Source organism: Anser brachyrhynchus, assembly GCF_964034855.1.
Source record: "Anser brachyrhynchus genome assembly, chromosome: 5".
NCBI classification, from domain to species: Eukaryota; Metazoa; Chordata; class Aves; order Anseriformes; family Anatidae; genus Anser; species Anser brachyrhynchus.
The window spans coordinates 39,595,606-39,719,062 of NC_137699.1; the positions used below are offsets into that span (position 1 = coordinate 39,595,606).

General features: G+C 52.1%; 3 protein-coding genes across 16 annotated transcripts; 1 reads left to right on the top strand and 2 right to left on the bottom strand.

Annotated features, from left to right (window-relative positions):
• Positions 1-2,243: 2,243 nt before the first annotated feature.
• LOC308195555 (synaptotagmin-12-like) lies at positions 2,244-15,048 on the bottom strand. Of its 3 annotated transcripts, none has more exons than XM_080593193.1 (7): positions 14,912-15,048; positions 12,363-12,542; positions 11,144-11,259; positions 9,179-9,556; positions 6,900-7,019; positions 5,590-5,695; positions 2,244-4,288 (listed from the first exon to the last, which is right to left on the bottom strand). In XM_080593193.1, exons 2-7 carry the CDS (start codon positions 12,529-12,531, stop codon positions 3,987-3,989), a joined length of 1,191 nt encoding a protein of 396 aa, XP_080449319.1. In that variant the 5' UTR covers positions 12,532-12,542; positions 14,912-15,048; the 3' UTR covers positions 2,244-3,986. The 3 variants fall into 3 exon arrangements, with proteins under 3 accessions (XP_080449319.1, XP_080449320.1, XP_080449321.1); XM_080593194.1 differs by lacking the exon at positions 14,912-15,048 and adding an exon at positions 12,726-14,885; XM_080593195.1 differs by lacking the exons at positions 12,363-12,542; positions 14,912-15,048 and having other exon boundaries at positions 11,140-11,259.
• A 3,447-nt stretch (positions 15,049-18,495) lies between these two features.
• On the bottom strand, positions 18,496-30,246 carry LOC308195554 (ribonuclease inhibitor-like). 5 transcript variants are annotated; one of them, XM_080593190.1, is made up of 11 exons: positions 29,873-30,246; positions 28,823-28,921; positions 26,656-26,761; positions 25,188-25,358; positions 23,304-23,474; positions 22,527-22,697; positions 21,583-21,753; positions 20,905-21,075; positions 20,005-20,175; positions 19,687-19,857; positions 18,496-19,294 (listed from the first exon to the last, which is right to left on the bottom strand). In XM_080593190.1, the coding sequence occupies exons 3-11, from the start codon at positions 26,739-26,741 to the stop codon at positions 19,207-19,209; spliced, it is 1,371 nt and encodes a 456-aa protein (XP_080449316.1). In that variant the 5' UTR covers positions 26,742-26,761; positions 28,823-28,921; positions 29,873-30,246; the 3' UTR covers positions 18,496-19,206. The 5 variants fall into 5 exon arrangements, with proteins under 5 accessions (XP_080449316.1, XP_080449317.1, XP_080449318.1 ...); XM_080593191.1 differs by having other exon boundaries at positions 28,823-28,918; positions 29,873-30,240; XM_080593192.1 differs by lacking the exon at positions 29,873-30,246 and adding an exon at positions 29,094-29,136 and having other exon boundaries at positions 28,823-28,918.
• Positions 30,247-33,312: 3,066 nt separating this feature from the next.
• On the top strand, positions 33,313-113,538 carry LOC308195552 (uncharacterized protein). Of its 8 annotated transcripts, XM_080593177.1 has the most exons (16): positions 33,313-33,390; positions 43,691-43,772; positions 81,509-81,811; positions 88,362-88,435; positions 88,837-88,922; positions 89,884-89,923; positions 90,911-90,991; positions 96,851-96,958; positions 101,192-101,301; positions 101,996-102,044; positions 103,367-103,487; positions 104,333-104,427; positions 106,080-106,145; positions 107,142-107,241; positions 108,423-108,575; positions 108,988-113,538. In XM_080593177.1, the coding sequence occupies exons 4-16, from the start codon at positions 88,370-88,372 to the stop codon at positions 110,301-110,303; spliced, it is 2,391 nt and encodes a 796-aa protein (XP_080449303.1). In that variant the 5' UTR covers positions 33,313-33,390; positions 43,691-43,772; positions 81,509-81,811; positions 88,362-88,369; the 3' UTR covers positions 110,304-113,538. The 8 variants fall into 8 exon arrangements, with proteins under 8 accessions (XP_080449303.1, XP_080449307.1, XP_080449305.1 ...); XM_080593181.1 differs by lacking the exons at positions 33,313-33,390; positions 43,691-43,772 and adding an exon at positions 44,906-45,432; XM_080593179.1 differs by lacking the exons at positions 33,313-33,390; positions 43,691-43,772 and adding an exon at positions 47,561-57,878.
• The last annotated feature ends 9,919 nt before the right edge of the window (positions 113,539-123,457 follow it).

Below are 123,457 nucleotides of genomic sequence, written 5' to 3' on the forward strand. Positions count from 1 at the left end.
TGTTCGGTTGCCAGACCATCCCTGTAGGAGCAGAACTGGCTGCAGGAGAGGGCAACAGGAGGGTTCATTTCCAAGGCTCAGAGTTTCTCCTAGGGCTACAGGCTGAGTGAAGCAACGTCTTTGCCTCTCATCAAAGAACAAATTTAAGGCTGCACTTGGCTGAATCACTTGTACCTGAAGGAGCCTCTCCCTAGAGTCTCATTTGGCCCCATGTAACATTTCCTCCTTTTGCTTACACCTCTTCCTCCCCCTGCCTCAGCCCCCACACATGCACCTTGTTTGCAGCGTTCTTTTTCCTGCCGCATCCGCGTCGTGACAGCAGCCAGACACGGATCGCGTTTGCTGAATTCAGGAATTCCGCTCCGGTTCCGCTGCTCCCCGGCCAGAGGATGCTCTGTGTTTGTTGCTTGAACTCTCTGTGCTCCATGCAGGGAGCCCAGAGCCAGAAAGCCTGGCACAGCCCCGGCTGGAGGGGTGCCAGAGGCACGGGGGAAGGCTTTCCCCTGCGTCAGTGGGGAAGGGAAGAGCCCGAAACGAGCCTGAGAGCCAAGCAAGCACCCCAAGCAAAAGCCAGATCCCAGAGGGGCTCGGCAGCTGAGTACCCAGTGCCACACAGAAAAAAAGGGCTTGTGGAGGTGCCCAGTTTAATGCTGGTGGGTGCTCAGACCCCTGAGTGAAGGCTTGTGCTTGTCCTGTGCGCGGTGCCGGAGCAAGGTGGACCAAATGCATTGCCGTTAGCCCCTGCACCAAAGTGCAAGGCTTCCAACTCCCAAAACGACTTTGCCTGGCTGGCGGCTGTTCTCCATGGGCAAATCCATGAGCAGCTGATATTATTTTTAGTTCCCAGCAGCCCCACCTCGGGCGCAGGGTCACGGCACTCTCTCAAGGAGAAAGATGCTCCCTCCCCAGCCGCCGTGTCCCAAACACGTGCCAGGGAGAGCTCGCGGGGCTGTGCATGGTGCCCGTGGGGACAAACCCCAAAGGTGCTGGGGGCTGCTGTCCCCGAGGACCATGAGACCAAGGGGACAGGACAGGCAGCGGCCAGCACAGGCACTTCCGACTGCTTTGGCAACGGGAGCGCTTAATTCTTTGTCACCCTGGTAACGATGCCCTGAGAGCAGCGGAGAGGAAACAGCAGATGTTGTGCTCTCAATTATTTTCCCTCAAACTCCGGCAAGCAGGTGCAGGTGTCCTTGGCCTTCCCTCCCGAGGTATTTATTGTGCCTGGCCGCCTCCGCAGATCTGTGTCAGCTCCCTGCACGACGCTCTGCCAGGCAGGACATGCCCTGCCAGCGCTCCCAGCCTTGCAGCGTGTGAGCATCCTGCCCACACGGGAGGCACTGCTCATTTCTGCAAGGTGTCCTGCCCAATAACTCATTTTTTAAATACAGCTAAGGTCCCCGGGAGCTTGTACAGGCTGGTGGGGCACTGTTCCCCACAGGCACAGGGGGTGTGAGGACACTGCGTGTCCCACTGGCTGCCCTGGGCTTGGTGGGACTTTGGGAAGCATCAGCGTGATGTTGTCTGAAGCCCTGCTCAGGCACATTAACCACTTGGCGTGCAGGGCCATAAAAGGGCTGTGGTGGTTTAACCCGGCTGGCAGCTGAACACCACACAGCCGTCCGCTCACCCTCCCCCCTCCCTCTCTGGGATGGGGGAGAGAAACGGGAAAGTGAAGCCTGTGAGTTGAGATAAAGACAGTTTATTAAGACAGGAAAATAATAATAACAATAATAATAATAGTGATAATGGTAATAGTATTATTAATAATAATGTGTAAGAAAACAAGTGATGCACAATGCAATTGCTCACCACCCGCTGACCGATGCCCAGCCTATCCCCGAGCAGCCGGCCCCCCCACCCCGGCCAGCCACCCCTATATATTGTTTAGCATGACGCCAGATGGTATGGAATACCCCTTTGGCCAGTTTGGGTCAGCTGTCCTGGGTCTGTCCCCTCCCAGCTCCTGCTGCACCCCCAGCCTGCTCGCTGGCAGGACAGAGCGAGAAGCCAAAAAGTCCTTGGCCTGGTGTAAACACTGCTCTGCAGCAATTAAAACATCAGCATGTTATCAGCGCTCTTCTCATCCTAATCCAAAACATAGCACCCTACCAGCTACTAGGAGGGAAAATTAACTCTGTCCTAACTGGAACCAGGACAGATATCCACCCCTTATTCCATACCATTTATGTCATGCTCAGGTTACACTCTTTCCAACACACAGCTACTTGCACATATTGTAGTATTTACTCTGTCAGAGGGAAATTTCTTACCAAGGAAGCAAAAAGACTGGAAAAAAAAAAAAAAAAAAAGAAAAAAAAAGGAGTATTTCCAAGTAATTAAGATCTCTCTTCGAATTCAGAAGAAATGCAAGCAAGTGAAATCCCTGGCGCTTTGTGCTGCTATTGTCTGTATCAGTGCTGCTTTTGGGATGTTCGCCGTCACTTTGTGTTTTGTGGGACTGTCCCTCCTCAGGAACTTGTGCGTCACGAACACTTCTCCTTTCAGTTCAGCAGGGAATTCTGCTCCGATCCCAAGAACGCTGTGATGTCTGTAATTTCCATGGGTAGGCTGGAGAAGCTGTGCAAGGACCCAAGCCTGTGGTTAACGCTCAGAGTCCTGCTAACACAGGCACACCCAAACCAGTCAAATTGCCAACAGCCAGGATGAGCAATTGCACAGAAATAAATCTCCAATTCATTTTAATAGCTCCAAATCTGAAGTTGCTGGAGGCTAATTATAGAAGCTTTGACAGTTCAAGGATTAAAATTATCTTAATAGTTTAACAGTATAAACACACTGACTCATTGCACTGACAGTCTCCTAAGCGGTGTGTTCACCTGTGAGCTAGAGGCTGATTTATTTGTTGCAGGTTGGCCTTGAGATGGGGAAAGTAAGTGAACGATATGGCTCTGCTGTTTGACAGTGCTTTGCTCTGGTGATGTTTTTCTGGCAGGATTTGCAGAGCTATTTGCTCACCTGTATCCACGCCTGTACGTCTTTATTTGTATAATGTATATATTCATATGAAAGTAGTATCTCTTTATTTATAAGCCACCTTTTTCTTCCTCAATTTGTAGCCGCTTGGGCCGGTCAGACCTGCTGGCCACGTGCGCTCAGTAATTGCTTGCAAGGGCAGCACAACTAAAGGTCTGTGCTGCAACCTTTCAGGGCAAACAAACACGAGAGGAGCTGTGCAAGGGTTGGTGGCTGCAGGACATCAGCACCAGCACATCCTCCTCTCCTTTTCTGCTGGCCTCATTTCACTTGCTTCCCACACCACGTAAGCCGTTGTGACCTAAATTACCATTATTTTTTTTTGGTCGCACTGTGTGCAAAAACACATTTAACAGCTTTCTCATAAGGTGACATCTTACATGTCTTGTGACTGGAGCAGAGGTAGGATTTTTGAGGACTGTCGCTAAGAAAAAAACGTAAGAAAGGGAAAGCTGGAGCTCCAACCCACACCTGCCTGCAGGCAGGCAGGGAGGATGGCTGCTGCCATCCATGTGAGGGAATGTGCCACCCTGAAAGCCTGGGATATCAGTCAGAAGGACATGCTAGGAGTGTAGGAAATGACAAATGGGTCTCTTCTTATCAGACCAGGACAGGGAGACAGGTGGAATGTTAAGCCCTGACTCTTCCTCCCCATCCCCTTTTTCCTCTTGTCTACCCAAAGCAGTGAGCACCTCAGGGCAGGCATTATTTCCTTCCATAGGCGCAAACCTTCTCCAGCCCAAGGTGCTGCTAAAACCCTGCTGCTATATTAAATATGATACGGGACCAGCAGAGATGAAGAACCTTCTCCCTGCCAGGAGCAGCAGCACGGAGTGGGAGGGAGCCAAACAAGGAAGAGACCATTACTTCTGTCTTATCAACAGTTCCAGGCTCTGACCCATCTTTTAGCTATGCCTGCCGTGAGCATTGCTTGTTTGTCTTCGTGAAAGACAACTTGGCCAGCTTCAGCATGAGGAACCGGTGCTCCTCTAAACGAGGAGAGGGTGCCACTTAGCTACGGGCTGCTGGATGGACTTTTTCACGAGGTCCCAGTGGTCGGAAGCTTCCCTCGCTCTGCTCTTCCCCACTGCGGCCTGTCCGATGAGGTGCCTGGGGTCAGAGCCCACTTGGTAAATGGAGACAAGCACGGTGCAGTCCCACGCTGGAGGCTCAGGCATGTGGAACAGAAAAGTCTCGTTGAAAATGATGAGCGGTGTGTGGGCCCGCGGCCTGGATTTCTGGTGCTTCTGTCTGTGGCGCCTGCAGGAAACATCGATCCTCGCATATACATCTGGGAGGGAAAGAGAAAGGGAAAGAGAGGTGCCTGGGAGCACTGCAGCATCTGTCTCTGTCTCGGTTGGCTTCAGCAATGCTGGAAATCAGACCACTTGGCCAAGGCAATCGCATCTTAATAGGTAGGTAGCTAGTAGGACCTATGTGATCCTCACCATCCTGCAAAGGCAGAGCACGATTGACAAGGACCACCTCTGAGTAGTTCTGCAGTTGTGTAACAAGCTCTGAAGTTAGTAGGAACAGGACGATGGAGGAAAGCTTACTTTTATTAGTCCTACAAATGCTTATGCTAAACCCAACACCTGCAGCAAAGCTCGGAATGAAACAACAGATAGGAGCCTTTGCAATTGCTTTAACTGCATTTAATTAGTGAAATGGAAAAGTGTGGCTTTAGAGGTTCAGAAAAGAGATCTTCTGAGCACGTAAGGCCGTGGGAAGAGTTCAGCCCAGGCTGTGGGAACAGTTCAGCCCAGGAGACAGCAGCCCGGGGATATCAAAGTCTCCTGTGCATCTCTCAGTCCCAAGGGGTTACCTTGGGAATACAGCGAAGAGGGAGAGCAGGACACAAAGTGAGGCAAAGCAAAGAGCTGCTTGCCTTCGTGCTGTTCATGTGCTGAGAGCTACAGAGGGAAAACGGCTTCCTGTTCTTCCTCCAACTCACTGCTTGGTGCAGGAGAGAAATCCACATAAGACAAGGGTCCAAAATCTGAAGTGTGGCTGAGTCGGGCTGGTTGCCTGAATCAAATGTTGGGTTATAGGAAAAAAAGGTGGCTCTACCTCAGCCTTTTCAGGGCAAGGAGCTGTTTACAGCTTATCTACAATGCAGAGCATCTCTAAGGCTGCTCTCAGGTGTCATCTCATTGCGGAGATGGAAGGATGATAGCAGTGCTCTGGTTACAGCCCCGAGGAGCAACGTAGTACCTCTGCACTTCTTTCACCCCAGGGCATCCTCAAGAGGAAAAGCAAATTGGCTCCATACTGAGGGCAACAGCACTGTAATGAAATCCGGTTTTTGGGTTTCTGCAGAGCAGAGAAAGGGAATTCAAGTCTTGTGATGGAGGGAAGAGGATGAAAGGCGCTGCCCGAAAGAAGTAGCTGGGTGTTTCATTAGTGTGATGGGCCTTGGGGGCTGATTCAGCAGCACTTTTCTGCCAAGGCTGGGGTGTGATGGGCATGAAAGGGACCTGCTTCTCCAACACCCCCACGCTCCTCTGTGTGGGTGAGATAAAGGTAGCGGGCAGCAGAACAGAGAGGAGCAACAAGCCCAGCCAACAGCGGATATAAAACCCTTACTCTTACCTGCAGTGCTGCGAGGGGGGGTCGTCTTCGCCTTGAGCAGCCCGACCTCTATCCTCTGAGAGATGGGAAGGCACTTCAGCGACACGAGCACTTCTCCCACGATGTCCTGTGGAGGGCAGAAGGGCATGCAGTGAGCAGCCAGTGCAACAATCTGCTGCCACCGGGACCACACACCAAACTTTCTGCAGCTCACCAGGGTGCTCTTAGTGGCCCATCAACCGAGGCTGCAGGACCACCGCAGCATTCTGGCCATACCCTGATTTTCAGCATTTTATTGAGACTGACTTTTAGTTTGTTAACTTTCAGCAATTGCCAGCATCGGTTCTTTATTTGTTCGGTGTAGCAGTTTCTCTTTCTCCTGGTGAGGAACAAGAGAGCTCCTGCTCTCCTTCAGCTGGATTACCTAGGTGCAATTCTGAGTCTTCAGGCTCACCAAACCCAGACTGGTTTGTTAGCGAGCATCACGGAGCATCAGTACCCTAACCATCACTTAGCAGAGTTAAACAAGCTGCTCTGGGCTATAGGAAAGAGGTTTTCAGCTCTCTCTTGTTCCTAGCGGCAGTGAGAGATGAGGTACTACTGTACAGACCACATCTGTGCTGATTTTATGGTACTAAAGTACTAATTCTTATGGTACCACAGTGTTTTTTTTCCAGAGGGCCACGGGAAACGCTAGAGGCTGCAGACTGTGACATTTTGGGGTGCTGTGAGAAGCAGGACTGCAACTAAATTCATGTTGCTCACATTTTGCACCAAGTTCCCGTGTATAAGCAACAAATCAATGTTTCTTACACAGTTAATTGTTCCAGTTGCTGGACTTGGGATGCCACTTTTTCTCTGTTACATTATGCACTGCTGTTGTTAGCAACCATTTAAAATACACAGCTATCATTTAAAAACCATTATTAATTCTTTACTGGAACACATCACGTGTTTTCCTTTTGGACCATCAGTCTCTAAACAAACCAAATGGCCGCCAGCGCAATGCAGAGACTCTTGTCTCTGTGGGTGGAGAAGGGAAAAGGTGCTGCAACATAAGCCTGGTCATCAATACGCCTCAGTCCTTCCCTGGAGATCTCACCTTTAAGAGGCAATTTGAAACTCCACGCCCCCAGCCTTCCTGCAGAGCCTACCTGAGCAGAGTGTTGGGAGCAGAAGGGGTCTGTTACCACCTGCATCCCACAGATGGATCCCAGGGATGCAGGGATGGGATTTTCCATTAATAAAACTAACGGGTGGCTGTACTGACGTGCAGCTCCCTGGCACTGTGTGGGCACACTGGGTAAGGCCATGTGTTAGTCATTAATTACCTTTGTGGTCTCCTGCAGCTCTGCACACACAGCCAGGCTTCGGGAAGCCTTCAGCTCCCTCAGGGCAACCCTGACTTCCCCCAGCGCAGCGTTTCTGGAGTATTTGTCAAACCGTTGAACCTGTGGGAGAGAGGAAAAAGGCATGTCCAACAGGTGAGGTGTGGGACGGAGCTGTGCCACAACATCCACGTGGCCCACACCTCCTTCAAGGGGATCTGCCCATTTCCATGTCTCCATTCTCACTGGTGGGCACCAGGTTTTGGGAGCCAGGCTGTCCTGATAGCAAAAGATGCCCATGGCAAGAAGCAAAATTCAGATGCAGTAGCACCACACGAAGCAATGTTTCCACCTCTGCTAATGGCCTGGCCCCTCTGGCCTTGCTGAATCCTGCCCTCGCTCTGTGCAAGATTTGCTCCCTCCCAGCTGGCCGGGTGGTTGCTGGAATCCCCTTGCACAAGAGCGTGTCTTCTGACAGCTGCCCACACTTGCTCCGGGCCAGCTCAGGACCTTTTCTGCATGTGCTCACACGTGGCTTCAGTACTGATTTGTGCCTGCCCTCCGCAGCTGTTCCCCAGCAGTTTGCTCTCCGGCATGCAGCCGTTTCCCAGCTCTGCTCTGAGCTCCCAGGCTTCACTGCTTGCTTCCCTCTTGGGAGCACGGTCACAGTGTGTGGCCATGGCTTTGCGCACACATTTTATGCAGGTGTGTTTTAGTTTTCAAACGAAATCACTTAAAACTGCTGCCTGATGGGGAACAGATTTACTGCTGTCGCTTTGTCACACTCGGAGCCTATAGCTCAATGTCAGTGCATGAATCTGCCAGGGTCTGGAAGGGAGCAGCGTGAAACCACTTCAGCAGCTAGCAGTCTTGCTCCCCTGAGGTCTCTTGCAGCTCCACCTCCGTCTCTCCTTCCACCTCTTGCTCTGCCTGCACAGCCCAGCTCTCCTCTTTGTGCTGTGCTCCTGCCCTTCCGCTGCAGCCAAGTCAAGCTGTTGCTTTGCTGCGGTGGTTTCCTTTGATAAACCCGCCAAGTGCTTTTGCTTGTGAAAGTGGCACTCAAAAACTGAACGAGGAGTAAACAAAACTGGGACAGGAAAATGTAATGGCCAAATCAGAGGGGCTTTGAAGTAATGTGAGTCTGGACATTAGTCAGGGAACATGAGATCTGCAGCAACACGTGGGGATCACCGTTCACATTCAGACCTACAGTCTGTCTAGCCCACTGATGTCTTTTGAAGCGGAAATTGCTGGCTGGTTGCACCTCAAGCCAACACCTCCAGACCTGTGAGCTTGTCCCAGCTCTGGTTTGTCTTTTCTCTGCTGCTTGTGAGACTCCAGATTTTGGGGTGATCCACTTCCCTCTGCCTCCAACTGAACTCCTGGGCTCCATGGAATAAAGTGGAAAAAGGAAGAAAGCACAAAGACTTCATCTTCCTTCCCCAGCTCACTGCTGGCTCGTGTCTGACTGCTGGCTTGTGGAGAGAACAGTGGGACTGGCTGGGAGATGTCCTGTCTGCTGTGGATTTCACTGGCGATGGCTTTGCTGCTGTCCCCTCAGCATGCATTTCAGGTACACCCCAGTGTATAGGGTGTCTCACAGCTATCTGTTGCCAAGGCACATTTAAAATCCCTGGGCATTCATGGCTACACTGCAGTGTTATCGAGGCAGACCTGAACTGGCTCTAAGTGAGGCAAGTCCGAAGCTGTCAAACCACAGTAAGAAAGAGTTAGGTAGAAGAGGTTTCAGGCTGCATCTGCTCACCATGTTATCCCCACCAGCTACCTCTGCCCTGCCAGCACTGGGGGATATCCCTCAGCTCAGGGGGCAGCCACGCGTTTACCCCAGGCCCCAGCCTCTATGCCATACCCTACTGCAGGACCATGCATCCCAGGGGATTTCTACAGGGAATGGCTGTGACAAAGGACAAGAGAATACAAGCAAATACAGATTTCAGGGAAATCAAACCATCCCTACAGCCTTAAAATGTCCAAGAAACCAGTCAGGCACCCCTTTGAAAGCCAAAGTGTTTAGGGTCTCCAGGCTTTCTGACCCTTCTGTCTGTCAGTGCCACATGACATTGGTGACCTTGGTCCTATTTCCGTCGCCAAAGAGCCAACATCTCAGCTGGCTGTAGTCCAAGAGGACCTGGTGAATGAGTCTGGAGAGTTACCAACCCCTTTTTTTGTTCCTCTGAGGGATAAGAGATGGAGACACCTCAAGAGGCCAGCGGTCAAGGCAATGCTCTATGCCTGCTACCAGAGCTAGCGCCCCAGCCCACCTCCAGCTTCAGAGTGCTCTTCTCCACCTCGGCGTCCCGCAGGGAGCAGACAAAATGGTCCCCGAAGGCCAGCCTGCTGCAGCTCTTCACCACCCGGCTTCTCCACTCCTGGACCACGCACTGGAGCCCGGGGATGCGGGACGGGACCTCCTGCAGCAGTCGGGCCCGGACAGCAGACGCGGTATGCCCACGGCCTGGCAGCCCCCATGCCTCCAGGCCGCTCACGAGCAGCTCACATCGCTCTCTGCGGTAGAGGAGAGAGAACTTCAGTTTGCCCCGGGAGCTGGGCAGGGGTCCCCCATCATTGCTCGGGTCTTCGGAGGTGCTGCAGGAGGGGCAGAAATGTGGCTCGTCCGGCCCTGCTTGTAACTCCGTCATCTAAGGAAAATGAGGACAAGAGGAAGAGAGAGAGGTGGGTCTTTTAAAGTGTGTTGGTGTTGAATTTTCTTCTTTTTCCTACAACGGTAGGCACAGAAGGTGTGCTGATACCTAGTGCTTTTGCTCGTGCAGTCATGCCAGCGCCTGACAGGCCAGCTCCCTGGCATAGCACAGCCTCATGGGCTGGTTCAGACCACGGGAAGAAAGAGGTCGAAGAAGCTTTGCTGCTCTCGGGACCTGCATTCGAGCTCCCGCTCCCCCCAGGTACTGCTCTGCAAACATCCTCTGCTGGGCTCTGTGCCACGGGGGCCTCTCTGGGGCATCCCCGGCAGCTTCAAAGTGTTCTTTGCTTTCATTTTCTCTGCAAATGAGCGCCGTTGATGTGACGCTGAGCACCCTGCATGGTGGAGCCCAACAGCCACGCTGCACCAGCGAGAGCACGGGCATCAGCGCAGCCGCCTGGCTGTGCAGGATGGCCACTCTTTTAGCATTTTTCCCTTCTCGCCATGCTTTTTTCTCCAGTGAGAGACGAGCAGCTGCAGCCCTGCGATAGCCATTTTGTACTCAGCAGCTGCTGATGGTATTTTGGGGCTGTTGCTGAGCAGGCTCTCGGCTGGCTGCAGAGCCGTCTGCGCCCGCCTCACTTCTGCTCCGCTTCCTGCTCTGCAGCGAGGCCTGGCCAGCTGTGGGGAGGTCAGCAGGAACTTGAGGAATTCGTTTTATTGGAAACCACATCCCTCCCATAACAGAGGCACAGGCTGGAAGTGGGGAAGAAAGCGGGTTGTGGGGGAGGGAGAGGGGATGGGAAAGGCCCGCGATTGCTTCTTCAAGAAAACCAGATAAATTCTGGATGAAGGAGAAGCAAGGAGAAGTGAAAATTCCGATCGAGTGAGGTTTTTCACCAGTTTCCCCAGAAATGGCACTTGCGGGTTTCTTCACTTCCCTTAGTGACAGACTCCATGAGCTCTGCGACTGCCCCAAAAACACCTGAAGTAGCTGCAAAGGTCCCTGCTGCACACTGCGACACCTACCTCCTACGTCTTGCTTGCAGCCTGCAGAGCTGGAGCATCTCCTAGCAGCCCTACTTAGGAGATGTCTAAATCTGAATTTGTCACCCAAAACTCACCCAGGGCACTCCCAGTACCCGCTGGGAGGCTGAGGGACGATGACACACATGGCCTGAGTGCACGGGGGCTGTGGGCAGACTGCAGTACCCATAAAACAACCGCACTGGGGTCCTCGTGTGTCAGTGCTTTGCTTCTTTTGCTCCCCCACTTTCCTCCTGTGTATCTCCGGGACTGTCTGGTCCTGCCTGGGAAACAGGGGCAAGCGGGCTCATGGCCCTGACACAGGTCTGGCCCTGGCACCCCATATGAAGAGTTGTTATTTAAGTGAAAGAGCAGTATTTTGCTTCCTCTGTTCCTTTCAGCTGGAGACATTCTCTCTTTATACGTTTTCTTGCCACAGGGTTTTGCATCTTGTTTTCTAGCAGAGTTGAGAGGCTGTCAGTCAGCCCACCTCTTGACCCTGTGGGGTTTCTGCCAACAATGATGGCTCTTGACCTTGCCCTAGCATCAACGTACTTGCCTTGAAATCTGCATTGCTCGCCTTAGAGGTGTCAAGCAGAAGAGGTGGCATCTTCTTCCCCCAAAAGCCATTCTCTGCCTTTATCCTCACCCTGTCTTCACTGTGGTATTTCTTCTCTGTGGGAATACAGAAAAGCCAAGTAAGTGATGTCCAGCTTGGAGATGGTGATGTTTGGAGGCTGAAAGTCTGAGGATGGGATTTTTATTTGGGAGTTTCTGAAAGTCTTTAGGGAGACCAGAGTTTAAAAAATCCCATCTCTGGAAATCAGGGCCTTTAGATGGGATACCCCAAAAGCTGGGTACAGGTAGAAGGACAACGGATCCTACAGCCTGTCTTGACCTCTCCTCCCTCAGGGACCACGTTGTCACCAGCAAGGCCTTGTTAGTGGGACCTGCTGAAGGGTACCATGCTAATGCTACCATCGCGTGGGTGCTGGCACCGACCTCCTGGTGTGAACGACCTGTATTTTAGACTTTTGGGGACAGCCTTGCAACATGCTTACAATAAAAATGCAGCTTGGAGACGTCGAGCAAGCTGTGCTCAGATGGCACTTGGCCTGATGCTCCCAGACAAGAGAAGGGGGGTGGGCCACACTCAGTAACATGGCTTGTGACACCGTGCAGCTGGGAAAGGAAGGGGAGGATTGGATTTTTTATAATTTTTCTTTTGTAAAAGCCATCCAAGCAGAGAGGGATTGCTGAGGCTGGGAGACAGGAGGCCGAGGAGAGCTGGAATGAGAGCGAGGAAGAGCTGGTGAACCTGGCATCACCTGGGGCCTGTGATAACAGATGGGCTTGGAGGGACAGGAGAAGCCGTGCATACATTTCTGGCCTGGTGAAGAAACAGCTGGTTTCCTGACAGAGCAAGGCTACAACAACTGTATTTGCAGGGTATGCTTGTGGGGTCCTGAAACGTGTGCCCCATTTGTCTCCTTACAGGCAACAGCCAGGAGAGGTGGCCTGCCCCAGCTCCACGTCATGTCAGCAAGAGGGACCTGGTCCCTTGCCTGCCTCGGGTCAGGGCACCTTGGGCATGGTGCGTGGCACAGTGACTGTGACAGAAATGCTTGCAGTTGGAAGCATAAAAACTGAGGACATAGCTGTTAGCGAAGCCATGCTCAGCTCCTGCATCTGGTCCAGGATGGAAGTTGCTTTTTGAGAGGAAAAGGTAGCAGAAACAGGCCCATGGTGGCTGCTGAGCACTGTTGCCCAATACTTACTTTTTCTAGCCCTGTGGCGTTTCTGGAGCTGACACACCTGGCAAACTAAGATGGTCAGGGCCACCAGGAGCAAGAGGATGGCTATTGCCAAGATCCCGTACTTCCAGGTGTTGGAAAAGGGCAGCTGTAAGCTGTGCAAGGTGAGCGTGATGGAGCTGTCCTCTGTCATGCCTTGTTCCTCTGAGAGAGAGAGAAAGAAGAAAGGGGTCAGCATTGCTAGCACTGCCTCGCCGTGTTGTACGACCCAAGCAGGATGCAGGCTGGGAAGGAAAAGGTCTGTATTCAAGTCATATATAAACTGCAGCTTAGGCCCATACACACAGAATTAATCAGTCATGTTGCTGGCCATGCAATATTATTTACGCGTGTTTGTGCTCGCTGGATCACTGCTGCATCATCACGGATCTGTACTCATCATTGCCACACAGGCAGGCTTCTGCTGGATTTCACTGCTTTTGGCCAGAGCAATTGACAAAGCAGCTCACAGTCTTCCAAGATGAAAGACTGCTGGAAATGTGCCACACCTGCGATTTCCCTGCAGGCTTCTTTTCAGCCTGCTTCCTTGCCCTCCATATACCACTGCTGCCTCCTACCGTTGGAGAGAGACACTTTATCAGGGAGTGGAGTGATAGGGCAAGGGGAAACGGCTTTAGACTGAAAGAAGGTAGTTTTAGATTAGCTATAAGGAAGAAATTCTTACTCAGAGGGTGGTGAGGGACTGACACAGGTTGCCCAGAGAAGCTGTGGCTGCCCCATCCTTGGAGGTGCTCAAGGCCAGGTTGGATGGGGTTTGGGCAGCCTGGTGTGGGGGGGTTGGAATTAGATGACCTTTAAGGTCCCTTCCAACCCAAAACACGCTGTGACCCTAGGATTCAGTTACTGTCCCTTCTGCTTATTGCCTTCTGACAGTGCCTGGCAAGAAGATGCTTGGGGAGAGCGCATGAGAACATGCTAAGTCCCTGTAATGGGAGCCGAGGGAAGGTCTCTGTTTGGAAATTTGAAGAAAGGGATCTGGAGAGTTTGTCATCTGTCCCTAGAAGTAACCTGACAGTCCTAGGAAGAAGAAGAAGCTTAGTTTGGACTTCCGTCTCTGTCCCTTTGCTCCAAGAGAAAAGATGGCAGTGGTCCATTAGGCTATGGCTCGCCATAGCCTTTCATCCTGCTTAGCCTAAGTAACCAGTCCTCTTAGGGTAAATATCCTTTAAGAGCATTATCATCCTTCTCAGGAGAAGGTTGAATCCATCTGGAGAGGAGCAGGCATGAGTGCTCCCTCCCCCTAGGCCTTTACACCCATTCACAATAGAGCTCTGGTTAGGAACAGCACGTGGTGGTGGTGGTTTTTTCTTTTTTTCTTTCTTTTTTTTTCATGATTACTTAAGATGAGATTAGGACACTAATCTTTGCAGGGAGCAAACATTTCACCCAACTCTAGCAAACAAGAGCAGCCAAGAAACAGAGCCCAGCTTCAGACGAGGTCTGTTCCAAGAAATTACTGCTGGTTTACGCAGCCCGAAGCAAGCTTGAAAGCAGGAATCAGTTTAGTGAAACTTCCTGCACAGAATCCCTAAATGTGCGTGATTTCTTCACCTCAGAAGATGTTGCTGTTCATACCAGCTATTTTCTTCTATGATTTCTCATCACTGACCGTGTTATCTGTACCTTTGTTGCAGGACCATGTGCAGCTGCTGGGGTATATGCTCTGTATAACGTACCCCATCCACCTCCACTGGAGACGAAGCAGTAGAAATGAACAGGAAGTGACTGGCAGAGACATCCTTGTGTGGGTGAGAGCTAAATCTCAGTCTAAATAAACACTTCCCTGAAAAAAAAAAATGGACTAAGGGGAGCCTTTAAAACTGGCTGAGAAATTTAACTCACTGCTAACCTGCAACAAGTTGTTGTGCCATAAAAATGCTCAAAGAATCACAGGCAGGCTGAAGAGCAGTTCTACGGCATCCAGAGGAATTCACCTATAGTATAACCTTCAGGAAGAGCATAGCATCAAGGTAAAAGAACCTGTAGTTTAACAGGCAAACAATTGCATATATCCATTAGTCCTGATTCTGCACTGCAGACCCAGAGACCTTAAAGCTTGTGGCTGGCTGTCATTCACCTGAGAGGTTTCTTATTTTTAAGAACCTGCATCTGAATTATGTGGCAGGAAAGCAGCTATTTAAGTAAAAGCAGCGAGGCTGAATGTCTCCTGAACCATCACACTCAGCCTAGGACTCCTGGAACTTGCTCCAAATCAGCTTCACCTTTCTAGGTCTGCTGCGAGCTGCCCCAGCACTGCTGGGTGAGTTAGGCCAACCCCAAAAATGTGCACGGCCGCTCTGCCATCACACAGATGGGGCAGGACAGGCCCGGCGTGGCACGTCCATTGCCTTGTCCCATGTCCCCCTCATGTAAATCTGGCTGTCACTCATTCCTTGTCATGTGGATGGCAGCCTCCAGCAGGCCAGGTTCTCCCCACACAAAGAAGAGGATCCCATCCCCAGCTCCTCCCAGGTGCCTAACTCAACACTGGGTGACTTAAACAAAACTCATACCTTCAGAAACGGCTTAAAAGCGGGTCTCTGGGAGCCCTCTGAGAGCCTGCACGCCGCCAGCACACAGCAAGATCGGTTTGTTATTCTAGAAAAACAAGGTCCCACCCTGCTCAGCAAGACGGGAGCCAATATTGACGAAGCCGGTTCGGAACAGGGCGTACGTGTGGAACAATGCGATGGCAAGGCTGCCGCTCGGTTAACTCCACAAGAGCTGCAGAGGGATGGGGTTTTGGGTGCCCGCTTGGCAAATCTGGCCGTGAGGGTCACCGCATGAGGTGCTCCGTGCTGAGAAACCCTGCAGCTCCCCGGCAGGTCCTAAGCAGGGCGTGAAGGGGAAAGGCTGAGCTTCTGGGCTCTGGGAGGGGAGCTTTTGTAACCCTCTGCTGCTCTTGGCGAAATCATAAAACCATGGCAAATGCTGGCCAGTAATCCCGAGTCACATGTGACTGCAAGCCCCCAGAAAACATGGGATAGGTGAGTGGAATAAGAATACATGCTCTTCATCTGTTTTTGCTGTGCAGTTGTTTTTTAACTCTTCTTCCTTTACCCAAAGCAATAGGATTTTTTTTTTTGGCCCAAGTCTGTCCTGTGGATGTCGGGGCTGTTGCAGCTGGATACCAGGATGCAGCTGGATGGGAAGTCTTTGCACACACTACCGGAGCTAGATCCAGAGACACCTGAAAGGTAGGAAGGGTTTTCTCCTTCAGGATTAAGAGGGAGGTGCCAAGTTACGTGGCAATTAGAGGGCCAGGAACTGAGGAGGAAGACGAGGAAGGAGGTAGAACAGCATCCTCCAGGGCTTTCCTTCCTCCCTCACCTGGTTCTCATTCCTTGTCCCATCTGGACTTGAGGGCTTGGATCAGTCTTTTTCGGTCTTTCCAGTCAGGAACTCTGCTCTCTCTCCATCAAGTCACCCAAACCCAGCCAGATTTCGTCCCCCAAAGCATTTGTTAGCAGCCACTAGCCCACCCCGTTGGGATTACAGCTGTAAACCCCGCTGGGTTTACAGCTATCTTTGATCCCTGCAGTTAGGAGATGTGGCTGCATCCTTGCTTGCAGCATGTCTACTTTAGATTTGCTTTGCAAGCTGTGGCAGGGAAGGGGGGAATGGATCCCCTGGGAGTCTGCTGTGAAGACAGCAGCATCTCCCCCCTGCTGCAAGGGCTGAACAAGGTAGCCCTTTCTCCTTGTTGTGGGAGGAGCTGAGGAGTAAACTCTTTGGTGCTTTCTATTCTAGTGATCCCCGAGCGCAGCCTCGCTCCTTGAGTTGTGGTTGCTGCACATTAGAGATGAGCTGAGGCATCAACCCCAGCTACGAGGAGCTCAGTTAGCCACGGCACACCTCGAAGTGACGGCAGGCACGCAATTCTTCCCAGCCAATTACAGCGTGGCCTGGGGAGTGCTTCTGCACCCTTTGCATCATCTGCAAAGCGTAATTAGGGTCTCAGCTAAGCGTCTAAATGAAGTGTGAAACAAGGCAAAAACAATGCATATCATGTAAAGAAGTTAGGGTGGGGAAAGCTGGCTTCGCAGAAGGTCTGTCCCAACACCTTTTGGTTCTTGGGGTGTGATGGCCCCCAGCGAGGCAGGAAAAAGCCAGCAGCACCAGAGGGTTTGCACAAGTGGCTTGTGGGGTGCAAAGAGGGGCTGTTCTGGTTCTGTATTGCCCCCTGTGCTGCTGCTGGGGGGGGGGGGGGGAGTGGCTGAGGAAGGAGGCACACAGAAAGGAAGAGGTATTTGCCCAGTGTGGGAAAAGATAACAGAAATATATATATTTTTTTTTCTGTGCAAAAAGAGGATTCGGGCAAGACATAAAACTCCCTTTCAGATTATTTTAGTAGAGGAGAAGCTCTGGAGAGTTGAAATTGCTGTTAGCATCCGTGTTGTTCAGAGGGGGTACCTGGGGCCCTGTTGTGCTCCATCCCCTTCCCCAAAAGCTCCCGCAGCCTGGGTTGCCAGGACAGCAGTAAAACGACACTCTTCCAAAGCAAGCAGCAGGTTTAGCTGGGGTATAACCTGCCTGTGAGGCCAATAATGTTCGCTTAGCTGCTTCTGGCAACGTAGCTGGAACACCGTGACCTCCCCGCTTTAGATCATATGATGCAATGAGCGAAAAAATAAGGTTGTTGCAGAGTCCTAAACTACTAGCAGAAACCCAACATTTTAACACAAACTAAACAGCTGTTGCCACTACTGAGATCTAAAATACAAACCTGTGAAAGAATATAAGAGCTCTAGACTCGAGTTCTCTGCTCCCAAATCTATTTGATCTCAGGAGCCATGGTTCTTTAAAAGGGTTTGCTTAAGGTGTCAAGATGTCAGTGTTTGGAAACGTGCTTTGGGGTTACATGCAGTGCAAAGAGATGGTGCACAGCAGCTTATGTGTAAATTAGCCTGCTGTTTGTGTTATAACCCTGGGCTGCACAAAATTTGCAATGGCATTGAGCTGTCTGCCATGATCTGAAAGTTATACCTGGATTTCTCAATCTTCTATTTTGGCTGTGTAATTTTATTATTAACCTTTATAATGTAATAAAAGAGAAAGCCAGTATTTGCAAGCTGCTGGTAAAAGGGTACCCAAGGTCCAACAGCTCACCCTGACAAAGATCCCTGGCATCCCAGGACCAGCAGGCACCCTTTAGGCCACAACATCATGTGCTCTCAAAAACCCACTTCTATTTATTTTTTTTATTTTCTTTTTGGAGCAATGTCTCAGCCCAGCCTTGTGCCTAATTTTTGTTGCTTCCCTCATGCGTGCACTGTCTCTTGCAGCCCCTCTTTGGGTCTACCCTCTCTGCTTCTTCCCACGTTTGAAACGAGCCCACATGTGCCAAATATGCAAGGGACCACGGATGCAAAAAACCCGTCTAAGAGTTCCTCAGAATGGGTAGGCTTCTAAACACAACAACTGCTTCTGCCCTTGATGGAAACCAATTAATTCTAGAAAGAGGGAAGTTTTTAGCGTTTTGGGCAGCATCAAGGGAAGCGTGGAGGAACTCTGCTCAGGTAAATGCTCTCCTTTTTTGGAACCATGCTCAGATCAATGATTTAGCTGAGCCCAAGAAAAGCCAGTTACAGCCTCTACAAGATAAATACGTGAGCATCACAAGGCATCTTGAAATTGCACGCCACACTAAGCGATTGCTGCATGGAGAGAGATGTGAGCAAACACGATTATTTTTTTTTTTGCATGCTTTCTGCAGGGTTAGCCCCGGGCAACACCAGGCTTCTCACCTGCATTTTTTAAGCTACATTCTTTCTTCCGTTGCATTGTAGCATTTTAAGTGCGCATCAGATTTGTTTTCCCTTGCAAGAAGGTTTATTAAAGCTCCAACTGGACAAGTAGCCCCAGTCAGTAACCTCTGAAACAAAGGGAATGTTTTCTAGGCTTGCAGCCTTCCTAGGGGCTTGACTAAGGTCTCGTGACAGGGTTCAGCTAGGAACGTAACCAAAAGCAAACAAGAAACAAATTATTAGTAGAGTAGTTCAGAGTGATGGATTGGCATTAAAGAAGAAATATACAGATTCAAGCTATGGGTTGTATCTTATTTTTCTTTTTATAAGTAGAAAAACGAAGCATTTAATTATTTGCAAACAGATTTTAATAAAATGCCTGTAAAACCACTCTTGCCAGAGCAAACATATCAAACCATTTAATCTTTTCCCATACCAGCAGAAATGTACAGCATCTTTTGTTTGTGGGAAAAATCACTTTTCAAGGGATGCTAATTCTTGAAGTTAAGCAGCTGAACAGCCACTCGTTTCTTTTTCCTCTAGTAGCCTGGTCATCACTGCTTTTCCAACAACTCCTCTACAGAAAGGCAGTGGAGAGCTGACTTTGAGGTTAAAAACCACATTTGTTGTGTGGCTTGGTTGTTTTGTTGTTGTTGTTTTGGAGAGCTTTCTCCAGAGACCTGGCAAAGGCACCACCCAGTAATAATACAGTAGGTAGTTCTTCCCTTGCTTTGGGAAGGAGCTCTCTTTTAGAGCCCGACTAATGCGTTAGGAGGGATTACAGGATTAAAGAGCTCCTAAAGGGTACAGACCCACTTCTAGCAGATGCCCAGTAATTGTTTACTTCAAGGATAACGATGCTGCAGTGAAAATGTACAACGCTTTCATGAGCCTCAGCGCTGCACGGAAGGCTTATCAGCTACCTGGACACCCCACTCAGGGAACCCACAAGTGTTTTTTGGTAAAAGCACATTCTATATTAAATTAATTAGCTTTATGTACGAAAAGTTCAGATTAAGAAGAGGACACTGCTTTGACTTTGCTCTGTAGGCAGTCACCACTCATGAAATGATCTTCACTTCAGGCTTGGACTCTTCCAGGGCTCTTAGTTCATCATCCACTTCAGAACTCCAGAAAATGTCATACAAACTGCACCAAAACAAAAAGGCAAGCTGGTTTAGCAAGCATCCTCCCATTGAGGTAAGAGAGAGCAGGAAGACACACAAATTGCTGTTATGAGAAGACCACATAACAGAAAGGGCCCCATCTAGGTTGGGCAGTCCGCCCCAACAGCCAGTAATGGGTCTTACAGCACCGGACCATGCTCTTCCCACCATAGCACCACCATCTCCTCTTCCTCAGGCCTCAGAGACCAAAGCGGATTAAGCCATTATGGTCACACCACTCGGACAGGTCAGGGAGGGCTTTGCAACAAGCAGATGGTGTTTCGCTCCCCCTAGGGTCACCAGGAGGACTGGTTCCCTTGGCTGGAGCTTGCTGTCTGCCAGGGGAACGCAAGCAAGACCAGAAACATCACTCACATCAACTGCTGCAGCTTGCAGTTGGGATTCCTCACGGCTTCGCAGAGCTTCCTCACGCCTTCATCCTCCAGAGTGTTGTAGCTCAGGTCCAGCTCCGTAAGGCACGGCTTGGCAACCATGAGGGTGGCGAGCGTGGCACAGCAGGCTGCGGTGAGATCGCAGTTGCCCAGCCTGAAGGGAGAGGAGAAAGCACAGCAGAGTGGGAATTTTGGCCCCCAAGCAAAAAAAAAAAAAAATGTAGTGCTATCCCTCTCTGTATGCTGTTCTTGGAAGGGTAACACAGCAAGAGAGGAGATGACTTGTGAGGGTGCCCCTTACCATAGGGAGTGGATGTTGCAGTTGGGGTGCAGCAGCCCTTCACACAGGAGTTCAACACCTGCATCTCCCAGCTTGTTCTCGCCAATGTGCAGCACTTTCAAGTGTTTGTTCACGCTGAGAACAGAGCTGACTGCCTTGCAGCATGCAGTTGTGAGCCCGCATTCTCTAATCCTGCAAAGGAAAAATGATATGAGAACTCCAGGGATCTAGAGAGCACCAAGCACTGTTCACTTCACGTTTGGTTCAGAGGAGCCTGCAGAGTGAGGAAAGAGGAAGTGAAGCCTTCCCACAATCACTGAACTTCTCTCAACCCCCTTGTCTGCCAATCCTTTCAGAGCAGCACTTCTCCCACCATTTATATTTGGGTTGTTTGTCGCAGAGTATGTATCTAGGACAGACAGCTGCCCATAGAAGCACAGAAACAGACTCCTGTTCAGAGAAGCATGCTGCTCTCTCAGCTCCACCATGCACTCCTGGGGCACTTCACCAATTCCCATGCCACGGGGGTAGGGCAAGAACTCCACTGAGGGGTAGGAGCTGAACTTGCGACGTAGAAAACTTGAAGAGCTGCCTGTTACAGTTCTATGTGAAAGAACAGTTTTCCCCTCCAGGCCATGCAATAGCAGAGCACCCCAACCTGTCATGTAATGTAATGCTGTCAGCAGTGAGAATGCTGAGAATGGTTTTGTCATCCAAACCTTCTCTGGTTAGATTTAGATTGTAAAGTTGGCACCACAGGTTCTGGTGCTGACTTTTATCCAGTCCTTCCAATAAGCAATTATACTCTTCATTTGTGGAACCATCACAACTGAGGATTTATTTTGTATTATTTCACCTACATCCCTCTTTAGTTAGGTCTCCAAAAAAGTAGTGGGTATGTGAAGCCTCACAGCAGCTTACCATAGCTCCTGGAGGTTAGCTTTGGGATCCTTGAGCGCCTGACACAGCATCTCCATTCCTGAGTCTCTCAGGTTATTGTCTATCAGACTGACCTCCAGGAGGGTCTCTTTTGTACTGAGGACTCTGGAGAGGTCTTTACAGCTAGCGCTTGTGAGATCGCAGTCCCATAACCTGCAGGGAAGAACCAAATATTATTTCCCCCAAAAAATTACTTAGATTAGAAAACACAGTTCTCTGTTACTATTCTGAACTTTTGGTTACAGCATTTCGTTTTCTTCAGTCCTTTACCAAACTCGTCCATGTATCGTACCACGGAGCTTTCTCTTTACTTTCCACCCTTTGCACTGAACATTCTGTTTGTAACAGAAAAGGAGTATGAACACTCGTTTCTGGTAGACAGACATCTCAAGAGAAGGAAAAGACACTGTCATCACAAATTCTCATTCACCCTCTCCCCAGAGTTTGGTCTAAGTGATTTGGTCAGTGATTTCAGTGCAGCCTTACTCCTTCATGGTGTCCTCCACCGGGTTTTGTGAAGCAACTAACTTGCAGTAGAGACATCCTTGTTTCACTAGGGGGTGTAACTGAGAAGCTTTCCACTTTGGAGCAGACCAACAGTAGAACCTAGATAGCTCAGAGGCCACAAGAGAGATTTAAGCAAACCCTCTCTACCCTTACCACAGCTTCTGGATTTTGCAGTTTGGATGCAGCAGTCCTTGGCACAGCAGAGCCAGGCCGGAGTCCCCGATCTTGTTATCCCCCACAGACAGATCTATCAGCGACGACTTGTTGCTCAGCACCGCGCTGATGTCCCGGCAACTATCGCTGGTTATTCCGCAGTTTTCCAGGCTGCAGGAAAAAAAAAAAAAAAGCACAGTTTGAATTGCTGCTCCAAACCTGCTGCATTAGGTACGATCCTCCACTCCCAGTTTGGACATTCACCCTTATATCGACTGTCTTTTTGAAGAGGAACTTTTGGACGTATGACACTGTGAGTTCCCAGCAGCCACAAACCAAACTGGGACACAGAGAATGAAGGAAAAGGGACTGCTGGCTGCTGCAGAGCCCTGAAGCCTCTGCACAGCTGGAGCTGGCTCCCTAGATCTACGTAGCAGTGACTTAGCAGCTGCGTGCTCCTCCAGCCTGGCTGTGCTGAAGCACATGGGCAAGTTAAAACAAATCGTGCTTCTACCCTGAACCCTTACTGGGGCTGTACCAACAAGAGGACAAATTCAACATCTCTTTCTTGAAGAAAATCTGGGTCTGAATAAATATGCTCAGCCAGCTGGTAACTCAGGGGTAAGAACTAGGGTCTCTGAAGTCTGTTGCTCTGCCACTCGCAGATACTACTTGTAATTGCAAATTTAACCTGGGGTACATGTTCACACCACACCAATAGACACGGGAGTGAACTTCGAATCACATGATAGTTAAAAAAAAAAAAAACACAAAAACACACAAACACACAGATGTGCCTTCAGTTTCCACAGTTCTAGAAATCTGAGCCTGCAAAAAGCTGGTCTAAATTTCAAGCATTCTTGACAACAGTTTTTCGTTCTTTTGCGCACGGTAGGAATAGCAGCAGGGTTATTTGCAGCTAGGGATGACCAGCTCTTCCTTACTGTAGTAACTCTAAGTTGCAGCTTGCCTCCACCAGCCCCCGGCACAGCTGCTTTACAGCTGTATCTCCCAGCGTGTTGTTGCTCAGGCTGAGCTCCTTCAGGGTGGGCTTGGTTTGCAGAGCAGCATTGAGAGCTTCCACAATATCAGCCGTGAGTTCACAATACTCCAGCCTGCAAGGAGAAAAGAAACCCAGGCAAAAACAAGTGTCTCCACCACGTCCTGCCACCAACAGACACATCAAGGCAGAAAATGTGCCAGTGGGGTCCACGAGCTGAGACTAGGCAATACATGAAGGAGAGAGGACCACAAGCAAACTGCAGCCAGCAGTTCTTCACAGCATGTTATTTCTTAAACTTAGACCCCAGGGAAACCAAGCAAGACTAGTCCCCCACTGAAGCAACACACAGGCTGCCTCAGCTTTGAATTGCAGCACATCACACAGCCTCACCACCAAGCCTTCCCAAGAGGGGCTGGAGACTGCAAAGAGACCTGGGTCCAGCTCAGATGTAAAGCACGGACCAGCTGCAGCAGAATCAGCCTTCCCCTGGGAGTCAGAGGCATCCTGCATTAACAGGACGCTGCCAATGAGCTGAATAAGGCCTACGGGAACAGGCACCCAGCTCTGACAAACCCTCAGGACCCGCCCCCATGAATAAGCATGACCACGTTCAGATAAAGCAGGAAGAAATCCACAGCTGGCAACAAAACTCCTGTTTGTCTCAGGTGCAAGACGTATGCGAACTGTCTGATGACCAAAACGCCCAGGGACTACTTACTGCAGCTTCTGCAGCTTACAGTTGGGGTTCATCAGCCCCTGGCACAGCACCTTCACTCCAGCAGTTCCCAGCTTGTTGTCACCCACGTGCAGCTCTGTCAGCGACGGCTGCGCACTGAGGACAGAGCGGAGAGTCTCACAGCTGGCGCTCGTCAGGTTGCAGTTCTGCAGCCTAAAGGAGAGAGGCAGCTCAGGTGAGAGAAATGCATCCCCAGTATTACCCCAGGGCTCTTCTGGGAGAAGTGCAGCTGCTGGGGTTTGGGCACAGGAAGGACACCGTGGCACCACCAGGGTGTAGCTCTCTCGAAAGCAGTACGTCCAGGTAACTACTGTTATTTTAAGGTCTGCCAAAATATTGTACCAGCTAATATTGTATCTGTAACATGAACATGAGCTCCTAGGTTCCCTTTGGTCTAATTGCTCACGTAGCATCTCTAGCAGAAGAAGGACCCACCCTACATTAAGCAGTACCACAGCTGCTTTATAGCAGCGTTTTAATAATGATAAGGTTAATCCCTGAGAGAAAGCACATCTTACGATTTCTTGTTCCTCTGGAAATGTCATCCAGAGTAGCTAAAAGTAACAATCTTGTCTAACTTGGCTTAAATCCCTGGATATATCATTCAGAAGTTTTACTGTAAGCTTCAAGAAGGATCTATGAAGCTTATCCTTCAGTGCTCAGGCTGGGAGAAGCTGTATAGGAACCAGGCTGTTATTTCTACAGGGTGTTTTGAGCTATTGGACATGACACCCCTGTAATGGAGAAGTGTTGTGCATAGTGGTGCTAAGTTTGGCTTGGATTTGGTTGCTCTTTTTCCGCAAGACACCTTACCAGAATCCCAAAAATAAACAATCATGTTTCTACAGAACTGATACAACCTAATCCATGCTATTTCTTGGGGCCCTGGAGAGTTTGGAGCTCAGGTCAAAAGCTCCCTGAAAAATATCTGGAGTCAGTCTCCCAATACAGTGTAGCACAGTTACACTTGGAAGCCCACCTGAGAACTGCCGCTTGAGTAGCTTCAGCCTACTCTCCCTTTATTTGCCAATGACTCCTCGCTGCAGGGGGCACGCTGACTTTGAAGCATGCCTATCTGCTCTAAAAAGTAAACAATTTGTACGAGGCAGCGTCAGGAAGATACCAGATGCACCTCAGGAGCTGGCAAACTCCAGTTCTCTGCAGAAGAGCTCCTGGACAGAGAAGGTAGCACCTTGCTGAAGGTCACTAAGGAGCAAAGGCAGCAACCGCTGGCTTTGACTAAAGCTCCTGCAGTGTGGTTGGGCTGTAGGGCTTGCTAGGGGAAGTCTTTTAATGCCACAATATGCTACTGGTGCCTCTGCAAAAACTGCTGGCTTGAGTCGAGCCCCACATCTAGCTCCTGCCCAACTGAGAAGACAGGGTTGGTGGCAGAGCCAATTCGGTAGGGTGCAGAAAGACTGACAGCTCGTGAAATGCCAAGGAACACCAACGCTCACAGGAACACCCTTTTGCTTGGTTCCCAGAGAAAGAAGCAAGCAAACTGGATGGGACTGCTAAACCCCGTGCTGATAACTGGCAGGAGAGTACTCCGAAAAATACATTTCTGAGAATGTCAGTTATGTCCTAAAGGCACATACTCTAAAGGTCTCCGTAAACCCTTAGCTTGGCTGGGAAAACTCTACCTGTCCTTCCCTTTGTGCTGGAAGACAGATTGATAACCTGGAGTCTTACAGCAAATATGCTAGCTAAGTAAAAAATCCTGCAGTATTCCAACCATCTGACCTAGATAACGGCTGAGATGCACCAGCACAGCTCTGGTCCTACGACCACATACTAGTTTGCCTTGTGACTTCACCTACAGCACTCTGCAAGCCCATCCGAGCGAGGCACTCAGCGTGGCTTTACCATAACTTCTGCAGGCTACAGCTGGGCGTCAGCAGCCCTTTGCACAGGTACTCGATGCCTGCATCTCCCAGCTCGTTGTTGTTCAGCTTCAGCTCGGTGAGGGACGGGTTCGTGTTGATGATAGAGGAGAGGTCCTTACAGTTACTGCTGGAGAGATTGCAGTCATCCAGCCTGAAAGAGAAGGAGAGGTGGGGTCCGTTAGTCCTCAGGGCCTCCCTGGCTGGAGCGCTCCCCAGGAAAGCAAAGCGGCCAACCTACAGCTCCTTGGTCCCTGGGACACCTCCAGAAGGATGCGTGTGGCTCGTTGTGCAACACGTGGCCCAGACCTCTGCTTCTACAGGGCAGAAGACACGCTCTGCCTGCAGGGCTGTGGCACACGAGGGGCTGACGGCAGCTTCCCAAGCCCCAGGCCTCCTCCGTGCTGCGCAGCCACACGTCTTGCCCCACTCGGCAGGGCTGCAGCTGGAGGACGATGCGCCTTCATCTGGCCTTCGCTAGCGACAAACTACCCATGTCTGAAGCCACGTTTAGCCAGAGGCCGGCTTGCGGGCTGCCGGACTGGTTCTGCCCCGAGACTAGCCCAGCCGGGCCCGCAGCCAGGCTTCCCAGCCCCTCGGGGATCCGGCCTCGTACGGGTGAGTCACGCAGCCCTCACGGCCAATCTCAGCAGGAAGCAAGGCTGCAGCATGACAGCGGCTTCTTGCACTGAAGGCAGGGTTTTATTCGCTGCCACTCAGTTGAGGAGGAAAGAGCTGAATAGGGTGGAGAGTCAGGGAACGGACTGGGAGCCGGGGACGGAGCAGGACGGGCAGGGGGTGACACGGAAGAGGCACGGCATAAGGAAGGCATTGCAAAGAACCTCACAGTCCCAGGCACGGTCTGTGGGGAAGACTGCAGAAGCAAAGCTTCTGAACAGCCTCATCCCATTCCCCTGCTTGCACTGGGGAACACGGTTCCCCCACAGCGGCTTGCTCAGCACTCTAGGAGGGTACTTTTGGAGACTGCCTGCAGAATTAGGAGGTGTTTGCAGGGGGCTCATGCATGGCAACCAAGGAACAGTCACTTGGCAGTGTGCATGCAACTTAATGACCATGAAGGACATTTGCCTTCCCTCACCTGAGGGATCTGACTGTCAAGAATTACCAAAACAGTGGTCAAATGTGTGGATAACCACTCAAGACATTACCTGGGTGAGTGTGCATGCTGTAGTACAAGGGCAGCATTAGTTCACACCAAGGGATGCTCCTCTCTAGACAAAATAAATCCTTGCAAGAGCATTTTTATCTTTTTATCAACCTTCTGGGCAAAAATACGTAGAATCATCTCTGTTCCCGGGCCACTTTTAAGTCATGGGTCAACGATACTACAGCTCAGTCTTGCTTCTGAAATGCATTGTGCCTTGTACCTCTCCTCACAGCAGAGAAACACAACTCTTACTCAGAGGAGACGGAATGCAGCTAGGGACTACCTGATGCTTTTGCAGGATTTCATGGTAGACAGAAGCTCAGCCCATCGAGACGGGTCCATCTCCTCACACTGGATGTCAAGGTCCATTTTGGAAGCTGAGCTAGGATCTGAAAACGGAAAATCAAGCTGTTATTTTTGCCACTGACCGAGAAGCAAGCACAGCAACCCTCTTCAAACCCACCCGCAGCCCCGATGCAGGTCGGACCACGCAAAGCGGACAGACTGTGCTTTTTGCAGCTTGCTGTGAGCAGCAGCGTTGGAGCAGCCCAGCTTCACGAGGTTCGGCACCCAGGCTTTGCAGGGGTACTCTGGGTGGGCAAGTCTAAGCACAGAGAGCCTGCCGAGAGGGATTCTTCCTTGCTTCGCACCCAAACCGTGCTTCAGAAGTACCCCGGCCGCTGCGATAAACCCGCACGGGGATGCTGCGAGGCCAGCAGCTGGGCAAGGACCCGAGCCCGCAGCCCCGCAGCCGGGTGACGAAGCGCGCTTCGGGCATCCCAGCCCTGCTAACGTGACTCAGAGCACGGCGCAGCCGCTTAAAAAACACCCAAACCCAACGCGCTGAGGGATCGCATCGGAATGGGGCAGCTAAAAGAAAGCCAACGAGGCAGCGCCGATGTGCGGCACCGCCTGCCCGAGCCCGGCGCTCAGGAGCGGCGCTCGTCCAGGTGGCTAGGCAGGCGGCTTTTACAGCTATGTCAGCAGACGCCCCCCGAGCTCCCCCCCCAATTACTATTACCGTTTTTTAGGTGTTTTACCAAACGCCCCCCGAGCTCCCTCCCGGACCATTATTATTATTATTTTACCTTATGGTATCTTAGCCAGCGCGCCCCGCGCCGTGTTCCTGCGGCTATTGTTGTTACTGTCCGGGGCTTTCCGGGCCCCCCAGGCCCTCACCGCCGCCGCCGCCCGCACGCTGCGCCCGGCCCGCCCCGCCCCGCCCCCTCGGGGTGGCCCCGCCCCCTTCCTGCAGGCCACGCCCCCTTTCCGGATAACCCCGCCCCCTTCCGCCTCGCCACGCCCCCTGGGCGCTTTGCCACGCCCCCTCCCGGCTCGCCCCTCCCGGCCCCGCCCCGCCCCTCGCGGCCCCCCCGCCATTTTCCCTCCCTCCCTCCCCTCTCCCCCCCCTTCCCCTATTTCCTTTATTCCTCCCCCATTCCTTCCCCTGCCCTCCTTTTCCTTCCCCCTCCATTCTTTCCCCATCCCTATTTCTCCTTCTTCCCCCTTCTCCCCCCCTCTCCCTATTTCTTACCACTTTTTCCATCTCTCTTCCCTCTCTTCCCCCTCCTTTTCCCTCTTTTTCCCTGCCAGAGCCCACAGGAGCACAACCCCGCAGCGAGGGGAGGCACAAAAAGGGACGAGAAGACCAAAAGTTATCAAAAGTGGCGTCCCAAAAGGGACGAGAGGACCAAAAGTGGCGTCCCAAAAGGGACGAGAGGACCAAAAGTGGCGTCCCAAAAGGGACGAGAGGACCCCACAAAGTGCCGTCCCACTTTGGGCTGCCCCCTTGCCTCCTTTGGGGCCGTTCAAACGGGGGACACCCAAAAATACCCGTCCCTCCGCGGGCTGCCCGGCTGCCACGGGGAGCCCTGTGGGGTGCCTCCCACCCGCCCTGGCCCTGTTTTCTCCGCTACTCCCTCCCGTAGCAGGACGTGCTGGGGAGCAGCATGAAGGCCTCTACCCCGAGCCCCAGGGGTGGAGGCACGGAGGCCGGAGTCCTGCTGCCTCCCCCCCGCAGCCGCACGCACCCAGCCCGGTACCGGTGGGCTTCTCCCGCGCATCCCACCCGGCGCGGAGCGGGGCCGGGAGGCGTTCGCCATCCCCCGGCTCGCTTCCTCCTCCGGCTGCTCCCGGCCTCGCTATTGTTTCCCAACGCTTTTAGCCCCGGGTAAAAGCTCACGCAGGCCTCCAGAGGAAGGCGGTGAGGTGCTGAGAGGTTTCTACGCCGCCTCCCCTCGTGCCCCAACCCAAATCTCAGCATCTCCCCCGGTTTCTTCTGGCAGCAAACACCCCGCTCCCCTTCAGTTCTCCGGATAATCCCAACCGGCCGCTCACGACAAAGCAGCGTCCGCCACGCGTGGCCCCAAAATCCCGCGGTTCCCCCTTTTTGCTAAGGGAAAGGGGAAGTTTGGGGAGTTTTAGGGCCCGTTCGCGCGGCCGACACGTACCTCGCTCCGCTGGGCTCTCTGCGGGAGCGCGGCGGGCAGAGCTGACGCCTTCCTGCTGCAGTTACTACGCAACCTCTGCTGTTGTACACACGCCGCCTGCTAGAGGGAGAAGGGCACGGTGGGGCTCTGACGGCGTTTTTCCTCCCGGGAGCACCCAGCATCCTGCTCCCGCCCGTGCTGCGTGCTCCCCAACAGCCTGCAAGGCCCCGCAGGGAACGACGCCGGTGCTGCCCCCCCCTAAAACCAATTCCTGGCTGGTCCCAGCACCCACAGCAAGCAGAATCCCGGCCCTCAGACCTCTACCTCCTCCTCCCAAAGCCCCGCAGGCTCGCCCCCTCACCGGCACGGAGATTAATTAATGTTTCACGAGCCCACAAGCGAGGCGGAGGCAGAAGGCAGGCTCCATTCTTCCCTCCAAAAGAGCAGCAGGGGCTGTGAGGCGGCTTTTGTTCCCTGCGGGGGGGCTGCATCGGGGGCTGCTCGGTCCTGCCATCTGCGCCGAGAGCCGGGCTTCACACCTGGCCGTGTGAGTTTGGGTCATCGGCTTCCTTTAGGGGCGAGGAGAGCAGCTGCACGGTGGGTGTCGCAGCCAGGATGGCCTCGCCTGAGAGGGATAACAGCGCAGCGAGGCTGCGTCCCCACTTTGGGGTCGTTTCTCGGCTTTTTGCCTTCACGGCCCAGTCTCCAGGTCTGAGTGTGTCCACGCTGGAGGACCCTTTGTCTTCAAAGGTCTCAGGGGGTGCTGCCCTGAAAGGGGTCTCAGCCTGTGCTAGCTGTTCTCCCCTCAGCTGCCTTTACAACCCTTCTCCCAGGGGAGGTGGGAACCGACCACCAGAAGCCTGAAGAGCTAAAACTCTCCTTCCACAGTGCCCAGAGGAGAGCCAAACACCAGAGGGTGCACTGCTTCCCCTTCCCTCCCACGAGAGAACAGGTCACCCACAAAAAGGGGTTGCTGGAGCACTCCTATGCCCCCCAGGCCAAACCCCAAACCCACCAAAGCCTCAGCAGCATGGTTTGAGCATGGCACTAGTGTCTGGCCTCAGTGCTCACCAGATGCTCCTGGACAGGAGGACGGGAGGGATGCTGCAGGTGGTGAGCGATGACTTCTGCTCTCGCTCGGAAGACCACAAAGTGCAAGAAGACGACGAGCACTGCCGAGAGGTTGCAGCACCCCACCAGGTTCTACGCCTTCAGCCTTTCTCCAAAAGCAGGTCACTGCTGTTCCTGCCTGTACCTCCTCAGCGCTCGCTGGTTTAGAGGTTTCAGAGTGTTTTGTGTCACTGGACTTTCAGCAGACCTCCCACCCTGGACAAAGCACCTGCTCCACACTGGTCTGTGATGGTAAAAAAAAAAGGATTTACAGTCCAGGCAGCCAGGCCAAGATGTTATCGGCTTCTACCTCCCCTTTGTCCCCTTGGCTGCCCTCACTGCGGGGACAACCAGAGGCATCTCGGGAAAAATCTATCGCCCTTTCCCCAGCAAGCAGGGCCAGGCTGTCCTACTCACAAATACACGCAAGTCCAGGGGAAACGGTGTGCAACTGGGCTGAGAAGATCGACAGAAAACACCAACGAGAAAGGCGTGTGCATGTCTTTCCTCTGCAACAGCGGAGTCCCAGTGAGTGAGATACCTTCATTCGGGTCTCTGCCTGTTTTTCCTTCTCCTTTATGTCCTCTGCGAGGTCACTCAAGTTTGCCCCCATTTTTTGGGAGGGGATTGCCTCCCAGCTGCACCTCCTGATGTACCAGGGAGCCTTGTGTCCCGTGGCCTGGGGAAGTCAAGATGTGTCTCCGCATTTATTTCATTTTAAAATTAACATATGCACATAACCCTAGAGCAAGCAATCTAGAAGGATGCTTAAATTATCTCAGAATTAAACTCATTAGCATAAGCCAAAAGCTTTGTCTTTTCTCCCTCTAGCTGTTTGCCATTATGTCCTCCGTGCTCTCAAGATGCCCTTGTGCAAGCACTTAATTGCAATTAAAGACATTAAAATTTTCAGGCTAGTGACAGATCTTTTGCAAGCTTGGCTGTGTGAGGCCTACCAGCAAACTCATTACGTAAATTCAGTGGTGGTGGTCATAACAGCGAGCTGTAAGAACATGCACAGCTCCATTTGTTGCCCTCGGAGCCCTGCTTTAATTCCTGCTCAATCCATTGGCACTTCCACGCTCGGTCCCACTGTCCTTCCTTCTGCCTGGAAGCCATTTGATCCTTGAGCTTGTGAAGCAGGGCTTTGTTGGGGAGGAAATGCAAAACTCGTGTCGTTCCTCTAGAGACAGCAGGCTGATGCAGCTCTTGGAAGCGAAAGCAGCCCCAGCATCTGTGGAGCCAGGGTGGAGAATCTGACACCGTGGCTTAGCTGATGCCGCAGGAGCAAAACACAAAAAAGGGAGGTCAACAAACAGATGCCACTGGCAAGCAAGTGGCTGGGAGCCACGAGGTGGCCAAGCAAGCCCTGGGCTCCTCGGCAAATGCAGGCAACTCCCCCCCCCCCCAGCTCGCATGTGTGCACACATATGGTTGATCTGCACCGTGACAGCTCGTTAGAGATTCCCACAAGAAATCCATTAGGAGGAATTTTTAGCTGCTCTGATGTGGTCATCTTGTTCTTGTAAAAGAAAAGCCGATCTCTTTGTTTCATGCTGGCTTTATTTTGGGCGCGGGGATGGGAATCGTTATAATGAAATAATTCTGTGAGTATATGTGCAATATATTGTCCCTGTGTCTACTGGGGTCACCACTAGCCCATGCTGGGCAAGGAGGAGCGTGCAGAAAAACTACAGCCCGAGGAAATATTCCGATGAAGATGCCAGATCGTGCCCTGCCCGTCTGCAGAGGGCGGTGCAGCCTCAGGCTGAGTGGATTTGGGTGCCTGTGGTCACCAAGCTGAGCTACCAACAGCTAGCGGGGAAAATGAGAGCACCAGGCCAGAAACACAACTGTGCTTCGTGACGCAGTCTCCTCATGTCGGCTGCGTGGCAGCTGATGAAATAGGAGACTGCAACGGATTTCACTTTCCCATTAAATCCCGCTGCATATGAATATTTGAATCATTTGTACGAGCTTTGAAGGCTGTGGTAGTGACAGCTGGTTATTTCATGAGTTTGTCTGGGGCTCCAAAGCCTGAGTATAAATCAGCCTTAAAAGATGAGAACAAACCTTTTCAAGTTAAAAAAAAAAAACAACCTCCATACGTTCATCTGTTTTTCAGACTTCAGCCTGCATGCTACCATTGCCATTTTCTGGAAAGGGCTGGTAGGTTGCCTCTGGCGGTGGAGAAGTTTCTCTCTGCTGAGAATTCATGGAAATTTGTGCCAAATAATCCCTTCGTAAAAGGCGCTGCATCTTCCCTTCGATCCAGTTCTTTGTGCTATCGCAGCAAATCCCATTTTACTAGGTATTGTCCTATTTACGTGGCCTTGCTGCTTAAAATGAAGGGTAGTGGGGTCAGGATTTTCAAAGACAGGGTTACAACCTGCAGGAGCTATAATGTAAAACAGTACTGTTGAGACCGGGGTATGGCGCTGCTCTAGGTATGCGTGAACCTAGCCGTGTAGTGCAGCTCTGCAAAACGTCTGGGTGTCAGATTTATTCTGACAGGAAAAAATTGCCCAGGTTTGTTCTTTTTAAAAGGAGGTATGGTGCGGTTGAGTCTTCTTGCTCTTTCTGTATGAACGGTTTAGGTGAAGAACGCTGCTGAAGAATTGGGCCAGTCCGCAAGATGCCCACTGACGCTTTCCACAGTGCCTCAGGGCCTTCTCGGGGACCTGACGAATGTGCCGCGAGGACCCTGCGATTTAAGAGCGTGGGCTCCAAGCCACATCTCCTCCCCACCACCCACCCCCAGGGCCCCAAACGCCTCCAGTTCTGAGGCAGATTTTAATTAACCCCAGCACCGCCTCCACAGAGCTCTGAAGGAAGACCTTTGGTGCAGCCGGGGGCTGCGGGCTGTCTGAAAGCTGGAAGCCACCCTGGGCCGCTGAAACGTGGCCAAAAGGCCCCTTCCCCAGGCACGTAACTGGAGGAGCCGTGCCGAACTGCTTCACACCTCCGGTTCCCAGCTCTGCTTTCGACTTGGATAGGAACACCATTGAAGCCCTGAGGCGGGTCAGGCAGCCATGCTGGGATGATCTCCTTTTAAGAGGGCGTGTGCGGATTAAAGATGGTTTTAACGGCAAAAAGCGTTTGCAGATGACAAGGGCCGACCTCTCGGGATATCTCGCTGCCCGATATAACATGGAGGGAAAGAAGGAAGGAAAAAATCGTAGTGGAGAATGCGGGCATCGATCCCGCTACCTCTCGCATGCTAAGCGAGCGCTCTACCATTTGAGCTAATTCCCCTACTTGCTTCACCGCCTTGCTGCGCCCCCTCTATTCTCTTCTCGCGATACTCTCCCCTCCCTCCGCAGAACTACAGCTCCCATCGCGCCCCGCGCGCGGAGACGGGGCGGGGCCTTGCGCGAGCCGCGTGAGGGGGAGGGGGCGGGGCTTGGCGCGGCGGGGCGGGGCCGAGGGGCCGGGGCGCGCGCGCGCGCGCCAGTGGCGGGACCGGGAGCGCGCGCCCGGTAAGGAGCGGCGGGACCGGGGAGGGGGCAGGAGGGGGAGCACCGGGGGGGGGCGCTGGGGGCGCCCGGGGCACCGGGAGGGTCTGGGGGCCTCGGGGGGCTCCCGGGGCACCGGGGGGGTTTGGGGGTGCGGAGGGGTCCCGGGGCACCGGGGGGGTTTGGGGGTGCGGGGGGTCCCCGAGGCGAGGCGGTGCCCGGGGTCGTGCAGGGCTCGTAGGGGATCATCCCCCCGGGATCCCCCCGTCGGTGCCCGGGGGGGTCTCGCCTCCGGTCCTCGGGTCGTGCAGGGGGATTTTTGGGGTCCCGGGGGGATTCTGGGGTCCCCACCGGGCTGCGGTGCCCGGGCTGCGGCCGGGGGGAGCGCTGGGGTCGGTCCGTGCGGGTGGCGGGGGTCACCGGGGAGGCTCGCTGCGTGCAGCTTGGTCGCCGAGGTGCCCCCCAAAAAGCGGCAGCCCCCCGAAAAGCGAAGCGCGACGAGAGGCCCTGCCCGATGGCGGGACGGGGTGCTCGGGGCGGGGGGACCGCAGCGGATGCGGCCGGGACGCGGTGCCCCGCGCTGGGGACGGATGTGGGGCGCTAGGAAAAGGGGGGGGCGCTTTTTGGGGAAAAAAGTGGCCAAATGGGCGAGTGCGTCGGGACCCTCCGGCATGGTGGCGTCGACCTCTGCCGCTTCTCTTCCTCCCCAATTTCGCTCCTCGTGAAGAAGGTGGCCAGAACGGAGCAGTAACGAAGACCTGCTCTTCCTGCGATGCGCAAGGCGTCTTGTTCCCGGGTACCTTTTCTGAGCTACCCTCGTGAGGTTCTGGTGAAAAGCTGCCGTGTACCAACGGCGTCACAATCAAGAAATGCTCTTTTGGTATTTATTTCTTTTCCTGGACAGGTTGTCATCTGTCAGTGGGCTTTGCCTCTTGCAGAGCTTTCTCAGTAGCTTGTCTGAATGTTATTTTCTCTAAACTCCTTGAAAGTTTAAATTTACTCCTCTCTTCTAACACTGCATCTTCCATTAAAGGGCCTGAGCAGCATGGTCTCAGCTCTTCAGACGTTCTCTTGGCTTTGGTTTTTTGTTGTCGTGGTTGTGGGCTCCGTTCTTGTTTTGTGCAGCTGAGGGAAGACTGGCGAACACATTCCCCAAGACACATTTATCTTCCAAAAATCCCAAGCAGCAGTGACCGACCAAGCAGGCTTCCACACCCCCAGCAGCACGACTTCTTACCTTGGAGCATGTTTCTGACAGCTCTGTACCTTTTTTCGCTATTTTAAAATCCCAAGTGCTTCTCCCAGGTGAGCTACTGCCCTGCTTACCAGCTTGAAGAGCATTGTATCGTTTCTTTCTTCGGTGCCCTCCTCTCTTCTGCATCCCCCTGAGCTTCAGGAACTCCAAGTTTTTTTCCTCAGGCTTTTTCTTTTTGTGATGCACAGAAACGAGGAGATGCCTGACAGCATTTCCTGCTGGCAAACCTCACCTGCCCTCGATACCTTCAGCATCACACCTGCGGGGTTCTGCGAGGCTTCCGTCTGGCTCTGCAGGGCCGGAGGAGTATTTCAGCTGCGTTTGGGGTAGATGCTCTCAGATGTGAGGTTTCGCCTCCGTGGCGTTACATGTTTTTCCCATCCCGGGGCAGGCTGCCTTCCCGCTTTGCATGTGGCAGAGCACAGGTGCGAGGTGCAACAGGACCGCCTCAGCCTTGCTGCGTCCGCCCCGTCCGTGGTCTTTCCCTCGTTTGCTGCTCGTGTGGTTTAATGACGGGGTTGTTCGGCGGGATCAGTTCTCCCAGCAAAACCTTTTGGCTTTTTGTAGGATTAAAATTGCGCTGGAGAGAGCGTGTGTTGGGATTGACTTTGAAACTCGAAGCCTGTTCAGTCCTTCATGGTCACGCTGGAGTAATTCCTGCGCTTTCCTCTCCTGCTTTTTAATTCCAGGAGAGAGTAGTCCAGCTCCCACTGCCCAAGCTGTTGCAAGGGCACGTCTATACCCTGCAAATGAGCTCTCCCCTTGCTTTCTTTTACTTGCTTTGGCACTGCTGAGCATTGGGTTTCCGTAGCTGGGGATCAGGCAGGAGTTGAGGCTCAGCTGGGTTTCCACGGGGTCGAGAATCCGCCGCTTGGTAGCACTGATGCAGGCAAAAATTGTTCAAGTGCTGGTGAATCTCCATTTTCCCCTTGCATTCTCTCCCTGCAAAGGACAGAAAAGTCCCTTTGCAGGTGGCGGGGGGGGGAAAAAACCAACAAATCTACATCACCTTAGTGCACAGCACAGTCCCCAGGGATGCTGAAGCTGTAATACACGCTGTGGGGTTTTGCTGTAGACTTGCTGCGTCGAGGTGCCCTGGAAGGAGTGCTCTCTGTTTTACATGGCGTTTTTTGAATAGGTGCTGGGGCTCGGGTGCTTGCTCTGATGGCAAGGTGCGCTCCTTGGCCACGGGTTTGCTCTGGCAGCCCCGGCACCAAGCGTTTGAGCTCCAGCCCTGCCAATTAGCCGCTCTTCCCTTGCTTTATTACCCACGCCGTGCCTGCGCGTGGCTTCATCCTCTGCTGCAGGAGAGCTAAATGGGATTGGAAGAGAGCTGGCACGAGGCCTGGGTGTTCCTAGAAAGATATTGATTGCCCTGGACAGTTCGTGTTTGCTCCCTTTGTTCCCCAGCTCTTGTCACGGCTCGGGCTCGCCTGCCGGAGGATGGAGAAGCGGGGCAGGGCGTGCAGATGGGGGCTGGACGGCTGCCATCCCATCCCATCGCCTCGCCGGGAGCGGAGCCTGAGGCAGCCCGCCTGGTAATTCCAGCAGCAGCAGCCCGCTGCCCAGCCGATAAAGGCAAGCCCAGGGTAAACCCTGTGCTCGGGCACACCGGAGGGCGTGCTGCTGTCGGTAACGTACCCCCGTCTTGCCCACAGCTGATATTTAAGCTATTGGTGTCAATGTAAAGACTGGGCGGTAACAAAAAAATCGCAATTAAATCTGCCTGCGGAGAAATCCTTAGCTCTGGAGCCGTGCTCCCTTTCGGAGCCTAGCAGTCTGCTTGTAATAGGTTGTGCCGCAAATGAAAGTTTCCTGCTTTAACTCCTGCTGTGCAGGATGACACAGGGCTGGCCCACCAGCTGCTCCGGGAGCTGGCTTGCAGGGGATGTGTCCAGAACAAGCTCGCTGTGTTTAATCCGTGCCGAGCAAACAGCACAAAAGTGATACCGTGTGTGAAACTGGGTTAAAAGCTTCCACGTGCACCAGCACTACCCACCACAACTGCAGGAGCTGCTAGCAAAGCTCCTCCAAGGTTTTTTGGCCATATGGCCCACCCTTGACTTCAGAGATTGCTCTCCTGGCCAAGTGTTTTCCCAGTTGGCTTTTTCTGCAGACCGCATCTTCCTGTCCGCAGTCGTATAACACCCCGGCGGCACCGTCAGCAAGTCCCGCGTTGGAAAGGAATGGTTAATTGGGGTATTTTTAGCTCTCCATGTGGCTTGGATCCTGGAAATCAGGCGCAGGAGCCAGCACTGTTTAACCGTTCAGCTTTACGTGGTGGAAAGCAGCGGGACCTCATCGAGTCTCGCCGCCCCGCACCAGTTCGTAAATCTCCTGCCCAATTTTCCCCCCAGCAGTAGCATTCCCTGCTCTCAGCGAGTTGCTCAGGGCATGCTTTGCACGCCTTTTGCCAGCTGCTAAGCCGTCTGCATGGAGGAAGCCCTCGTACCATCGCCATGACGCCCCAGTGCTGACGGGCCATCGGGGACTCAGGTACAAGCCGTCAGTCTTCCAAAGTTTCACCCGTCCGGATCACGTTTTAATTTAGTCGCGTGATTTTCCTTTCCCGAAGTAAGCTTTCCAAGAGTCTCCTTCCCTGCTTTCTTCACTACTCATCGTAGAAGCGCCGATACCTGCTTTGAGCGGGGGGGAGCAAAGTTGCACTGATCGCAAGTTGCCCATTTTGCCCAAGGGGGGTTGGAATTAGATGGGCCTTAAGGTCCCTTCCATCCCAAACGGCTCTGTAATTCTATCAGAAACTGTTGTCGTAGTCTGTGATGTCTTGTTCTTACTGTCTTCCCTCCCCCCTCAGTTTCATGAGTCAAAACCGGCCATGAGAGCATCGTTGCCTGAATGGGGGTGACTTACCAGGGAGGATGTAATAAGTGTATTTCCTCTGGGTGATAAAGTTATAAGTAGGTCACAAGTGTTGCGTGTGTTTATTTGTGCTGATTACAGTGCTAACCGGGTAAAGTTACCGAATTTGTTTCAAAGCGTCAGTATTTTCTTGGCTCCCTGACTCGCCTCATGGTTTTCACGGGGAATCCTGTAGCTTAAAGCTGCTCTGCAAAGCATTGCTTTGCTCGGTGGTTCTTCCTGGCCGTGATCCCCTGTTAAGTCACCTCTGAAGACCCACACCATCACACCCCTCCCTAAGAACCAGTGCTGGCAGTGGTATCGCTTGGCCTCCTGGAGACTCCAAACCCGCTCCGTTTGCTCTTGACATCTAGAGGTTGAGCTAAAAGAGCCTAATGACATCTTTTTGATTGCCTCGAGCTGATGGCATAAATTGCACAGCAGACTGTGCGGGTCATGAGCTGAGGGTACCATCCGCTGCCTGGCTTCCATGAAATGTTCGAATTGGGGAGCTTCTTGCTGCAGTTTTATGATAAAACACCTGCAGCTGCCAGCAGGGAGGGATCGTCCTGCTGCTTATCAGACTCTGGTCCTGCTCCTTGCAGCGGCCAGCTCCTATGGGCGTTAGACCCATCGCCGAGCCCATTTAATTCAGTGAAGTAGCAGGGAGCTGTTGAGATAAGCATATTTATTTTGCTGCCAGGGTGTTGCATCCAGCACAGGGGTGGCTGGCGAGGTGTGATGGACAGAGAGGTCTGGGAGACGGGGCAGGAGGTGCTGGCCGTCCCTTCTGGCAGGGCAGCTGCTGCCTCTTCCCGAAAGGTGAGGAGCCGAGGTGTGCCCAACCTTTGCTGCCAGGAGGCTGTGTGCAGGCAGTGGAAAGGTCCCCAGCAAAAACATAACAAGTGTCCTGCCTAGCCTCGTGAGGGCTGTGGTTTCAGCTAGTTGCAACTGACTTTGAAAGTCCTGCTGTGTTAAAACTGGCCTGAATTAATCAGTTGGGTTTCGTCTTTTTTTTTTTTTTTAAGTTGAGATAAGATCTATGCTTGAGCTTTGTATATATAAATAAAATAAAACTCACTGTTTTCTTAAGGATGCTTTGGGATATTTCTGGGGTGTGCATGGTGACAGTTATCAGGGGATCTGAGAACAGGGTGGTTAGAGATGCTTAGCTGTTAAACTGATTTTAATGCTGTGGAAGCTACATTTGAGTAGCCTTATGCTTTTTACAGGGGCAGAAAAAAAAACGTGGCGGAGCAACACTGGGTGTTTCTGTGAAGGGTGAGGCTTGAATGTAAGGGTTTTAGCTGTGCTTTTCTGTTGGTGCTGGCAGTGTTAGTGGTTTTGGTGTGAGAGTGCGGAGGAGATCACTCGTGGTTCAGAAGCAAGGCCTGCAAGTCCTCGAGGTGGCTCTGTCAGGAGCTTGTGTGACTAACGCTGCATAAACTTGAAAAAAAAACAAAACCCAAGCACCCAAAAAAGAGACGTGAACTCTGCCTCCTCTGTCTTTGAGGTCTAGGGGTGCGGGGAGCTAGGTGGGACTGTTGCTGAGATCGGTGGTTGTGTTTAGATGGCATCTCTGGGTGCGTTGCCATTTCTGGGTCTAGAGATGTATTGGCTCGCTTCACGCTTTGTGGCTTTTACCCCTTCGGTGCTGACTGTGCTCTCGCTGTTTTTTGAGGTGAAGTCACCTGCTTTCGGACTCTAAACCTCAGAGCTATGGTCCAAGCAGTGGCCCTTGCAAAGAGGGCTGGGGGCAAGGGGACCTGAGGACAAGCCTGGTACCTAGAGCTGTGGCAGGCTAGAAATGTCCAGGTGGATTTGTACTTCGGTGTTGAGAAAGGCTGCACAGGTTTATTTTCAGCATCCTGCTGCCTGCTTTCCTTATGAACTTTTGCTAGGTCGTTTGCATACGCCTGGCCTTGCTCATTTCCCCTCAAAAAAAACCCTTTTGAGAACACCCTTCAGCTATGGCAAAGCACATCAAAACAAAAACAACAACAACAAAAAAATATCTTAAAGAAAATCTCCGGCTGTTCTTTGTTAAGCCACAAGGCTTACATAGCTATAGTGTGTGGCTGTTAGGACACATCAGCCCGATTTGCAGACCTCAGGTAGCACGTCACCGGGCTGTTTTGGATGGGTCTTCAGAAAAGTGAGCATCTGGGCACGGTCAGAAGGGAATGGAGCTGTTAAAGTGGTTTTGAGTGACTTAACCCTGAGCAGAGACAAACCAAGAGGGGTTGCTTCTTCCTAGTGCTGCATCCTGGCTTGAAGGCCCCACCTAGGCTTCCAGCTGTACCACAGGGCCATCTTTCTGAGGCCATGCTTCCCATCAGCTTAGCTGATCGCAAGCTGTGCTCCTGCCAGAAGTCAGGCTCCTTCCCCTCTTATTTTCTTCTTTCTGGGATGGCTTCCAGTTGGATCAAACGAGCCGTGGTCGCTACCGCAAGCGTGGAGGAGATGACTGGGACATGTAGAAGTGGGAGGAGGGAGAAGGCAGGACTGTCTTTTTTGGCAGCAAAAGATAGTTTGGGATCAGCTAAGTTGATGAGTTAATTGCACCCCAGAGGCATGAGGCGAAACACGAGCGCTGGGCCCTCCTGTCTCCACAGGGGCTACACCACAGGCAGTCGCTGCGTATGAGGAAAGGCCTGCTTTTTCAGATTTATCAGAGCTGTGGGGGAAAAAAAAAACACATTTGATGGTAGCTGATAATTCTGTGAGACTTTGGGAGAGGGACGAGGCTGGTCTAGAAGAGTTGGAGGCCCTGTGGGATAGGGCAGTGTCAGAGGGAATGAGCACCACTTTGCTGAGGGCAACTATGTGGCTCCGGTGGAGCATCCGGCTGGAAAATTGGGTGGTGATTTCATTGTTAACTTGCTTGTGCTCTGTCTGCCTCAGTTTCCCTCCCTGCAAAGGATGGGTAAGGGCTGCAGTGTGTGTTAACATTTCTGAGAGGCTTTGAAGTTGGCAGAGCCCTTTGAGGTGCACTGCTGACAGACAGCTTCGTGTACGTGCAGAGTAACAGCTGAAAACGTTCAGCTTCCCAATTAACCCAGGGGAGGTATCCCTCTGGGAAGACTTTGAGCTCAGCTTTTAAATAAAACATTTTTTTTCTGAATGTATCAAGCTGAGTATTTCTCTGTTTAAATACACTGCAGACCTGGGCCTGATGCCTCTCTGGGAGGGAGCAGGCCAGATCCTGCCATCCTCTTCTCCTCTGGCCGTAGGCCTAGGGGTAGGTTTATTTTCCTGCCCAACTTGTTATAAACATTTATATGACCTGTCTCAGGCTGAAAAGCTGTCATCTTAGGTGCTCGTTGCTTGTACGTTACTGCCTTGACAATGACTTTGCAAGGTCTGCAGGCTGGGGAGCCTGCGTATTTTTGATAGCTCTTTTGGTGTGCTAGTCATACGCGAGGAGTTAGTCCTATCTGCTTGTATCGAGGGGACCGAGCATCATTCCTGTTGACAACCACACAGAAATTAAACCTTGTTGTTGCCTGCAGGGGGCCAGAGCTGTGTGCTTGAGCTTGAAGATGCTGGTATGGCAGGATCATCACCAACAGGCTGCAGGAGAGGGGAAGAAAATTACCATAAGCCTCTTAAACAAAACTTGATGATTTCTCAGTGTTGACAGGAAACACCTTGCACCCCTATTTAGACTTAAAAGTGGTGTGTATTTATGGTTGGTGTATCTGCTCCTGACAGGGGTGATAGCAAAGCTGCAGGGTCAGCCCTGGGGACTGGCAGACCCCTTGCAGCCTCTGCGTCCCCTCGCAGTTCCTTGCCTACTCTCGACCAGTGCTGCCTCTCTTGTTACTTATCATCGAATCATCTAGGTTGGAAAAGACCTTCTCCAAGGTCGGTTGAGATCACCCAGGCCAGCCAAATAGTGCGGGGCTGTTGCCGTCCTTCCCACTGTGCAGAGCCATGCTGGTTCTCTGCCCCATTGCTTTGCTTGCACCCTTCAACCCTTACCCTTTCCCTTTGTAAGTCACCCAGCATTGCTCAGTCCTCTACCACTGTGCTTCCCAACTTTGTTGCCCACAACATAGTTGTATCTGGAGGAGAGCAGCCCTTGGGGAACGGCGCTGCTGGACCCTGCGAGGCTTTGCTGAGAGGGGAGCTCGGGAACAGAGAGCACGCGGTTGAATCCTTGGCACCAAGCTGTGTTTCCAGTGTATCTGGCTGTTGTGGGACAAAATGCTTTGTCTGAGAGTTGTGGTTGCTTTGGGGAGGCAGGCCAGGCCACCTGCATATGGGTTTTATTAAATCCAGCAGTCAGCAGCACTTAGAGAAGCTACAAGCATCTCTGTTTGCCTTGCTCAGCAGTACTGGTGGGAGATGAGTTTGAACTTTGCAGTCATGTTTCTGTAACATTGTCCAGTAGCAGCAATCGTATCAGGAAAGTTGTTAGAGGAGAGGAGCCGGAGGAGGAGGCAGGGAGCAATGGTTTTATCCACGGGAGCTCTGCTGCTTCCCAAGCAGCAGGCTGGGCCCCGGTGCAGGAGCGGGTTGATGCTGACACGGATGAAGCCCTACAAAGCTCCTGCAGTTCCTTTCAGATGTAAGCTATGTGAAGCTAAGGCAGGAATTTCCTTGCTGGGGGGAAATTGTGTTTCTGTACTGCATAAATAAGCTGTCACTGAAGATTATTGGCCAGGTTGGATTTGTGTTGTGTTATTTCTGTCTTTGTAGAGATTTTATGTTCCACTGCAGAACAGTGTTCAGTTAGTGACTTCAAAAGAAAAACAACAAAGATCCTCCTGGAGGTACATAACATGAGTAAATAACTCGTGTTCTGGTTAGAGCAGTAATGTAAAGCAACAGGGAGAGCATTATAAACAGCGACGGAAAATTTGTGCTTGAGGCTTGCGTCCGACGTCCGTGCTGTGGTCTTGTGGTCTTCAGCATTGTTTGCATCCTTAGAAATGACTTCAGTCCTTCTGTAATGGGAAAGGAGAAAGGAAAAAATGGGGGAAGGGTTAATGGATTATGATTTTTCTCTTTTTTTTTTTTTAAATATTGGTTGGCAAAGGCTGAGGTCCATGAGTCATGCACAGAGGGAATGCAGTAGGGAAAACAAATAAGTCTCTTTTTCTCAGTCCAAGGTAGACCTATGCACTGCATGAGTAAGTTTTCTTGCGTTTTATAACAAGGTCCTCCGTTTGGCTGGAAATACGTGAAATCCTTTTTGTTAAAACCTCGGTACGTCCCCCTTGCTGTTTTGGTGCTTTGACTGAAGAGCTGCTCAGAGAAGTTGTCCCAGCCTCGCTGTCCCTGTGGGGCTTTGCCGTGCCTGTTTCCTTACCTTCCCCATTGTCAAATCCCCTCTCAGTTAAAACATGCTGAAGGATGGTTGTTCAGCGACTCTGCTCGTTGCTGTCCCCAAGCCGTTCTGCGAACAGAACAGGAAGAGTAAAACCATCCTGCGTTTGACTTCTGTTACCCTACATGGCGACCTCCGCTTTAGATGTGTGGCCAGGCAAAGGTCTCCTTATGGCTGCTTAGAAACGTTTCCAGGAAGACCTCTCTTTTTGATGTCTCTTCATCAGCATGCAGCGGGGACTTTGAATACCTCCAGCTGGGTGTTTCCACAGCTGGTGGAGCAGATTTCTGTCACTGCCTGTGCTCCGTGCTGCTAGTTATCTTTTGGTGTGACTCACCTACAGAGGCTGTGTAAAGTGATTGGGAGGAAATAGCAAACCATTTACATGATGAAACCGTCATGTTGAATAAATAATAGTGAAACAAGCAGCGTGGCTCTGATGTCAGATGTGATTCACCTGCTTTAGGAAGTAGAAGGAATTGCAGAAGAGCTGTAGTGCAGATCTTCGTCAGCGTCACAAAGGGATAGGAGAGCTTAGCAGGTGACCACTCATGCAGTTTATCAGCCTATTGTTTGCTCTCCTGCTTAGACGTTAACTTCACTGCATTGACTGCTGAGGAAGCTTTGCTGGGTGACCAGCTTTGTTTTGGGACAGATAGTCTTGCCTTTTTTCTTGGCTTCCTTCTGTGATTTTGGGTAAGTCCCTTAAAATCTTGTGTCTGGTAGCTCAGCTGTGGGCAAGGACTAGGCAGGAGTATGTTCCGTGCAGAGATCTAGCATCCTTCAGTCTCTCCTAAGGTAGGCTTGGCTTCCTTTCCTTTCACCAGCCATGTCTTATTAATGTCACTAATTAACATTCTCTCTGACGCTTGCAGGATTTGCCGGTTCCCGTACGCCAATGGGGTTTGTGCTCTGGCTCGCTGTCGGAGCCTTCTGGGAAGCTGACGCTCTGAGCAGGTACGTCACGCCGTGCAGTGAGTACTTTTTTCTGTGCAGATGTGAAAACACACGTGCAGAAGGTAAGGTCTTCGTTTAGCTTAGCCGACAGCCTTATGGGAAGAGGGTTGGAAAACGTGCTGTCACTGCTGAGTGGGCGGCCTGCGGGATGCTGCGGGGTGGGAGGCTGTATCCAGCCCTCAGTCCAGAGTAGAGACCTCCTCCTGCTTCTCCTGGCCTTCATCTGTGGGGAAGCAGTGCTTCAGGTGGGGCCAGGAGCGTGCTTCGAGCAGGAGGAGCTGCGTTTTTTGCCAGAGCTTGGACCGTCTTTGCTCCCACACATGTTGCGCGGTGCATCGTGTCATCATCAAACGTGAGGAGGCTGTGAGCTGGGGTTCGCTTTCAGGAAAAAAAAAATCCTCACCTGATTGTCTGAGCTTGACCGTATGAGGTGTTTGAATACGAAACCCATCTCCTTCCCCCTGCCTGCCACGGGGACAGCCCGTGTCCCATCCCAGCGGGGCAGCTGGCCACGCTCTGGGAGCTCCCGCGTGTGTGCTGCTGCTGCGCTGCCCTTCTCTGCTCGCTCCCCTACGGCGTGCGTGCACACACCGTCCTCAGTGGGACCCCAGATTGCTGCTTTTGCCTTGATACATGAGCAAGTCCACTGCTGTTTTCTTAATGTGTCTCTACTTGCAGCCTGTAGCAGCTTATTCTTCCCTGGATAATTATTGCTCGGCTCAGCCGCCGATTGCTATCGGAAGTAGTGGAGTTGTGCCCGGTGCTGCCCAGTGCATCTTCTTGCTTGAGTTGTTCAGCGTGTTTATTGCTTTAAGGCATCAGTGCTCAGCTGAAAAATCTCATCTGTGCTCTCTGAAACTGTTTGGCAATGAAACTGGGTTGCTGGAGTTGGTTTGAGTTGCCAAGATGCTTTCGGTAATCACCCCTCGCTATGCTACCAGCAGGTCCGCGTGCTCCTCGATTTCAATTACTGCATTACTGTCAGGGCTGCTTTTTTAGTGACTGCAATTGTGTTCCCAGCTGGCCGGAGGCATGTGTGCAGCCGTGGGGATTGAAGTGGAATATTTTGCTGTTTGTGGTCACTCAGGGGAGGTCGGAGGTAGGTGGATGCTGCTGTAGGTGCGTTGGTGAACATGGAGAGATTGGCCTGGCACACCGAGCTTCAGCTTACCGCAAACGCTCATGAAGTTGAAACAAAACAAACAAAAAGCTTCTTTTCCAAATGTCCATCCCTGACAGATCCCTTCTGAAAATAGCATTGCACTTGGCCAGCCTGAAGCCACCCTTTCGGTCGTAGGAGGACATAATCCTTAATTCGCTGCATGAAGCTTTCTTGCTCCCTAAAAAGGCAAGTGGATTAATTAGGGGAACCAATCTTTCCTGAAAACCTGGTTCAGCTGGGATTGTCTGGGTGGTGCAGCAAATACACTGGAGGAGTAGGAGTTAGGGCGGAGCTGTTCCTACCTTATCCCGGGTATTTACTGGGATTTATCACCCTGTGCAAGAAGACAACGTGCTTTCTCCTTCTGAGCTGATGGCGGAGGCAGTTAGGCTTCCCGTGCTAGCCTTCCAGGCGTGCTTTCCATTTCTTAAGGTTATGTGCTAGCTCAGAAGACCTCTATTTAAAGGCAGGAACGTAACGAAAAGGGGAACAGCGAAGGTAAGCATGGTCCCCGTTTGCTGGTCTCCTGAGGTGTGTCCGCCTCGGAGGGGAGCGGTGCTGAATCAGTGCCCCGGACTGCTGGTGAGTCAGGTGGCAAAAGCACAAGTTGTTTTCTTCCATGCCTGAAACATTGCAGTGGATTTCCTGCAATGGGGTTTTGCCTCCTGTAGCGGCCTTGTAGGGAACAGTTTGTCATCCTTTTCCTTTCCTGTGGACAAAGAGCAGCTGGGTTCTCAGGGAGCGCAGGCAGGCGTTGGCTGGAGCCCTTCTCGTCCTGCCGTCCTTTTCTGAGTGCCCAGCCCGCTGGAGGAGCCTGGTCTTGGGAGGCTCGGTACTCTTGAGTGGGAGAACTGTGTTTTCAGGGAGCTCCTGTGGCTTCTTCAAAGGGGAGTTTTGTTCTTTGCTTGTCAGACACAGATGTGCTGGGGTGTGTGCGTGTGCAAAGGGCCTGAAATGCGGGCAAAACAGATGGAAACTTGATTTACCCCAGTGCCCTCAACCCTACCCCTCCTTCAGTCTCACCTCTCTCTTTTTTTTCCTGTTTTTTTTTTTCCTTTTTTTTCTCAAGATGGGGCAAGTTAATGTAGTTGCAGATGCTATCTGTTGAGCTTGATGAGATTCTCATGCAAATCTGGAGTCTGTGTTCTCCTGTCAGGTCTGCTTGCATGTATAATCCACTATTTTACTGCAAAGGGGTCTATTTTCTGCTGCAATTGGGTTTATTTTTAGCCAAGGCTTTCCCTGTCTAATTGGCAAAAGTTCAGCATTTGCAGAAGAAGCAATTTCACCAAATCCACGGGATGGGGGAAGGGAGGGAGAGGGGGAGAGAGGAAATGTATTAGATAAAAAAAGCTAAATGCTGATTCGGAAACACGGCTTGAGATGCTGTTGTGAGAGCAGAAGGGTGGTTAATCACAGCTGAGAACGTCGCACTTGCTGCATCGGGTAATTAAATTGCTGGGAGCTGGGCAGGTAAGGAGTGGATACAGGGATGCTACAAGCTTCATCACCCCCGGATTTCAGTACCCCTGTCGGGCACTGGAATGAACGGAGTGGTGTGTGGGGTTCCCCAGGGCGCTGCTGCAGCTGTCTGTCCCCTCTTCCCCAGCGGCTGCCCCAGGACAAACTGCCTTCGCGTGCCTCCTTGGCTTGACCAACTGCCCATAACCATTCTGGGTCTTGAACTGGCTTGTCACGCGAAGAACTGCCCTTCGGAGGTGATCTGCTTGCTTGTTCTTCCATCTTCCCTGACGGTTCCACCGCCCCTCTTATGGGGTCACCGTTGTTACTGTTAGCTGCGATGCCACAAGCACGAGCTCCCCCAGCACGGCACAGGAGGCGGATGGATGGCTGTGTTCAGAGCCTTTGATGCTTGCCCCTCTGACAAATGAGACTTAGCTCCACGTGTGTGTCTAGAAATTTGTTTGCTGCTGCTTCTACTGAAGTAGCTGCCCTGCAGGTTAACCCCTGTGGTTTGCTTTGTCCTTCTGGATTTTCCAGAGCCTCTTGCAGACAATCGCACAGCAGGCTTGTTACAGTTCCATTAAGAACGTGGGGAGAGATGTCGGAGTGTCGATTTTCTTCTGAATGTTTAGAAAACGGAAGAAAGAGGGGAAACAGCACTAGGACGTTATTTGTATTCTGTGTTCAGTCTGAGGGGGTGTGCTCTGCTGCTTCTCTGCTCTGCTGAGCAGCATGGCCTGCGTGGAGCTGCGTCTTCGCGAAGGAATTGGGGACGAAACTTCTCAGTTCTCTTTCAGTCACTGGGAGAAGAGCACCAGGAGAACTGAGGTAAGAGCACCCATTAACTGCCTAGAGCAGTAATCTTCTCTGGGGTATTAATCTAGCCTCACCAGATAAAAGGATTTATGCGGTGGGGGCTCTGTTTCTTTTCCTGCTGAGCCTCCTGAGAAGACTGGGAAAAATTAAGCGCCAAAGCGACCCTCTTCTCCCTGGGAGGGCTTCTCTTTTCCTAAGACATGTTGTTATCTTCCTGTTGAAAACCATCTGTATCAGTTGGCAAATCAGGGTTGTTTTAGCTGCTCAGCTTCGCGTAGTTCCCTCCAAATATATTCTCAACATTCACTGTTGGCACGGGGTGCAGAAGGCGGTGCCTGATGAGGAGGGACACGTGTGTCCCCGTTCGGGTCCCTGTGTCGCGGCGGTGCCTTGCCCCGTGCCCCCAATGCCTGGGAGCCCTCCTGGATGTAGGTTTCCTTCGTCAGTTCGTTCCTGTGGTTAACCAATATACTGAGTTAAATAAAAATGGTCCTAGGGAGTGTTTTTTCTGCATTGCATGAGCTCTGGAAAAGCTGCAGCAATTAAAGAGCTAATACAGCAGTAGATCTAGTAGACTGCAATGAGCTTTGGGTATGTAGGTTTAATTATTTTGAAGCCTTTCCTTAGGGAAAGTTTGTTAGTTTTTTTGCCTTGTACTGCTAATTAGTTCAGGGGGAACTCCTTTCTCATTAGTGCTTTCTTCCTGAAAGGCATCTCTTTTCCTGTCTCTTGCCCTCAGAAGGCTGGAAGAACCCTTACACATTAGGAAAGTAAGTCTCTACTTTAAATGGCCTTAAGCACGTGAATATTCAGCTCAATTTCCTTTTACAGCGGCTTGTTACGAAATGAACAGGAATCTCGGGGCATCCCTGGGTCAGCTCTTCTTTTGAGCCCTGGGAGAAAGCCCAGCAGGTTTTGTTCCAGCGGTTGAGCGCTTGGAGGAGGTGTCCACCTCCAGCTTTGAGTACTCCATTAGGAAAATATTTCTCCTATCAGTGAATTCCTGCTGATGTTGTTGTGCTGTGCTGGAAGTATGTGGGCATGTCTTTTAATCTGCTGCTTTAGATAGTGCGAAGACAGCCGTACCGGGTTGAACCAAGGGTACACCTGAAACTGATTGCGTCTAAAGCAGTGCCCTGCCTCCAGCAACGGTAGCGGAGCTACTCTAAAGAGCTGGATAAAGGCTGAGCTGCCTCATTCTGCACAGTAGTAGCAAAAAACAACCAAACAACAAACAACAAAAAAACCCCTGTCCACCTTCATCTGCCTTTTTCAGGCTGGTGGTTTGATCCTCACCTTCTCCTACAAGGACTTGATGGTTGGGCTTAGCTGGAAGAATGATGCTGCTGGTGACATTGCTCTTTTTGTTGAATTACCTGTGTCTCGCAGCCTGTTTCTTAGAAGGACAAGGAGAGAGAGATTGTGGAGCTTGCAGAAAACCATGGTCTGCCGACACCACGAGGCAGTGCGTGTGCCCGTGCACGGTGCCCGTGGCTGGGGGTTCTTCCCCAGCCCGTCCTGTTGCTTCTGAAACCCCATAAAACTGCGAGCGGAGCAAACACCTCATGGCAAGGAGTTGCATGGCTTAATTCCACATCACGATGTCGTCTTAGTAAGTAGTTTGGTTCCTGGCACATCTCCTCAAGCAGGTAGTCCCGGGCTCCAACAGAGTACCAAAGGAGGCTGTGAGCTCCCTGCCCGTGGAGGATGTGCCCGGGGACAGGGGCAAGTGCAGGGTTTCACTTCAGAAAGTAAAACCTCTGTCTCTTTTGGGTCAAACGGTCCTCTCGCAGCCAGCAGAAGGGGAATTTCCTGATCCTCCTGGGAGCATGGAGCTGTGAGCACTGGAGGATGGTCAAGACTCAAATCTGCTGTAGCCTGAATTATTTATTTTTCCCCAAATTTTCTGGGTATTGAGCAGCTTGAGAGCTCTGTTGGGGTGGAAGCCTTTAGCCGCACGTCGTCTGGCACGCAAGGAGCGGCCGTGTACATGGCTAAACTTTGAGATCGAGGCCTGCAGGTGTGGTTGCAGCGGTGGGGAGGCTGTATCTGGGTTACTGCCAGCGAAGGACGTTCTCACAAGGTTCAGATCACCGCTTTCAAGACCTTCGTTCAGAGCAGATGAGCAGTTGTGACATGCAGGTCTGTTTCGTGGGCACTCAGCAGTTTGTGGTTACCCGGCCCGCTGTAACCATGACAGCACAAATTTAAGGCTGTTTGAATTTGCTTTCACATGCAAAGACCTCGTGTAGCCCTCCCTGAAGGCAGTTTGGTGGCTGCCTAAATTGCTGCTTTTCCGACGAGGTGACTCAGGTTCTCCTCTGCTCTGCTGGATATTTACTTGCCCCACGGTGGTTGACAGCTGTAAAATGGGATGCGAGGAAGGTGGTAACGGTGACCGTCTTATGGGCAGCGTTTCGGTGACCTGGGGTGAAAGGCATGGCACTAGCCAAGTCTCTTCTGCACATTCAGTTTCCAAACAAAGCATGCTTTCCAGCAGCTTTTGCTGCATTAAAAAAAAAAAAAAAAGAAAATGAAGTTAACAGTGAATGGACATCTAGGAGTGCTGCTAGGAGTGGGTAAGGGGAATGATGCCTTTGCCCTGATACTTGCACGAAGCGTGCTCTCCAGTCGGATCCCACCAAGGCTCTTTCTGAAGCTTCTCTTTCCTTGGCTGAGTCTTTGGAAAACCCTTTTCATTCCAAGTTTGGTTTGGAAAGAGAAACACCCCCGCAGATGGCTGCTCTTCAGTTGTCATTCAGGTTGGGGTTTTTATGTTCCTTTTTGCATTACCCTCAGGTGCAAACCAGGCTTCCGGCCAAAAACCGTGTCCCAGAAGTAGAGAGAAGCTGAACAATAAGGATATTCTGTTTTTCCTCTTTTCTTCTCTAAGCTAGAAATGCAACAGGCTATCTGATGTTTTATCAGTTCATAAAGGACTGTGTTGCTTTTTTCCTCTTTGGCTGAGTCTCAATTTAGTCAAGTTTTGTTTTCCTCAGATAAAAAACACAGCTTTCATTAAGACTTGGGTTGGCTCTGTTTTGCTCCTTGCTTGATAACGTCTGAGTGGTGCCACTTCTTCTAGACAAATGCCACTGCTCTGCTTCAGAGTCCTGCTGGTCTCATCTGATAAGCTTTTTTTTTTTTTTTTCCCATCCTAAGCAGCTCTCAAAGGAATTGCTGGATTGTTAAAGAATAAGAAATACTTTTAGGCCTTTGAGATACAGAAAGACTTATCGTAGCTGAAGGCAAGGGAAGGAGAGCGATAGCATTGCTGGAGGACTTGGGTTTGGTGTGCTGGTGAGTTAAAGCTGAAGTTACAGCTGCTTGCTTGGATCCCGTGTTGGGATCCAGGATGCTGCGGATGGCGCAGTCGGTGTCGACTCCAGTTTTCTGGCCTCACAGGAGCTTTGGTGTTGCATTTCTCCTGGCTTTTTAGACACTGAGGAGAGCCAGAGGGAAGTTGTGACTGTGGCTGGGCTTCTCTCTCCAGGTCCCTGTGAGCGGCTGAGGGAGGTCCCTGCTCTGTGCTGCCCAGCTGCAGGCAGACAAGGCTGAGGAAGCTGGTGGAAGCAGCAATGTGGAGACAAAAAGGCTTTGGGCGGGGGTTTCTAGCAGAACTGGTTGTTACCTAGCCCTGCAAAATCCCTACAACAGTGCCTGGGGTAGCCTGTAGTTATTCTAGCAGGGATGCCAGTCAGTGCAAGGAGGTGGCGGTACTTCCATGTGTACTGACTCGTCCCTCAAGTGTCCATATTGATTGATTTTTATTTTATTTTTTTCTGGGATAGCTGTTCCTCAGGCCTGGCTAGCTGTGCTTTGCGTGGAAGTGGGACTAGGTGCTGCTTCGGGACCTGCCATTTAGCAGGCTGCATGTAAATCTGCCGAGGTTATTTGCTGCTTGTTAAGCCATGGCTCGAAGGAAGCCCTTGCTGTCTGCCTCCTGCGATGGGGTTTTTTAACGAGGCACCTGCAGAAGAAGCAGCAGGCACGGTGTTTCTGTAGGGAATGGGAAGGCGAGATGTTGGGCTGCTCTTCCCCTCCTCAGCCCCGTGTTTATCCCACGGAGGTGCCTTCCCATCTCCTCGCCTTCACTTTAGAAGGAGCTTGGGGGACGGGGAGCGCAGTGAATAAAACCTCACGTGGGTACCTAAAAACAGGAGGCGGCTGCGACAGCAGAGGCTCCTGGCAGGGTTGAGTAACGAGACGCTGGGTGATGCTGAGCCCTACGCCCTGCTCTTGCACAAGCAGCAGCACGCAGGAGGCAGCAGCAGCCTGCCCTGGGTTGAAATTCTCCCCCAGCTGTTGCAAAAACAGCTCCAGCCTTGCAGAAAGGGCTTGAAAAAAATGAAAACGGGCAAACAGCAGGCGTGTGGCAGCTGGAATAGGTGACTCCAACTCAGTGACTTTCTTTTTTTGGTCTTTAGTCCTAGCATGCGTCTGCTGCAGTTCCTTTGTGTTGTTTCTAAGCGCTGGCCATCCTGGATTTCTGAAAGTGTGTTTTCATTTTTCTTTCTTTCCTGAGGGTTTTGGGCAGTGTTTCCCAAAGCTATTGTGGTGGGCATTTCCCCTTCCCTCCCGACAGCAGCTTTCATTTTTGCCTGAATAGCTCAGCATTGTTCACATTGTCTTCTAACTTTATGAGCTTTTTTTGATTTTTGACCAAAGCAGTTTCCTAAATGCTTTTGGAGTCCTTGAAGTCACTTTGCAGAAACGTGGGAGCAACTTTTCCTCTTACAGCACGTCTTGTATTTGGAGCTCCAGGCAGGAAAGCTGTTTTGTAGCGCTCATGTTTGAGTTTCTGAAAGCATGATTCTTGTGGGCTTTTTGTTTGTTTTTCTGGACAGTTTTCTTTAAGATCATGCTAAGTTCAGCTTTGAGGAGGACTTCATAGGCTTGATGGAATTTACTTCTGTTGAAACTTGAGGTTTCTGACAATGTAATGAACTCTGCTCCAGGTTTCTAAACAGCATCCGTTCCTCCTCTTCCAGCCCAACAACTATTTCTCCCCCCTGCAATTCTCGCCAGAAATAACAGGGTATTATTAGGATTTGTATGCATATTCGTTTACTAGGCCTGATATCGCTTGGCACTGAGGATGTTGATCTCTTCTACCCACTTTGGTCTCAGAAGCTGGGCCCTGTGTCAGCACGATGTCCATCTGCAGATCTCCCATGGTTTGTTTGGAACATGGTCTCCTGGCTGTGCAAAGGCTTAGGGGTTTGCTCCCCTAATTCAAGCAGCAATAACAGCTTTCCCCACTGATATTTCTTGGAAGTAAGCATCTTTTAGCCAACAAGTGGGCATTACTTGTTTTTCTGGGTGGCTGGTTCCTCCCTCCACTTTGAGGACTGAATACTGGTGAAAGGCTTTGGGTTATGGCAGCCCAGGTAGGTTGTATTTGGGGCATAGAAGTGGCATCTCCTGGGATGTGTCTGACTTGTTCCTTGTCTGCCTGTGGATGTTGGTCTTGCTGGTTGGGTGCTAGGCATCTGCTGATCCTGCGGTGGGAGGACCCCAGTGAGCCAAGGGCTCAAGGACGGGCCGCGAGCCACTCACCCAGTACAGCAAGTCACTGGCGGCTCCTCAGCCGCTGGGAGACGACGGCGGCCTTGCAGTGCTTGCAGCTTGTGATCTGATGTTCAGGAGCCAGGTTCCCTGAGCATTAACTGTTCAGAATCGTGGAATCATCTAGGTTGGGAAAGGCCTTCAAGGTCACAAGCCCAGCCGTCAGCCTAACCTATGGAGTCCCATCACTGAACCACATCCCTAACTGCCGTGTCCGCATGTCTCCCCAAAACACCTCCAGGGACGGGGACTCCACCACTGTGTGGGCTCGAGCTCTGCAGTCCCGTAGGTCAGCCCGCAGCTGAGCCATGGTGGATGTGCTCCGACGGATGATGCGCTCGTCGGCTACTGTGTGCATGCATGGCGTTGGCTGGAGCATCTGGCACTGGGACGGGTGCTCTTGGAGCTGGGGCTCCCCGTGTACAGGAATGTATCTTTACACTTCTGGTTCGAATTGGAAGCGGATCTGCCCATGGCTGCAGCCAGCGCTGTGCAGGAGAGCGGTGCTCGCTGGGGTCGCTGGTGGTTTGGGACCCCTTAATTCATCTTTCTTTGCAGCATGCCAGAGCACAGAGCTGGGCACGTGAGTGCTTTTACAGTGTTTTTCCTGCAGGCACTGAAGGGCCAGTAATGTGGTTTCTTTTCAGTGAAGGAAGGGTTGGTTGGCGTTTTTTTTTTTTCCCCTTCTTTTGTTTAGGTGATATATTGCTGTGAGATGGCCCTCATAGTGCTGTTCCTCACAAAGACGTGAAATATTTTATTGTTGTAGGTTTCCTTTCCCATTCAGATAGGAAAAATAAAAAAGGCATTAAAAGGGTGTGTGGAGCAGGGGGGGACATGTAGTGATTACTAACCTCTTTTAAAGTCACTGTTCTCATTTATCCTTTGAATTAGGTTTTTGTTTTTTTCCAGTACTTTGGAATAAAATCACCAGAATTTTGCAGTAAAATCCACATGTGGGAAACCAGTGGCGCATCTTCTAGTCAAAACAGGTTGCATGTGATCTAACTACTTAAATGGTCATAGAGAAATGTTTTGATTAAGCAACTGGAGGCCAAATGCATGTTGAATTGATTAGTTTCTACCTACCCTTCACACTGTAATGAAGATGCCATTACAGAAACTACACGAGATGAACGTATCTCAGAGTATTTTTTTCTGAGTTTGTGTGTTTAAAACTTCAAACCTGAGTGCTTTTAATTGCAATTAAAACCTTTCTGGTTTCCTTTGGAGATGCTTTTCCTTGGCTAGGCTTTGCGGAAGGGCAGCTGTAGTTTACATGCTCAGAGCCCAGGAGGCTGAATCCTCTTTTCTCAGCCCTTGACCACTTTCAAATGATACTTGGTTGTGTCAGGCCCTCTGAGAGGCTTGGTGATAGGTGTGGAGCAGTGTTAATTATTTTTCTTCAGAATGATGTGGTGCTTGCTTATGTTGAACTGGAATAATACTCTAAGCATGGTAATGACTTATTTCCATAGGAAGAGGTGCATTTTCTGTCCCTACTTAACCTTGCTTCTCTGCTCTAAGCAGCTGTTTCTTTGGTTTTTCTCAGATACCAGCCAAAAATACCGACGTTCACATTTCAGAAAGCTTTATATGTAGATTAAATGGAGGTGTAATCATAGTTGCCTAAAAAAGCAAAGGTATAACGTAGGAAGGTGAAGGTGCTGCTCCTTGCAAAACCTGGTTAGAATTAGGTCAACTGGTAATTGTAATTTTTTGGAAAGGCTTTTAATTGACAGTTCTCTGAATACTTAAGGTTATTTCTGAGTGACAGTGTCTCTTCCTCCTTTTTTGCACTTTGTGTATTGCTATGGTACGAGCAACCTGCAGAATGTGTAGTTTGAATCTTTACCTGCGTGCTTGGATGACATAACTATTCCCATTATTCAGAACTGTTCATATATCTAACGAAGGGCTGTCCTAACTGTGGGACTAACCTTGAAAAATCATTGTGCTCATGTTTGTTTCGAGTTGTATTGATCTTCAAGTTGGGCCATCTCCTTCTTTTTAGCTGGGAAATGTGACTACCAAATGCAAGTCTTCTGATTAATTTCAGTTGCATGTTTTCCTTCAAAATCTAGAATTACAATTTATGAAACTAACAATTATTTTCTTGATTTATCTTAGTTCTGCCTTATAAAACCGCAAAAGATCTTCAAAGCGTGCAGCTGGCCAGACTGCCTAGTTCTGTTTTTGACCAACGGACGTTAATTCTTTAGTTGTGAGTGTTGCAAAGGAGATCCCTCTGAGACCGGGGGAGAAAACAAAACAAAAATAACTGCCGCGTTTTATCAAAATAGATGAATGCAAAATATTGCAAAGCGATCTCTTGATCTGGCCTCAAAGATGAGAGTTGACAATATTAAAAGAAAACAAAGCCTAATCTGAAACATACTCTGCACGCAGCTGAGTGTCGTTTTACGAGTAGGACCTGGAGCCTGCGAGGGCTCCTCGAGTTTTCCTTGTGGAATGGTGAAGCTGGGCACGGTCACACGCACGGCGTGGCTGTGGCTGGTCATTGTGTCAGTTCAAGGCCAGAATTAAGGCTGGTGTCCGCGTTTTCATCAGTCCTCAAGGCTGATGAAGGATGAGGTTGCATTGTGGGTAGTGCTCAATAGACATCCAAACACAGGCTGGCTAAAAGAGATTTAAGGCAAATGCAATCCATGCCGTAAGTTGGATGGAGGTTTATCTCAGTCCAAACACCGTGCCTACAACCGCATGTCTGCTTTGTTCTTTCAGCTTTATTTTTGTCAGAATTGAAATAGCAGTGAGATGGATCTGAGCTTCAGCTTCCGAGAGGATTTTTTGGGTTACCTGCTGCAGAGGAGAGGCAAGGAGCTGCCGGCCTTCTCGGCTCAGTGAGCTGGTCCCCAGGCTGCAGAGCAGATGTTGGAGGGCACCGGCTGGGTCTGTGTGCCTCGCAGGTGTGTGTTTTGCAGACTCTGCACTTAAACACTGTGCTTGACTTGAGATGTGCAAAGTTGCTGTCTCTTTTCCCTAGAGGCCGAGCTGTTTGCCTGGAATTGAAGGGGAAAAAAGCAACTGTTAGTAGTAGATGAAGAAGAGCAGTCTGCCAGCCGTCCTAACGCACAGGTTACACCCCAGCCTGGAGCTGGGCTCTTTTCATGAAGAGCAACTCAAAAAAAAAAGTAAGCAGACAGAAATAACCTCCGAACAAAACAGAAACCAAAACTAACAAAGGAAGTGCTTGCTATTCAGATGAACCGATAGAGTTGAGGGAGGAAAAAACAACTCATCAGAGATCTCCAAAGGTTTGCTGCTTTGGCCAGAAAGGTGCAATTTTGAGATGGCAGGAGTTTTGTAGTCTGCACAGCCATCTGAGAGGTGATGCAGACGTTCCTGTGGTGTAATCCTAGGCGAAAGCAGGCTGGGGGATGACGAAGAGGATGCTGAGCTGGGATGCAGGAAGGCAAACCTCAGCTCTTGCCCCGTGTAGATGAAACCTCTCCAGGGCAGCTTCAGTTCTGTTCCCCAGCTCAGTTTCGGTGCAATGAGAAGTACAGCAGGGAGGAAGGGAACCTGGTCCCAGCCTTCGCCTCCACCACTGTTTCAGGTGCTGAATAAAGTTAGTGAATGTTAAAATTTAAATTTTTTTTTTATGTAGTATATAGTTTGTATACCAGCATCTGTAACCCAGAACTAACACCAGAGGAGGAGGCCTTTTTGCTCTTCTTGCTGCCTCAAGCTAGTATGAGGTGGGAGAAGACATGAGAGTAAGTGTTTTAGCTGCGTGACAAGAGGCTGGGTGCCAGATGTAAAGAGCAGGTAGGAAATGCCAGCGGGCTGTGTTGCTGGTGTGTAAGTCTTGTGAACAGAGAGGACAGAGTGCTTGTATTGATGCTGCTGTCAGCTCTCATTTCCTCACAGCTCGGGGACCGTGAATGAACAGGCCCTGTTGATAGGATGTGCTGGTTTTATGTTGTGAGTGGAGGGATTTGTCTGCCCTGAAGCGTAACACGGCTCTGTGCGCGCCTTTCCGGCAGCGCCGGGTGCAGGCCTTCCCGGCACTGCAGCCTGGCTCTTCCTCGCCTCTGCCGTCAGACAGGACTTGAGGGGAACTGCTTTATGGTTTTGCCAAGCTTGGGACTGTTTGGCTATGTTGTGTATGGGGAGAAAGGGTTGGTTGGTTGTTTTGGAAGTGTGCAGGGGAGGTGGTGCTGCCTTCCCTGAGAAAGCAGATGTGCTGGAGAGAAGGTGCTGCTGGTACCCGCCGTGCCCCGTGTGCCTGTCTCCCCACACAAGTGCTGCAGCTGCAAAGGGTTTTGCCCCAAAAGTGTCCCCGCCAGCCCCAGAGGTTTGTGCTGTGCCACTTAATCCTTGCCTCTCCGTGGAGTGAGAGATGCCCGACCGAGGCTTTTTCCTGGCTGTCCTGTCCGCGCCCCTCAGTTCAGAGCCTTTTACTTAATGAGCAACTGGTGAGAGCATCCATATTTTTACCCTCATAACGTTTTAGTCAGCTATCATTTTAACGCCTGACAAGTCTTGCCTCCTTGTATTTGGAAGTGCTGGAACGAGTAACCTGGTGGGAGAGTCCCTGGCCGCTCACAGCACGTCCGGATGCTTGAAGCAGTCACCGGGGGTGGGAAGCGTAGGGTGACTGCAGAGAAACAGGAAGAGTTGGTCAGCACGGTTGCAAAGTAGCTACAGCAACGAGCCAGTGCTTCCTTTTCTGCGTGCACACTTCTGACATTGAGGCAGAAGGCAGGCAAAGTGCCTTGGCGAAGCAGCCGAGGTCTGGAGGACAAATCCCTGGTGATTACCTCTCTGGAGAAGTGGATAAATGTGCCAGGAGAAGAGATCCCACCACCTGAAAAGAGCTTTTGTTGCTGATGTTTTGTTCTGGATGGCTGGTTGCCGCAGGGAGAAGGATCTCTGATCTCTCTGCTCCTTATTACTGGTGCTGCATCTGCTCCCGGTTTGATGGAGTGAGGAGAGGTTTTGTGCTGAAGGAAAAACTCGCCAGCAGCCGTCCTGGCAGGCTCACTGGCACTCACCTCGGGGGCTTGCTTGGTCAAACGGAGGAACAGCTTGGAACCAGCATCCAGGTCTTGGTGCTTCAGTGCTAGAGGGTGAGTGCAGGAATAAACGGCTTAAAAAAGCTTTCTTCAGCAGCATGACCCAGAGCTGTCTTCCTTTTCCCTGTGTGTGTGTCAGTTTTTATGGCCTTCCAGCATCGTCCACCCACTAATGGTTTTGGTAAGTGTTGATCGGGGAAAAGCTGTGGTTTGGAGGTGATCCTGGCGTGCCTTCCTGGAAATTTGTCCTAGCTGGTGGCCCAAGAGCTTTGTAAGCACGTCGCAGTGTCTGATTGCAGTGGTCGATGTGTCGGGGCTGTCTGGAGGTGCCTCCTACGCTCAGATTTCCTTTGTGAAGCTCGTTGGGCTGGGAGCAGCTGCCCTTCCGAACGGGCTGTCAGTGAGCAGGGTGCTTGTGGATGCTGGGTAGATCTTGTACGACTCGCTGGGGGTCGCTGGGAGTCTGAGCTGCCTTTGAAGGGTTGCTGGGCTCGTTCTCACCCGTTTGCACGCTTGCAGCGTGTGTTTGAGTGACACGCTGCGGAGAAGATGGGACGTGCTGCCCCTCACTGCTTGGGGCTCTGCACCGGAGCAGACAGCATTTCCCCTCAGATCTGCTGCCCGAGGAAGAGCAGGTGGAAGTTAGCAGCGTCTGTGATCCCTTCTTGCCTGCTCCTCTTGCAGAGGTGGTCTCCTAACACGCCAGGACAAAGGGCTCGAGCCCTAAGCTCTCTCCACTGGCACCGTAATAGCAGTGCGTGGTGACCCAAGCGTGGAAGATCTCCCACGCTGGCTCCAGCCAGGTCCACCTCGCCCAGCGTTGGCCCAGGCCCACCCAAAGTGGATCCTCAGGGAAGGAGGAAGAGCCGAGGAGGGTCGGGGCTTTAGCAGCGACAGATGGCCCTGTTCGCCCGCCGTTTGCGTGTTACTTTTCGGGCAGTTTCTATAACTTGTTGGAAGCAGCAGAATGTGCCCCAGCCCAAGCGTGTGTCACACGGAAGAAGCATTTCCTCCTTTTGTTGGACTTTTATAATATGCCATCTGACCGTCTTTCACCGAGGGGTGAACAATCCTTCTTCATTCCTAACATGCTTTGCATGAAACCAGTGGCTCCTGCAGGCTCTTCAGCTGCGTGCCTCAGCACATAGGGTGGCTTTTTTTATGATGCCCACGGCTGAGTATTTCGTGATGACAGACTGTTTGCCTTGACTGTGCTGCTCTGGAGTCTGCTTTTAGGCAAAGGCTTTGGAGGGGGGTTGGAACTGACCTCTTAATTGCAGAGAAAATAGGTTAATTGCAGACTTGGTTGAAAAAAATGGTCTGTGCTTCATCGTATTGACTTTCTTGCCAGAAGAGTTGTTGAACACATATACTAAAGAGCAGGAATTTGGAAACATGCCCACATGACCCCGTATCTATTACTCAGCAGACATTTTTCTTGCACATCTTGCATTTACTCTCTCGCTGGAGCGTTAGGCAGTTCATCAGTCTTTCCGTTCTGTAGCTGCGTGCCCTTTGCTCTGTATTTGCAGCTAGAAATGAAGTGAGAGTGATGCTTGCTAGCGGTGTGATCTCTGTGATTCATCTAGAGGAGGACAGAAGTTGGCTGCTCTCACCACTTAATCCCTTGGTTAGAAGTACTGGAAGCTGCACGCGAACTTGCTTGGGTTTTCCAAAAGGTGTGATATTAAAATAACCAGCCCCATTTCTTCAAATTGCCAGAGCTGACTTAAAAATCAATTGCACCCAAAACCCAACTCAGAGGTCCCAATGTAAGAGTCTTCTTCTCGGGGTCGCTTGATGGAAATAATAATGCACTCAAGTGAATTGATGTACGGGATTCCTGTGGGCTGTCAGAGGGGGAAGGTAAGCCCGGAGAGCTGTCATCCTCTGCAATAAACACTGCACTTTCTGGCAGCGTAATTATTTACTGTGGTGCGTGGGGAGGACGGTTCTGGGGGGTTTTCTGGTCTTTCCTCAGCAAAGATTTTCTTTGCCTGTCCACAGGTTCCTGTTCCGTGCATATTGAGCATTATTTAATGTTGACTTCGGAGGCAAAGGGAAAGTTGTACCAGTTTCTGTGGATAATGAGAGCTCTCGCTTGATGTAACTGGCAGAGGGAGTAGGCTCGAATCTCCACTTCTATGCCAAGCCGTGTGTTTTCCCAGTGCTGATCCTTGCTGGGAGGATTGGAGATGCTTAGAGAAGGAACTGGTTGACTGGTTTCCCCTGTGCCTTGGTTTCTCTTTCCAATGACATCTTGTAAGCTCTCCCCATTCCTTGTTTTCTGTGGACTGGTGCTAGAAACAGAAATGCTGGAAAACAGCTCTGGTGTCACACGGAAGGGCCTCCGGTTGAAGCTGAGATGATTTAAGCAATAAGATGCACGGTTACCGTAGTACTGTGAGAAGGGGCTTTATCAGTGACAAGACAAAGGGCGGGGGGAAGCCAACCAAGCATTATTTGAGTTGATAAATCATTGTCTAGGGATGAGAGTGCTGGATAGGTGAGCGAAATGTCCGTGTCTGCAAAATACAGAGGTGGTGTATGTGTCTAGGGAAGTTTACTGGCATTTTGGGTGACGGGGCAGGTTGTATTTCCGGTGGTTTTATGCTCGTCTTGCAAAGTTGAAAGCCTAACCTGTTTTTGCGATAGCCCTTGTGGTTTATTTTTGAGAGCTCCTTGCTAAAACCAGACAGTTTGAGACATCTCGGTCGCTAGCAGAGAAGCGCTCTGTGTTTTCAGCAGCTAGATGTAGATCTACAACTCCTGTCAGAGGGCTTCTTGGTACAGAGCACAGCAAGCGGTGGAAAAGCTAAATAACATGTCCTCAGTTTCCTTTATTCACTGCACGTGCAGGATTTGTGCCTTACCTGAGACCAGAACCAGGTGAAGTAAGGGGATGTTACTCCAGGAATAACCAGCAAAGCAGGCTGCTGTGAGCTCTGCTCCCAGTGCTCTGCTAAGTAGAATTAAAGGATTGCTGTTACCCAGCATTTTCTTCTCTTATCCTTGCACTGCTGGCTTTTTGTGTGTCTTTAAGTCTTTGGGGAGGCAGCTTTGGTGGCCTCTCAGCTGTGAGGTGGTAAGCCTCTGGCTGAAGATGTGCAGCTACTCTTGGTGAGCTCCCCCAGTGAAATAGTATCACTGGGGAGCCCGGGAGCAGCCAAAAGGTTGGGCACGAGTAGGGGTTAGTGGTGTCTTCTGTCTTCTCCGCTTGGCTAGCAGATCCGTTCCCCCTCCTGTCTCGCTGCGGCCCATCTTCCAACATCTGCATCTTCCTCCTCTCCCACCTGGATCGAGCACTGCAGCGTGTCTGGGTGGTTTTCTCCTCCTGAGGACAGGCACAGGGCATTGCAGCATCACTCCTTGCAACAGGGGCTACCACGGGGAAGACGTCCTGAGCCACAGATCTCTGGGGCTGCTGCACATGTGGTCTCGGGAAGGCCCGAGCTTTGATTTCAAGGTATCAAGTAGCATCAAAGCCTCGGTAAACAGCTAGAGGACGCCCCGTCCTCTAGTGAATTTGGTTGCTGTTCCTACCCCTGTGCCACAGCAGAGCTTCCTGCTGCGGAGGCGTGTGTTGAACCAAGGTCACTCCAGACTTCTCCATCTCCTGCGCCAAATGGAAGGAGCTTTCTTTCTCCTTTCGTGTTCTTTGAAGAACCTTGTGCCAACGCAAAGCCACAACTTTGCTGTTCAGGTTGAGGTTTGCCACGGCCCTGTCCATCCCCTTCAGGGAGGAGTGGAGAGCATGGACCAAAGATCACAGGTGTTAGGTTTTAAAGAAAATTACCCACCAGACCTCCAAAATCAGAAGCCTGATGTGTCTGATCTTGGAGCAGGCTGTGCTCCCGGCGGTATTCAGAGCCAGCTGTGAAGACTTGATTAAAAAAGGTGTTTGACCCATGGAAAAAAAGAAAGGGGAGTGGTACCTGCAGTGCTTGTCAGCAGCAGCGTGCACGCAGGCTCGGTGCTGGAGGCAGACGCTGGGTGCGGGGACGGAGGAGTCTCCTCGCAGGTTGGGAGCAGCGAGCATCTGCAGTTGTGCTGAGCATGGTGCAGACCTGCTTGCCAGAGAGTGTCTGTCACAGCGTGTGTTTACAAACAGAGATCTCATTAGTGAGGGCAGCCGGGGAACGTGGCAGGGGGCCCAGCTTTGGGGAAGCTTTTGGGCAGCTTGCTCGAAGGAGGAGGCAGTTGCCGAAACGTTCGTAAACTTGCCTGTGAGCAAACTCTTCCTGGCTTCCCTGTGTGCAGGGGGAGAGCTGGGGGGCGAGCTGGGGCTTCTCCACGTGCTCCTCGTGGTCAGGCTGAAGAGGTGTGCTGGGGGTTCGTGATGGCTACCGATGGCAAGTCTGAGCAGCCTCGGCATTCCTGTCATAAAGTTCTGCATTCAAAACCCTAACAGAGTGGAGATCTGCTAGGCTGATTTCAGGGGCAGGAGCTTTTTCATTTTTTTGAGCCTTCTTCTGTAAGGTTCACCTGAAGGAAAGTGCTTTATTGTTGGTTTTTTCTTGAGACTATAAAAGCAACACAAAGTACCTGGTTGCAGTGGCAAGCCCCTTGTGATGCTAGCTCCTTTCCTCTGTTGCTTACAGAATTGCAAGACCCTTTCTAACATTATTCCCATGTATTTAGAGAAGAGGGCGCCATAATTCAAACTCTGAACACCTTCGGTCTTTGCCTTTCTCCCAGGATGGGAGGGTGCCGGTGCCTGGTTCTGCAGACCCTTGCACAGCTGCCAGGCTGTGCAGTCCTGTCCAGTGGCACTTTGGTGTCTCTAAGCCTGCATTATCTTTCCTCACTCAGTATAAGGAACTGCAGACGTCTACGTTGAAGAGGTTTGTTTCCTTTGGCAACAGGTTCCTAACCTGAATGCTGCCCTGAATGCTGCGTGTTCAGCGCGGTCACCTCAAGCTGCATGGTTAACACTTTAGGATCACCGTGGGGTTTACTTGAACTTCTGCATTTGGCCTTCAAAGTGTGTAGCTCTTTCATAAACAAATTTTCCATGAAAGTAACTGCAGTCCCTCTGACAGGCTGTTGTGAAGCAGACTGCGTTGTGAGAATTTCCCAAATTGTTTTGTTTTCCTCTGTACATTTTCTTCTACTGCAAATGAACGCTGGATGGTGGCAGGAGCAGCGGAGCCAGGGAATTCAGAGTTAACTGATCAGCTTGTCCTTAGTTCACCCTTTTCCCTTCTCTGACCACAACAGTCTGTCTTAAGAAAGATGATGTTTTGTTAGCCGGAAGAAATATATTTACTTTGAAGTGGAAAAACCCAGAACCCAGCAGTTGCTCTGGTCAGGTACTGGGAGTTGAAATGCTCAGCCCTTCCCTCCTCTGCTGGAGCCATGCCTTGCTTTCCTGCCCGTGTAAAAGCTGGATGGAGCAGCGATGTCACGGAAACCCCAGGCTGGCCGCAGCGAGCATCCTGCAGGAAACTCGCCTGCACCAGTAACCAGCTTTGGATGTTAGGCTGCGATGGCACAAGCGTACAGTGGGGCTGTCAGCCGCTGTGTTTGGGCTCACAGGTTAGTGCAGTGACCTTTGTGGCATGGCTGATCTGTTGCCTAATGCTCTGCGGTTGCTGGAAGCTCCAGTGTTCAGCAATGTTTTAGTCTTAAATAAAAGAGGGTAGATTTAGGTTAGATGTCGGGAGGAAATTCTTTACTGTAAGGGTGGTGAGGCACTGGCACAGGCTGCCCAGAGAAGCTGTGGCTGCCCCAGCCCTGGAGGTGTTCAAGGCCAGGCTGGATGGGGCTTTGGGCAGCCTGGTCTGGTGGGCAGCATCCTGCCTATGGCAGTGGGGTTGGAATTAGATGATCTTTAAGGTCCCTTCCAACCCGAGCCTTTCTACTCCATGATTCTGTGATGTCTCTGCTCAGAAGGTGAGACTTCATTTCATCTGATCACGTGGGGAATCAGCTGAGTATTACGTGCCTCAATTTCTCCATTTGCAAAGGTTTTCTTGAAGGCCAGGCATTAACCTGCCTGTCTTCTAATGAGCTTGCATCTCCATCAGCCGGACGTAAATTCTGACTCCAAATCAATTTGCAGGTACTCAAAACACACCGTGTGTAAACAGGAGCGTGTCTCGTGTCCTCTGCAACAGTGCTGCATCACACCAGGCTGAGTCTGGCTCAGCTTCCTACAGACAAGCACAAAGCGTCTTTTTGGGCATCGTCTGTGGCGCAGCCTACCTAACAGGATAGACTTTGTTTTTCATGCTTCTCCTTTTTTTTTTTTTTTTTTTTTCAGGGTATTTTTGCAGACGTTGGGATTAAAGACCTTCTATTTTTAAAACCTTTAAAATCTTGGAATGTGGCTCCATAGCAGTATGTAGTGGAATTTGGAAAAAAGTCTGTTAAAATGTCATACAAGGGGGAGTGCAGCGCTTAGGTCATGTTTAAGCTGTTAGGCTTTCTGTTGCTGGTGCGTGTGAGTTCTTTAATGAACGCAGAGCTATGAATGTTTTTCTCTTTAAAGAAAAACAAACAGTGGGCCTTCCATCTTAGACAAACGTCCCTTTTCTGAGAGGGCCTCTTCACTTAGGTTTTTCCCATTTAATGGCCTTTTTTAGTGGCCCTGTTCTTTCCATCTGATCTCTGTGCCCACACGTCTGAATGTTTCCATCTCAGAAAGGAGGACAACGGTGCCAGCAGACAAACTTCCAAATTCTGAAGCGCAGAAGCGTTTTTTAACACCTCAGAGCTGTGGCTAGCAAGAAAAACCCCACCAAAACCCCTTCAACTTTTACTGCAGCGTAAAGATAACAGCGCTGCTTAGGTGCTTGTCGCGCTAAAATACTGGAACGGAACAATTTGCTAAAAGAAGGGCAGAGTTTGTCTAGCAGCACTGCAGCTTTCGGAGCAAGTCGGATTATTTGCCTATCTAATGCTGCAGCTGGGCTGTCAAACGTGTGGTGGCTCAGAGTGGGACTTTTGGGTGTTTCTCGGCTGCAGGACGCAGGAGGAGTTCTGTCTCCACCTGCATGTTGTCACGCCGCAGAGACGAGTGTCCCCCAGCTTTCTGGGGGGCCGAGCTCACCCCCGTCGCTTTGTGAGTGATGCCCAACTGCAACCCAACTCCGGCCACCGTGGTCGAGCAGTCTGAATCGGGCAATGTTTTTCTGTCTGCCCCCAAGCCTTCCAAGAGTCTGATGAGGGGAAAGGGGAATGGCTTTTTTTCAAGAGCAGCTGAAGGCAATGCCCTAGTTACCATGGTTTTTAAATGGAGCACTTCAGGGGTTGTACAAAAGCATCTTTAGCACTTGCAGTGCAAAGGAGAATGAAAGGACGTGGATTATGTCAGCACTGCATCAGAGGCTTAAATGAATGTCATTCATTTATTGTTCGGAGCTGACCCAATTTGGGTTGGATTGATGGAGTGGGAGGGGAGAGGGGACCTGTTTCGGATGACTTCCGAGGCTAAAATGCACTCGCAGGCTTTGTGTCGGGCCTGCATTGGCTTCTGCAGGGTAAACAGCGCGGTCTGGAGGGTGTTCCCGGTGTGCCGGCGTGGCGACGCGTCCTGCCCTTCCTGGCTAGACGCGCTGCCAAAGCGGGTTGACTCACGCCGCCTCTCCCCGTGCCGCGTTCCGTGGGAGGGGAAAATTTACTTGTCGGGGGGAACCTGCCCCGCCGAGGTTTGTTTTATTTATTTTGCAAGGTTTTGAAAGCTTCCAGTCGCCGGATGATTTGCGGAGCGGCTCCAGCTGAGCGGATCCGCCTGCTGGTGGCTCTGGATGAGGTAAGTCCGCCTGGGCTCGCTCGGTGTGCGAGCTCCTGGGATTAATTGCCAAGTGGCACTTGGTAATTAATGACAGAGGCCATTACTGCCAGCACTGGCTGAGGAGGCTGCATGGTGCCAGGCAAAGGCTGTGAGGCCGAAAAGGCACGACGGAGGGAACAACCCGTTCAGCCTGCCCGTGGCAGGACGCTTCTTTCCGCTTTTTCCCCGCACCCTGCGGTGCTTGCTCGAAGCACCAATTGTGCCTCGCTCCTCGTGTAGCAGAGATGCTGGCGAAGAACTTCCTTCCCATCTTACGGGGCTCTGAAGGTTGCCTCAGGGGCTGCTGCCTGCATCTCCTGCTGGAAGGCTCTCATTTGCATCTTTTAAACGATTTTGGTTCTGCCAGGAGGAACGCTCCATCTGCCGATCCGGTGAAGGAGGCACTTCATTGGATTTTCTTTTTTTTTCCTCCCTTGCACAGATTCCTGTGGTCGTTACAGCACGCTCCTTCCTAATGATGCGGCTTGGTTTGAGAAGTGCCTGGTACAGGTGGTGCTGTGCGCCTGAACCTGTCTGCAGATTTGTGAGAGAGAAGGGAAAAAATAAACATAGAAAATCCTGAGGAGCCAGGCTGGGAGTTTCAGAGAATCTCAGCCTGTTGAGCAAACGCTCTTTTCTCTCCCTGTTGTGCAGACCACTCAAACTCTGAGTTTCATTGTATGTTCGTTAACAACATTCCACTTAATTTCAGTGGAGCCAGGGCTGCGTCTTCCAGCCAGCCGCCGTGGTAAGCCCCTGCCTGGGCTCTTGCGGTCCCTCTGGAGTGGCACGTCTGCCTCGCAGCCTGTTCACAGAGGAGTTTTGGAGGGGGAGGAAGGCTGCCGGGGGGGTCCAGGAGCGTGCTGCAAGTAACAGGAGGCTGAATTTGCTCCTTTCTGAGATGCAACTAGCAGAAAGCCCTGAGGCGTCAAAGCCAAGGTTGCTCTGTGTCCCCTAGCCCGGTGTCTGCATTAAGAAAGGGTTTTGCTCTATAGAAATCGGTGTCTGAGGCTTTTAGGTTCGCAAAGAAACCCGCTGGCTGGGAAAGGTTGCTCGTTTGTGGGTGAGAGTATCAAAATGATGTTAAAAGCAGCTGTAGTGCACAGCAGGGCTGTGGGGCAGGGGCCTTTGGGGTCTGCCAGCGCGCCCATGTCACAGCGGCACCTGTCAAGCGTGGCGGGGCCAACGGGTGCTTTTCTCTTTGCCCTGCCCTTCCCGGGGCTGTAAAGGGCAGGGATGCCTTCTGGAGAGCAAAAGGGTTAATGGGGAGACATCTGCCTGCTGTGGGAGACCTGAACCTGAGACCGGTCTGCGATGTACCCGTTTTCTGTCTGTGAGAGCTTTTGGCTTGTTGTTTCCTTAACCGCTGTTCTGCGTTTCTTCTTACTGATTTTATTTCTTAGAATCAAATTTGATAATGGCTGCCCAAATAAAGGGTAATGAAAGTCGAGTAGCTTGCCTTACCCCTTACACAGCCGCTGCTGGGAGCGGTTAGTAGTTTCATGAGAAATGAGGCACGACAGTTCATTTTGCTTTGCTGTGCCTGAGCTGGCTCTGCGGGGCTCAGAAGTACGACGGGGTGGTAATTGGGCACGATGCGATCCTTGTGGCAAGGCTTTGCTTTTATGTGGAGCCACCGAAGGCTACAGGAAATTCATTGTGTTCCTTTGAACAGGATGGAGCCTTTCACGTGATCGTTTTTTTGAAATTTAATTCTGCAATCTTTACCCATTACCTAACAGCAGGAAGACTCCCTAAACTTGGAAGTGTATTTCATCGGCTCGAAGGGGGGGGGGGCGGGGAACGCCTCTGCCTGGGTCCATCTGGGGAGCTGTGTCTGTCCCCTCGGAGGGGTTAAAAGCAGCAGCTGCGAGATGGCTCGCTCAGTTACGGGAGGAGAAATCATCCCTAGCGTGAAGCGTTACGAATGGCAGCGTCCGCCGGCCACGTGCAAGTTCAAAAAATGCCTCCCGGATTTGGGCAGCGAGGGGCAGAAACGTGCTCGGGTTCGGAGGATCTCAGGGGAACCGCTCGCGTGGGCGAGGGCGTGCTGCGCGCCGGCCCCCAAAGCCTGGCGCCGGGGCACTTCTTAGCGCCGCGGTTGGCAAATGCCGCGGGGCGCCGTGCCGAGGGCGCCGCGCCAAATCAGCCGAGGCTCTTTTAACTCGCGTTTAAGGCTGGAGGGGTTTGTTGCGAGTTCTGCTGCTGTTTAGAGGCTTTGCCTTCCTGGCCGGCCTCCAAGGTACGTAGCTGGCTGTGTAGCGCTCGCTGGAGCGTACCTCCCCCAGACTTCCCCTCCGCTTTGTCTGGCGTACCCGCGACCTCGCTCCGGAGCAGCGTTCCCCTGCATCTTCCCACCGCAATGCCCACGGTGAAATCTGGCTGCGGGGCGGCCTGCAATTCATCTGCTCCGACTGGTAAGCTGACTGCTTCCAGAGCTCCCTGGGATTTAAGGAGGGAAAAGAGGTTTTTAATGTCAGTGCTTTGCATCAGGAGGGCTGACGACTGGAGTCCTGATGGCTTTTCTTCTAGAGCTTTTGTGCATGCGAAGGTTATAATTTAGTTTCTTCTTGAATTTAACAGCTGTGAAAGGACTAAAATCTGCTGCTCGTGGGAGCTGTGATTGGGGATGCATGAAGAGGCAGAAACTTTCATGCCCTTCACTTCTAGAGCAGGTAGTGCTTCATGTGAAAAGGAGAGCGGAGAGCTGTCCTGTAAAGTGACCTGCTGCACGTTTACAACTAGAATCCTGTTTCAAGCCATGCGGGGTAATGTTTTGGGATGTTCTTTTAATCTGTGACCGCCAGCTTTGAAATAGCACAGCTGAGCAGGCTTTGTTACCTTGCCAGGTTCAAGTTGTGCGTGCTGTGGTCCCTGGGCCTGGAGGGCAGCACTTCTGCCACAGTGCTTCTCCCAAAGACTAAGGAGTTAATTTCCCACTTGCTGGCTAAGCAGGGAGAGCTGCGATCCTCAGTCCTCAGTTACGGCTCGCCCTGAGGGAAGGACAGATGGGACTTGGTTGCCTTTGGCAGCTGCTGGCAGTCCGTCTGCTTCTCGTATGCTGGCAGTCCATCGAGGGTAGGCACAGCGTGTGCTTCCTCTTGTCCGGTGGCTTGTCACCGGAGATGCAGAAGAGGTCATTAGTGCATTGCCAGAGGCTGGCATAGCTCTGGGGACGCAGGGGACGAATCGTTAAAAATTGGGCTGCGGCAATTAAGGCATCCGCAGAATAACTTGCGTCCTTGTGCTGCTCTGACGCCTGGTCTGGAGCTCGGTGGGGCCGCGTGGCGAGAGCCTGCTGATGGAGCCGTGGTGCTGCCACGTGGAGCAGGTGACAGCCTCCGATGGTCCTGCAGGACCGTTAGAAGATCCTGCAGGTGAAGAAGTCCATGGAGGCCGCTGTTGGCTCACTCGTAACATGCGCGGGCTCCTCATTTTGGTCCTGGAGCACGGGGAGCGTGAGCTCTGCTCTCGGAGGCTGGTGCAAGACAAAAAGCAAAGTGCTACGAACCGCCACGACTTCCACTCTAAAAACACCATAAAAGGCTGTGTCCTTAGGAGCTGGGCATGGGAGCCGTTCCCACCCACATTGCTGCAGCATGAGTCACTTGGCTATCACAACTGCTCCTGGTGTGGATGCCCGGCCGAAGATGCGGCGAGGAGCGGAGGGAGGAAGGGGAACTGCTCCGCAGCGCTGCCGGGGCGATGGAGAGTTACGAAGAAGAGGAAGGCACGCACGCTTGCGTGAACTCGCCTGAACTGCTGGCTGGTTTTGCTTTCGTTAGTATTTTTTGAGAGCTTCCAGAAAGTGCTGCTTGCTGGTGACGTGAAACTGAAGTGTTTGCAGCAGAGGGCCTTCTGAATGAGCAGAAAAAATAAAAGTTTGCTTTTAGGAAGCACAGTAACTGCCACATGAATGTGAAGCTGGAATACCTCTCTGACGTGAAAGTATGCTTTATCCCCTATCTTTAAACTTTAAGCTTAGTTTTTTTTCTCTTCTTCTTCATCTTCATCATTCTCTTTCCTACGCCAGTGCGGGACTAGGCCAAGCTGCTTTTTTGACAGGCTGCGTCCACAGAGAGCTCCCTTAATATATCCATACCTGTGCCTCTTCTCCCACACACAGGTATTGGGAAGTAAATCTGGGTTTGTTTTGGTTTCTTTCCCGAGGCGCCACCCACCTGCCCCGGCCCCAAAGATGGGGCGGTTATTGTTTTTCCCTTTTCCTTCCTTCCGCTCGATGAAGCCTTGGCTATCGGGGCTTACCGGATTAAGTCTGTCAGTGGGAAATTCTATAAAAAGCTTCCTTTATTTAGACGCCAGCCCAGTGATGACATCATGTGGGCAAGTTCTCCAAGTTTGTCCGGGCTGCGTGCGCAGAGGAAGAGGTAGCGGCCGTGGAGCTGTGTGCTTGCGAGGACGTCTCCATGGACCTGCTGGGTGGCCTGAGAGCGGGATCCTGTGCCGGAACAGGGGTCCCCATCTCCCAAAGAGAGCACCGAGAGGTCCTACAGCAGGTGGTGTGGGTCACTCTCATCTCACCCCAGTCTCTGGCTGGTACATCTCCTGAAGGAAGCTTTTAAAGGCCGTGAAACCATAGCCATGGTTGTACTGCTCACCGCTTTTCAGGTTAGTCCTTTAATGTGTTCTTGTGCTGCTCCGGGCAGCAGCCACCCAGGCTCTGCTCCTGAGTGTCTCCTTGCTGGCCTTGAGGCAAAAAGGGCAGGTTTATGGATGCGTCTCCCAAAGGGCCGTGAGGAAGCAGGGAAACAAGCTGCTAGTCTGGAAACATGGCAGCAGGCAGGCAAACCCACGTGTCAGCTTGAAGGCAGGTGTGAACATCTCGTGGGTGTGCCGTGTGGCTTGGGGCAGAGGGAACGGGCAAGGTTGGACGCCAAAGGTGGCAGATTTTTAGCTATATTTTTTTGGCATTGTAACGAGAGTTTTGAAATGGGGGGCAAGACCTATATTTGTGAAGGGTTAGGGTTAGCATAAGATTACTACTGTTTTTTTCTGCCATCACTTGTTTCTCATCCTTCTGCAAAACTAGTGGCTTCTTTCCTCCATGTGCCTACCTTTTAAGCTACTTTTCCATCCTTCCTCTGTGCAGCACCTGCTATGTTCACAGGTAAGAATGTGACCTAAACAAGGCCACCAGGCAGAGGTTACCGCTGGGCTTCGTTTACATCTTTGGATGAAAAAGCATCCTTTTGCGTGCTGGCTTTGTTTCAGTATTGCTGTATGGTAGCACAGGCTTCTCCTTACCTGCCTGCAGGAATTCCCGGGTATTTCTTCAAGTCAGAGACCATTTCAGTGTTGGAATGGTACAGAACCCTCAGTTGTGATGCACTTAGCCGGCATCACAATTATTCTACTTGCCCTGGTAGTTTTGCAAACCTGAGGTTTACATAGTTTCTTGTTCTGTCTTTTTTGTAAGGACTAAGCATAGTCTTTATTACCTGCCCTGGTCTGTTCTGCTATGGCAGGTGGTGCTTTTCGGTGTGTGCTGCCTTTTGAGCAGCTCTGGCATCGATGCTTAGATGCCTTTTCAAAAGGGCCTTTGGGGTGCAGGTGGGGTGTGCTCGGAGCCCCTGGGGTTTCTGTGTGTGGGGTACGATAAAGCTGTCAGCCAGGACTGCTCGGCTCTGAAGGGATAAGGCTGACACTTTTGTGTTAAAAATATTCTTTAAAGTGTCAGAAAAATCTGTTTGTTATTCAGGCAGTGTATCCGAGACATAGCACCGTAGGGTTCCTGTGAAACGAGCGGAGCTGACGAACAGTTGCAGAAGGCCACGTGCAGTATTTGTTAACAAATGCCTGTCACCGGGTGAACCGTGTACACGCTGCACCTGATGGGCATGGCACGACCCACGCCTTTCTGAGGTAACGCTCACAGAGAGGAGCGCGGTGTGGCTCTCGGTGTCCCCTAAACCTCAGCGACCACCTTAGGGCTGGGGATATTTGGGGCTGAGCCACCAGTTGAGTCTGTCCATAACGAAGGTTTCCCAGTGCCCTGTCGGACCCAGGCTCTTGGTCAGAGGAGAGAGGCCAATTCCAAACCCGTGTGTGCCCGTGCCTGCTCTGCACCGCTGCTGCTCTGCTTGTCAACGTGATCTTCCTCCCATCTTCTCCAACTCGATACCCTGAGCTATAAAAACAATAATAAAAATAAATCTGCACGGCACAAGCGTTCTGCACCTCGGTATGGATGGCTAGAATGCTCTGCTGTCTTTAGAAAGTTATTTTACAACATGAGGTCATGTTAGTAGAAAATTCTGGGCTCCCGGGTCTCTGCCCTCCAGTACGAGAGAGAGGCCTCTTCTCACAGATAACCAGGGAGAGGACAAGAGGGAATGGCCTCAAGTTGCACCAGGGGAAATTCAGGTTGGAAACGGGGAGACATTTCTTCTCAGAAAGAGCAGTCAGGCATTGGGACGGGTTGCCCAGGGAGGCGGTGGAGCCACCGTCCCTGGGGGTGTTCAAGGAAAGGTTGGGCCTGGTGCTTGGGGATGTGGTTTAGTGGGTGATGCTGGTGGTGGGGGGATAGTTGGACCAGGTGGTCTTGGAGGTTTTCTGCAACCCGATGATTCTACGGGAAATGGCTGGAGTGGGGCTGGGACCAGGTGGGCCCAGAGCTCCCTTCCCACCTCAGCCATCCCGTGGTTGTGTGAAAATACAGATTTACACGTGCCAGATTTAGATAGCGTCTCAGCATTGGATTGCCTAGAAAATGAGATCTTGGAGGCAGCAAAAAAAGTTTTTTTCCTAAGGTACCTTTGTTGTGTTCCCTGGTAAGAAAATCCAGCGTTCACAATACCACCTTAATTAACAAAGAAACAAGCATGTTTTTAACATTGGGAAGTAACATCTGATAATATTTGCTCTGTAGAATGGGTGTGGGGATTGGGTATTTTTAGCTGCAGCTATTCAAGTTGTTCTGTTATGACCTTCTCTCAATACCCTTTTATAACATTTTCTTGTAAGTATTTGTAATTGCAGTGGCTTTTTTCAGCCAAAGACGTGTTGCTGGGGGGAGAAGAGGGTGTAGCAGCCTATTTCTGGTAGGTGTGTGTGTGTCCGGTGATAGATTGTTGGTGTCGAAGAGGGTACGGTTTTAGAATAGGGTGCATCTTGGATGCACTCAAGGGACCTTTCCCAAGGCAGAGGGTTGGCTGCAACACTTGTAAGATTGCCATCGCCTGCTTCTTAAAAGCAGTTTAGGCTGTGATTTGTGAGCTCTCGGCCTCTCTCAAAAAGCTGAATTTGGACAAGAAGTGTAAAAGGTACTGGGCAGAGGAGCGGCATGCTGACAGATGCTGTGGTGTAAGAATCCTAGAGGAAGCGGGGTGTAATGAATGACAATCTAAATTTCAGGTGTCTGTGCAACAGTTTGGTCTATAGCTGACTGCTATAGATTGCTCCATCCTTCCCCGTGCAGCCGAATGGTTCAGGTCAATGTGTCAGGCTCGCTTTCTGTGCTGGCATCCCGTCTTTTGGGGACGGGACGGTCATGGCGCTGTCTTGCACAGGTTTGGGTCGGGGTCCCTCCTGGCTGCAGCACCTAGCAGTGGGGCTGGAGCTGTGTCTGGCTTAGGCTGAGCCTGGGGAAGGGATGAGAATGGTGTTTAAGTGGTTAATTGTTTATATTTTCTTTTTTCTCGGCACCCCAATCAGTGAGGATTTTCTGCTAATGGGCAGTAAATTAAATTAAGAAACCGTTCCCCGAGCCAAGACTTGTTTTTTTTGTCTGCAACAAGCGCTTTCATGCTGTGGTGCGTTTTTAATGACCACAGGCGTGTGTGAAGCTGGGCTTAGAGCTGCTAGAAATGGCAGCAGAGCATCCTGAAGGTATTGAGACTGCACTCGGCCATTGGTCCAGCCTTGAGTCAGGAAAAAAACCTAAGTAGCTGCTCCCCAACACACTGAGCGCGCTTTCTGCAGCTCGCTGGGGCAACAGCACTAGGGGCAGGTATCATTGAAGACTTTGCAAGGTGTTAGCTTGGGCAGTGATAGCCGAGTATTTCATGTCCTAAGTAACACTCAGACTTTTGTTGCCCTTCTCGGTTTTGGGACCTTAAACATGATACTCTGGTTGCTTAAAAAAAATATATTAAAAATAAAAAGTGACTGTGCATGTTAATGCATTCATTGCTTTTTTCGGAGCTGTGAGCTTGGCACCAGGGCCTAAGTTTTCATGTGACACCCATGTTTAATTCTGAATCGCTCACTGGCAGCATCACTGTGGGCTTAGTGCATTTGTATGGTTGCTGAGTAAAAGACCAGCGGCAGCAGTGGAGGCTTCATCCTGGTGGTTTTGGGGTGAGGTATGGTGATACGGGGTCTGGCAGGAAGGAAGCACAGCGCATGGTAAAGAACAGAGAAACTGCTGGTGCTTGAAACTTGAGTGGGCAGAATATTGTCTGGAAACGGTCTCTTGCAGCAGGTCCGAGGGTTTGGGTCCTGATGGTACGTGTGGTCCCGGTGGGACGGGCAGGCAGCGCGGGCTGTACCAGCTGAGAGCCGCCTCGGTCCCAAATCCCCCGCGGCTGCTGTTAGCTGGGAGGGAGTTCAGGCTGTGATTCTACTGACAGCCCTCCCAGAACGAGCAGGGAGGGGAGAAACAATCTAGAAAAGCAAATATTTTGCGATTGTGTTGAGCAACAGTGTGTGCTTTTGTTTTCTGTCAATGGAAGGAAGTGGGAGAAATGTGTCATAGCTTTAGCGCATCACAGGCTTCGGTGCTGCAAAATAGATTGAGCGCAGTGGATCACAGATCAGGATCCAGGGGGTAATGTCTGTAAGGAAAAGATGCTTGGAACAGCACCTGGGAAAGGCGCCGCTTGTGTTCAGCTGCAGCCGAGCATCTGTCAGAAGCAGGTGCCGAAGGAAAAAGAGCAGAAATAGAGAGAACCTGAGCTGAAGCGGTGTGTTTGCCTTCGGTTGTTTGAAACGCAAGCATCTCTCACGGCTGCTTTGCAGGCTAGCAGTAGAAAAGCTTGTCCTGTGCGTTGCACGAGTGCTGTGGCTTTCATCACAGCGCTGAGTAACGCACTGCTACCTGCACTGCTGTGCTGCCACAGGTGCCTGCACGTATGGTGCTCTGCAAAGTGGTTCCTGGGGCTGCCGGGGTGGAGCACTAGCTTTGGGAAGCTCTGTGGGATGGAAGCAGGAGGTGCAAAGCCTGAACGCCGCCGCGCAGCTTCCTGCAGCCCTGTGGTTCTGGGCTGAGGTCCCTGCAGTGCTGCTAGGCTGGCGTGTGCTGGCCCTGCTGCTCGTGTGCCCTGCCAGGTGGAGTTTGGGATATTTCTGCTCCTGGACTGAGTGGCAGGGGGGTCTGCGACCAGGGACTTGCGGTGAGAATCCAAGTCCCGGCACACATGGGGATGGGTGAGCCCGTGGCACTCACAACTGCTACAAATAGGCAGTGGTGCAAAGCAGCCTGCAATAGTGAACGTTGATCTTGTAGAGATCAAAGAATTGGGAAAGTTTGTGCATGAAACGGCGACAAAAAACCGATGTTTAACACCTTTATTGGAGCACTTCCTTCCTTGATCCTGATGTGAGCAAAGACTGACGTTGGTACAGGAAAAATAAAGGCTGCTCTGGCTTATCGACAGCTGTTTTGTAGAGTTGAGGAGTTTTAGCTGACTTTCTGCTGCTGGGGTGTAGCCGTGGTGTCAAGGTGCTGGGACCAGGCAGATGAGCTCCTCTTGTCCTGTGCTTAGCCAGGACAAGGCTGCAGTGGCTGTGCTTTAGGGGCTGTGCATGCTCCAACGCAGGCTCCTCTGCTAGGCTGACAGTGGTGTTGACAAGCAAACAGGCTCCCATTTGCTCTCTGGAAAAGTTCTTCCTGCTAGTGACTTGATGTTTGTTAAAAATAACATGCAAAATCTCCGTGGTTTTCTATTCTGAAGTGTTATTTCGGGGCCTGCAGTCATGTTCTAACTCCAGTGCAAATCTTACTCCTTGTATTGGCCCCACTCTTCACCTCAGGAAAGAATAAACGCCATTTCTTTGCTCCTTTCCTTATCAAAACACCCCCCCGCTGTTCTCAGGTGCATGTTTCTTGACAAACCGCATTTTCGGAGCGATCTTGTAGAGTGCCAAGTCCAGCTGCTCTTCAAGCAGGATGCGTTCAGCTCTCCCACATTCAGATCTTGGAGTATAAGGATGCCCGTTTCCCAAACTCCAGTGGAAAATCATCATCCTGTTTCTTCGTAGCAATTAACCAAATTAATGGACGTGCTTTAAGTAAAGTGTCTAAGTGTTGTTTCTCCCGGGTGAACGTTAGGTGCACTTATTTTTAAAATGCTTTTTCAAGTTCAAATCCTAACTCTTTTTTCTTAGCTGAACATGCCTTCAGAGAAGTCGGACTGCGTTTGCTTTTCGCTGTCCTTTTGAAACCCCAGGCGATGCCTGATTTGTTTTCATTTGCTTCCAGGGGAGAACACCACCTGCACAAAAACACTGCAGTTCGGGACAAAAGCAAACAAAACGCAACTTCAGGCCAATCTTGCCCTAGCCAGTGGTGGGAGCTTCTTGCACTTCCTTCACGCTGTCAGGGCAGGGCCCTGCTGCTGTCTCACAGTTTATGGATTGCTGCATGTTTTCCATGGGCCAGATTTTTAAACTTTCTCTAACAGAAAGGCCGTGTAGCTAAATTGCCAGAAGCGACCAGGGGAGCAGCCTTGCAGCACGGTTCTTCTGTGCGTGTTGTCACCTGTCCCATGCAAGCTCCAGCTCTCGCTGGCACAACCCGTCTCAAACACTGTTATTAAAAGATGAAGTTTGCTGTGGTCCCCTCTCCCTTGCTTTTATCCCGCTTATGTTGTTACTCGTATTGGAAACGGCTGCATCCCCAGGTGCTGTGGAACTTGGGCGAGGTGCTGGCGAAATTCCCGGCGCTTCCCAACGGCTCTGCCCGTGGATGCCTGCCCACGGGCTGTCCTCGGCCCCTCTCCTGCTGGGCGCGTGGCCAGGCGCTGAGCTCATGGGTAGGGCTCTTTCCCCAGAAACTGAGACAAATTACTGCCCCGTCCCGCTGCCGCGATCATCACAGGAGGTTTCAAAACCAAGCGTGGGGAAGAAGCCGGGCTGGCGAACCTGAGCTGCTGGTTCGTGCTGGGTTGGGATGGCCTGCGAGGAGAGGTAGGGGTGGTGGGGGCTTGTGTCGTGACTTGGTCGTGTGTGCCATGAATTGGTAAAGAAATGTAGAATATGGAATAGCTTGGTTGGAGGGGATCTACAGAGATCCTCAAGTCCAACTGAGAGGTGTAGGGTTGGAAGGATGTAAGGTTTCTGGCATTTTATCCTTGTAAGGAGTGCTTGGACATGCTGGTACGATCCCATATGAGTCTCCAGTGCTGCTCGGTGTCCCCTGGCAAGCACTCTGAGTGCTCCCACATGTCCTGGACCAGCAGAGTGCTGTCAGTCCCTGGCTCTTGCAGTTGTCCCTGTCCCCAGCAAGCATCCCCATCAAGTCCCTGTCCCCAACAAGTGTCCCCTTATCACCGCCTCGGGGCAGCGCTGTCATCGCTCTGCAGACCCAGAGCGCAGCCTCTCCGCAGCAGCACGGTGTGAACCACCTTTGCTGAGCCCTTCAAGGATGATTAAATGCTAGTTAGGAAATAATTAGGAAGTCCCTGGGGAGCAGTGGCACCCCACCGCAGCGATGGGGCTGTGCTTGGTGCCGTGGGCTCAGACCCTGGTTTTGGGCGCGATGGTTCAGCTGCTGTTGATCGCCTGGGGCTGGAGCCCTGCGGTGCATGCAGCAGGGTTTTGGTTACGGCCGGAGTTTGCATCCTCTTCCACGCTTACCAGCCCGCCCGGCTGCCTGCTCATCGCTCCCCCGAGCACCGTTTTGTTGCATTTAACTAATATTGCAGTAACGTTTTTGACTCGTGAACATCAGCACCCTTTCCTTTGCCGTGGCTGGAGAGTCGCGTGGCCGCCCCTCGTCGCGCAGGCTCAGCGGATCCATTTTTAGCATCAGCCCTGCGCTCCGTGTCAACCATGGTAAAGTGGTAACAGCCAAACGCCTTGTGAATCGTAAGCAGTATCTTGGAGCCCTGACCAAATTACCCGGATGTTGATTTCAACACCATTTAAAAAAAAACAACTGGCTTTATTTTTACATCGACTCCTAAGCTGGTGAGCTGCCTTTAACAGCGTGTCCTACCCGATCCTTGCTGTTTCGTAAGCTCAAGGCTGCTGCTAGTACTGCATGTGCCGTGCGTCTGCCCCTCCAGTTGGATTTTATAAACATGTTTTCCACAAAGGGAAGAGGGGAGGCTTCTTGTGTGAACGCTTTCCTCCAAGGGAACACGACCATTACGTTTTCTTGTTTATATAAAATGGTGCTTTTGCACAAAATAGCAGAAATTCCTGCGAGCGTTCAGTTCGGGTAATTTTAAGAATTATCAACAGAAAGGAAGGGAAAGGTTATGTTGTAATTAAGAAAAGATTGCTTTAATGCTCCTTAAAATGCTGTGTGTCCTAATGCTGTACTGCAAAGTCGTAAAAGATCGCAGAGCTTGGGGAGACATTTTCTCAGTGCCTTTCCAGTGCTGGATCAGACACTTCTTGTTTCCCTGAAGTTTTCTGTTACTTGATGTGATTGCTTGGGGCTTCGGTAGTGTAGAGAAGTTAACAACAGTTACTGCTTTAGCATCTGGAGATGCTCTCTGAAGGTGGTGGAAGTCCAAGGAACTGCCAGCATCGTGGTCAGGGAGCGTCCTCGCACGGGCTGCCGCGTACAGACGGGTTCGGAGGCTGTGCCTTCTGCTTAAACCCATTACACTGCTCGAAGAAATGAGGGCAGTACCGGCAGAACCTCATTTAAAATACTTTTTTTCCTAGGAGCACAGGCATTGGTCTGGGTCATTGTAACAGCTCGAGCCACTTCAAAAAACGGAGTGCAGCCAGGGGCTTCGGCAAGCGGTGGGAGACCCGCACAGTCAGTACAGTCTCTCTTTAACTGAGTTTAGATAACTGCAGCTTAGGAACCATCAGCCTCAGCGCCTATTTTGGGTGAGTTTTCCAGAGGCAAGCTGTACCTCATTGTTAGTGGATTTTTCACTTCCTACCTATTTATCTCGTTGGTTGTCCCAGTGCCTTTACATAATGGGACGTTTGTTATTTCCTTGTTTGCATTTTAAAACGGCGCGGTCCCTCTGTGCCAAGGAGAGCATGGGCTGCTGGCAGCGCGGTCGCTGGCTTCTGTGTCCTGCTTGTTCCCGTATCCTTCGCTAAGGACCCTCTCCAGCTCTCGTGGTGCCAAGGGGGAAATCTGAACCGTCGGCCAGGACGCGGGCCCTTGTCCCTTCGCATCAGACGCTTGTTACGTGTCGGTAGCCTGGAGCTGGCAGTGGCAACCGAGCCTAAAAGCAGAAAAGACTTCAAAAAGAAAAAAGGAGATGCAGCAAAAGCTTTTAGCCCACCCAAAGTTGCCCTGCGCGTCTTGGAGGCAAAAATCGCCGTGGGAATGGTGAAAGGAAGAGCAGCGTGTCCCGTGGTGTTGCTGTGCGGGTCGAAAAGAATAAAGTACAGTGTGCCGCGAGGAGGGCTTGCCGGGAGGAGAGCCTGCGGTCTGGCAGATCCTTCCCAGAGTGTCCGAGGGCCGTTATTCCCCTGTTCAGCGGGGTGGAAGCGTTGTCTCGCCGCTCAGCCTGGGTTCTCGCTCAGCGCTTGCAGTGCGGCCGCTTCCAGGTCGTTTTATCCGGGTGCTGAATCCCCCTTTGGAGTTCGCCTCGCTGGATGCTGAGGTCCAGCCACGCTTCCGTGCTTGGAAGGAGCGCTTGGATTTGTCCTGCCTGCTCCACGCTGGAGTGGAGAACGATCATCGCCGTGTCTTCCTGTGGCTTGCTGTTAAAGAAATGTAAGCTGCTCTTCCAGTCTTAAGCAACCAGAAGAAGTCAGTTCTTGAACTCTGTGTTTATACTGTTCCTTTCCAGCACCGTGCATCATCCAAAAGAGTTTTTTTTTTTTTTCTGGCTTTCTCGCTTTTTTATAGACACTGGAATGGAGGAAGGGGGGGAACGCGGAGTAGAGAGAAAATAAGTCTTCAGTTCCCAAAACAGCATGTGGACTTTTGCACTTCCCAGTTTACTTCTCTTTTTTTTTTTTTAGTGAGGTCAAGTAGAAATCATTTCAATAGTGAAGCTTAACAAAAAAAAAAAATTCATTCATCTTCATTTATTGTCGTCTGCAGAAAATGAGTTCCTAGCAGAAAGAGCCTAAAACAAATGTCTAGATGTTTTTTGTAGTTTTAAAATTTTTTTATTCCCTGTGAGGTCTAAAAATAGAAGCTGCCGAAGAATTGTTTGCAGACCCACAGTTCTGCTCGAGGGCTTCAGCTCACATCTAAAGCTGTGGCTTTTGGCATTGCGGCGGTTGTTCTTTGCAGAAGCACCGAAGCTGCTCTGCTGTAGTGTGAGCAGGGAGGAGCCGCTGTCAGAGCCCGTCTCCTTACCGGCCCTCTTTCTCCTCCCTGCTTCTCTCCTCCTGCCTCAGCCCTTGGTCGGAAAGCCTCCACCTGAGCCCCAAGGCACGCCGCGGCACATTTGCCTGAAAATGAGAGCGAGATGTAAGTGCTGGGAGCGTGGGGAGGAGGCTGAGGTTGCACTTACTGCCACGCACGGTGTTAGCCTCGGGGGGGGGGGGTGGATAGCGTGGCAACGCAGCCTCACGTTTAAGTATTTCTGTAAGGAAAAGGCTTGGCCGATGCGTTTGCGTTTCACCGCGTTGCCGTAGTCTGGCGATACTTGCAGAAAAGTATTATCCTCGTCGTGCCCACAGCTTTCCATTGTGCTTTGCGACCCCGATGTAAACTGGGGGGACAGAGGAAAATGTGAGCAATTTGCATTGCAATGTGTGCCAGCCACGTTATAGGTTACTCAAGGGCAACGTATACGTACCATAGTCTGCGTTACGGGTTACTCAGCGCTAACTAATGGTGTCCACCTCAGCAAGGAACATGTGGGGAGTCGTCTGCCCCGGGGGCTCTGAGGCACTGTGCTGGGGGGTGACGGCACAGGAACGGGAGGGAAAGTGCATCAGGAGTGCTCCCGAGTGAGGTTGGGTGAGGCCGTGTTGCCGAAGCAGGTTCTCGAGGTGGAAGTGAGCCGTGCTTCCTCTGGCGGGCATGCGCGCACGCTTCCCCCCTTGTTTCTAACAGCAGCGTCACACTTCGGAGCCAAGTCTCATTTCACACTTGTGCAACTAGCGCATTACTTCCGTGGGTTGCTTAAGGTGAGAATTAAAAATTTGTTTAAGAGGGGAAAATCCCCCCCCCCTTTTTTTTTACCTCCTTCTGCTAAAAATTAGTGCTTTGTCTCCGGCTGCCTTGATAAAACGCTGCCTCCAGCAGTCGTTGCAGACAATCCTGGTGCAGCAGAGGCGATGTTGGAGCTGTGGCCGCAGGACTCCTTAGGCTGATCCGCTGCAGCACGTCGGCTTTGTTCTGGGAAGGCCTGTCACCAACCAAAACGCCGCTCGGCTTCTGCATCCAAAGCTATGGGATGTGAGCAGTCCTCAAAGTCACGTGCGAAATGTGCACGTGCCTACATGGCGCAGAGCGCAGGCTGACAGCCTTCATGTCTCTTTTTTTTTTTTTTTCCTTTGTCGCTGCTAAAATTCGGAAGGAATACCAGTTCTGGAGGCTGTCACAACAACAGCTCCACGTTGGGCTCTGTTCTTTGAATTGCTTTTAGCTGGTTGGATGTGTTGGGTAGAAGCTGAAAGTGCTGGGAAGTAGCTCAGCCAGCCCCAGCTCTCCAGCCCTGGGGTAGGGCACAGAGCATCCTCTGCTTGCTGAGCCTCGGGTAGCGTGTCCGCTGGTGCAAAAGCGTCACGGGCTCTGAGGTGTGCCAGGGACGGAAAGCTCACCGACTCCTTGCTTCCTTCGCAGTGACTCCGTGGGAAGAGCGAGCCCGCGTGCGGAGAGCTTCCCGGCGTGCCTCTTCTCCCGGCTGCTGGCGCTGAGCTACGGCACCGCGGGGCTGCCGAGGACAGAGCTGCAGTGACCGGGTGGCGTGAGCCAGGCCGAGGGAACGGGCGTGCGGCTGGTGCTGCGGGACGGCCGGGATTCGTCGCGCCCTGTGGCGGAGACATTGGCCCGGGGCGAGGAAGGCTCGCGGCCGGTTAGATGCCCGAAGGGGAGAGCGCAACTCCGGCTGAACGGATGCATCTCGGCACCTGATACCACGCTCAGGTAAGGGCGTGCTGCTGGGCACCGGGTCGCATTTCCACGCTCCTTTCTGACTCCAGGGATCGCTCCGAGAGCACTTGTGTGCTGCGGGTGCCTGTGCCAAGAAATTGAGACCTGTGCCGGCCAGTCTGTTCTGTCGTAGTCCTGGGTGTTCTCCAGCTGGGCTTCTTGGGACACTGCTAGTTGCATCAAGCAGCTTGTTGCAGAGGCTCACTTGGCTGCTACAAGTGCATCTGCTGAAGGAGGTGGATGTGTTTGTATAGGGATGGCTGTAACTTTCTCTGTTGTTCAGCATGTGGAACTATTTCACTGATAGGACTAGAGGGAATGGCCTCAAGTTGCACCAGGGGAGGTTCAGTTTGGAAACGGGGCGACATTTCTTCTCAGAAAGAGCAGTCAGGCATTGGGACGAGTTGCCCAGGGAGGTGGTGGAGTCACCGTCTCTGGGGGTGTTCAAGGAAAGGTTGGGCCTGGTGCCTGGGGACGTGGTTTAGTGGGTGACATTGGTGGTAGGGGGACGGTTGGACCAGGTGACCTTGGAGGTCTTTTCCAACCATTATGATTCCATGATTCAGATACGGTGCAAGCTTATTGGGACAGGAACTGGTATGAGCTTGCTGTAACATGTCTGCCACGCAGAAAGGGATCTGGAGGCAGTCATTTCCATGGACCCTCAAGACAGTTGAAACATTAACCCTGCAATTCAGCTGGCTTAGTGCTCCTTATGCTATTTAAAACACAAAAAAGCATGTCTGCGTGCTCTTGGGTTTGTCGTAGTCAAGGAAATAAACATGCAAACAGGATCTGCTGGATATTGGTTCATTCTGCCTGGTAGTAATTTTGTTCCTGAAGCCGTTATTCACTCTGTCAGTGCAAGTCTGATTTCCTTTCCTGTAGCCCGTCTGTAGCCGAGTGCCACTTTTTGGGCGAGTATCAAAGCCAGGGGCTGAGGCTGCCTAAAGCCATCGTTAGGAGGGGACAGGGAAGGTTTGTTTGGGTTGAAATCTCCCTCCTAGGATTTCTAGCGAAACCACTAGACGGCTGCGAGCGGAGGTCCTACAGCTCAACACCCGCCCCCACCCGAGGGCACGGCGCAGTTGTTGAGCAGAAGGACCTGGGTCCTGCTGCGCAAGGAGCTCGGGGTGCAGGCCGGAGCGTGCCGTGCCACCCCAGCCGGGGAGAGCTGTCATCTCCTGCTGCTTGGCACCTACAGCTGGCTGCGAGTGCTCTGAAGCACACCGAGGTGCCTGTCTGTGCACTCGAATAAACCCTACCGGGGGATTTTTAGCGCTCTGTAGCCTGTTTCTTCCTGAGCTGCTCCTCCACGGGGCTGTGGGGCGGCTCTGCAGGGCTGCACGCCGCAGGGCACGCGAGAGCCGGCACCGCTGCTCGAGCTGCGGCTGCTGTGCCCTGGGGCACTGCCTCCTGGGGACACTGGGGGCTCAGCTCTGGCAGGTGTCCTGGGACAAACGGCTCGAGCTCAGCTCCTTTAGGCACGTTCCCCGCAGGAAAATCACAGGGACTGGCTCGTACCGTAGGCAGCTAAAGGTTGTAAAATATGCTAAAACGTGCTTTTAAAATAGAAGGCGAAACAGGAACAGAGACGTGCTTAGTTTCGATGGTGGTGGATGTGGTCGTCAGTACGTACCTTGGTGACTTTATTCCACAGTAGCTTCAGTCTGATGCAAGCTAGTGCATTATTTAAGTACAGTGTGTCAAAACTTGCTTTATTTACTACTCCTTTTTTCCCTTATAGCAGTCTCTACTAGTTATTTGGGCGCATTCAGGGCTCCAACACACCTTAGCCCAAACTCATTTCCTCTTCAGGGCAATAGTTATCAATGACTTGCTGCTCAGAGGGGCAGCCAGCCTTAAAATCCCCATTCTCAGGGGCTCGGGTGCAGCTGGGCAGCACAGAAGTGCGCTGCTGCAGCAAGCGTGCAGGTTCTGTGCGCTTTGCCCTGGGGAGATGAGGGGTGCAGGCAGCTGGGATGGCTCAGCTTGGGGAGGGAACTTGGGATTTTGCAATTTGGCTGCGTGCCTGTGTCGTGCTTGCCTTTTAATTTGCTGGAACTGGTGGGCACAGCGCAGACAGAAGAAACCAAAACACAGAGGCTGTAATCTCAAGTGCGCTGAGTGGCTGCTTCTCTGCAGGATAAAATATTGAAAAATTGCTTTGCAGAATATCCCCAAGTCTGGTCTAAGGTTGAGAACGTGATGCTATGCTTACTGAAAAGGAGATTTACTGGCATTTTCCCTCGAAAGCCCTTATGCCAGGTTATAACTGACCTACTGTCCAGCAAAAGAGCGAAGGCAACAGTGAGCACAGCCTGCACTGGTGCAGCATGACAGTATAAAATCAGCACATGTGTAAAAAGCCTGTATTTTCCCTGTAAGAAGGCCAAGAGAAAACTGGAAAGTCAGCAGCTGTGGCTCAGGAGGGGTTTGGCTGCTGGGAGGCTGAAGAGCAAGAGCTCAGCAGCGCCCGAGGAGGGAGGTTTGACACCAGGGTTCAGCTCACGCAGGAAACACGGGGCAGTGCCTGCTCTCACACTGCTGCTGGAAACGGTAGGTTCAGGGTGAAGTGCTGCTTGCTTCAAGCTCACTTGGTGTGAAAAATACTGGATTGGCACAACATCACTGCAGCTTCTCCGTTCAAAGGCTAGGAGTTGCTTTCTGGCAGGTCCCAACAGCAAAACTGTTCTGCGAGAAGGTCTCGGAGGCGTCAAATCCTGAACTGTGGCTGAAGTGAATTTCTTGTGAGGCACCTTCCCTTAGACCAGTTTGTTTGGTGCTGCCTTACTGCAGCACCATGGAAGTTCAACGACTAGTTTAAATGCAGAGCATAGATTTAGATACTCCACTTTCCCTAAGTATTTACTGTTACGTATGATAATGATTTTATGGGACAAAAAAAAAGATATCTGTGGCTTCTTAGGGAGTAAGCTTGACTTAAAGGTAATAGTGTTTGCACACAGTCACGTGTTTTTGGTGCAGACACCTTCGTGCTGCTGCCAACGCTTGAAATCCACACGGTGAATTAATATCAGGAAAGTTGTTCTCATCTAGGGAAAACTTCAATGTTTTGTGAAGAGTTTGCATTTGCTCATGGCTAGGTAGGTATTCAGTGTGGGTTGGCAATAACGTGCGTTTTCACGGAGCATCTTTTTTGCTTGCTGTTACTGGGGTTAGTTCTTCATCCCTTAAATCATAAACTGGGAGCTGCAAATTTTGTGGGAGATGGCAGACTGTGGGTTTTTTCTTCTACTCATTATTTTTAAAAGAAACTACTTGGGAACTCTGTTTGTTAGTTAAATTCCATGGCTTGAGGCTTTCTGTTGCTTGTATCATAGCAAAATCATCTACTACCCTAATGGTTAATGCCTTTTCGTTCCTTTTCGTGGCTGCTTCACAATGGGGGATTGTCACCAAAAAAAAAAAAAAAGGGAAAATACAGTGCACACAGGAGAAAATTGGGCAGCTGGAGGAAGCCATTGGAGTTGTGTATCTAGGGGAAAAAAGGAAGCCCTAAGCCTGGCGTATGTGAGTGGAGAAGCGAGGTAAGTACGGGCTTTAGCTAATTGAACCCATGTTGTTGGTTGGGGTTCGGAGCCAGGCAGCCCGCTCTTACCCCGGTGCCATTTCTGTGATGTGAGGGCATTTTCTGTTTGTTCTGGTTTCATTCAAACTAAGCAGTCGCTGCTGGCTCTTCCATGGGGATTTTGTGGGGTGGCAGCTGGCCTTGTCCACCAGCACCCCCTGTGCTGGCTGCACGAATGGGCAGACGAGCGAAAGCGAGCACAGCTCCGCCTTGTCCCATTGCCATCAACCATCTCGTCTGCTTTTGAGTTGTCTTCTAAATTTGGGTCGACGAGCAGCAGAAAGAGAACCAGCACGCGTGTTCCAGGCAGGAGATGCAAAACGGGCTACTTTGCATTAGTCTGGGGCTTCTGGCTGCTGGGAGGCTTTCATGTAGGCTGAAGACAAAAGAAATGTGGTCTTGCTGCTTTCTTCTGCTGTGGGAACCCTCCATTGTCACCAAGTAGCTCTTCCTCTGGTTATTCTATTACAGCATGAGGTTAGAGACAGAATAATTTCCACTTCGTAAACACCTTGCACGTTTAATTTGACACACAGTTTTATTTTTCCCTCCGGCCTGCGGAAGGTTTGTATTTTTAGCAGCACCTAAAGGGTGTCATTTCTTCGGCCTCATAACAATCGGAAAATGATGTAAGGAGGGAGTGGGGTCAGGAAAGCATTTGCCTCTGATTTAAACTTCTCAGAAGAAAGCCACAGGAAGGAGAAGATAAAGATATGTTAGAGGACACGGTGAGACTGTCACTCAGACCTTGCATCGTGAAAAAATGAAGCCACAGTTAGCATGTGTTAAGCAAAAGCCAGGGGAGCATTTTAAGTAAGATCCATGGCTCGGAAAAGTAGAACAACATGCGGTTTAATGTATTTGTCCTTGCTGTGTTCTGGCTGGGGAGTGAATAACGGGGAAATTCCCTTCCTGCTGCGGATTGAAAGAGTTTGCTCTTTAAAGAGCCTCAGCCAACATGCATCCTACCCCCAGAGAGGGGACCGAGGTGCTTCCTCGGGGGAGGTCAGGGCAGCTCCGGGTTCCCACTCGTTTGCAGCGACAGCTCAGAGTGAGCAAGCGGGATTTGCTTTGGGGTTGTGGATGCGAGCTGGTGTCTTCTTTTCAGAAAGCAGCAATCCTTCCTGCTTGCTTTCCCGCTTACCTGTAGCGGTTCTGACATCGAGTGGCTGATTCAAACATTGCTCGTCGGTCTCAGTGCTGTCTATTGGTCTGTGGGTGTCCTCAAATTAACGTGGGCAAACAGAAAAGGACATTTTTAACTGATCACTTAAGTGAAAACAAGGTGGGTAGGGCTTTTCTTCTGACCCTGCAGCCGGTTAGGATTCACTGTGTGCTGTGTTTTCCCATAACGGGTCCCACATATACTCCGTGCTTCAAGCCCTGCAAGAAATCTCTGGACTGTGTTATTAAAGCCGCTCAGCTTTCAGATGTTCTGGGTAAATCACTGGATGATTCATTGTGTGGCAGTGGGGAAAATAGTTTATGGTTGCGGTGGCTCTTAACAGTTTTTTCCCGGCCCTGCCGAATCTTTTGACAGCAGGCAAAATCTCCTCGGAGCAGGCAAAAGCAGCCTGACTTTCTAACGAACTATTCTAAGAGGTTTTGTCCTCATAAGCTGTCAGAAACTTCCAAACTCTAAGCCATTTGGAAAACCCCGTTAGAGCTGTGTTCCCTGTGTTCCCTCCCTCTTGAAATGCAACCTTCCCATCTGGGACCTGCGGAGACGTGGCCGCGTGGGGGATAACGCGACGTGATTTCCCAGAGCTCGTCCTGCCCGCTGCGAGTAGGGTTCATAATTCGTGGCAGAAGCGTGGGGAGCGCTTGGAAAAAATAATAATAAGAACTGAGCGCTGCGGGAAGGGGAGCAAGGGAAAGGTAACAGCAGATGGAAAACGCCGGGGCTGGCTGGAGTCTGCCCGGTTACAAAGTGGTTGGGAATGGGGGCTGGGGGTGTCCCCCGTGGGCTGGGGGTGTCCCCACTGCCTCCTCCCTGCCTGGGGACAGGGTGGCTCCTGGAGCCCGAAGGTGTGGGTGGCGTTGCTTGCAGCGCTCCGGCACCTTGCCAGCCTGGGGAGGTGACGTGGCCGTCTTGGCTGGGCCGTGCACGGCAGCACGCGCCGCACGGGGCAGCTCCCAAGCTCTCACAGGAGGAGGAGGACGTGGTGGAGCTGCTCTCCGCTCTCGCAGCCTCCTTGCTTTCTCCTCCGGGCTCAGCTTTGTTCGGCAGGGAGGGTGCTCCCGTGGGTCTGTACGAGGAGGCGTTTGCGATTGACGACTGAGCCCCACGTGGATCACAAAGCAGCTGGGGGCTCTGTGGTCACCTCGCTGCCCCGTTGCCCTTCTCGTAGGGATGCGTGTGGATGCTGACTGTCCAGAGGCCATTTAATCGCGTGCGCACTTCAACAGGCAAACATTTCTCCTCTTAGCGTTGTCTTTGACGTTGAGTCAGCCTTCGGATGTCCCTACAGCTCTGATGGCTTCACACCCAGAGCTGAGGGCAAGAGTTGGGCGTTTTGCTCTCGTCCCGTAAATGCTCAGCGGTGCAGCTGGCGTGCAACCGCGTGGCGCAGGGGCTCTGTGGTAAGCACGGCTGGTTTCCTCGTCTCCGTTTTAAAAGCTTGGTGTCTTTCCTACAGGCATGTGTGTGCCTAGAACAAAGGCGCAGCGTCTCATCCTCCAGCCTGCTTTGCAGACAAAGCTCCCACTTGCTCAAATTCAGTTGTTCCCCATGCAGAGCGAGGAGCTGGCAGTCGTGCTGGGTGCATGCGAGCTCCACACATGCTTTGTATGGAGGCTTTTCAATCTCAGCCTAATTTTAGCTTTGGGATAAGGCTGGAAGCTAAAGTTGTCAGCAAAGCTTTTTCCTATTAGCACTTGCCTAAAATATTTCCCATGCTGTGTACACATTTACTTATCTCCTTCTCTCTTTTTTTTTTCTCTGCCTTACAGCTTCTGACATGAAGAAAGATATAGACACTTTAATAACCCAGGAAAAAGCGGAGATCGTTGCCAAGTATGAGAAGGTACCAAGCTCGTGCTTTCCCCCAGCACGCTAAGGCTGCAACTATTTAATCAGGTGGTCAAGCAGAGATGCTCCAAAGCATCTCCACCATAACCCGTCTCTCCCTGCCCGCACATCCCCTATCACGTTGTCCCCAGACTTTCTCATGGATCCTATCCTTTGGCTCAGGCCAGAGTTTGAAAGGTCCTAGGATTCCAGTGCCGCCTGGAGCAGAGACGCCCCCCCCAAAGCTGGATGGTGCAGATTTTTCTCCTGCTTGCATTGTGTTTCTCTCTTTAGAGCAGGTTTTAGTCTCCAGGCCTGTTGCTCTGTGCTCACGTGGGGGCTGGGGGGGAGCGGGGTGCGGGCACTGGGGTGTTCCCACTGCTGGGGGTGGCTCACGGGCATCCCTTCTGCTTCCAGGGCAGGCAGGAGGGAGCTGAGATCGACCCGTGGGAAGATGCCGATTTCACGCTGTATAAAGTTACCGACCGGTTTGGGTTCCTGCAGTAAGTCCTGCTCTCCTCTCCTGTCCTTCCCCAGCGCGTGCTCGTGCGGGGTGCCCTCTGCACAGCGTGGCAGGGCCGGCATCCTGGCTCCAGGCTGCTCTGTGGCTTGGCTCCGTCAGCCCCAGATGCTGGAGGAGAGGCTGGGGGCACCTCCTCCCTCAGCCACGCTGGAAACACGCTGCTTTGAATCTGCTGCAAGGCAACGTTCAGAGCCCTCCAAAACTGCCTCAAAATGCTCACGGTGACCTTCGTGAGCGGGAAAAAAAAAAAAAAAAAGTTTTGAGATAACCACTTGGTAGGAAAGGTGTTGTTTTGTTGTGTTTTTTTTTAAAGGGGGGGGGGGTCAGGATGTCCTTTTGCTTGTCCTCTTTGAGGAAGAGGGGTTTCCCATCACCTGGTGTCAGAAGCTGCAGGCTGGTGCTCGTGCACCTCCTTGGAGGCCTGTGGCATTTGTTTGAAGGAGATCCTTCTGCGTTTGCCCCTGCTGATGCAGGGCTGTGTAGGAAGGGAAGAGATATCTGATCATTCTTCCCTCCCTTAGGAAATCCTTGCCCTAAGCAGGGCACGAAGGAATTAAATGCACTCCTGTTGGCTGGGGAGAACTTTTAAAGAGCTGTTTCTTTCAGATTTACAACAGAAGTAAGAATAGCGGGTGTCCTGTCTGCAGCAGGGGGGATTCAAAGCACTTGCTGTTCAGAATTCCCCTGCTTTTTTTAATGGATGCCCAAATGTGCACAGGGTTTCCAGCAATATCCGTGCTTGATATCCCCCCAGCAGCTCCCACGGGGTTTTGGCTGGTGCCTCGGGCAGGCTGTGGCCCAGAGGGACAGCTGTAGGACAGGCACGAAGTCCTGGAGCCACGTGGCTCTGGTGCGTGGCTCCCTGCAGAGGGACCCGCAGCACCCGGTGCTCCTCACCCTGCTCACGCCCAGGCTAACCTTGGCATCCCTTGCTTTTCCAGCGAGCAGGAGCTGCCGACCCGCACCGCCTTGGAGGAGAAGGTGAGAGCTGTCGGCTTTGCTGATGCGGTTCTCAGATCCTTATAAGCTTGTTTTTAGGGAAACAAATGTGCAAGTGAGAGTGCAACAAGCGGAGGTGGGGACTCTGCATGCTGCAGCTCCGGGACCGCTTGTTGGAGCTTTCATTTGTAGTGTCAGGCACCTCTCTTCCGCCACGCTGCAGTGAAACCTCACGTTTTAAAGCGCATTTTGCACATTTTTTCCTCCTGGGAAAAGCTTCCCTCGATTGGGCTGCGGCATGGCGCTGAATGGCTGCAGCTTAAGAAGGGGACTGAAGGCACAGGGGAAGACAGCAGTGGTTGTGGGTAACCCTGCTCCATCCTCCTCTGCCCCGACCTGGCAGCATGCCCTCCTGCAGGGACACGAGGCTGTTTGCAGAAAAAAAAGCCATTTTATTCTGAGATAGAGCCAAGCCTCCCTGTGCACTGTGCCACAGCTGCAGGAGGTTAAAGCTCACCTGGAAAGTGGAGATGTCTGTGTGGGCTTTTGTGGCAAGTAACAGCTCTTTGCTTCGGTTCATCTAATAAAATACTTTGCCTCGGAGGGACCGGTTTGGGGCCTGGTTTATGGATGTTTGGCTTCTCCACTGGGATCCTGCTAGCTGGGACTAAAGCGTCTCATGTCCACCTGCCTTCTGGCAGAGGTGATGCAGAATGGTCTGAGGCTCGCTGAACATGGAAGGATTTTGTTGTCAAGGGCTGCTCCTCCTGGAAATGCTTTCTGTCTGCTAAGCCGGTGTCTCTCCTTGTTTATACACTGCATTTTTAATGACTGGGGGTTGAAATTGCCAGCTCCTGCAAACACCTCTGGATTATTCCTGGCCCCAGCAAGAGGTGTTTACGTGTAGCTGAATGCAAAGTTCAGCTGTTAGAAATTTCAAACTAAAGAGAATGAAGTTTTATTCTTTCAGAAAGTATATTCAGAGGTTTTTTTCTTACATTTGTCTTGTCTTCTTCCCCCTTACACCAGCAAAAACAGCAGGAAATCGAACGCGTGGACAAGTGGCTGAAGATGCTGAAGAAATGGGGCAAATACAGAAACAGTGACAAGGTGAGGTGGAAAAGAGCACGTGCGAGGCGGGATGTGGTGGTGCAACCTTTGAATCAGGCTTTCAAAAAGTTGAGGGAGAAACCAGAGATCACTGGAAAATATTGCCTAGTTCTACCCATTAGTCTTTAAAATGTTCAGTCTTTCCTTGAGCTTGCTGCTTTACCGGTAGAGGGAATGTCTTGTTCTGACGAGACTGTTATTAAAAATGGTTTCCTAAAAGCCGCCTGCGTGTTTGCACTTAGCTTACCTATGCAAGCAGGAGCATAGCAGAAACGTTCGCGTGCCCTGCCTGCGAGAGCAGGGGGTGCCTCGTGCCCCGGGCTGTTTGTGTCTCCAGCACCTGGGAATCGCGAGGGAGGCGTGAGGGGTACGGTGCAGCTGATGTTCCGTGTAATCCTGATGTTCCGTGTAATCCACGCGTTGGTAAAGCAGACTTAAAGCAGAAACCTCTTTAACCTAATGGCAGACTTCAGACCCTTGCTGGGCACGGACAGGAGCACTGTGCCTGCTGTGCGCTTTGGGCAAGGTGGACGTGCTGCCTTTCTGCGTGGGATTTCGGAGCCTCGTGCTCCCCAGGGGCCAGCCTTGGAAAGAGGCATGCCAAGTCCTTTGGGCTCACGTAGATGGATGCTTCCCAGCAGCATCAGCAACCCTTACAGCCTGGGGGCCCAGCAGCTTGTGGTGGGCTCTGCTGGCTGTATGGCACCCTTTGGGTTGTCCCGAGGGACGGGGGCCCCATGTACAGCCCCAGAGGAGGCCCCAGGAGCCGAGCAGGATTTTCACCACCCAGCTGCTTCTTGGCTTTTGGTTTCTGGCTCGCGAGGTGCCTGACCAGCCATCTACCAGCAGGCCTCTTGCGGGTCTTTGTGTCAGAAAACCGCAGAGCTCTTGTCATGGAATAAATGACGTTATTATTTATACCAGCCCCTAAATGGTTCTTGACTCCTGGACACAGAAGAGGCATTGTCCCCTGGAGGACTCGAGCCTGGCTGCCCTGGCAGTCGGCGTCAGCCCCCTCAGCGGACGGAGGGAGCATAAAGGAGCTTTGACTTGGTCCTGATGGTCCTGGCAGCCCGGTGGCACTGCTCACAGGCCGGCCTGTGCTGCTGCTGGTAGCTACCGGGGAGTGCCTCAAGCTGCCACACAGCCCGGTGCTCAGTGCCGAGTGGCAGGGAGCAAGACCCTAGGAGGCACAACAAGAAGTGCTTTCAAAAAAAAAAAGCAGGTTGCATCCTTCACCTGGATGTCTTTCCATCCCCGTCCGTCCTTTGTGTGGACCGCTATGCTGTTTGCATCCTTTTTTCTTAAAGGAGAGACGCTGTACCACCCCGTGCTCCGTGGGAGCAGAGAAGCTGCTTGGAGATGCACGTTGCCATGAGCTGATGGCTGGCTGCAGCTCACAAATGGACTTGGAAGGACAGCAAAGAAAGGAAAACCTGCTGCTGGGAGCGCAGTGATGCCCTTCAACCACTTGCGTTTTTTCCTAGCTAAGGAGGCACGATGAGCTCTCGGTCTGATTTTTGCAGTGTGCAGCGGGTTGGGTTTGTTCCTTCCCTGAGCAGTCAGCCTGTCGGCTGCATGGCTGCTCCTCTTCACGGTTGTTTTCAGCACTTCACTGCCGTGACAGAAGCCCAAGTGTCACAAGACGCCGTCTGCCTGCTATTTTAATAAAGGCTTGGCTGTCGTCTTAGGGAAAAAACCTCTTGCTGAAGCCAGGAGCCTTATATTTGATCTTCGTTTTGATAGAGCCTGTGCGGAGAGGCCCTGGGCTCCTCGTGCAGGCGGGTGTGTTTTGCAGCATCTCTCAGCACTTGCGTGGGACTCAGGTCGTTGCCTCGGCTTGCCTGTTGTGAAACGTGTGCTGCGCAGCTGGGAAGGGTGTGAGCTGCTGAACTTCTCACGTGTGGACCAAAAGCTGCCCCAAGAGGACCCGCAGGCTTTCTCCTGGAGAGGAGAGAAGGGCCGTGGTGGAACTGTCTTCCCTCCATCTCTGACACCCTACCAGGAAGGCCGTGCCCTCCCCAGGCATGTACCGTGTCCCCCAGCCCAGGGGGCATTGGTTCAGCAGTGGCTGGCAGGCTGGGGAAGGCTGCACGCCCGGCTGTGCTCTGTTTTGCTCCCTGAGCAGCATGTCCCTGTGTGCTGCTGGCCACTGGCTGCCTGTTGCGGCTGCCGCAGATGCTAGGGACCAAGGCAGGAGAAGCCCTGGTGTATTGCCTGGCCCAGGGTGGCACGGCTACACCTAAAATCATTCCTGGTATAACCTGTTTGGAGACGAGCAACAAATCAGATTGCCGTAATTAAAGCGATGCCCTGGGGCTCCTGGTGCTTCTCACCCTGTCAGATCTGTCTGCGGAGCTGTCCCAGACATGCTGTGTAGCAGTGTGATTTCATTTCAGCAGAACACAGGTGACACCGGTGCTGTTCCTAGCATGAATGTCAGGCTGATGTCACGGTGCCTTTCCCTGGCTCTACGTGCCGTCTTCTGGCTTCCACAAAGGAAACGATGAGAAAATACACAAGTCTGTGCAAAGAGCACATGGTCCTGCAGAGCTGATGTGTGCCAAACCTGTGAAAAAGTATTAAATCGTCTAACTCAGGGTGCAGCACCGGGTGGTGTGTGTCCCCTTCCCTGCTCTTTTAACCCATATGACCGGGTTTAGGATTCTAGGAAATGCCCTGATAGTGCTACGTAAGCATGCGCAGTTAAGGCAGCACAGTTTAGGGGGAAAAAGGCTGTGCTGAGTGTGCTCCGACAGCAGGGTGACTTGCTCGTTGTAGCTCCGGAGTAACGGGATTTCAGCCAGAAGCATCAGTCCCGTGGGACTGAGAGCTGCGGAGAGGACGTGGCCTCTGTCTGCACCGTTTGCAGGCTGCTCGCTGCTGCTGGCTGTGGGGAGCAGGACCTTTGGAGAGGGATGGCTTTGGCCAAAGACGTCAGGTTTTTAGACAAAGCCTCTCTCTGCACGCAGGCGTGGCCTCATCTCTGCTAAAGGTCACTGGGCTGCTGGGCGCTCCATCCAGTGCGTGCTGGCAGGGCGGTTTGGGATGAATCAGGGCTCTGTAGGGACGGGCACAGACCCCCGGGAGGGAGCAGTCTGCTCCCGCTGGGGCCAGCCTGGTGACGTTTGGCAGGGCAGGGGCAGTCCGAGTCAGGTTTTGCCACCGCTGCAGTGCTGCCAGCAGGAATATCCCAGGGGAGAACAGGGCTTGCGCTATTGAGCAAGCCTCTCTGCCGTGGCCATCACATCTGCATCCTCCTTGCCACATGTCCACCGGGACGGTGGAAGGCTCCACCTCTGGGGTTTGCCAGAGGACTGTTGCTAAAAATGAATAATATTTCCCTGCTGTATTATATATTTTCAGCTGTTTGGGGGGTTCAGGCTCTCACCTTCCTCTTCCCAGCAGCTCTATCTGCCCTGGCAGCAAGGGGAAGCCGAGACACTTCCTAAGGGAGGACTTCTCAGCTGGCCCTCACTTCTCTGTAGGCTTTCCTCACAAGGACTTCTGGCTTCCTTCCTCATTATGCTGAAGTAAGCGAAGGCAGGCAGCATTTTCCTCTTTCCCAAAGGTGGCTGTTGTAGTACATGTACGTGCCCACCCCAAAGGAAATGAGAAAGGGGGCTGCCCCCTGCTGCAGGCTGTTGGAGACATGGAGAGTATACTGAGAGGCTTGAAAGTGAACTAGCCATGCCTGCCCCAAATTTGGGTATTACTCCTGCAGTCCCTTCCTGGTGGGCTGTGCAGGTGGCTGGGAAGCTAAGTGACACACACCAACATTTGAAAGCGGGCTGAAATGGGCATGTTCTGTTTTTAAAGCTGCCCTCCCACCCCTAGCCCTTTCTAAGGGCTTCAGCCACCAGCATCTCCAGCTGTAAAGCGTGAAGGTGTTTGCTCCTCCTGCTGAGCTGCGGCTCGTCTGCTTGGGTCGTGGTCCTGGCCCTCCTTCCCCAGCTGCAAGCACCGAGCAGTTTATTAGAGCCAAGAGATGGTGACCTTGAGGGTTCTTCATTTTTCCCATGGAGCGGGGTTCCCATCACCTGCGCTTCCTTCCCTGCACAATTGCCTCTTTTGATGATAACTTCCCTCTTTTCCTTCAAGTCTCCCGAAGAAGGAAAATTGCTCATTTTTACTCCGTGTGACTCACGGCACTGAGGTTTTATCACTTGCACTTTTGGAGGCGGGGGGAGGAGGAAGGCCCTCGGATAAATAACAGAGCGCCATTTCGGTTTGGTTCGATCGCAGCATGTTTTGTAACTCCCTTGTTTCTGCTGCACTCGCATGCAGAGAAAATCAGTAGAGACAGTTGCTACATGCCAGTGAGGGCTGCGCTCGTTACAGTACAACAATAACAGTTCAGAGAATGCAAAACAAAATAATTTTCTTCCCACAAGCCGAGCATCTTGCTCTACCTTGGCAACTGTCAGCTGATCTCTCCTAACGCTTTGGAAATAAATAAAAATAAATAAATCGTGGGATGATTTTAACTGAATGGGTATGTACTCTGTTTCCTTGATCCCATCTCATCTTGTTCTTCGTCATCTTGTTCTTCACAAAGTCACGAAGGCTTGCAGGAGCCGGGCTTGGTGTGCTTCTTACCAGTGCAGCTTTGGAGCACTCCCTCTAACCACATTCGTTTGCGTCCTCAGCATCTTTCATGCTGATTTAATCACTCCCAGGTAACTCAACCCAAATGTGAGCTGGAGCCATGGGGACAGAGGTGTCTGGCAAAGCTTCAAGGCTTGCTGTCCTAAATTTTTGCCTTTATTACATTTTTATGTTTACATCCTTCTTTAGTGTGACTAGGATAGGGTTATTTCTTTGCCTGTCCCCTAGCCTGTGTCTATCTGAGCCCTCCTCACTCATCCCACACCAGCTCTTCTGGCCAAGAGCCGTCCCTGCTGTGCTTTGCACAGCCCCTAACGCAGTGAGCATCGTGCCACAGTGCAGGCAGCGACAGAGTAGAGCTGCGAGTCTTTAACCTTGTGCCCAGGCCTGTGCTAAAAATTCAGGTGAGAAGAGAAAAAGCTGATTGCGCACCAGGAAGGAAAGGTGGCAGCAGCAGAGGGTGGGAAGGCAGAGCTGCAGGACCACGACCAGAAAGCCTGCTGCTGACGTTGCCCACCTCGATGCTTTCCCTTGTGTCCCAGCCCTTCTTTTGCACCAGCCTCCTGGAAAAAGAAGAGGGATTTTGGAGGAGGTCGGATAGGTTTAAACCAGGCAGCGTGAACTGATCGCTTGGTGGGACATGGACCTGCTGTGCTCCGCCTGCGTGAGCACGCCTGGTCCTATGGGGTCCCCCAGCCCCAAGGAAATCATCATATCCTAACGTGAGCCCCTGTGGCTGGAGCCTGGGCACATGCAGCGCATCCTTCAGCACCCCCCGTGTCCCCAGGAGCCGGGAGGAGTGCTGCAGTTGGCTTTGCAGTGCAGCTGCAAGGCATTTCAAGGGTGGGATGAATGAACGCGTGGAAAACATTCAGATGTAAGGCGCTTTTTTTTTTTTTTAAAGTGTTCTTTTAATGGGAGAAGTCAGGGATGGAACAAAAGCTCTTTTTTTCTGCTTCCCATTGAAATTTAATGGTCTATTCAGAGAGGGGGGCCTTACGACAAGAAAAAGGGAAGAGGCATCTGTGAAATCATGAAAGGCGCACACGGAGGCAGGAGGGGGACGCTCAGATGTTCATCCCTGATCCCCATCCTTGCTCCAGGGATAGCACACACGGTGTTACCTCGCTCAGGGTGAGAGCCATGCCAGCTCAGACCGAAGGCTTGCACAGCCAAGCTGCTCCGCTCCTCAGCCTCGCCGTGCCAGGAAGCTGCAGCACGCTAATGTTGCATGTGTTTTCCTCCTGGCAGATGTGTCGGCGAGTGTACAAGGGCATCCCGCTCCAGGTGCGAGGCCAGGTCTGGTCACTCCTGCTGGATGTCGAGAAGATGAAGAAGGAGAACGAAGGAAAGTACGAGGTACGGCTCCGGCATGGGCAACGGGAGCAGGTTGGGATTCATGGCGGACGTGGGTATCTCCATCTGTGATGGGTGGGAGGGGTGCGAGGATTCCCAGCAGGAACCTTTTCGGGACGGGGGGAGCCCAGCCCCCGCGTCCTCACCCACAGGCAGTGAGGTGGTGTGCAGTGGTGGCAGGGCTGAGTCCCTGCAGCGGCCTGCTGAGACCTCTGGAAAGGGAAGGCTTCAAATTATCGAGGGCTGAGAACAACAGGGGGATAAACTCTTTATCCGTGCGTATGTCAGGCAGGGGTCTGTTGGCCAGCTGCTTTCCTCAGCGTGCTGCTTCCACGTCTTCTGTTGGAAGTGGCTAGCGAAGGTGCTGTAGAAGTTACTGCATCTTCAGGGAATGAGAGGGGACAGAAAGCGAAGGTGCTGCTCGTGGTGGTTCCCCAAGCTAAAAGGAGGGATGCGGAGTGGCCACAAGCACCTTGAAGCAGGCGGGTGCCAGATGCGGGTGCCCCGGACCCCTCTGTGTGCTTTAAAACTTCACTTGTGGCATTGTGAAGCTTTCAGCAAGGTCAGAAGCCTTGAACCAGCCTGCGAAGGGGCAGTAGTCAAGAAAGCCAATTACAGCGGAGCGAGAGCAGATCTTAAAGCCCGTGGGGGATTTTTGAGCAGTTTACGACTTAGATGTGCAGCTGGAAGTGCATAGGAAGAGCTGAAACAGCCTCGATTGAAGCAGCTGGTGTGTGTCGTCTTTTATCTTCAGACGTCATTATAGGAGTGCTATCTTGAAAGTTTCTATTAAAAATCAATTTCCATTGTTTCCTCTGCAGATAGGAGCAAAGTCCTACTTGCACTGCTTCCTACCAGAGCTCTTCATGCTGCAGACTTTTCTATGGATTTCTTGGTATCAAACAATTTCTGTGGCGTGTGTTGAACAGCAATTCAAGTATTGCTTGCTGTACTTTTTTTTTAATTATTTTTTACTCCAAATATCTAGGCTGCTTTACGCTGCCTAGCTTCTTTCCCTAACCTGTTTCACGATTTAGCTTGCATTAGCGTAGCTCAGAGGCCAAGCAGGCTGCCTGGGGGGCCGTGCACACACCGAGCACATCTCAGCACACCCCTAACAGCCCGCGCAGCACCCCGCTGGCTGGCTGCTCGCATCTGCACCACCACCAGCACCACCAGCCGGGCGGTCAAGCAGCAGAGTTTCTTGTGACAGCGAGCAGAGTGTGATGGAGCCACGTGCGGGGCGAGGAGCAGGCTGTCGCGGAGGTGGCTGCTTTTTGGAGGCAGGAGGTTAAGTGCCACTTCTAGCAGGTTGCGGGCATTTCTAAAACGTCTGTTTGTTAAGCAGGGTGATGCTAATGCTCGTCATAGCTAGTCAAGTGTGGATGTTAATAGCAAAGTGCTGCTGGGATGGAGTCACATGAGGGGGCTCAGGGAGCAGGGGCTGGGATCACTGCACTAAGCAGGGATAATGAAGCTCTCCCAGCATGCAAGTTCTTATCATGCTTCCTCCTGGGAAGCTGTGCCGTGCAGGCAGGGAAGCAAAGCAAACAAATGAAAGTCACGAGGAGTATTCATCTGTGCTCCAGAGAGGGGGGTCTGCCATAAGCAGGAGCTTCAGGGTTAATAGGCTTTGCTGGACTCAGCCCCCCAAAAGCTCATCTTAATCCTCCTTCTCTTTGGTGCCACCTGCCGCCAGTAATTAGCTCTCCATTAATTTGCTCCAGAAGAAGGTCAGGGGCACCTCCTGGAAGAGAGATTTTGCTTTCAGAAGGAACCTAGAGTCAGCCTCAGCCCCTTGTCCTGTAGGGGCTGGCCCCAAGGCTGCCGTATCTCCCTGGGGATGAGCTGGGGCACAAGAAAATCCCAGTGGCCTCGAAGCATCTGCTGCCCCTTGGGGCAGACCCATTGCTGGGGGAGAGCAGGGTCCTGCTGGCTGCAGGTGGCTCTGGAGAGGATCCCCGGCACCCTGTCCAGTAAAACCAGGTGATTCCCTCTCCCTCCTACCTAGCAACATTTTAGGAAGCAGCTGGCCAAGGAGCTGCCCTCTGAGCTATGGGTGCCTTGCTCTCCGTCTCTTCATTGGGGTCCTCTCAGCATAGCTGGGTTTTGCGTTTGGCAGCTGTGCCCAAGAAGCTCTGCTCACACACACGTGCGGCTCGGCACACACTCACTTTCCCAGGCAGGTGTGTTGCTTTTTCAAGCCAAGTTTGGGGAGGCTTGAAGAAGAGAATGTCAAAATAAGAGTGTTGTTTTTTTGTTTTGTTTTGTTTTTTCTTTTCAGGCTTTGAGAGACTTCTGTGCTGTTTTAGTGGGGAAAACGAGGGCCTTCAGCAGGGAACTCTGAACTCAAGTGGTGCAGGGTGCGCACCCTGTCAAGGAGAGATGCAGAGAGCACAGGATTTAAAGCAGGGAAATGATAGCATTTATCAGATCGTCATTCTCTTGTCACGTTTCTTATCCTGCCTTGTCTTGTTCAGGAAATAATTCAAAATAATCCCTCCATATACAGTTGCTTTCAAGGTCGGACTTAAATTTCCTAGTATCAGCTGCTGTGAGCATCATCTGTGCCCGGCCTCCATCCGCTAACGAGCTGTGGTGCTCCCAGCATTGGTGTGGCCACCTCGGGAGGTGAGCAGCAACCTGCAGGCCCCTTGTGGCAGGCTGGGAAGCATCCAAAGGAGCTTCTGAGTGGGTGATGAAGTGTCCCTGCAGCTCTGTTACCTTCAGTCCCCTGCTCTCGTGAGGAGGGGATCTGACCCTGGGCTTGCTGCTCATCTCCCGTGCCCCTACCCTGCTGGGGGATCTCAGGCTGCCTGAAAACAGTCACAAAATGTATTGTTTTCATGCACCTAACCCTGGGGATGTTGAAGAAGGAGGGTGTGATCACAAGCAGTACCTAAAGGCTTGCTTAGCAGTACCAAAATGCTCCTTGCCTGCCCGCTCGGGGCAAAACGCAGGGCTGTGAGGGACCTGTGGTGGCATTATCCGTGGAGCACCACAGAGCAGAGTAGTTCAGCTGGAAGAGACCTTCAAAGATCTTCAAAGAGTCAAACTGCCTGACCACATCAGGGCTAGCCAAAAGTTAAAGCATAACGATGAGGGTGTTATCCAAATGCTTCTTTGACACTGACAGGCACGGGGCATCAACCGCCTTGCCAGGAAGCCTGTTCCAGTGTTTTGACCACCCTCACGGTAGAGAAATTTTTCCTTATGTTCCATTTGTCCAATCTTGGGACTCCTGAGTGTACAGTTGGTTCGGGTGGGCCTCGCTTTGGTACAAATTTCCTTTTTTTTTTTTTTTTTTTAGTGGGCTTCAGTCCTTTCTCCAGGTGACGCTGCTTTAAATGATAAGCTGGCATGGGGGAATGCAGGGATCCTCAGTTTTGAGTTTAGCTTCTGTTCTGTACTCTGCCAGTTCCTTACAATTGTTCCAGTGCAAGGCAATACTCCAGAACTGCTTTTCTGGGATTCAGTACAAACTCCTTACAACCCAATGGGATTCTCTTCTGCAGGGGAAGTAGGGATCACTTCCCAGACAAACCAAAGCCTTAGCAGTTTGGACTTCATTATGAGCAAGCCTCTGAAGAGCTCAGGGACTTGGTGCTGTGGGCACGCATGTGTCCATATGCTGGCTACAGGTGTGCGCCTTCAGCGCCGACAGAGCTCTTGGTGCTTCGGGATAGCCCTGAGAGAGAGCGCCAGGCTGGGTGCCAGTAATCCCAGTAAATTTAATTTCCCAGTGGAATTTAATCGTAAAGGTTTTCAACTCTGAAAGCTCCTTGTGTGTGTCTGAAGATGAGCTAGGGCAGGTTTGGGCCTAGTTGCTGTGGCAGCGGGGGTGTCGATTGCGGTGCGTTCACCACAGGCCTCGGCGGTGGGAGCGCTGCAGGCCGTGTGGTGAGCGGGGTGTGCCAGCTCCGTGCTTCGGGGGTCACTTGGGATGGGCGAGACGTGCTGGCCCTCGTCCCTCTGTGCAGACACACGTCGTGCTCGGCCACCTCGTCTCTGCCTTGGTGGGGAGGCGAGCTTGTGGCCTGTTGTGGTTGCTGCTCCTCGTCCCTTCACCCCCAGCCTGCAGATCACCGCTCGCTGTCCGGACTGCTCTGCGGCCCCTCTGCACCTCACGGGCTGCCGCTTCTGCTGTGGGCAGATGTTTCTTCTCCTGCCCGGCGGGAGGTGGTAGGCTTACACAAGGTCTGACCCCTTCTTCTCATCTGCCCCTCTCCCTTCCAGCAAATGAAAGAACAAGCAAAGAGCTTGTCCTCGGAAATCAAGCAGATAGATCTGGACGTTAACCGCACCTTCCGAAACCACATCATGTTTCGGGATCGCTACGGAGTGAAGTGAGTACCGCTTTTGAGGCTTCAAACACCTCTACGGGTATTGGTAAGTTGGCTGCATTGGGGCTGGGTTGAGAGCTGGCCAGGATGGCCTCCAGCCCTGGGGCTGGGAGCAGCTCACAGGAGAGCGGAACCACCTCTGCCTGCCCCAAAAACCACAGGCACAAGGTGAGGCTTGGGCCGCAGGCGTTGAGTTCAGCTGCTGAGTCTCTCTTTTCGGGCAGGTCCCCGCTGAACCATGTTCAGCACCATTTCTGGGGCCTGTTGTGGTGCCTCAGCCCCCAGATATGCTTGGGCTGGAGTTGCGGAAGGCCTGGTTTGGGGTGGTGGGGTGGGTCCGTACGGAGCAGGACGCAGTGTACACGGCCTCTGCAGTGCATGAGTTTGGAGAGGTTTGGAAAAATGGCTTCGTCATTTGGGTGAGCCACACGTGGCTGACCTAGGCAGACACGTGGTATGCAAGGAGGTCTGCGCATACCTATTCATTGGTGACTCCCTTAGCAAGGAGGGAAGGGAGAAAGGAAAAAACCACTAATAAAAAGGTGACAGCATTCCCCCTGGGATTAAAACACTTGCTGCCTCAGAGGCCTCCAGACAACTAAAAAGCCACCACCGCCACTCCAAACCTGATGAACAGGTGTGTTGAGCACTGTTTGTGTGGGCAGTTCATTTTAGTGTCCTTCTTCTTTCTCCCCAGGCAACAGGCTCTGTTCCACGTCTTGTCGGCATACTCTGTTTATAACACCGTAAGTAGTAAGTTAGTCCAGTTAAAGTGAAAAGCACTGTCCTGATACGTGTATATATAGATCTGGCAGGTGTGTATATGTCAGGCAGTGGCAATCCCAGCTGGAGTCCTACTGCTGGTTTGTACAGACTGCTGCAAGGCTCGCAGGCTGAATAAGCGCAGGTTTCTTCACCCAGCAGTTTCATTCCCTTGTTTGTTTTTTCACCCAGTAAAACGACGCCTCATAGATTTGGTTTGAGCAAGTGCCAGCACAAAACAAGGAATTACTCTTTGGCTTTCCACAAGACTGCTCTCCTGGCAGAGGGCTTGTCTGCCCATCGTGTTCCTGACTTGTCATATGCTGAATAGCATCCTTGTTGAAAATGCTGGTTTGTGACAGCAAACCAGTCACTTTTAGCAGTAGGCAGAACAGTCCTAAATTAGCTGCTGAATGCACTGCCTCCATCCACAGGGGGTCACAGCTACCCCAGGAGGCACAGGTGACTCAGGGTGGCAGTCAAAGGAACAAAGACCCTGCCTTCCCTTGTGCTGCTGACTGGATAAAGGCTTACCAGATTGATTTAATTTTTAACTACTTAAGTGCTTCCATGGCTGAAGGAGTCCCAGGTAGCATTGGAGCCACGTGCTGTTGGGCATCCCCTCCCGTATTCCCAGAATAGCTGTGGGCACCACTAAGGGGCTGGCTTGTGGCTGCTCGAGCCCATTTCTTTTCATCACCACTAGGTGTTGGTGAGGCTGGTGGCAGTGGGGTGGGCTGGGTCCAGTCCACTGCAGAAGCAGCTGCCTGCTAACCTACCCCCCAGCTTTGGCTCTTTGGCATCGTTAGAATCTTGCATAAACATTCGGAAGGTGCTGTTCAGCAGATGACGCAAACCCAAAAGGCTTTTCAAAGGCCTGGGTCAGAGCTTGGCTCTTGACTTAGGCTGGGAGAAAGAGGGAGAAGTGCTTTGCGTGCTGGTTTTAACCATCGTGTGGAGGCGCCTGGAGATTTTAAAGCCTTGCAGGTGGGACGCTGTAGACCATATGGCAGACTCTGTAGACATACGGGAACTGTAAACTTGAGAATAAACAGTAAAGACCTGGAAATGGGACAGACCTTGAAATAGGACTGGGAGGCACAGGCAGCCTGAGCTGCTCCCAGCCATCCTGGCATAGCAGCATCAACAGCACGGGTCCGGAGGGGACCAGGATCCGTGCTGCCCCATCCCCTGGGTCCTCCTCGTGTGCACCTTTTTGCCAGCAACAAAATCACTGGGATCTGACGGGGTTGCATGGAGAACCACAAGTGGCGTGCGAGCACGTGTGCCCCTTTGGCTCTTGCAGGAGGTGAGCTACTGCCAAGGGATGAGTCAGATCGCAGCCATCCTGCTGATGTACTTGAACGAAGAGGATGCATTTTGGGCACTGGCGCAGCTGCTGACCAACCAGAAGCACGCAATGCATGGTAAGGATGAGAGGGATGCAGGCAGCAACACTCCCTGTGGAGGCTTGCTGAGAGGAGGCTGGAGGCCGCTGTTTAATTTGGTCAGGAGAGCCTTGCTTCTCCTTAGGTACTCGTTTTAAAGCAGGTAAAGCTTAATTACATGCCGTCATGAACAGAGTACAGAGCTGAACTCCACTCCAGGCAGACAGGTTCATCAGAGAATGTGGTTTATCGGTACCGGCCTCTAATACTCAGTAATTAACGCTGTTGCAGCGGTGATATCTTCCCTCCAAAGTGCCTTGCCCTTGGCAATCCATTAATTTAAGCTTACAAGTTTTTAAAAAGCCTAACAGAAGTACATCCAAGAGCACCACATAATGCTGGTTTTTGTACGCCATGAGCTACGTGCCCTTACGTTTTTATGAAGATGCAATTCCACCAAATGGGCTGTATTATTTTTCTTCAACCACATGAAAGTTCCTTTGATCTTACTTGTGGTTAGAAGTCATCTGTGCAGAGAGGATTATTTTAGAAGTGGAGGGCTAGCCCTTATGGTTTGATAACTCTGGATGGCTTCTGTGAAGGAGCCCCGACAGAGCCTGCTCCGGGTCTGGCCATGCTTTTATGCTCTTTACTAAAGCACTGCTTTATCTGTGATCCTGGGATCTCAGGGCTAGATAGCCTGCTGGAGGTTTGATAAGGTGTGCACCAGGGGCTTGTCAAGTGCATCTCCTTCCAGATTGCAAGCTTGTGTTGTACCCACACTGGTATGGACACGCAGGGAATGTGCAAAACCAGGCTGCCCCTGTGACCGCTCGCTCCCAGAGCTCTTCTAATTTTTTCCTCTCTTGTCTTTTCTCCTGTAGGTTTTTTCATTCCCGGGTTCCCGAAGCTGCAGAGATTTCAAGCTCATCATGAGCAGATTTTAAGCAAACTGTTCCCGAAACTGAAGAAGCACATGGTATCTCTTTGTTATCAGTCTTCCCATACTAATGTTGCATTTTAATGCCAAAGCAATTAGTGTAACATTCTGCCAAATACATGCACAACTAAGCGTATTTCTAACTGTATGGCTGCTTCAGCCACACAGAGGCAAGTGTTTATTAAGTTGTTTTTCCCATGAATCTTGCTCAGGGGAGTGGCTGTCGTTTGCTTGCTGTTTATCATTAGTGCAGGGACTGCTAAAATTGGAAGGCTTCCTGAGCAGAGCCAGGCAGGAGGGCTTAGAGACTGCAGCAGAAGGAGCCGTGGCGTACAGCAGTGAGGCCACACCGCCTTACTAGACCGGCTGCGAAGCCCAAAGTGCCGTGCTGGAATGTCTGGAGTTTTACTTGAATAATTATTAGCCCCGAGTGCTTTCATTTAACGCTTCCCTGCCCTGCTTTGCTGCTTGAAAGGCAGGAGAATCCCTCCCGATTCTGGAGCAGCATGAGATGTGCTGCGTGTTTCCGTGGCTCGCCGTGTCCAGTTGTGTTTCTCCAGCAGCTGGCACGAGCCCATCTGGTGGCTGGAGGGGTGTCTGCAGGATGCATCGACTGCAGTCCAAGGGCTCGGTGACTGTTTTGCAACACCTGCTCCCTTTTTTCCCCCCTCTCCTCCCCCTTTGCATTTGCTTTAGACATTCGGTATTCAGTGGCCAGACTGCTGAAGGCTTCTTATGCTCCCAGGGGGCTCAGTGGCAGGGCTCCAGGAAAAGCCGTTTATATTGCCATCGTCTGAAACAGCTCCTGCTTAGTGCTACGAGCCAGCCTTGGCCGTGTCGAGGACACAGAGCCAGGACAGGTTTTCACTTCATTATAGCCACTGGGGGTAGGGGGGAGAACGGGAGTAACTCAAATCCTAGCCAGCAAGTACAAAAATGCCTTCATTAAGAGACTCCGGTGGTCAGTAGGTGCCAGTAGTGGTGGTTTCCTGGCTGGAGAGCGCAGTGTGCTCCCTGTCAGGTGGGACAACTCTTTGCTTGCCTGGGGTGTCCATGCCAGTGATTTGCCTGTGTGCTCTGTAGCAGTCCTAGAAAGCATTTCCCCCTAATGAACAGCTGTCTGCAGCTGATTTGGGTTTTTTAACATTTGGCAAGAGGCACGTCTCCCTCTCCAGTGCCTCTGCCCTGGCAGAAGGTGTAGCTGCCGGGGAAGTGGAGTTACTAGGTGGGGGCAGCGGGGAGCGAGCAATGGCTTGGCCGTGCAGGTGCGGATTTGCCGGTGGGATGCCTGGGGTTCCTCGTTTCTGTGGTGCTCTGAGAGGCTGGGCTGGGAATTGCTATGGAAACACAACTGGTAATCTCATGGGTTTGGTTCCTGTGAGGTTTTTGTAAATCCCTGGGGTGGAGATTAGGCCAGAAAAGCTTCTCTTAGACGTCCCTCCCCATGGCTGAAGCCTGGCTGCAGACTTTACTCAGTGAATAAAGAACCGGAGCGGGGCTTCAGTGCTGGCATTTAAAGCAGGGGCCTTTGTGTGAGAGGCAAGAAGCCTGACAAGCCACAGCCAGAACCTGCACCCAGACCCCAGTGTCAATAAATCACCCAGCCCACCCCCAGTAAGCCCCGCAAATCGCTCGAGCTGCCCACAGCCTGCCTGCTGAAACACGGGTCTCTGTTTGCTGTCTCGTCCTAGGACAAGGAGCAGATGACAACGGGGATTTACACGACCAAGTGGTTCCTGCAGTGTTTCATTGACCGGGTGAGGACCCCGTGGGCTGTGTCCTTCTCTGCCACCTGCTCGCACGCTGAACCCGCTTGGTTTTTCTACTAGTGAATTGGGAGGAAGTATCATAATTTTAAGATGGTTTTAATAATATATAAGGTGGGATGTTATGCATGCTCTCAGAAGGCAGGAAATTCAACAAGGGAGAAGCTAAGAATAACCGCCTGTCATTCATGGTGGATGACAAGCAAACTCCGACAGCCCCGCTGCAAATAGCAGCTGGGAGCTGGTCCTGCAGCAGTGCTGGGAGCCTCCCAGCTCGGAGAGCTGCTTCTCCTGCCCACTGGCACTGCTGTGGCCGTGCAGAGGCAATTAACCTCACTTTGGCTCTGGAAACGTGTATGGAGAAGAAGAGCTCGAGGCACAAATCCGAACAAATTGCGCTGCAGCAGTTGCACACAAATGAGCAGGCTGTGCACTGGAGACATATGAAAGCATGAGAAAATTACCCTGATTTGTCCAAGGCTAATTTGGCAAGCCCAAGCCAAAACTACCTTACTTTTAGGGGCAGCCTTGTGCTGGCACACGTGAGCATGAGATGGAGGCTGGCTAATACTTAGTACATCTGTGCATCCGCAGTCTCAATTTTCTGCTTCCCTGTCTCCTATAAAACAGAGGGCAGTCTCTTCTTGGGATTGAGCTCAGGCATGGACGTGCACTGCCTTCCTTGTCACTGAAAGCTGTACAAAATGCAGCCACCTGAGTTTCTTAGAATCACAGAATCACCAAGGTTAGAAAAGACCTTCCAGGTCACCAAGTCCAACCATCAAAAGCCAGGAAGTTTAACTTTAAACCAAAACCTTGGATGATAAAATACGTTTTTGTATTATAGACGAGTTCCAGATACCTCACCGGGGTGCATGTTTTGGTGCGAGGGGACGTAGCCGTGCCGCTAACCTCTGCGTTGCAATCCCGCAGCCGAGTGCTGCTGCCTTGGTGCTAACGGGCTGGGTTTGTTTGTGTTTGGAACAGACGCCCTTCACCCTCACCTTGCGGCTCTGGGACATCTACATCCTGGAAGGAGAGCGGGTGCTGACGGCCATGGCCTACACCATTCTCAAGCTGCACAAAAGTAAGTGCCCGGCGCGGTGGGGAGGCGGCGAGCCCCGTGGGCAGCATGGGGATGAGCTGCCACGTAGCCGCCAGCCCGGGAACAGGGTTTGGTGCTCAGCTCAGGTTAGCCCAAGTCAGTGCTGCCATCCAAAGGCAGTTTTTTGTCTCCAGCTGGAGCGTCTTCCTGCGCAGTCGCCACCTTCAGAAAGCTTGAGTTTTGACAGCAAAACCGAGGCGAAGGCTGCTGGAGGTGGCTCACCCTGAACTTTTGTCACCAGTCTGCGTGGGCATGGAGCACCCAAAAGAAAGCAGATTATAATGCATGGTCCTGAGCTCGCTGTCCTTTACAACTGTCAAAACTAATTCTGGAAGCAAGCAGGCACCCTGAGCTTAGCTACTGCTTGTTTATTGTGGAATCGAGTTGTCAAAAGAAGGGTGATATGCTTCTAAAATGACCAAAACCTGGTTTTCATACGTAATGTCAAGGTAGCGACATTTCTGTCGATACCTTTTGGACTTTGAGGTGAGCTGACCAGCTTCTCTAGAAAGTCAGAAACTGCTCCCACCTACCACCAGGCCTTGCTTTGCAGCCCTGAGAGGTTGTGAGATCCTAAAACTGGGACAGAGAGATGCTGATACTGCGAACTGGGCACTTGTGGGCCTGCAGACAGGCAGTCAGACTGCAGACAGTCTGCTTCTGCAGACAGCCACCCTGCCCTTCCTTCCGTTGAATTAAGAACATACTGCCCCGAAATAAATCTGAAAGCATCGAGTTGGTTTGCAAAGACAGCGTGGGTCGGGTCGGCAGCGCTGCCTGCGGGCATGGGTGGAGGCAGCTCTTGGGTCTGGGCCTGTCTCGTGGAGCTTTTCCTCCTCCTAGAGGCATTGGTGAGAACTTCTAGAAACGGCCCCAAGCTTGTGTCCTGGCCTCCCCCATCCCCTACCAGCCCCTGCGTTGTGCTGTTCTCACCGCCAGGAAGGCGGGTAAGAGGAGGGGCAGCACACCCAGCCCTGAGCAGCAGCAGGAGAGGGGCCAGCACCTTCAGACCCCAGCACGGAAAGGGCAGCACAACCCCTGGCTCGACGGGTTTCACGTCTGACCCAGACAAACCAGAGCACAGCAGCTTGTTCTGCTTCCCGAAAGAGAGCCCCGGGGTGTGCCACTGCTCTCACCCGGCTGGGTTTTGTGCCCTTCCCCAGAGCGCTTGCTGAAGATGACGCTGGAAGACCTGCGGGAGTTTCTGCAGGAGAAAATTGCCGCTTCGCTGCAGTATGAGGACGATGCTGTCATCGAGCAGCTGCAGGTGTCGATGAGCGAGCTGCGCAAGATGAAGTTTGACCTCCCCCCGCCAGGTGGGCAGAGCCCTCAGCCCCCCGACCCCTTGCTGCCATCTCCCCGTGGCCTCCGGGGGCTGCGACCCTCAAGAGAGGGGTGGCCAGCAGCTCGGCTCGGCCGCTGCCTTCTCCTTAGCCCTGGTCCCGCTGCGTGCTCCTCCTGGTGCCGCTGTTAGCGGGGGGAAACGGGGCCTTGGGAATGATGGGGGCAGAGCGGGACGCTGCTGGAGGGGCGCTCTATTTATTTAATGTTTATTTTTCAGTTTGACTATTTTATTTCTAACTTTTTATTGCTTTTCCATTTTTATTTATTGCTTTATTTTTAATATTTCTCATTTAATGTTAATATACGTATTTGATTCCAACTTTTATTTTAATCCCTCTTTTACGTCATTTATTCTTTCCCCTGTCTCCCTTCCCTCCAACGCAGCGAAGCCCGAGGAGTTCCCACGCAAACCCCTGGGCCTGGAGCTCTCCCTCAACCCGGTGGCCGTGAAGGCCAACGCGGCGGCCAACGGCCAGAACGGGCTGCTGGGCGAGCGGCCTCCGGACAGGGACGCCACGCAGCCTCCACCCCACAGAGGGCCTCCAGGAGGGACAGCCACCGGCACCGCAGTGGCCGCCAGGACTCCCGAGCAGCTGGGCAGCGACGCCACCGAAGCGGCCGACGGACGCTTGCATCCCCCCCGGTGCGATGGCGAGGTGGAGGCTCCCGAGGCCGTGCAGCAGCAGCCTCCTCCGCCAAGAGGCGAGGCTCCGGCTTTCCCCACCGGCCAGGAGGCCGCTGCGGTGAGCGGAGAGCCTGCCTCGCACGGCAACCCCCGGAGACCTCGGGGGGAGCACGAGGAGAGCCCCGTGCTGCTCGCCGCCGGCCGCACGAGCAGAGCTGCCTCACCGGCACGGCCTGGAGGCCCGCAGCCTCTGCCCCAGCGCGAGTCGCCCAGCCCTGCTCCCTCCCCGCACGGCTCCGTGGACTCGCTGCACGACCCCAGCGCCTCATCCGGGACTGCGCCAGCCGGGGAGGCTTTGGCACCCGAGCAGCTTTCCAACACAGACAGCTCGCCGAGGCGGCCGGATCCTGCTGCGCGTGGTCTGCCAGAGGTGGAGCAGGCGTCTTCCCCGCGCGGGGAGGAAGAGGAGGCAGTGGATGCCCTCCCTCCTCCTCTGCCGGCTCAGCACGAGGACTTCCCCAAGGCTGAGCAGTGCGGAGCAGTGCTGCTGACCCAGACAGACTCGAGGAGCTCGGTACCCAAGTCCGCGTCCACGGGCGAGCTCGCCAGCCTGCAGCAGGGCGCGGGCGCAGCGGAAGGACTGGGCTCGGCCGCGCGCCCCCCGCACAGGCAGCCGGGCGGCAGCGTGCCCCTCTTGGCGGAGACCCCGGGGCGCCCCTTCCAGCGGGGAACAGAGGGGAACAGCCCCTACGCCGTCGTAAAAACCACCACTCCCCTGCACGTGGCCCACGCCACGGAGCAAGACTTGTTGAACAGAAAGCAGGTGGCGCTGCCCTTGCCTGAGGCCGGCCGGCCCCTGGCTGCCACCTCCCAGCTGCCTCCTGCCGCCTCCGCCCCGGCGGCAGCGGCTGCCCAGGAGGGCGCCCAGAAACCATTCAATGCACTGAAAGCGCCGCGGCCGCCCCTCAGCCCCAAACCAAAATTATCCCTGCAGGTTGCCAAATCCCTCTCCGAGAACAGCTTCGGCTCAGCCTCTCCTCCCCCCACAAAGCTGCCCAAATCGGTGACGTTTTAGCGGGGCGCGTGGGGAGGTGAGGGAGAGGGGCTGGAGCGGCACTGGTCCCGTGATGCCCTTGGCATCGCCCGTGGAGCCGTGCTTTGGTACGAGAGCCCGGGGCAGCCGGAGCTCCAGGAGCCGCCAACAAACTCCGTCTTGGTTTGCACCCGTGGTTTCTTTCCTATGGACAGAAGTGCTTTAATTTCGGGTTGCTTGACGGAACTTGCCAAGCCCCGGGACGAGCAGGGAGGTGAACTCGTGGGCTTTGTTGCTCTCCTGCCTGTCTCCTGAGCTCTAGTGGTGGGTCTGTGGACACAAGGCAGCGGAGTCCGAAATATTTAGCAAGAGAGGCTTTCCTCCCAACTGCCCCGTCCGTCTGGCCAACGGCGTTTCTATTCCTGTAGCAATAGACCTTCATTTCTTTTTCCAGACCCGCGGGAGGCAGCAGCCCCCGGGACGGGGCCGCGGCATGCCTGCTCGGCAGTCTATGCAATTCCCCGCCGCTCCTGGCGAGGGTCCCTTCCTGCCTCCCCCTGCCGATGTTCTCCTGGAGGGGAGGCGGTGGCAGCCGGGGCAGGTGAGCCCCTGGGCCTGGGGGGGCTCCGAGCGGCGCCCCCGCAGCGGGTGCCAGGCAGGGCCGTTCTGGTTCAAGTTCTCGAGGGGGCAAGGACAGCGGGGAGGGTCGAGCCGGGCGTGCTGGGAGGCTGCTGAGTGGCCTTCCCCTCGTGGGCGCGGGGCAGCGAGCAGGCTCGCTGCCTCAAACCAGCTGAAGGGGCAGAGGGGCGGCTGCTGCCCTGCTGAACCTGGCGAGGTGTGCGCTGGTAGCTAGTCCCAGCGCCCGAGCTGGAGCCTGCTGCTGCTCTGAGCAGGTGAAGTTTCAGGGTGGAAATGCTGTAGAAGTTAGGACAGGCGAGCACGTCGCCCAGAAACCTTGGGTCAGCCCTTCTGGTTTAGCCTAGCCAGAAACTGCTGCCTGAGGAAGGAAAACCTGGGCACGGGGGGGGGGGGGGGGGATGATGCTCCAGCGTTCCCACTTGCTCTTCATGCAGGGGCAAGTCCTGGTGGCCTGTCCATCTCCTCCCCTTCCCCGTGACCACTCAGGATCCGAGCCAATCCTTGCCTCCAGCTCCTCTTTCCCAGCAGCTCTTCTCAGCCCAGGGGGCTGTGGGCGCTCACCCTGCAAAGGAACGGGGCCAAACTCATGTTTGCAGCCCTCAGCAGCTGCCTCACCCCTCCAGGCAAGGAGGAGGCTTGAGGAAGGCAGCAGGCAGTGAACTCGAGTCCAAACGTGCTGTATTTTTTGCTGCTTTCCTAAGGGGGTGGCTGCAGATGCCACCTTTTGGACAGCAGGTGGGACCGCTGGCCTGCAAACCCGGGCACGAGCTCCCTCGAAGTCTCAGCAGACCTCGCAGACTGGTTTTCATCCTTTAGGCTGCTTCAGGAACGTAGCCTGAGCCAAAGCCTGCCTGGAAGCCCAGCAGAAAACACCCCCTGAATGCCTCTGGGGGCGGTGATCAGGTTTTTGTGTGTGTGCACGCGCGTGTTTGTGCTAGCAGGTAGGAGCAGGTGCTCCCCGGCTGTGGATGTGGTCAGCCAGGCCACAGTGCCCACAACTCCTCCGGAACCCCCTGCTCTGTCGGGGACCCCATCTTCTGCCTTGGCTGAGTCTCCAAACCCGCCTGCCCTCCCTCTGGGGGGGGCAGGATGAGCCTGGAGCTACCTCGCGGGGGTGCTGGCAGAGGGGTTAGCTCGTCAGTTGATGTTTGGGAGGCGCTTTGAAGAGAAGTGCTGTGCGAATGCTCCGTGTTGGGATTTTTGAGACACCACAGGTCATTTTTAGGGTAAAGGTGCTCAAACTGGTTTTAAGTTAGAGTATGTTCTTCAGTAACTGTGCAGCCGTGAAACCCAGTCGTGTGTTACAATACCTGGGCAGTATTTCAGGGCAGGAACCCGCTGCCTTTTGCTAGGAGCCGTACCCCGCTGGCCTCTGCAGCCCCAAGGGAAGCAAGGAGAAGCAGCCGAGGGCTGCCCCAGCTTGCTTTCTGTCCTCAGAGCACGCAGAGGTGCGCTTATGTGCAGGTAAGGCCTGAGCCCCTCGTTTCTGACAGCCCTCGCCCGTCGGTGTGTGCGCCCCGGTGCACGTGTGCGACCTTTTGCAGTATTCACGTTGAAAAGCTGATTTTAGGGAGCTGGCGCTGCGCGGCACCGCTGCACAAGCTACCAAGCACTGGGGTTTCCCTGCCCTCCGAGCCCCCCGGCTGTAACAGAGCCGTGCAGCAGGCTCTCCAGACATCCCCACGCCGGGGGCAGCCACCAGCGGAGTTCGGGGACCTTTGGGCCAGGCTCGCTGCTCCCACCGGTGCCCCCTCCAGCAGGAAGGCAGGTTGGGGTAGGGGGCAAGCAGCGGCCGTCCCCACAACGTCCCCTGCTGGGCTCAGCCTGGCTCACTTGACCCTGCCACCACCGAGGCAGCTCTTCCCCCGCCTGCAGCCCCTGTCTGAGGAGCACCTTCAGCAGGCGGGCAGCTTAGCAGCTTCTCTGCCTCTCGTTGCAGATGTGGCAGGTCTGCTCCCTGCTGTGACCTGTCTTAGGGCACCCGCTGCTCCTAAAAGGGCGCTGTTTTACAAGGCCCCCTCCTTTTCTCTCCAGTTCCTCCTCAGGCAGCCAGAAAGAGCTCAGCAGCAGCGGCAACGCTTTGCCCCTGCCCCCGGCTCCCAAACCAGCCTCAAGCCCATAGCGAAGCCAGTGGGACCGCGAGCAAACTCAGGAAAGGGCTCCCGGCTCCGTGCCCTGCCAGCCCCGGGGTGGCTGCCACCGCCTGGCGGCCAGGCCAAGCCCCGGGGGCTGCGTTTTGTTCCCTAACTGAGCACTTTGAGCAGCAGCACCAGGGCTGGGCACGGGCCCCGTCCTTCCACAGGCAGCTGGAGGCCGGGGGGGGGTCTCCTGCGTGCACTTTGCTAGCCCTGCGACCATCGGCTTTTATTTGAATTGCTATTCTTGTTTACAGCGTGGAACGCTTCCTCCTCCGTGACTCCTCCTAATGTATTATAATTATTACTGAAAAACTATTTTTATGTCTGTGCTTTTTTTTCTGTTTTTTTTTTTTTTTTTTTTGTAAGGAAGTTTTTTTTGGGGGGAGAAAAAAAAAAGTCAATCATTCCTTTCTACTCTGATCCCAACAGACTGTACATAGTATTCAATGCTGTGTTTTACATGGTTGTAATGACGATGGTTAAAGAAGTTTAGCATAAAACCTGTCTCTCTGCGACCTTTCTTGCGGCAGCAAAGCCCCGGCTGGCTTTCAGCTCGGTCCTGTCCCGCGGCGCGAGCCAGGTGCCGGCTGGGAGGGCCAGGCTCGCACGCGGCAGCACTGGGATGGAAAACCGCTCCGGTTTTGGGTCGGGCTTGGTGTTTCCCTGACGTGAGCACAAGTGGGAGCTTCCGTGCGCGCAGATGGCGGAGACATTTGGCTGGAGCAGATGTCCTGGCTGACAGCAGCGTGGTGAAAGCATCCTGGCTTGTCCTGGCCTCGCGCCTCCCTCCTGAGTCAACAGCCCCAGGGCCTGAGCAAAGCATTACCAGCAGCGGAGGCCAGAAAACCGCTCTTTTCTGTGTAAAGCCTTCCTGTCCCGGCTCGCTGAGCTGACAAGGAGCGCGTCCTGCTTCCAGCCCCCGGCACTGCCCCGCCGCTGGCGGCCAGGAGCCCTGCCCCGGCTCCGTTTCAGCACAGTCAGTGCCAGCCCCGGGGCCGGGAGGGTTTGCCTGGACGCGCTGCAGCTGCCTCCTGCGTCAGGGCTGAGTCACGCTCCTGGCGCTCACGGGGCGTGAGGTGGTGCCCTCGCAGCTCAGCACCCCTTGGGGGGGAAGCTGCGGGGGGCTGGCACCGCTCGCACTCGCCACCCCCTTCAGGTCCTGCGCTTCCTGCGCTCAGATGCCCACGGCGCTTTGTGCTTTGGGGGTGTCAAGGTCGTGCAGCAAAGGGTTGTGGGCTTTTTTGGGGCTTTGCTGCCCAAAGAGGAGGCCGCTGGGGCTAAGAAACACCCGGAGAGACCAGGCCTGACTGGAAGGACTGCAGTTTTTTCTTTTTTTTTTTTTTTGGCCTTCGTTTTGCTGGCATGGAGCGGGGTGAGGTGGCCTGGCTGCTCAGCACCTCATCGCCTGCCCCTTGCGGTCCTCCAAACAAGCCACGCTCTGTGCCTCCAGCGCCAGCTCCTGCCTGAAGATGGCAAAGGGGAAGGGAAAAGCAACAGCAAAGCAACAGTGCCTGGGAGCTGCAAGCCGATTTTGTCGGGTGATTCAGCTGTGATCCTCCTGGAAACCCAGCCCTTCTGCATCTGATATCAGGGGAGATGAAGCAAGCTGCTCCACTCCCCAGCAGAAGTGGCACTGAAGTACTGCTCGGGACGGAAAGGTCTGCAGCAGGGGCTGCAGCCCAGCAGAGAAAGGTCTTCTGCTCCTCCTGACCCAGCCGAGCTGCAAGTGGGGAGGTGAGGCCAGCATTGAGCCTGGCCAAAAGGGTTGCTCTGGAAACCTCAGCATTTCAGCTGCCCCCTCACCTGCCAGGTCTCCCTTCAGCACCAAGGTGTTGCTGCCAGCTCCTGCAAACCTCAGCTGAACCCAGACCCCATTAAAGCCTTTGGCAAGCACTGTGAACCCACCTGGTTTGGAGTTACCGCTTCTGTTGGCTTAGGAAAACGCTTCTGTTGCAGCCTTCACGTACCAAAAGGCACGAGACCTGCTCCAGCACCTAATCAGCATCATTAAGGATTTGTAGGCAATTACGTTGGTTGACTCAGCTGCGATCTTGCTGGAACCCCCAGCCTCCCCGTAACAGGGTGTGGGTTATGGATGATGTGGGAGAGGTTTATACATCAGTCCCGAGACACCCAAACCTGGCCAGACCAAACCAGAACTCCTCAGCTGTTCCGTCATACGAGCCCAGGCTCAAAGCAGGCACTCCTCCATCCCGGGAGGTGCAGCCTCACCAGACAACCAGCACCAAGCCGCCTGCAGCCGTCTCAGCTGCTTGTCCTGGGGCCTCGGCAGCTCCCGAGGTGCATACCTGCGGCATCCAGCCACACGGGCTCTGGCTACAGATCCCTGACCAGTACCTGGCAGCCAGCAGAGTTCTGAAAAAGCAAGGATTGGATAAGGGGTATTTTATGACTTTACAGAAATTGCTGAGAAATAAATGAGTTTACCAGCACCAGAGAGCATTTCTCAGCTTGGAGGTAAACAGACAGGGCCTTCTCATTTTCAGCAGAATGAGGGACTCCCTGCGATGGCAGCCATCAGACAAGGAAGTTGTGGTAGAGCCCAGTGGTGACCTTGGAGGCCACAGAAATGGCCAATATCCAGCCAAGAGCAATAACGACCAAGCAAAATGTGTTGCTGGAGCAGTCAGACAAAGCTGCCGCTCATCTGGTTCCCCACCCGTGCATCTGGCGGCACTCAGGAAGCACCGAGTTTCGTTACCCTTGTGCCACGCAACCTGCATCCCACCGGGCACCACCGAAATAGCCCTGTGATTCAGAGAGGCCAGCAGCAGCACTAAAAGCTTTGTGAATGACACCCTGTGCTGAGCACGTGCCCCTGAGGAGCCCCTCCAAGTCTCCCCTCTCCCTCTGTGGATGGAAGCAGTGACTCACGGTACAGCATTCATTTGGATTCAGCTCCTGGATGCTCATTAGCATCAAGTGATCGTAATGAACTAAGTTGCCTTGTGCATTCAGGCTCTCTTAAAGCACAGCCCATTGCTTTCACATCCTCTACATCCTCTCTGCTCTTCTGTTAGCACCTCTAAACTGAGCATTTTTATTTCAGCCTGATTTCCTGCGGCAGCAAGGCCAGCACCTGGCCTCTGTGGGCATCCCCTCCCTCACCTGGGCAGGTCCCTGGCCTGAGAACTTTTTAACTTGTTAGCTTATTTGAGTTAAACCTGGCAGAAGGATAGAGGTCACAAAAGTAATTAAGCTCCTTAATTAAGTAATTAAGTTTCATAAAATAATTCATTTGAGTTACAAGAAAGCGGGGCTCTGCAACTACAGGTTCACCTCAGACACCTGTTGAGTTCTGCTGTGAGACGTCAGATCTTTTGGGGTGTCACTGAATTACCTTCAGGCAGGGCCTGCAAAGGGAAAGCAGAGGAGCTTGCGTAGGTGTACGCTGAAGTAACAAAGTCTTAACTGTTCAGTTAGAAAAATCAGTCAGTCAAGAGAGCAATCCATAGGAAACTGCATTTTGTGAGTTCTGTTGCCCACAGCCCTTCTTTTTTTTCCTTTGCTCTCCTGCATACCTCTGGAAAACGTCCAGTTTCCCTCCAACAATTCCCTATTTTCAGTGGGAGAACAAAGAATGCAGAATAAAATCTAAGTTCTTGTAATAAAAGTGAAGATTACAGAAAAAACCAGCAAAAGGCCAACACTCAGATTTTGTGTCTTTCCCTATGTTGCAGACGCCTTTCTTTTGAAAAATTATTCAGCACATTACATTTCCTTGGCTGTAATTGGAAGACGCCAGCATGGTTTTGCTGTGAGTTAGTGAGATTTACAGCCCCATGTGCACTGAGTCCTTAGAGCTGTGGGCTGCGGACCGGGAGCCTTGGGGCCGCCGGATTTCCCTCCAAGGCAAGCTGGCAATTCATGGCAGGTGACTTCTGCTGGTGGGAGCACCCCGTCCAGCCGCGGGACTGGGGTCACCGCAGGGCCCCGCAGGCACTCGGGCTCAGCACGGTGTGCAGGGCTGGGGGACAGAGGGTCCCGTTTTTGGGGCCCTGGCAGCCACCCACAGAGGACGCAGCAGACGCTCAGGGAGGCAGCAGCTCGCTGCTCGGGGCAGCGGGGAATTCCCCGTGTCTCTGGGTAAACAGAATCAAAAAAAAAGTCTCTGAAAGTCTGACATGGAGGGAAATTTTGCTCGGTGCTATTAATGAACACAGAAGATAAAAAAATGACTCAGGTAATTAGCATGTGTTCTGTGGTCACAAACGTTTACACATTTACAGCACTAGGAGGAGTCACTGTCGTGTACCCTGAAACCTCCGTAAATCCCCTTGTGGCCTGCAAATAGTGTTTTCCCCAGGAGCAATTTCTTCCCGCATCTCTCCTCCTGCTGCCTCTTGCTCACAGCTGAGATAAATGTACAGCATAACCCCAGGTAAAGAAGGATTTGTAAGATCAGCCACTGGCTGCATATCAGTTACTCAGCCCAGACACTGTTACCAACTTTTTTTCTCAGAAAACTTTCATTTCCATGGTATAGATTGGTTTTTTTTTCACTTCTACTTGTAGCATTTTTGTTCCAATGCCTCAAAGCTTGTTATGAAGATTATTAATGCAGCCTCCCCTCCCTGGGTTCCCGAGGTCACACAGGAAGCCTGTGGCAAGCTCCGGCACAGGGCAGGGAGGCTTGGGTCCCGTGCCACGCTGTACGCCCCAGAGCGTCCTTCCCCCGGGGGAGGAAATGCAGGTCATTCACAGCAATCATCTTCTTGAAACCTCTGTTTCACACAAGCAGCAAAGCCAGACTTTCCTTCTCAAGAAGCAAGGAGTTTGGTGCAGGTTGTTACCTCCAGCCACCCACGTGCTAGAGCCATGTATCTGGATGCGCAGTGAAGCAGAGCCCCGGCTATGCAGCAGACACGGATGTGTCTAAATCTAGCATGTGCTAAATCCTGCCTAAAGAGAGGAAATGTGAAAAGCAGCATCATTTTCTGGACGGCGCGGTAGCTGCTGTGCTTCACAGAATAATGCTTGTTGCAGTGAAATGGCAGGAGGGGAGCCAACGTGACCTTTGGAAAACCAGGTGTGTGGCTCTGACCTGTGCACTCGTAAGCGGGTTAGAGAAAAGCTGCCAGCCTGCTTTGCAAGAATAGGCTGTAATGCAACACAAAATATAGATTTCATTATTTAATTGTTCTGATCAAATAAAAGTCCAGGATTTTTCTCCAAGCAGCCAAGAAGCAATGGCACAATGTGCAAGATGTGTCAGCCAGCTGGAAAACCTCGTCTGGATAACCCATTCCTTTTGTGCTCTTCTTTCACACACACAGCTTCTTCCTACACAGTGAGCTCGTGGCACAGGCACCTAAAAAGTGCAAATCTCTCGAACTAAAAGCGTGCCAGCTGTGAAAACTGTAGGAGGAGAAAAACAAACTGTTTTCTGGTACTGCCAGCTTGTTTTTGGCTGAAGAACACCGCTTCTGCTCTGAAGCACATTGCTCTCCCGGTTCGTGCCGGCAGCGGAGGTATCGCTGCCCAGAGAAGTGCACGGGGCAGGAAGCCGTGCCTTGGATCTGCTGTTTAAGCACGGCCCCCGGCCCACAGCATCCACTCACAGCTGCAGAGGAACCCAGCAGCCCTTCCTGTCACAATTCAAGGACACGCACACGAGGAGCACAGAGGAGATGCCATTAATAGTTCTGCTGCTTTCTGTCAGGAATTTCCAGCGGAGCTATAAAACTGGGATGCCTAAGGCTTAGCGGGGATGTAATCAATGCGACGGTCCCAGGCGGTGCTTCTTCAATAGCAATTTCACCCTTCGCTAACCTCTTCAGGTTGGTGGCTAAAATTCCCCTGCCTTTGCCACCTGAAGAAAGTTGTTACAACAGTAGCTGTTCAGCAGCCCTCCGTTGTACACCTTGCTCGAGCCAGGTGTCTCCTGCCACTGTAAGCTCCTTTTGCTAAGCACACGCCTCATCAACGTTCAGCAGGTGCCACGTCTCCTCCTCCTGTCTTACACAAACTCAGCAATAGCCCTTACACTGCCAGTCTCGAAGCCCTGTTTCTCTCTCCAAGTTCGGGAAATCAAATCCTCCTGCCTCTTACACCAGGATAGCTGTGGATTTGCCACAGCACAGAAGCAGATTTTTTTTTTCCTTAAAAATCAGATCAGAAATTAAAAAAAAAAAAAAAAAAGTTCTGTTTTCTTACTGTTACTACTGTGGCTCAACAAATGCTTCGTTGCTCACGTGTAGTGCACAGAGTTTGGTATGTAAATGTAGCAGAGCTCATACAAAGAAGCAGCCAGTTGCATCACCAAAATAAAAATCCACATCTACAGCTTTCCTAACAGGAGTTTCATCTCGTTCAGGTTTCTGCGGACTCCTCTTGGTGGAGGAGAGGAGGTGGTAGTTTCCTGAACCGCTCCAGCCTGGTTCTCAGGAGGGGGCCGCCAACAGCTGGGATGCGGTCAGGCAGCTCAGCACATTACGCACTTTAACCTGGTGCAGCTCCAGGATGAGGCTGCAACGATTTGAGGAATCTTTTTCCCTTCTGAATAGAGGCATGCAAACCTTCAAGATGTTTGAGCTGCCCGGCATAAGGAACACAGTGATTCAGCTTTATTCACCTCTTTAAAGATAAGTCCAAAACACTGGACCCCAGAGACCACAAGGGCTGCAGGCAGGACACGGGATCCTGTTCCCAGTGGCTGGACAAGTGCAAAGCAGCCTGCACACAGAGGACAGGCACTAATCCCAAGTCTTGCAGCCTTGGCCTCATTCTGCTACTGACCAGTTATACTACTGCCAGGAAGACACCTCATCTCTGCGTGCTTCCCTTCCTGCGGCGGTTAGGTCATCGCCTTGGAATAAGGCCCTTGGAAAACGGTCTGCTCCTAACCCTCATCAGTAGCACTTCCAGGACACCGTAGGTCTGATTTAAGGAGGCATCTTTGCAACACAAAATTATTCACCAGGAAAGGATCACATCCTGTCCAGGAGATGAGGAACCATCACCAAAGTGCCAAGACAGGGGAGATTAATTCGCATGGCCTGTTTAGATTGGAAGTCACAAAGGTCAGCCAAAAAGGAGGACAGACACTTTTGCTTTTGAAGTTTTGAATTGTTGAAATTTTCTCCAGAAGGACCTAGAAGTCGGCTTGCAGCATTGCCTCCAGATGTAAGGAAATTCTGTGTGGTGAAGGCTGAACCCATGGACTGCTTCTTAGAAACCTCTTGGAGACAAAGATGGACAAACAATGGAAAAAAAAAGATGGATAAATATGGAAAAAAAAAAGATGGACAAGGTATGGAAACAAAAGATGCACAAGCTAAACCTACTCATGTGTCTGTCCCAAGCACTGCAAGCCCCTCACAAACTATGCTGCTTAAAAGCAGTCTATTTGCATTTGAAAACCAGGAAGCTTTTGTTTTTCAGAGAGCAATCTAAAAATAGAGCATTAGCTAAGCCTAACATGCTAAATACATGAGTTGAGATCACGTGCTGGTGGTTGAGAATGGGCTTTAGGATGGCTGGGGCAGAGGAGTATTTATAACTGCTGCTGGATCGCGGGAGCTGTCGGTCACTGCGAGTGTCCTCCAGGGACAGCGGGATGCTCGGGGGTGCCAGCACCGCCAAGCCCAGCATGTGACTGATGGTGGGATCTAGGCAGCAAAAGGGAACTGTGAATTCCTGATCCCACAGGCAAAGCTGCACGCTGCCCAGAAGCACATTCAAAGCCGTGATCCAAAACCAAGATGTTTCAGCATCCTGGATCACATTTCTGGCGTGTCACTGGAGCCAAGCCACAGTACAACCGGTCTCTTACAAGTCCTTTCCTCTCCAGACTAATTTGATCTGTAAGGTTACCTAGACAAGAAGAGTAGAAAGGCACATTGATTATTGTATGTGCTCTTATGGGACTCCATCTCGGGAATGGTTATATAAAGCCTAAATGAACTGGTAAACAAAGAATAACAAACCAACAAAACTAAAGCTCGTTTGTGTGAATATCAAGACAACTTTGCTGCAAATCACAAGGAAAACAATACCTCCAGCACCCTATTTCCAGCTCCCTCTCATGGTATGGGCTGTACCCAGTGCCAGAATACCAGCACCATGTACTGGGACCACTGGGCAATTAAACGTGCTGCTAGCGCCTAAATAATAATACAGTTAATATAAATAATACACCTAAATAATAATAATAATACAGTTTCAGCAATTTTCCAGAAAAGAAGCACTAGAAAGCTAGAATGATATGTTGTGGCAGAGAAACAAGCCCAAAGTCACCGTCTGGGTACTTTTTGGTAAATATATGCAGTTTGTGGACTTCTGCCCCTGAAAGCATTTTGGGTGTAGTTTACATTGCTGCTTAGCACGTTGTTGTCCAGAGAGGTATGGAGTGTCCTTCTCTGGAGATATTCAAAACCCACCTGGATGCCACCCTGCACAATGTGTCCTAGGTGATCCTGTGATCCTGCTCAGCAGGGGGATTGGACTGGGTGATCTTCAGAGGTCCCTTCCAACCTCAGCCACTCAGTGATTCTGTGATGTTCTCCAAGTACCAAAAAGCATTGGTTTGGAAAAAGCTTCCATTTGCCAGAATGCAGCTGTGATTATCTGTCAGCACATACATGTCCAAGACAAAAGTGCTTCAACCCCAGCAGATCAGATTGGTCTGATTATTTAAAAAAAAATAAATAAAAAGCTTAAATGCAGCTACTGCCCCACGTTGTCCCTGCAGTCCTGGACAGGGGCTGCTGCTTTCAGTAAGTCCCAGCTTCACCACACATATCCCACGTATGGATGCAACCTTGAAAGGCACAAAAGCACAATGTTTGTGAATGGTAACCAGCGTACATAGCTGGCTTACAGCAATTAAAATAAAAATTAAAAGCTTTTAAAACAAGTATACACATATAGCCACATAATTTAAAAATATGTATGTTGTTCCCAGATTCTGCAATATGTGGACGTGTTTTAGGGGTGGTGCTACTTCATTATCCTTATTTGAAAGCAGATAGGAATCAAGGTGATGGCTTTACTTACCCGTCCTCATAATTTCTGTGGTTTGCCACACAAATCGGTTCACCTTTTGCATTTGACTTAATCCAAACATCTTCAAACCTGAGTGCCCCAAAATGGGACGCTTTATTAGCAACTGGAGATCGTCCAAGAGGTGTTGTTACTGAGGTCTTGTGCTGAACATACGCACAACTGCACACATAAGGGCTAAGTTTTAAGATAGCACTGTTTTAAAATAATTAAAATAACATTTGCCTTAACAGATTAAGGGAAACAGGTTGCTGATGAAGGGGAGGAGGAAGAAGGCATCAACCGGCCTGCTGGTAGCAGGCTGAGAAGTGTCAGCACAGCGCTTTGTGGCTAGCTGAGCGAAGCACAAGGAGCCCCTCTGGAGGGCAAGACCAGGAACCTGCAGCTCTGAAGATCAGGACAGTTTAGGTGTGCTGGGGAAAGAGCTCCTGGAGTTACAGCAACCTAACCACACGCCATATAAAAAAGTTTCTGCACCTATCTGAATACAGGCCGTTTTCAGAGTGAGAAGGCTTTTGCACAGCAGAAATAGCCCTTGGGAGCCTCCAGAAGCATTAGCTGGAAGTGTTGCAATCAGTTACGATAGCAGTATACACTAGGCAACATGACCAGAGTTAGTCAGGTATTATTTACTTGAATACGAACAGATGAAATGTGGAACATACAAGACTCGTAGGCTAAGGGTTAATTCAGTAGTTACATCAACATTTCAGAAGTCATAAAGCCGGGTGACCTCCTGAGTCACCAGATGACCAGCAGCAGCATTACCTTGGGCAGGCCTCCATCTTGGTTCGGTGTCCCAGACCTGCTCACTGCTCACATCCGCAGCACAATCTCCACTTTTGGACCACCACAGCTTTATAGGGGGCAGGGTGCCGGGCATGGCTGTAGCTTCCGGCATCAAGTCAACTCTTCAGGGCAGTCCCTGCCTCCCTCTGCCTACACGTGCAGGCCCTCCCTGCTTTTCAGCTGCCACCTAGTGGTTTCTAAGTGCCTGTATTCACTACAATTATGCTAAGTCCCTTTTCCCTAACTTCAGTACTAACAATTACGTGCTCTCCCCTGCAATACTCAAAATAGTTTTTTCTCCCCCTGCACAACCGCCACCCATCAGTGGCTGTGGGACGTGGTGGCCCCAGCCCAAGCCTGTTGGAGCGGAAGGTGCTGCCCCAGGCCTGTTACGGGGCCTGGCCTGCCTGATCGGGGCAGCTCCAGCTTTCCAGCGTCGCTGGAGGTTTCCAGGAGCTCAGCCGTCCGCAGGCAAACCTGACGCGAGATGCACCCGCCGAGGAGATCACCCGCTGGCTGGCGCAGGTGAAGGGACCTGGCACAACAGCCTTGCTACGCTGCTGCTAACTCACGCCACGGTGCAAGCAGCTAGCGTAAGCTTGTCCG

Excerpts from the sequence above, each read along its gene's own strand:
- LOC308195552 (XM_080593177.1), top strand. The coding sequence starts at position 88,370 with ATGAAGAAAGATATAGACACTTTAATAACCCAGGAAAAAGCGGAGATC. Across the intron at positions 96,959-101,191 it reads AGAACGAAGGAAAGTACGAG|CAAATGAAAGAACAAGCAAA; the intron begins GTACGGCTCCGG and ends TCTCCCTTCCAG. Across the intron at positions 102,045-103,366 it reads CATACTCTGTTTATAACACC|GAGGTGAGCTACTGCCAAGG; the intron begins GTAAGTAGTAAG and ends TGGCTCTTGCAG.
- LOC308195554 (XM_080593190.1), bottom strand. The coding sequence starts at position 26,741 with ATGGACCTTGACATCCAGTGTGAGGAGATGGACCCGTCTCGATGGGCT. Across the intron at positions 23,475-25,187 it reads TGTAGCCTGCAGAAGTTATG|GCTGCAGAACTGCAACCTGA; the intron begins GTAAAGCCACGC and ends TCTCTCCTTTAG. Across the intron at positions 19,295-19,686 it reads TGCAAGCTGCAGCAGTTGAT|TTTGTATGACATTTTCTGGA; the intron begins GTGAGTGATGTT and ends GTTTTGGTGCAG.
- LOC308195555 (XM_080593193.1), bottom strand. The coding sequence starts at position 12,531 with ATGACAGAGGACAGCTCCATCACGCTCACCTTGCACAGCTTACAGCTG. Across the intron at positions 11,260-12,362 it reads ACGCCACAGGGCTAGAAAAA|AGAAGAAATACCACAGTGAA; the intron begins GTAAGTATTGGG and ends GTATTCCCACAG. Across the intron at positions 5,696-6,899 it reads AGCTGCAGGAGACCACAAAG|GACATCGTGGGAGAAGTGCT; the intron begins GTAATTAATGAC and ends TGCCCTCCACAG.